At 47.3% G+C, this 144,179-nt stretch overlaps 4 protein-coding genes across 9 annotated transcripts in view; 1 reads left to right on the top strand and 3 right to left on the bottom strand.

Annotated features, from left to right (window-relative positions):
• The window catches only part of LOC124002203 (papilin-like), a 131,200-nt gene extending 107,142 nt beyond the window's left edge, over positions 1-24,058 (bottom strand). For both annotated transcript variants that reach the window (XM_046309547.1, XM_046309548.1), the window contains exons 1-3: positions 23,574-24,058; positions 18,306-18,368; positions 4,178-4,281 (exon numbers count right to left, since the gene is read on the bottom strand). In XM_046309547.1, the coding sequence (XP_046165503.1) occupies positions 4,178-4,281; positions 18,306-18,356 (155 nt within the window). In that variant the 5' untranslated portion in view covers positions 18,357-18,368; positions 23,574-24,058. The remainder of the gene's footprint in view (positions 1-4,177; positions 4,282-18,305; positions 18,369-23,573) is intronic.
• Positions 24,059-55,544: 31,486 nt separating this feature from the next.
• psen1 (presenilin 1) lies at positions 55,545-97,465 on the bottom strand. Of its 2 annotated transcripts, none has more exons than XM_046309582.1 (11): positions 97,170-97,465; positions 88,538-88,619; positions 84,842-85,125; positions 81,323-81,464; positions 74,181-74,248; positions 71,747-71,967; positions 69,755-69,853; positions 67,271-67,375; positions 66,796-66,975; positions 58,829-58,947; positions 55,545-56,001 (listed from the first exon to the last, which is right to left on the bottom strand). In XM_046309582.1, exons 2-11 carry the CDS (start codon positions 88,571-88,573, stop codon positions 55,846-55,848), a joined length of 1,410 nt encoding a protein of 469 aa, XP_046165538.1. In that variant the 5' UTR covers positions 88,574-88,619; positions 97,170-97,465; the 3' UTR covers positions 55,545-55,845. The 2 variants fall into 2 exon arrangements, with proteins under 2 accessions (XP_046165538.1, XP_046165537.1); XM_046309581.1 differs by having other exon boundaries at positions 97,166-97,462.
• A 7,846-nt stretch (positions 97,466-105,311) lies between these two features.
• Positions 105,312-113,590, top strand: LOC124001782 (enhancer of rudimentary homolog). The gene is made up of 4 exons (XM_046308842.1): positions 105,312-105,443; positions 107,603-107,690; positions 109,110-109,230; positions 113,023-113,590. Exons 1-4 carry the CDS (start codon positions 105,441-105,443, stop codon positions 113,123-113,125), a joined length of 315 nt encoding a protein of 104 aa, XP_046164798.1. The 5' UTR covers positions 105,312-105,440; the 3' UTR covers positions 113,126-113,590.
• Positions 113,591-136,898: 23,308 nt separating this feature from the next.
• Positions 136,899-144,179, bottom strand: part of LOC124001689 (exonuclease 3'-5' domain-containing protein 2-like) — a 16,870-nt gene continuing 9,589 nt past the window's right edge. For all 4 annotated transcript variants that reach the window (XM_046308682.1, XM_046308684.1, XM_046308685.1 and 1 more), the window contains 7 exons: positions 143,534-143,660; positions 142,686-142,990; positions 140,763-140,869; positions 139,354-139,489; positions 138,953-139,115; positions 138,451-138,656; positions 136,899-138,297 (listed from right to left, as the gene is read on the bottom strand). In XM_046308682.1, the coding sequence (XP_046164638.1) occupies positions 138,081-138,297; positions 138,451-138,656; positions 138,953-139,115; positions 139,354-139,489; positions 140,763-140,869; positions 142,686-142,990; positions 143,534-143,660 (1,261 nt within the window). In that variant the 3' untranslated portion in view covers positions 136,899-138,080. The remainder of the gene's footprint in view (positions 138,298-138,450; positions 138,657-138,952; positions 139,116-139,353; positions 139,490-140,762; positions 140,870-142,685; positions 142,991-143,533; positions 143,661-144,179) is intronic.

Below are 144,179 nucleotides of genomic sequence, written 5' to 3'. Positions count from 1 at the left end.
AACTCCTGGGTGTTCTATATAACCTGATATCATCATAACCACATCCATAACAGCTGTGTGTTCTATATAACTTGATATCATCATAACCACATCCATAACTCCTGGGTGTTCTATATAACCTGATATCATCATAACCACATCCATAACTCCTGGGTGTTGTACATAAACTGATATCATCACAACCACATCCATAACTCCTGGGTGTTCTAAATAACCTGATATCATCATAACCACATCCATAATACCTGGGTGTTCTATATAACCTGATATCATCATAACCACATCCATAACTCCTGGGTGTTCTATATAACCTGATATCATCATAACCACATACCTAACTCCTGGGTGTTCTATATAACCTGATATCATCATAACCACATCCATAACTCCTGGGTGTTCTATATAACCTGATATCATCATAACCACATCCATAACTCCTGGGTGTTGTACATAACCTGATATCATCATAACCACATCCATGACTCCTGGGTGTTCTATATAACCTGATATCATCATAACCACATCCATATCACCTGGGTGTTCTATATAACCTGATATCATCATAACCACATCCCTAACTCCTGGGTGTTCTATATAACCTGATATCATCATAACCACATCCATAACTCCTGGGTGTTGTACATAACCTGATATCATCATAACCACATCCATGACTCCTGGGTGTTCTATATAACCTGATATCATCATAACCACATCCATATCACCTGGGTGTTCTATATAACCTGATATCATCATAACCACATCCATAACTCCTGGGTGTTGTATATAACCTGATATCATCATAACCACATCCATAACTCCTGGGTGTTCTGTATAACCTGATATCATCATAACCACATCCATAACTCCTGGGTGTTCTATATAACCTGATATCATCATAACCACATCCATAACTCCAGGGCGTTCTATATAACCTGATATCATCATAACCACATCAATAACTCCTGGGTGTTGTATATAACCTGATATCATCATAACTCCTGGGTGTTCTGTATAACCTGATATCATCATAACCACATCCATAACTCCTGAGTGTTGTATATAACCTGATATCATCATAACCACATCCATAACTCCTGGGTGTTCTATATAACCTGATATCATCATAACCACATCAATAACTCCTGGGTGTTGTATATAACCTGATATCATCATAACTCCTGGGTGTTCTGTATAACCTGATATCATCATAACCACATCCATAACTCCTGAGTGTTGTATATAACCTGATATCATCATAACCACATCCATATCACCTGGGTGTTCTATATAACCTGATATCATCATAACCACATCCATAACTCCTGGGTGTTGTATATAACCTGATATCATCATAACCACATCCATAACTCCTGGGTGTTCTGTATAACCTGATATCATCATAACCACATGCATAACTCCTGGGTGTTCTATATAACCTGATATCATCATAACCACATCCATAACTCCAGGGCGTTCTATATAACCTGATATCATCATAACCACATCCATAACTCCTGGGTGTTGTATATAACCTGATATCATCATAACTCCTGGGTGTTCTGTATAACCTGATATCATCATAACCACATCCATAACTCCTGGGTGTTCTATATAACCTGATATCATCATAACCACATCCCTAACTCCTGGGTGTTCTATATAACCTGATATCATCATAACCACATCCATAACTCCTGGGTGTTCTATGTAACCTGATATCATCATAACCACATCCATAACTCCTGGGTGTTGTACATAACCTGATATCATCATAACCACATGCATAACTCCAGGGTGTTCTTTATAACCTGATATTATCATAACCACATCCATGACTCCTGGGTGTTCTATATAACCTGATATCATCATAACCACATCCATATCACCTGGGTGTTCTATATAACCTGATATCATCATAACCACATCCATAACTCCTGGGTGTTCTATATAACCTGATATCATCATAACCACATCCATAACTCCAGGGCGTTCTATATAACCTGATATCATCATAACCACATACCATAACTCCTGGGTGTTGTATATAACCTGATATCATCATAACTCCTGGGTGTTCTGTATAACCTGATATCATCATAACCACATCCCTAACTCCTGGGTGTTCTATATAACCTGATATCATCATAACCACATCCATAACTCCTGGGTGTTGTACATAACCTGATATCATCATAACCACATCCATGACTCCTGGGTGTTCTATATAACCTGATATCATCATAACCACATCCATATCACCTGGGTGTTCTATATAACCTGATATCATCATAACCACATCCATAACTCCTGGGTGTTGTATATAACCTGATATCATCATAACCACATCCATAACTCCTGGGTGTTCTGTATAACCTGATATCATCATAACCACATGCATAACTCCTGGGTGTTCTATATAACCTGATATCATCATAACCACATCCATAACTCCAGGGCTGTTCTATATAACCTGATATCATCATAACCCATCCATAACTCCTGGGTGTTGTATATAACCTGATATCATCATAACTCCTGGGTGTTCTGTATAACCTGATATCATCATAACCACATCCATAACTCCTGGGTGTTCTATATAACCTGATATCATCATAACCACATCCCTAACTCCTGGGTGTTCTATATAACCTGATATCATCATAACCACATCCATAACTCCTGGGTGTTCTATGTAACCTGATATCATCATAACCACATCCATAACTCCTGGGTGTTGTACATAACCTGATATCATCATAACCACATGCATAACTCCAGGGTGTTCTTTATAACCTGATATTATCATAACCACATCCATGACTCCTGGGTGTTCTATATAACCTGATATCATCATAACCACATCCATATCACCTGGGTGTTCTATATAACCTGATATCATCATAACCACATCCATAACTCCTGGGTGTTCTATATAACCTGATATCATCATAACCACATCCATAACTCCAGGGCGTTCTATATAACCTGATATCATCATAACCACATACCATAACTCCTGGGTGTTGTATATAACCTGATATCATCATAACTCCTGGGTGTTCTGTATAACCTGATATCATCATAACCACATCCTAACTCCTGGGTGTTCTATATAACCTGATATCATCATAACCACATCCATAACTCCTGGGTGTTGTACATAACCTGATATCATCATAACCACATCCATGACTCCTGGGTGTTCTATATAACCTGATATCATCATAACCACATCCATATCACCTGGGTGTTCTATATAACCTGATATCATCATAACCACATCCATAACTCCTGGGTGTTGTATATAACCTGATATCATCATAACCACATCCATAACTCCTGGGTGTTCTGTGTAACCTGATATCATCATAACCACATCCATAACTCCTGGGTGTTCTATATAACCTGATATCATCATAACCACATCCATAACTCCAGGGCGTTCTATATAACCTGATATCATCATAACCACATCAATAACTCCTGGGTGTTGTATATAACCTGATATCATCATAACTCCTGGGTGTTCTGTATAACCTGATATCATCATAACCACATCCATAACTCCTGGGTGTTCTATATAACCTGATATCATCATAACCACATCCATAACTCCAGGGCGTTCTATATAACCTGATATCATCATAACCACATCCATAACTCCTGGGTGTTGTATATAACCTGATATCATCATAACTCCTGGGTGTTCTGTATAACCTGATATCATCATAACCACATCCATAACTCCTGGGTGTTCTATATAACCTGATATCTTCATAACCACATCCCTAACTCCTGGGTGTTCTATATAACCTGATATCATCATAACCACATCCATAACTCCTGGGTGTTGTATATAACCTGATATCATCATAACCACATCCATAACTCCTGGGTGTTCTATATAACCTGATATCATCATAACCACATCCATAACTCCAGGGTGTTCTATATAACATTGGCAATCTCACTATGTGACTTTCTGTCAAGCTAAACATTATGGTCCTTGTAAAACACAGCTAAGCTCTGTTGGAAAGACTATAGTGAAAGAGTAGAGTCACGTCCAACAAAGAAAGAAAGAAAGAAAGAAAGAAAGAAAGAAAGAAAGAAAGAAAGAAAGAAAGAAAGAAAGAAAGAAAGAAAGAAAGAAAGAAAGAAAGAACCAATCTCTTACCTCTGGGTAACACATCTCCTGGTTCTCATGGTAACCCCACTGCCACAGCTCCTGCTACATTCTCCATAGGGACTCCATTCCTCCCAGTAGTCCCCACTAGGCAGCTGGACATTTAAAACAACACATAGTGGTCGGAGTCTCAAATGGTACCCTATTCCCTATATAGTGCACTACTTTAAATGGCACCCTATTCCCTATATAGTGCACTACTTTAAATGGTACCCTATTCCATATATAGTTCACTACTTCAAAAGGTACCATATCCCCTATATATAGTTCACTACTTTAAATGGTACCCTATTCCCTATATAGTTCACTACTTTAAATGGTACCCAATTCCCTATATAGTGCACTACTTTGGACAAGAGGCCATAGGGCTCTATAAGACTAGGTTGCCATGTGGTAAAAGCTTCTGACTCCAGACCCCATATCCCCCCCCCTCTATCACCTACCTCACCACTATCCTGTCATCTACCTCACCACTATCCTGTCATCTACCTCACCACTATCCTGTCATCTACCTCACCACTGTCCTGTCACCACTATCCTGTCACCACTATCCTGTCACCACTATCCTGTCACCACTATCCTGTCACCACTGTCCTGTCACCACTATCCTGTCACCACTATCCTGTCATCTACCTCACCACTATCCTGTCACCACTATCCTGTCACCACTGTCCTGTCACCACTATCCTGTCACCACTATCCTGTCATCTACCTCACCACTATCCTGTCACCACTATCCTGTCACCACTATCCTGTCACCACTATCCTGTCACCACTATCCTGTCACCACTGTCCTGTCACCACTATCCTGTCATCTACCTCACCACTATCCTGTCATCTACCTCACCACTATCCTGTCATCTACCTCACCACTATCCTGTCACCAGTATCCTGTCATCTACCTCACCACTATCCTGTCATCTACCTCACCACTGTCCTGTCATCTACCCCACCACTATCCTGTCACCACTGTCCTGTCATCTACCCCACCACTATCCTGTCCCCACTATCCTGTCATCTACCTCACCTCTATCCTGTCACCACTATCCTGTCATCTACCTCACCACTATCCTGTCACCACTATCCTGTCATCTACCTCACCACTATCCTGTCATCTACCTCACCACTGTCCTGTCATCTACCTCACCACTGTCCTGCCATCTACCTCACCACTATCCTGACATCTACCTCACCACTATCCTGTCATCTACCTCACCACTATCCTGTCATCTACCTCACCACTGTCCTGCCATCTACCTCACCACTATCCTGACATGTACCTCACCACTATCCTGTCATCTACCTCACCACTGTCCTGACATCTACCTCACCACTATCCTGTCATCTACCTCACCACTATCCTGTCATCTACCTCACCACTATCCTGTCACCACTATCCTGTCATCTACCTCACCACTATCCTGTCACCACTATCCTGTCATCTACCTCACCACTGTCCTGCCATCTACCTCACCACTATCCTGTCATCTACCTCACCACTGTCCTGACATCTACCTCACCACTATCCTGTCATCTACCTCACCACTATCCTGTCACCACTATCCTGTCATCTACCTTACCACTATCCTGTCATCTACCTCATCACTGTCCTGTCATCTACCTCACCAATATCCTGTTATCTACCTCACCACTATCCTGCCATCTACCTCACCATTATCCTGTCATCTACCTCACCGTTATCCTGTCATCTACCTCACCACTATCCTGTCATCTACCTCACCACTATCCTGTCATCTACCTCACCACTATCCTGTCATCTACCTCACCACTATCCTGCCACCACTATCCTGTCATCTACCTCACCACTATCCTGTCATCTACCTCACCACTATCCTGTCATCTACCTCACCACTATCCTGTCACCACTATCCTGTCATCTACCTCACCACTATCCTGTCATCTACCTCACCACTGTCCTGCCATCTACCTCACCACTATCCTGTCACCACTGTCCTGTCACCACTATCCTGTCACCACTATCCTGTCATCTACCTCACCACTATCCTGTCATCTACCTCACCACTATCCTGTCACCACTATCCTGTCATCTACCTCACCACTATCCTGTCATCTACCTCACCACTGTCCTGTCATCTACCCCACCGCTATCCTGTCACCACTGTCCTGTCATCTACCCCACCACTATCCTGTCATCTACCTCACCTCTATCCTGTCATCTACCTAACCACTATCCTGTCACCACTATCCTGTCATCTACCTCACCACTATCCTGTCATCTACCTCACCACTATCCTGTCACCACTATCCTGTCATCTACCTCACCACTGTCCTTTCACCACTATCTTATCATCTACCTCACCACTATCCTGTCATCTACCTCACCACTATCCTGTCATCTACCTCACCACTGTCCTGTCACCACTATCCTATCATCTACCTCACCACTATCCTGTCATCTACCTCACCACTATCCTGTCATCTACCTCACCACTGTCCTGCCATCTACCTCACCACCATCCTGTCATCTACCTCACCACTATCCTGTCATCTACCTCACCACTATCCTGTCACCACTGTCCTGTCATCTACCCCACTACTATCCTGTCCCCACTATCCTGTCATCTACCTCACCTCTATCCTGTCATCTACCTCACCACTATCCTGTCACCACTATCCTGTCATCTACCTCACCACTATCCTGTCATCTACCTCACCACTATCCTGTCATCTACCTCACCACTATCCTGTCACCACTATCCTATCATCTACCTCACCACTATCCTGTCATCTACCTCACCACTATCCTGTCATCTACCTCACCACTATCCTGTCATCTACCTCACCACTGTCCTGTCACCACTATCCTATCATCTACCTCACCACTATCCTGTCATCTACCTCACCACTATCCTGTCATCTACCTCACCACTGTCCTGCCATCTACCTCACCACCATCCTGTCATCTACCTCACCACTATCCTGTCATCTACCTCACCACTATCCTGTCACCACTATCCTATCATCTACCTCACCACTATCCTGTCACCACTATCCTGTCATCTACCTCACCACTATCCTGTCACCACTATCCTGTCATCTACCCCACCACTATCCTGTCACCACTATCCTGTCATCTACCCCACCACTGCCCTGTCATCTACCTCAACACTATCCTGTCATCTACCTCATCACTATCCTGTCACCACTATCCTGTCACCACTATCCTGTCATCTACCTCACCACTGTCCTGTCATCTACCTCAACATTGTCCTGTCACCACTATCCTGTCATCACTGTCCTGTCACCACTGTCCTGCCACCACTATCCTGTCATCTACCTCACCACTATCCTGTCATCTACCTCACCACTGTCCTGACATCTACCTCACCACTGTCCTGACATCTACCTCACCACTATCCTGTCACCACTATCCTATCATCTACCTCACCACTATCCTGTCATCTACCTCACCACTGTCCTGTCATCTACCCCACCACTATCCTGTCACCACTATCCTGTCATCTACCCCACCACTATCCTGTCATATACCTCACCACTGTCCTGTCATCTACCCCACCACTATCCTGTCATCTACCTCACCACTGTCCTGTCATCTACCCCACCACTATCCTGTCACCACTATCCTGTCATCTACCCCACCACTGCCCTGTCATCTACCTCACCACTATCCTGTCACCAATATCCTGTCATCTACCTCACCACTATCCTGTCATCTACCTCACCACTATCCTGTCATCTACCTCACCACTACCTCATCACTATCATGTCACCACTATCCTGTCACCACTATCCTGTCATCTACCCCACCACTATCCTGTCACCACTATCCTGTCATCTACCTCACCACTGCCCTGTCATCTACCTCACCACTATCCTGTCACCAATATCCTGTCATCTACCCCACCACTGCCCTGTCATCTACCTCACCACTGTCCTGTCATCTACCTCACCATTGTCCTGTCACCACTGTCCTGTCACCACTGTCCTGTCACCACTATCCTGCCACCACTATCCTGTCATCTACCTCACCACTATCCTGTCATCTACCTCACCACTATCCTGTCATCTACCTCACCACTGTCCTGTCATCTACCCCACCACTATCCTGTCATCTACCTCACCACTGTCCTGTCATCTACCCCACCACTATCCTGTCATCTACCTCACCACTGTCCTGTCATCTACCCCACCACTATCCTGTCACCACTATCCTGTCATCTACCCCACCACTGCCCTGTCATCTACCTCAACACTATCCTGTCACCACTATCCTGTCATCTACCTCACCACTATCCTGTCATCTACCTCACCACTATCCTGTCACCACTATCCTGTCATCTACCTCACCACTGTCCTGTCATCTACCTCACCATTGTCCTGTCACCACTATCCTGTCATCACTGTCCTGTCACCACTGTCCTGTCACCACTGTCCTGTCACCACTATCCTGCCACCACTATCCTGTCATCTACCTCACCACTATCCTGTCATCTACCTCACCACTATCCTGTCATCTACCTCACCACTGTCCTGTCATCTACCCCACCACTATCCTGTCATCTACCTCACCACTGTCCTGTCATCTACCCCACCACTATCCTGTCATCTACCTCACCACTATCCTGTCATCTACCCCACCACTGCCCTGTCATCTACCTCACCACTATCCTGTCACCACTATCCTGTCATCTACCTCACCACTATCCTGTCATCTACCTCACCACTATCCTGTCATCTACCTCACCACTTCCCTGTCATCTACCCCACCACTATCCTGTCATCTACCTCACCACTATCCTGTCATCTACCTCACCACTATCCTGTCATCTACCTCACCACTATCCTGTAATCTACCTCAGCACTGTCCTGTAATCTACCTCAGCACTGTCCTGTCATCTACCTCACCACTATCCTGTCATCTACCTCACCACTATCCTGTAATCTACCTCAGCACTGTCCTGTAATCTACCTCAGCACTGTCATGTCATCTACCTCACCATTGTCCTGTCACCACTATCCTGCCATCACTATCCTGTCACCACTATCCTGTCACCACTATCCTGTCACCACTATCCTGTAACCACTGTCCTGCCACCACTGTCCTGTCACCACTATCCTGTCACCACTATCCTGTCACCACTGTCCTGTCACCACTATCCTGCCACCACTATCCTGTCACCACTGTCCTGTCACCACTGTCCTGTCACCACTATCCTGTCATCTACCTCACCACTGTCCTGCCATCTACCTCACCACTGTCCTGTCACCACTATCGTGTCACCCCTATCCTGTCACCACTATCCTGTCACCACTGTCCTGTCACCACTGTCCTGTCACCACTATCCTGTCATCTACCTCACCACTGTCCTGCCATTACCTCACCACTATCCTGTCACCACTATCATGTCACCACTATCCTGTCACCACTATCCTGTCACCACTGTCCTGTCACCACTGTCCTGTCACCACTGTCCTATCACCACTATCCTATCACCACTGTCCTGTCACCACTGTCCTATCACCACTATCCTATCACCACTGTCCTGTCACCACTGTCCTGTCACCACTATCCTGCCACCACTATCCTGTCATCTACCTCACCACTATCCTGTCATCTACCTCACCACTATCCTGTCATCTACCTCACCACTGTCCTGTCACCACTATCCTGTCATCTACCCCACCACTATCCTGTCATATACCTCACCACTGTCCTGCCATCTACCTCACCACTGTCCTGTCACCACTATCGTGTCACCCCTATCCTGTCACCACTATCCTGTCACCACTGTCCTGTCACCACTGTCCTGTCACCACTATCCTGTCATCTACCTCACCACTGTCCTGCCATTTACCTCACCACTATCCTGTCACCACTATCATGTCACCACTATCCTGTCACCACTATCCTGTCACCACTGTCCTGTCACCACTGTCCTGTCACCACTGTCCTATCACCACTATCCTATCACCACTGTCCTGTCACCACTGTCCTATCACCACTATCCTATCACCACTGTCCTGTCACCACTGTCCTGTCACCACTATCCTGCCACCACTGTCCTGTCATCTACCTCACCACTATCCTGTCATCTACCTCACCACTGTCCTGTCACCACTATCCTGTCATCTACCCCACCACTATCCTGTCATATACCTCACCACTGTCCTGTCATCTACCCCACCACTGTCCTGTCATCTACCCCACCACTGTCCTGTCATCTACCTCACCACTGCCCTGTCATCTACCTCACCACTATCCTGTCACCACTATCCTGTCACCACTATCCTGTCATCTACCCCACCACTGCCCTGTCATCTACCTCACCACTGTCCTGTCATCTACCTCACCACTATCCTGTCACCACTATCCTGTCATCTACCTCACCACTATCCTGTCATCTACCTCACCACTATCCTGTCATCTACCTCACCACTTCCCTGTCATCTACCCCACCACTATCCTGTCATCTACCTCACCACTATCCTGTCATCTACCTCACCACTATCCTGTCATCTACCTCACCACTATCCTGTAATCTACCTCAGCACTGTCCTGTAATCTACCTCAGCACTGTCCTGTCATCTACCTCACCACTATCCTGTCATCTACCTCACCACTATCCTGTCATCTACCTCACCACTATCCTGTAATCTACCTCAGCACTGTCCTGTAATCTACCTCAGCACTGTCATGTCATCTACCTCACCATTGTCCTGCCATCACTATCCTGTCACCACTATCCTGTCACCACTATCCTGTCACCCCTATCCTGTAACCACTGTCCTGCCACCACTGTCCTGTCACCACTATCCTGTCACCACTATCCTGTCACCACTGTCCTGTCACCACTATCCTGCCACCACTATCCTGTCACCACTGTCCTGTCACCACTATCCTGTCACCACTATCCTGTCATCTACCTCACCACTGTCCTGCCATCTACCTCACCACTGTCCTGTCACCACTATCGTGTCACCCCTATCCTGTCAACACTATCATGTCACCACTATCCTGTCACCACTATCCTGTCACCACTATCCTGTCATCACTGTCCTGTCACCACTGTCCTGTCACCACTGTCCTGTCACCACTATCCTGTCACCACTGTCCTGTCACCACTATCCTGTCACCACTGTCCTGTCACCACTATCCTGTCATCTACCTCACCACTGTCCTGCCATCTACCTCACCACTGTCCTGTCACCACTATCATGTCACCACTATCCTGTCACCACTATCCTGTCACCACTGTCCTGTCACCACTGTCCTGTCACCACTGTCCTATCACCACTATCCTATCACCACTGTCCTGTCACCACTGTCCTATCACCACTATCCTATCACCACTGTCCTGTCACCACTGTCCTGTCACCACTATCCTGCCACCACTATCCTGTCATCTACCTCACCACTATCCTGTCATCTACCCCACCACTATCCTGTCATATACCTCACCACTGTCCTGTCATCTACCCCACCACTATCCTGTCATCTACCTCACCACTGTCCTGTCATCTACCCCACCACTATCCTGTCACCACTATCCTGTCATCTACCCCACCACTGCCCTGTCATCTACCTCACCACTATCCTGTCACCACTATCCTGTCATCTACCTCACCACTATCCTGTCATCTACCTCACCACTATCCTGTAATCTACCTCAGCACTGTCCTGTAATCTACCTCAGCACTGTCCTGTCATCTACCTCACTACTATCCTGTCATCTACCTCACCACTATCCTGTAATCTACCTCAGCACTGTCCTGTAATCTACCTCAGCACTGTCCTGTCATCTACCTCACCATTGTCCTGTCACCACTATCCTGTCACCACTATCCTGTCACCACTATCCTGTCACCACTATCCTGTCACCACTATCCTGTCACCACTGTCCTGTCACCACTATCCTGCCACCACTATCCTGTCACCACTGTCCTGTCACCACTATCCTGTCACCACTATCCTGTCATCTACCTCACCACTGTCCTGCCATCTACCTCACCACTGTCCTGTCACCACTATCGTGTCACCCCTATCCTGTCAACACTATCCTGTCACCACTATCCTGTCACCACTGTCCTGTCACCACTATCCTGTCACCACTATCCTGTCACCACTATCCTGTCACCACTGTCCTGTCATCACTATCCTGTCACCACTGTCCTGTCACCACTATCCTGTCACCACTATACTGTCACCACTATCCTGTCACCACTGTCCTGTCACCACTATCCTGCCACCACTATCCTGTCACCACTGTCCTGTCACCACTATCCTGTCACCACTATCCTGTCATCTACCTCACCACTGTCCTGCCATCTACCTCACCACTGTCCTGTCACCACTGTCCTGTCACCACTATCGTGTCACCCCTATCCTGTCAACACTATCCTGTCACCACTATCCTGTCATCACTGTCCTGTCACCACTGTCCTGTCACCACTATCGTGTCACCCCTATCCTGTCACCACTATCCTGTCACCACTGTCCTGTCACCACTGTCCTGTCACCACTATCCTGTCATCTACCTCACCACTGTCCTGCCATTTACCTCACCACTGTCCTGTCACCACTATCATGTCACCACTATCCTGTCACCACTATCCTGTCACCACTGTCCTGTCACCACTGTCCTGTCACCACTGTCCTATCACCACTATCCTATCACCACTGTCCTGTCACCACTGTCCTATCACCACTATCCTATCACCACTGTCCTGTCACCACTGTCCTGTCACCACTATCCTGCCACCACTGTCCTGTCATCTACCTCACCACTATCCTGTCATCTACCTCACCACTGTCCTGTCACCACTATCCTGTCATCTACGCCACCACTATCCTGTCATATACCTCACCACTGTCCTGTCATCTACCCCACCACTATCCTGTCACCACTATCCTGTCATCTACCCCACCACTGCCCTGTCATCTACCTCACCACTGCCCTGTCATCTACCTCACCACTATCCTGTCACCACTATCCTGTCACCACTATCCTGTCATCTACCCCACCACTACCCTGTCATCTACCTCACCACTGTCCTGTCATCTACCTCACCACTATCCTGTCACCACTATCCTGTCATCTACCTCACCACTATCCTGTCATCTACCTCACCACTATCCTGTCATCTACCTCACCACTTCCCTGTCATCTACCCCACCACTATCCTGTCATCTACCTCACCACTATCCTGTCATCTACCTCACCACTATCCTGTCATCTACCTCACCACTATCCTGTAATCTACCTCAGCACTGTCCTGTAATCTACCTCAGCACTGTCCTGTCATCTACCTCACCACTATCCTGTCATCTACCTCACCACTATCCTGTAATCTACCTCAGCACTGTCATGTCATCTACCTCACCATTGTCCTGTCACCACTATCCTGCCATCACTATCCTGTCACCACTATCCTGTCACCACTATCCTGTCACCCCTATCCTGTAACCACTGTCCTGCCACCACTGTCCTGTCACCACTATCCTGTCACCACTATCCTGTCACCACTGTCCTGTCACCACTATCCTGCCACCACTATCCTGTCACCACTATCCTGTCACCACTATCCTGTCATCTACCTCACCACTGTCCTGCCATCTACCTCACCACTGTCCTGTCACCACTATCGTGTCACCCCTATCCTGTCAACACTATCATGTCACCACTATCCTGTCACCACTATCCTGTCACCACTATCCTGTCATCACTGTCCTGTCACCACTGTCCTGTCACCACTGTCCTGTCACCACTATCCTGTCACCACTGTCCTGTCACCACTATCCTGTCACCACTGTCCTGTCACCACTATCCTGTCATCTACCTCACCACTGTCCTGCCATCTACCTCACCACTGTCCTGTCACCACTATCATGTCACCACTATCCTGTCACCACTATCCTGTCACCACTGTCCTGTCACCACTGTCCTGTCACCACTGTCCTGTCACCACTGTCCTATCACCACTATCCTATCACCACTGTCCTGTCACCACTGTCCTATCACCACTATCCTATCACCACTGTCCTGTCACCACTGTCCTGTCACCACTATCCTGCCACCACTATCCTGTCATCTACCTCACCACTATCCTGTCATCTACCCCACCACTATCCTGTCATATACCTCACCACTGTCCTGTCATCTACCCCACCACTATCCTGTCATCTACCTCACCACTGTCCTGTCATCTACCCCACCACTATCCTGTCACCACTATCCTGTCATCTACCCCACCACTGCCCTGTCATCTACCTCACCACTATCCTGTCACCACTATCCTGTCATCTACCTCACCACTATCCTGTCATCTACCTCACCACTATCCTGTAATCTACCTCAGCACTGTCCTGTAATCTACCTCAGCACTGTCCTGTCATCTACCTCACCACTATCCTGTCATCTACCTCACCACTATCCTGTAATCTACCTCAGCACTGTCCTGTAATCTACCTCAGCACTGTCCTGTCATCTACCTCACCATTGTCCTGTCACCACTATCCTGTCACCACTATCCTGTCACCACTATCCTGTCACCACTATCCTGTCACCACTATCCTGTCACCACTGTCCTGTCACCACTATCCTGCCACCACTATCCTGTCACCACTGTCCTGTCACCACTATCCTATCACCACTATCCTGTCATCTACCTCACCACTGTCCTGCCATCTACCTCACCACTGTCCTGTCACCACTGTCCTGTCACCACTATCGTGTCACCCCTATCCTGTCAACACTATCCTGTCACCACTATCCTGTCACCACTGTCCTGTCACCACTGTCCTGTCACCACTATCCTGCCACCACTATCCTGTCATCTACCCCACCACTATCCTGTCATATACCTCACCACTGTCCTGTCATCTACCCCACCACTATCCTGTCATCTACCTCACCACTGTCCTGTCATCTACCCCACCACTATCCTGTCACCACTATCCTGTCATCTACCCCACCACTGCCCTGTCATCTACCTCACCACTATCCTGTCACCACTATCCTGTCATCTACCTCACCACTATCCTGTCATCTACCTCACCACTATCCTGTAATCTACCTCAGCACTGTCCTGTAATCTACCTCAGCACTGTCCTGTCATCTACCTCACCACTATCCTGTCATCTACCTCACCACTATCCTGTAATCTACCTCAGCACTGTCCTGTAATCTACCTCAGCACTGTCCTGTCATCTACCTCACCATTGTCCTGTCACCACTATCCTGTCACCACTATCCTGTCACCACTATCCTGTCACCACTATCCTGTCACCACTATCCTGTCACCACTGTCCTGTCACCACTATCCTGCCACCACTATCCTGTCACCACTGTCCTGTCACCACTATCCTGTCACCACTATCCTGTCATCTACCTCACCACTGTCCTGCCATCTACCTCACCACTGTCCTGTCACCACTGTCCTGTCACCACTATCCTGTCACCCCTATCCTGTCAACACTATCCTGTCACCACTATCCTGTCACCACTGTCCTGTCACCACTATCCTGTCACCACTATCCTGTCACCACTATCCTGTCACCACTATCCTGTCACCACTGTCCTGTCACCACTGTCCTGTCACCACTATCCTGTCATCTACCTCACCACTGTCCTGCCATCTACCTCACCACTGTCCTGTCACCACTATCCTGTCACCACTATCCTGTCACCACTATCCTGTCACCACTGTCCTGTCACCACTGTCCTGTCACCACTATCCTGTCATCTACCTCACCACTGTCCTGCCATCTACCTCACCACTGTCCTGTCACCACTATCATGTCACCACTATCCTGTCACCACTATCCTGTCACCACTGTCCTGTCACCACTGTCCTGTCACCACTATCCTATCACCACTGTCCTGTCACCACTATCCTATCACCACTATCCTGTCACCACTGTCCTGTCACCACTGTCCTGTCACCACTGTCCTATCACCACTATCCTATCACCACTGTCCTGTCACCACTGTCCTGTCACCACGATACTGTCACCACTATCCTGTCACCACTGTCCTGTCACCACTGCCCTGTCACCACTGTCCTGTCACCACTATCCTGTCACCACTGTCCTGTCACCACTGTCCTGTCACCACTATCCTGTCACCACTGTCCTGTCACCACTGTCCTGTCACCACTGTCCTGCCACCACTGTCCTGTCACCACTATACTGTCACCACTGTCCTGTCACCACTATCCTGTCACCACTATACTGTCACCACTATCCTGTCACCACTGTCCTGTCACCACTGTCCTGTCACCATTGTCCTGCCACCTATAATAATACATGTTTAGCAGACATCCTAAGTATTGTACAGCTAGTGTCTACATGTTTACTGTGTGGTCTCTGTGGGGACCTATATAACACAGTACTGTAACACATACACTACATAGCCAAAAGTATGTGGACACCTGCTTGTCCAACATCTGATTCCAAAATCATTGGTGTTAATCTGGATTTGGACCACTCTTTGCATCTATAACAGCCTTCACTCTTCTGGGACGGTTTTCCACTAGATGTTGGAACATTGCTGTGGGGGACTTGCTTCCATTCAGTCACAAGAGCATTAGTGAGGTCAGGGACTGATGTTGGGCGATTAGGCCTGGCTCGCAGTCGGCGTTCCAATTCATCCCAAATGTGTTCGATGGGGTTGAGGTCAAGGTTCTGTGCAAGCCAGTCCAGTTCTTCCACACCAATTTCGACAAACCATTGACCTCGCTTTCTTCAAGGGGGCATTGTCATGCTGAAACAGAAAAGGACCTTCCCCAAACTGTTGCCACAAAGTTGGAAGCACAGATTTGTCTATTTCCCTTCACTGGACCTAAGGTGCCCGAACCATGAAAAACAACCCCCGACCATTGTTCCTCCTCCACCAAACTTTACAGTTGGCACTATGCATTAGGGCAAGTAGCATTCTCCTGGCATCTGCCAAACCCAGATAAGTCCGTAGGACTGCCAGATGGTGAAGTGTGATTCATCACTCCAGAGAACTGCTCCAGAGTCCAATGGCGGCGAGCTTTACACCACTCCAGCTGACGCTTGGCATTACACATGGTGATCTGAGGCTTGTGTGCGGCTGCTCGGCCATGGAAACCCATTTCATGAAGCTCCTGACGAACAGTTATTGTGCTGACATTGCTTCCAGAGGCAGTTTGGAACTCGGTAGTGAGTGTTGCAACCGAGGACAGACGATTTCTTAGCGCTATACACTTCAGCACTCGGCGGTCCCGTTCTGTGAGCGTGTGTGGCCTACCACTTCACGGCTGAGCCGTTGTTGCTCCTAGACGTTTCCACTTCACAATAACAGCACTTGCACTTGACCGGGGGCAGTCCCAGCAGGGGTGGCTGGTGAAGCAGGGGTGGCTGGTGAAGCAGGGGTGGCTGGTGAAGCAGGGGAGGCTGGTGAAGCAGGGGTGGCTGGTGAAGCAGGGGTGGCTGGTGAGGCAGGGGTGGCTGGTGAAGCAGGGGAGGCTGGTGAGGCTGGTGAAGCAGGGGAGGCTGGTGAAGCAGGGGTGGTGGTGAAGCAGGGGAGGCTGGTGAAGCAGGGGTGGCTGGTGAAGCAGGGGTGGCTGGTGAAGCAGGGGTGGCTGGTGAGGCAGGGGTGGCTGGTGAAGCAGGGGAGGCTGGTGAGGCTGGTGAAGCAGGGGAGGCTGGTGAAGCAGGGGTGGTGGTGAAGCAGGGGAGGCTGGTGAAGCAGGGGTGGCTGGTGAAGCAGGGGTGGCTGGTGAAGCAGGGGTGGCTGGTGAAGCAGGGGAGGCTGGTGAAGCAGGGGTGGCTGGTGGGCCCCAGCAGGGCAGAAATTTGACATACTGTCTTGATAGAAAGGTGGCATTCTATGACAGTACCACGTTGAAAGTCACTGAGCTCTTCAGTATGGGACCATTCTACTGCCACTGTTTGTCTATGGAGATTGCATGGCGGCGTGCTCGATTTTATAAACCTGTCAGAAACAGGTGTCCACATACTTTTGATAATATAGTGTAGGTTGGATGTGTTACCTGTACCAGACTGCTTTTTCCTCCACGTAACAATTTGTCTTCACTGAATACAATAACAACGTAATGCAATACTATTCATATGGACATCATGTCTGCTTACCAGGAGAGCTGGCACCAAGAACAGCTGCACAGCAACCAGACACCACAGCATCTTCCTCTTTCACTGATGGGGATGACAAAACCAGTTAGTATGATAAAGGTGATTATAATAACTATGTTTACTTACAATTTACAAAATGTGAGAGCAATGACTAATAAATGGTGGGAAGATGGTTTTGTAAAATGCCTTTATAAATGGTTTATTACCGAACGTTATGTAGTTCTACAATCATTATTATAAAGTGATTTTCAAATCCTATGTGTCTTGTGAGATGTTTAATGGTGTTATTTTAAAAAATCACAAAACAGAAATTATTAATTTGTCTACGTTTTTTCTACGTTTTTTTTTCAACATTCTGAGAACGGAGGTGTTCTGTTCTGAGAACGGAGATGTTCTGTTCTGAGAACGGAGGTGTTCTGTTCTGAGAACGGAGATGTTCTGTTCTGAGAACGGAGGTGTTCTGTTCTGAGAACGGAGGTGTTCTGTTCTGAGAACGGAGGTGTTCTGTTCTGAACGGAGGTGTTCTGTTCTGAGAACGGAGGAGTTCTGTTCTGAACGGAGGTGTTCTGTTCTGAACGGAGGTGTTCTGTTCTGAGAATGGAGGTGTTCTGTTCTGAGAACGGAGATGTTCTGTTCTGAGAACGGAGGTGTTCTGTTCTGAGAACGGAGGTGTTCTGTTCTGAGAACGGAGAGGTTCTGTTCTGAACGGAGGTGTTCTGTTCTGAGAACGGAGGTGTTCTGTTCTGAGAACGGAGGTGTTCTGTTCTGAGAACAGAGAGGTTCTGTTCTGAACGGAGGTGTTCTGTTCTGAACGGAGGTGTTCTGTTCTGAGAACGGAGGTGTTCTGTTCTGAACGGAGGTGTTCTGTTCTGAGAACGGAGGTGTTCTGTTCTGAACGGAGGTGTTCTGTTCTGAACGGAGGTGTTCTGTTCTGAACGGAGGTGTTCTGTTCTGAGAACGGAGGTGTTCTGTTCTGAACGGAGGTGTTCTGTTCTGAGAACGGAGGTGTTCTGTTCTGAACGGAGGTGTTCTGTTCTGAGAACGGAGGTGTTCTGTTCTGAACGGAGGTGTTCTGTTCTGAACGGAGGTGTTCTGTTCTGAACGGAGGTGTTCTGTTCTGAGAACGGAGGTGTTCTGTTCTGAACGGAGGTGTTCTGTTCTGAGAACGGAGGTGTTCTGTTCTGAACGGAGGTGTTCTGTTCTGAGAACGGAGGTGTTCTGTTCTGAGAACGGAGGTGTTCTGTTCTGAGAACGGAGGTGTTCTGTTCTGAGAACGGAGGTGTTCTGTTCTGAGAACGGAGGTGTTCTGTTCTGAACGGAGGTGTTCTGTTCTGAGAACGGAGGTGTTCTGTTCTGAGAACGGAGGTGTTCTGTTCTGAGAACGGAGGTGTTCTGTTCTGAGAACGGAGGTGTTCTGTTCTGAACGGAGGTGTTCTGTTCTGAGAACGGAGGTGTTCTGTTCTGAGAACGGAGGTGTTCTGTTCTGAGAACGGAGGTGTTCTGTTCTGAGAACGGAGTGTTCTGTTCTGAACGGAGGTGTTCTGTTCTCTGTTCTGAACGGAGGTGTTCTGTTCTGAGAACGGAGGTGTTCTGTTCTGAGAACGGAGGTGTTCTGTTCTGAGAACGGAGGTGTTCTGTTCTGAACGGAGGTGTTCTGTTCTGAACGGAGGTGTTCTGTTCTGAGAACGGAGGTGTTCTGTTCTGAGAACGGAGGTGTTCTGTTCTGAACGGAGGTGTTCTGTTCTGAACGGAGGTGTTCTGTTCTGAGAACGGAGGTGTTCTGTTCTGAGAACGGAGGTGTTCTGTTCTGAGAACGGAGGTGTTCTGTTCTGAACGGAGGTGTTCTGTTCTGAACGGAGGTGTTCTGTTCTGAGAACGGAGGTGTTCTGTTCTGAGAACGGAGGTGTTCTGTTCTGAACGGAGGTGTTCTGTTCTGAACGGAGGTGTTCTGTTCTGAAAACGGAGATGTTCTGTTCTGAAAACGGAGGTGTTCTGTTCTGAACGGAGATGTTCTGTTCTGAGAACGGAGGTGTTCTGTTCTGAACGGAGGTGTTCTGTTCTGAACGGAGGTGTTCTGTTCTGAGAACGGAGGTGTTCTGTTCTGAACGGAGGTGTTCTGTTCTGAGAACGGAGGTGTTCTGTTCTGAACGGAGAGGTGTTCTGTTCTGTTCTGAAACGGAGGAGTTCTGTTCTGAACGGAGGTGTTCTGTTCTGAAAACGGAGGTGTTCTGTTCTGAACGGAGGTGTTCTGTTCTGAGAACGGAGGTGTTCTGTTCTGAACGGAGGTGTTCTGTTCTGAGAACGGAGGTGTTCTGTTCTGAGGTGTTCTGTTCTGAACGGAGGTGTTCTGTTCTGAAACGGAGGTGTTCTGTTCTGAACGGAGATGTTCTGTTCTGAACGGAGGTGTTCTGTTCTGAACGGAGGTGTTCTGTTCTGAGAACGGAGGTGTTCTGTTCTGAACGGAGGTGTTCTGTTCTGAGAACGGAGGTGTTCTGTTCTGAGAACGGAGGTGTTCTGTTCTGAGAACGGAGGTGTTCTGTTCTGAGAACGGAGGTGTTCTGTTCTGAACGGAGGTGTTCTGTTCTGAGAACGGAGGTGTTCTGTTCTGAGAACGGAGGTGTTCTGTTCTGAGAACGGAGGTGTTCTGTTCTGAACGGAGGTGTTCTGTTCTGAACGGAGGTGTTCTGTTCTGAGAACGGAGGTGTTCTGTTCTGAAAACGGAGATGTTCTGTTCTGAAAACGGAGGTGTTCTGTTCTGAACGGAGATGTTCTGTTCTGAAAACGGAGGTGTTCTGTTCTGAACGGAGGTGTTCTGTTCTGAAAACGGAGGAGTTCTGTTCTGAACGGAGGTGTTCTGTTCTGAGAACGGAGGTGTTCTGTTCTGAACGGAGGTGTTCTGTTCTGAGAACGGAGATGTTCTGTTCTGAACGGAGGTGTTCTGTTCTGAGAACGGAGGTGTTCTGTTCTGAGAACGGAGGAGTTCTGTTCTGAACGGAGGTGTTCTGTTCTGAACGGAGGGAGGTGTTCTGTTCTGAACGGAGGTGTTCTGTTCTGAACGGAGATGTTCTGTTCCTAACGGAGGTGTTCTGTTCTGAACGGAGGTGTTCTGTTCTGAGAACGGAGGTGTTCTGTTCCTAACGGAGATGTTCTGTTCTGAGAACGGAGGTGTTCTGTTCTGAAAACGGAGGTGTTCTGTTCTGAGAACGGAGGTGTTCTGTTCTGAGAACGGAGGAGTTCTGTTCTGAACGGAGGGAGGTGTTCTGTTCTGAACGGAGGTGTTCTGTTCTGAAAACGGAGGTGTTCTGTTCTGAACGGAGGTGTTCTGTTCTGAACGGAGATGTTCTGTTCTGAGAATGGAGGAGTTCTGTTCTGAGAACATAGGAGAATGTTTTACTCTGGTTCCCTGAACGAGGGGGGGCAAGGCAGCCCAGCAGGCAGTGGACACTCTGGTCTGGACTGATCTGACTGTCCGTAATTGCACTCACTTGAAGGTTGTTAATGGAGTCAGTGGCTCTATGAGCCTATTGTCCTCAGCTTATTACCGGAACTGTCAGAGTTAGGGGGTCAGGACAGAGCCCCAGTCACAGGATTCAACTCTCAATAACACCGTCAATAGACTGGTCAGCAAAAAAAACTCTTTGCACTCAAGAGTCCCATTCCTTGACCACATGTACAAACACACAAACACACATGCACACACACCTACTGAATACACACACAAACACACGTGCACGCACACAAACACACATGCACACACACCTACTGAATACACACACAAACACACGTGCACGCACACAAACACACATGCACACACACCTACTGAATACACAAACAAACACACGTGCACGCACACAAACACACGTGCACTCACACAAAACACATGCACACACTGTATAATACACAGAGCACACATTGTGAAGGAATGGCCCATCAATAAAGTTATGCATATTTTAATAATAACTTATTTATTCAATGTTGTGCTAACAGAATAAAGTAAGTAACGTTAGTGTGTGTATTCTCAACACGTAACTATTCATTTAATTTTTAAAAAAATAGAATAGAATAACAGGGAATAATTTGGAGTGAAATAAAGTGAGTCCCATAGTCTCACAACCTCAAACCCTGTTAGGGGGAAAAAAACAGCAATAAGTAACCTCGGTCTATTCTGAGTTGGCGGGGCGCCTTGACGGTAGACAGGGTTCATGGAAGGTGACAAAAGAGGTTGTCCCTCAGTGATGGAAAAAGTACCCAATCGTCATTACCTGAGTAAAACTAAAGATGCCTTAATAGAAAATGACTCAAATAAAAGTGGAAAGTCACCCAGTAAAATACTACTTGAGTAAAAGTCACCCAGTAAAATACTACTTGAGTAAAAGTCACCCAGTAAAATACTACTTGAGTAAAAAAGTCAAAAAGTATTTGGTTTTACATGTACTTAAGTCTCAAAAATAAAAGCATAAATAATTTTTCATTCCTTATAATTACGCGAACCAGATGCCCGGACTTTCTTGTTTTTATTGTACTTACAGAAAGTCAGTGGCTCCAACACTCAAACATTCATTTACAAATGAAGTATTTGTGTCCATTATTTTCTTTAACGAATGTAGTGGAGTAAAAGTACATCGTAAAGTACAGATACCCCCAAAAACTACTTAGGTAGTACTTTAAAGTATTTTTTTACTGAAGTACATTACACCACTTGTGTCACTAGCCTACATCTCCTTATGACATTCCAGGCTGATCAAGCAGGACCCACTGGGAACAGACGTTTGCTTTTAGTTGTCAACTAATATGAATTCCAAGTTGATTAAATATATATATATATTATTCACCATGTCATGAGATTCAGGTTAAAAGACTAAATGTCCTTATGTTGATGACTTTTTGCTCATCTAATCAGTTTTACACGTTGATTCAACGTAATCACATTGATCTTTTGTTGAAATTACCTGGGGAAAAAGTTGATTTCATACGTTTTTTTGCCCAGTGGAGATGCATTATATTCTCCAACCGGAGAGGGTACGCTGTGTTCTGCTCTGCAAAACATGACTTTGGCTGAACTGAATGTAGTATACGTTAATTAAAAGTAGAAAATAATAGTCTAATGGTAGCTGGTAGCCTGCCTACAAATCCGAAATATGTGAAAAGTAACTCCTGTAAACGCTTAATATTGTGCGCAAGAATGTTGGCTTTCCAGAAATTTCCCACGAAGCAATTCTTACTAAAGACAAAATGCCAGAAATCCTAATGAAAGTTGTCAGAACTTACCCTTTGTTGCTTTTCTGCGTCCCTTCAACTATCCAAAATACCTGATGAATCCGTGCTGCGCGGTTTCACTGTGTTGTCGTACCTCCGCAGCTGCGGTTCTAATATTACCTGCTGGCTTCGTGTCTCTCTGCCGGGGAGGGTTATTAGTTATTAACCCCTGTGCCCAACTCCTGTTCTGATGAAGTTATCAAGCTGCAAGACCCTTTTCCTTTCTCTTTCCAGTTGAAATTGAAAAGAGGAGAAAGAGTCCAGTCGGTGTTAAAACCTCTGTGTGCGTCACTCGGGCTAACCCCATCGTGCCCGGGATGTGCGCGCTGGTGATTACAGTGTGTCAATGTACAGAACTCAACCGGGGAGAAATATTGCGAGGCTATAATTTCAGATTGTAAAAATAACTGTTAATTAACGTTTGTAGATTTTAAGATCCTTCTTCTCAGAATGAATGTGCAAGACACACTTTTAATGAGTAATTCTCGTTTTTACAAACCAGTGGCCCTCTAATCTTGGTTACCTCAGAACAAAATGTATTTCGCGAAAGTTTGTCATTTCCTGTTCATGAGAATCTGTCCACGAGAGATTAGTGGCTCACACCCGGTACTGTTATTATAGCATTACGGTATGGGCTATTTGAGTTGAGCGGTGTCAGATTATTATAGTGTAATAATGTGTTATGATGTTTAATACCAGGGTTTAACAATTATATATATATGAACAGGTTTATGATAGGGTGATCACACGTCCCGGATTGATGAGAGCTGGCGACGAATCAATTGGACGGACCTTTTGATTTTACGTTTCCTCAAGGTAGCTCCTATGTGTACGTACACAGGCTTGCACCTTCACCGTTTTTTTTGGGGGGGGGTGGGGGGTGGGGGGGGGGGGTTCGGGGTGTTATGGTGAAGAGGTTAGATCTCCACAGTGGAGGTGTCATAATACCGATAAAACCTAGTGGTCAGACAAGGGAAATCGTTCCAATTGTTTTTCCACCATTCATTTTTCCAATAGGGGATTTTTTTTTTTAGAAACGCTTGAAAATAAGGACTGTGTTTAGTATAGGCTTACCCTGTCGTGATGTTTTGATAACCTGTCAAATCTCCCTCGGACAAGGTGGCTTTTATCACTATGTTCGGGGCTCTATTTACTCTCATATAAATAAATGCTAATTAACATTGTTGTGTATTGATGTGACGTACTGATATATGACGTCACCACGCCAGTAAAGGCGTACTGATATATGACGTCACCACGCCAGTAAAGGCGTACTGATACGTGAATACGGGGCTTGTTACTTGGACACTGATGGAGTAAAAACAAGTTGACGTTTACCTCCGAGTCTGGTTGATTTCATTCAGTATAATATCTTAACTTAACACAAGTTGTACGTATATGATCAAACTATGTTGACGTGGATAACGTTTAGAAAACGATAGTTAATTACATCTTGAAAAGTTAGTTTCATCAAGATGGGAAAACAATGTGCCAACGTTTGACTAATAACAGTGAGCCTGCTACGCTAGGTCCATGCTGGACCGGGTGGATGATGACGCTGGACCGGGTGGTCCTTGCTGGACCGGGTGGTCCTTGCTGGACCGGGTGGTTGATGACACTGGACCGGGTGGTCCATGCTGGACCGGGTGGTTGATGACACTGGACCGGGTGGTTGATGACACTGGACCGGGTGGTCCATGCTGGACAAGGTGGTTGATGACACTGGACCGGGTGGTTGATGATGCTGGACCGGGTGGTTGATGATGCTGGACCGGGTGGTCCATGCTGGACTGGGTGGTTGATGACGCTGGACCGGGTGGTTGATGACACTGGACCGGGTGGTCCATGCTGGACCGGGTGGTTGATGACACTGGACCGGGTGGTTGATGATGCTGGACCGGGTGGTTGATGATGCTGGACCGGGTGGTCCATGCTGGACCGGGTGGATGATGACGCTGGACCGGGTGGTTGATGATGCTGGACCGGGTGGTTGATGACGCTGGACCGGGTGGTCCATGCTGGACCGGGTGGTTAATGACGCCGGACCGGGTGGTTGATGACACTGGACCGGGTGGTTGATGACACTGGACCGGGTGGTTGATGACACTGGACCGGGTGGATGATGACACTGGACCGGGTGGTTAATGACGCCGGACCGGGTGGTTGATGACACTGGACCGGGTGGTTGATGACACTGGACCGGGTGGATGATGACACTGGACCGGGTGGTTAATGACGCCGGACCGGGTGGTTGATGACACTGGACTGGGTGGTTGATGACACTGGACCGGGTGGTTGATGACACTGGACCGGGTGGTTAATGACACTGGACCGGGTGGATGATGACGCTGGACCGGGTGGTTGATGACACTGGACCGGGTGGTTGATGACACTGGACCGGGTGGTTCATGACGCTGGACCGGGTGGTTGATGACACTGGACCGGGTGGTTGATGACACTGTCCCGGGTGGTTGATGACACTGGACCGGGTGGTTGATGACACTGGACCGGGTGGTTGATGACACTGGACCGGGTGGTTGATGACACTGGACCGGGTGGTTGATGACACTGGACCGGGTGGTTAATGACGCTGGACCGTGTGGATGATGACGCTGGACCGGGTGGTTGATGACACTGTCCCGGGTGGTTGATGACACTGGACCGGGTGGTTGATGACACTGGACCGGGTGGTTGATGACACTGTCCCGGGTGGTTGATGACACTGGACCGGGTGGTTGATGACACTGGACCGGGTGGTTGATGACACTGGACCGGGTGGTTGATGACACTGGACCGGGTGGTTGATGACACTGTCCCGGGTGGTTGATGACACTGGACCGGGTGGTTGATGACACTGGACCGGGTGGTTGATGACACTGGACCGGGTGGTTGATGACACTGGACCGGGTGGTTAATGACGCTGGACCGTGTGGATGATGACGCTGGACCGGGTGGTTGATGACACTGGACCGGGTGGTTGATGACACTGGACCGGGTGGTTGATGACACTGGACCGGGTGGTTAATGACGCTGGACCGTGTGGTTGATGACACTGGACCGGGTGGTTGATGACACTGGACCGGGTGGTTGATGACACTGGACCGGGTGGTTGATGACACTGGACCGGGTGGTTGATGACACTGGACCGGGTGGTTGATGACGCTGGACCGGGTGGATGAATACTATCCGGTTACGTTGATGCGGTTGCATAACTACAGAGGAGAGCTTTGCTTCTACATCATGCTGGGACAGATGTGCAAGACATTTTCTTCGCCGACACCGGAGAACCAACGGACTACGGCAGGGCTGTGGCTGTGTTAAATGCATACTTCGTGCCACAGGTGAACACAGACAGAGTTTTTATCAACTGACAGAAATGTGTTACTTGTCTTAGACAAGCTGCTAAAGACTGTGAACAATCAGATTAGAGATGCCATGATGGAGATAAGGGTAATCGGATTAGAGATGCCACACTGGAGATAAGGACAATCATTTTAGAGATGCCATACTGGAGATAAGGACAATCAGATTAGAGATGACAATCATTTTAGAGATGCCACACTGGAGATAAGGGTAATCAGATTAGAGATGCCATACTGGATCATGGATGTAGTGGATGGTGCTATACCATGGGTGAATCCTGTAGTGGATGGTCCCACACCATGGGTGAATCCTGTAGTGGATGGTGTCACACCATGGGTGAATCCTGTAGTGGATGGTCCCACACCATGGGTGAATCCTGTAGTGGATGGTGTCACACCATGGGTGAATCCGGTAGTGGATGGTGTCACACCATGGGTGAATCCTGTAGTGGATGGTACCACACCATGGGTGAATCCTGTAGTGGATGGTGCCACACCATGGGTGAATCCTGTAGTGGGTGGTGACACACCATGGGTGAATCTGGTAGTGGATGCTATACCATGGGTGAATCCGGTAGTGGATGCTATACCATGGGTGAATCCGGTAGTGGATGGTACCACACCATGGGTGAATCTGGTAGTGGGTGGTGACACACCATGGGTGAATCCGGTAGTGGATTCTATACTATGGGTGAATCCTGTAGTGGATGGTGACACATCATGGGTGAATCATGTAGTGGATGGTGCTATACCATGGGTGAATCCGGTAGTGGGTGGTACCACACCATGGGTGAATCCTGTAGTGGATGGTGCCACACCATGGGTGAATCCTGTAGTGGGTGGTGACACACCATGGGTGAATCCTGTAGTGGGTGATACCACACCATGGGTGAATCATGTAGTGGATGGTGCCACACCATGGGTGAATCCTGTAGTGGATGGTGCCACACCATGGGTGAATCCTGTAGTGAGTGGTACCACACCATGGGTGAATATGGTAGTGAACGGTGCCACACCATGGGTGAATATGGTAGTGGACGGTGCCACACCATGGGTGAATCCTGTAGTGGCTGGTGTCAAAACCGGACGGCGACATGAGATTGTGTCTGGACAAACGAACACAGAAATTATACATGGCAGATACCCACAGGAGATTCACTTTTGCAAGGAATTAATGGGTCTGTCATGTTCAGTAAACTGGATCTTACATGTGGCTGTCATCAATTGGTACTAACACCAGAGTCGAGAGGCATAACGACATTTGCAGTGCATAGTGGGATATAAAAGACTAATATTCAGAGTTTCATCGCAGAGCGAGCAGTATCAACACGAAATCGAAACAGCACCGGCAGGTATCGAGTGGGTGGAGAACATATCGGACGACATCATCGTCCACGCCCCAGTCAAGGAGACCCATGACCAGTGGCTATATGCTGTCCTCAACAGGCTGGACAGCTGTGGGCTGGACAGCTGTGGGCTGACTCTCAACTCAGAGGAATGTCCGTTCAACATGGACAAATTGGTGTTTATTGGCATGTTACTCTCAAGAGTTATTATTATGTTGGTCATCTATGAACATTTGAACATCTTGGCCATGTTCTGTAATAATCTCCTGTTGGTCATCTATGAACATTTAAACATCTTGGCCATGTTCTGTTATAATCTCCTGTTGGTCATCTATGAACATTTAAACATCTTGGCCATGTTCTGTAATAATCTCCTGTTGGTCATCTATGAACATTTTAACATCTTGGCCATGTTCTGTTATAATCTCCTGTTGGTCATCTATGAACATTTGAACATCTTGGCCATGTTCTGTTATAATCTCCTGTTGGTCATCTATGAACATTTAAACATCTTGGCCATGTTCTGTTATAATCTCCTGTTGGTCATCTATGAACATTTAAACATCTTGGCCATGTTCTGTTATAATCTCCTGTTGGTCATCTATGAACATTTGAACATCTTGGCCATGTTCTGTAATAATCTCCTGTTGGTCATCTATGAACATTTAAACATCTTGGCCATGTTCTGTTATAATCTCCTGTTGGTCATCTATGAACATTTGAACATCTTTGTCATGTTCTGTTATAATCTCCTGTTGGTCATCTATGAACATTTGAACATCTTGGCCATGTTCTGTTATAAACTCCTGTTGGTCATCTATGAACATTTAAACATCTTGGCCATGTTCTGTAATAATCTCCTGTTGGTCATCTATGAACATTTAAACATCTTGGCCATGTTCTGTAATAATCTCCTGTTGGTCATCTATGAACATTTGAACATCTTGGCCATGTTCTGTAATAATCTCCTGTTGGTCATCTATGAACATTTAAACATCTTGGCCATGTTCTGTTATAATCTCCTGTTGGTCATCTATGAACATTTGAACATCTTGGTCATGTTCTGTAATAATCTCCTGTTGGTCATCTATGAACATTTGAACATCTTGGCCATGTTCTGTAATAATCTCCTGTTGGTCATCTATGAACATTTAAACATCTTGGCCATGTTCTGTAATAATCTCCTGTTGGTCATCTATGAACATTTGAACATCTTGGCCATGTTCTGTTATAATCTCCTGTTGGTCATCTATGAACATTTGAACATCTTGGCCATGTTCTGTTATAAACTCCTGTTGGTCATCTATGAACATTTGAACATCTTGGTCATGTTCTGTTATAAACTCCTGTTGGTCATCTATGAACATTTGAACATCTTGGCCATGTTCTGTTATAATCTCCTGTTGGTCATCTATGTACATTTGAACATCTTGGCCATGTTCTGTTATAATCTCCTGTTGGTCATCTATGAACATTTGAACATCTTGGCCATGTTCTGTTATAATCTCCACCCGGCACAGCCAGAAGAGGACTGGCCACCCCACATAGCCTGGTTCCTCTCTAGGTTTATAATCTCCATCCGGGACAGCCAGAAGAGGACTGGCCACCCCACCGTGGTCCTTCTGTAGCTCAGTTGGTAGAGCATGGCGCTTGTAACGCCAGGGTAGTGGGTTCGATCCCCGGGACCACCCATATGTAGAATGTATGCACACATGACTGTAAGTCCCTTTGGATAAAAGCGTCTGCTAAATGGCATATATTATATTATTATATTATTATATATTACATAGCCTGGTTCCTCTCTAGGTTTATAATCTCCACCTGGCACAGCCAGAAGAGGACTGGCCACCCCACATAGCCTGGTTCCTCTCTCGGTTTCTCCCTAGGTTTTGGCCTTTCTAGGGAGTTTTTCCTAGCCACCGTCCTTCTACACCTGCATTGCTTGCTGTTTGGGGTTTTAGGCTGGGTTTCTGTACAGCACTTTGAGATATCAGCTGAAGTAAGAAGGGCTTTATAAATACATTTGATTTGATTTGAGAAGGGCATTGGGCCCACAGCTGAAAGAGAGGGAGCAGAGGTCGAGGCCCACAGTACGTCATCCTAGTTCCAGAACTTCTGCCAGGAAAATGGGATATAGCATGCAAAAAAGCCAGCTTATTCCAGGAATAGAATATTCATCAAGAGGTATACAACCGGAGCCACCTATTCCAGGAATAGAATATTGATCAAGGGGTATACAACCGGAGCCAGGTATTCCAGGAATAGAATATTGATCAAGGGGTATACAACCAGAGCCAGCTATTCCAGGAATAGAATATTCATCAAGAGGTATACAACCGGAGCCACCTATTCCAGGAATAGAATATTGATCAAGGGGTATACAACCGGAGCCAGGTATTCCAGGAATAGAATATTGATCAAGGGGTATACAACCAGAGCCAGCTATTCCAGGAATAGAATATTCATCAAGGGGTATACAACCGGAGCCAGCTATTCCAGGAATAGAATATTCATCAAGGGGTATACAACCGGAGCCAGCTATTCCAGGAATAGAATATTCATCAAGGGGTATACAACCGGAGCCAGTTATTCCAGGAATAGAATATTCATCAAGGGGTATACAACCGGAGCCACCTATTCCAGGAATAGAATATTGATCAAGGGGTATACAACCGGAGCCAGCTATTCCAGGAATAGAATATTCATCAAGGGGTATACAACCGGAGCCAGCTATTCCAGGAATAGAATATTCATCAAGGGGTATACAACCGGAGCCAGCTATTCCAGGAATAGAATATTCATCAAGGGGTATACAACCGGAGCCACCTATTCCAGGAATAGAATATTGATCAAGGGGTATACAACCGGAGCCAGCTATTCCAGGAATAGAATATTCATCAAGGGGTATACAACCGGAGCCAGCTATTCCAGGAATAGAATATTGATCAAGGGGTATACAACCGGAGCCAGCTATTCCAGGAATAGAATATTCATCAAGGGGTATACAACCGGAGCCAGCTATTCCAGGAATAGAATATTGATCAAGGGGTATACAACCGGAGCCAGCTATTCCAGGAATAGAATATTCATCAAGGGGTTTACAACCGGAGCCAGCTATTCCAGGAATAGAATATTCATCAAGGGGTATACAACCGGAGCCAGGTATTCCAGGAATAGAATATTGATCAAGGGGTATACAACCAGAGCCAGCTATTCCAGGAATAGAATATTGATCAAGGGGTATACAACCGGAGCCAGCTATTCCAGGAATAGAATATTGATCAAGGGGTATACAACCGGAGCCAGTTATTCCAGGAATATAATATTGATCAAGGGGTATACAACCAGAGCCAGGTCCAGATCCAAAGGACACCTGAAAGAGACTGTGGAACAGAGTCCTACTCTGAGACATTGCATAGAGTCCAAACCAGAGACTATCTGTTAAGGATTACCACAAAGACCGTGGACAACCAAGCCAATCAGGCCTCACAGACAAATTAAACTGCCACAGAAGTTAACAGACTTTGTCATTAAATAATTACCCTGTACTGTAAGGGGTAAAGATAACCAGTATAAACTGAAAACATTACAAGTACAAAGAACTAATGCAAAGACTTGAATGTTTGAGATATGTTGTAAAAAATAAAATAGGTCCAGAATGTTTTGTTACAGTAAGAAAAAAATATGTTTATTTTGTTTTGAAGTAAATCTGATAACGGAAAGTCCATTAGCAGAACAGAAATAAAAATACATTGAGCAGATATCAGTTGTTTATTGGTAACACAAAGGTTGCTATACAGGTAAAGAATGAGTGCTGTTGTCACGCCCTGACTGTCACGCCCTGACTGTCACGCCCTGACTGTCACGTCCTAACTGTCACGCCCTGACTGTCACGCCCTGACTGTCACGCCCTGACTGTCACGCCCTGACTGTCACATCCTGACTGTCACGCCCTGAATGTCACGCCCTGACTGTCACATCCTGACTGTCACGCCCTGAATGTCACGCCCTGACTGTCACATCCTGACTGTCACGCCCTGACTGTCACATCCTGACTGTCACGTCCTGACTGTCACGCCCTGACTGTCACGCCCTGACTGTCACGCCCTGACTGTCAAGTCCTGACTGTCACGTTCTGACTGTCACGTCCTGACTGTCACGCCCTGACTGTCACATCCTGACTGTCACGCCCTGACTGTCACATCCTGACTGTCACGTCCTGACTGTCACGTCCTGACTGTCACGCCCTGACTGTCACGCCCTGACTGTCACGTCCTGGCTGTCACGTCCTGGCTGTCAAGTCCTGACTGTCACGTTCTGACTGTCACGCCCTGACTGTCACGCCCTGACTGTCACGTCCTGACTGTCACATCCTGACTGTCACATCCTGACTGTCACATCCTGACTGTCACGCCCTGACTGTCACGCCCTGACTGTCACATCCTGACTGTCACATCCTGACTGTCACGTCCTGACTGTCACGCCCTGACTGTCACGCCCTGACTGTCACGCCCTGACTGTCACGTCCTGACTGTCAAGTCCTGGCTGTCAAGTCCTGACTGTCACGTTCTGACTGTCACACCCTGACTGTCACGCCCTGACTGTCACGTCCTGACTGTCACATCCTGACTGTCACATCCTGACTGTCACACCCTGACTGTCACGCCCTGACTGTCACGTCCTGACTGTCACATCCTGACTGTCACGCCCTGACTGTCACGTCCTAACTGTCACGCCCTGACTGTCATGTCCTAACTGTCACGCCCTGACTGTCACGTCCTAACTGTCACATCCTGACTGTCACGTCCTAACTGTCACGCCCTGACTGTCACGTCCTGACTGTCACGCCCTGACTGTCACGTCCTGACTGTCACACCCTGACTGTCACGCCCGAACTGTCACGTCCTGACTGTCACGCCCTGACTGTCACGTCCTGACTGTCACGCCCTGACTGTCACGTCCTGACCTTAATTCCTTGTTTATGTCTCTGTTTTAGTTTGGTCAGGGCGTGAGTGGTGGTGGGCATTCTATGTTTTGTATTTCTATGTTTTGTATTTCTATGTGTTTGGCCTGGTATGGTTCCCAATCAGAGGCAGCTGATGTCTATCGTTGTGTCTGATTGAGAATCATACTTAGGCAGCTTTTTCCCCACCTGTGTTTGGTTGGGTAGTTGTTTTCAGACAGAACTGTTTCGTGATTATCGAGGCAGGGAGAGTGTTGGAAAGATTTGTCAAATACTGTGAAGAACTACTTTTCTTCACAATGATGTAAAAAATAATAATAATAAATAAATAAAAACAGACTTTGTAAAACGGTGAAGAAACAAAATGAATGAGAAGCTCATTTTATTAGTGGTGGGTGTACTGAGTTAAGGAAATCAGACGTCAGATGTCCCAAATGGGCACTTTCCTAAATATGCACGCGGCAGGCCAGATAGGTCTTCATCTATGCATGTTCAGGCACGCGAGCTCCCGCTCTACATTCCTAGAGAGGAACCAGACACATGCTCATCGCTCACGTGGAGTACTCCAAACAGAAGAGAATAAAAACTTTTTTTTTTTTTTTTTTTGACAGATCTCATAAATTATGGTTATGAAATAAACCTAAACTTGTTTCCCACAAGTGTAGCAGGTTGTGAACATCGCAAACAAATTGTCCACTTTGATAATGACAACGATAAGCTCAACGCCTGTAATTAATACATGCATTAACAGAGATTAATGTAACCGAATGAGCGGAAATGAACAGTACATTTACTAGGCCAACCGGCGACATATGTAAAGGGATATTGGTCAAAGGGGAAACAGTCCACACAATGAATTGCATAAGAATTGGCGGTATAGGACAGCATTCTGGAGATCTGTGTGCATGTCTTCGAGAGAGAGAGAGAGAGAGAGAGAGAGAGAGAGAGAGAGAGAGAGAGAGAGAGAGAGAGAGAGAGAGAGAGAGAGAGAGAGAGAGAGAGAGAGAGAGACAGAGAGAGAGAGAGAGAGAGAGAGAGAGAGAGAGAGAGAGAGAGAGAGAGAGAGAGAGACAGAGAGAGAGAGAGAGAGAGAGAGAGAGAGAGAGAGAGAGAGAGAGAGAGAGAGAGAGAGAGAGAGAGAGAGAGAGAGAGAGACAGAGAGAGAGAGAGAGAGAGAGAGAGAGAGAGAGAGAGAGAGAGAGAGAGAGAGAGAGAGAGAGAGAGAGAGAGAGAGAGAGAGAGAGAGAGAGAGAGAGAGAGAGAGAGAGAGAGAGAGAGAGAGAGAGAGAGAGAGAGAGAGAGAGAGAGAGAGAGAGAGAGAGAGAGAGAGAGAGAGAGAGAGAGAGAGAGAGAGAGAGAGAGAGAGAGAGAGAGAGAGAGAGAGAGAGAGAGAGAGAGAGAGAGAGAGAGAGAGAGAGAGAGAGAGAGAGAGAGAGAGAGAGAGAGAGAGAGAGAGAGAGAGAGAGAGAGAGAGAGAGAGAGAGAGAGAGAGAGAGAGAGAGAGAGAGAGAGAGAGAGAGAGAGAGAGAGAGAGAGAGAGAGAGAGAGAGAGAGAGAGAGAGAGAGAGAGAGAGAGAGAGAGAGAGAGAGAGAGAGAGAGAGAGAGAGAGAGAGAGAGAGAGAGAGAGAGAGAGAGAGAGAGAGAGAGAGAGAGAGAGAGAGAGAGAGAGAGAGAGAGAGAGAGAGAGAGAGAGAGAGAGAGAGAGAGAGAGAGAGAGAGAGAGAGAGAGAGAGAGAGAGAGAGAGAGAGAGAGAGAGAGAGAGAGAGAGAGAGAGAGAGAGAGAGAGAGAGAGAGAGAGAGAGAGAGAGAGAGAGAGAGAGAGAGAGAGAGAGAGAGAGAGATGTCCCCTATCTTCCTCACACGCTCCTCCTCTTCTTCGTGTCTCAACATTTTAAATGATAATAATTAATAATAATAATAATAATTCATTGGACAGTGACTGTTTGTTTGTTGTTATTGGTTCTGCACTTTGAGTTTGAAAAGGAAAATGAGTTTGAAAAGGATACAATGACAATGAGGGTTGAAGTGCAGACTGTCAGCTTTAACTTGCGGGTATTTTCATACATATCGGATGAACGGTTCATTTCTAAACGGTTCATTTCTAAACGGTTCATTTCTAAACGGTTCATTTCTAAACGGTTCATTTCATTTCTAAACGGTTCATCCGATATGTATGAAAATTTGCCACATGTGCTGGCTTCACCAATAGGCATAGGCCTACTCACTTGTGATTTGGAACAATCCACAGCAAAAAACATTTTTTATAAAGAAGCTAATGATCCTCTGTGGCCAAGTCATGTTCTGTGGTGGAGTATTTTGACAGGAGTAATTATGTTATTTTGGCAAAATACTATATATAGGCTATATACAGGGTGTTACAGTACAGAGTCAATGTGGAGGCTATATACAGGGGTACTGGTACAGAGTCAATGTGGAGGCTATATACTGGGGCTACCGGTACAGAGTCAATGTGGAGGCTATATACTGGGGCTACCGGTACAGAGTCAATGTGGAGACTATATACATGGGGTACCGGTACAGAGTCAATGTGGAGGCTATATACTGGGGCTACCGGTACAGAGTCAATGTGGAGGCTATATACTGGGGCTACCGGTACAGAGTCAATGTGGAGGCTATATACAGGGGGTACCGGTACAGAGTCAATGTGGAGGCTATATACAGGGGGTACTGGTACCAGAGTCAGTATGGAGGCTATATACAGGGTGTTACGGTACAGAGTCAATGTGGAGGCTATATACAGGGGGTACCGGTACAGAGTCAATGTGGAGGCTATATACAGGGGGTACCAGTACAGAGTCAATGTGGAGGCTATATACAGGGGGTACCGGTACAGAGTCAATGTGGAGGCTATATACAGGGGGTACCGGTACAGAGTCAATGTGGAGGCTATATACAGGGGGTGCTGGTACAGAGTCAATGTGGAGGCTATATACAGGGGGTACCAGTACAGAGTCAATGTGGAGACTATATACAGGGGGTACCAGTACAGAGTCAATGTGGAGGCTATATACAGGGGGTACCGGTAGAGAGTCAATGTGGAGGCTATATACAGGGGGTACCGTTACAGAGTCAATGTGGAGGCTATATACAGGGGGTACTGGTACCGAGTCAGTATGGAGGCTATATACAGGGTGTTACGGTACAGAGTCAATGTGGAGGCTATATACAGGGGTACTGGTACAGAGTCAATGTGGAGGCTATATACAGGGGGTACCAGTACAGAGTCAATGTGGAGGCTATATACAGGGGGTACCGGTACAGAGTCAGTGTGGAGGCTATATACAGGGGGTACCGGTACAAAGTCAATGTGGAGGCTATATACAGGTGGTACCGGTACAGAGTCAATGTGGAGGCTATATACAGGGGTACCGGTACAGAGTCAATGTGGAGGCTATATACAGGGGGTACCGGTACAGAGTCAATGTGGAAGGGGCACCGGTTAATTGAGGTAGTATCTACATGTAGGTAGAGTTATTAAAGTGACTATGCATAGATGATGACAGAGAGTAGCAGTGGTGTGGAGGGGGGCAATGCAAATAGTCTGGGTAGCCATTTGATTAGATGTTCAGGAGCCTTATGGCTTGGGGGTAGAAGCTGTTTAGAAGCCTCTTGGACCTCGACTTGGCGCTCCGGTACCACTTGCCACTTGGATGGCTGGAGTCTTTGACAATTTGTATTCCCGTAAAAACACGTTGGGCGTATTCTGGACAGATTTCATCGATAGTGAGCCCTCTCGCGTCGCCTCTTCCTCTCTGGACCGCCTGGTACGGCAACTGCTCCGCCCACAACCGTAAGGCTCTCCAGAGGGTAGTGAGGTCTGCAGAACGCATCCCCGGGAGCAAACTACCTGCCCTCCAGGACACCTACACCACCCGATGTCACAGGAAGGCCATAAAGATCATCAAGGACAACAACCACCCGAGCCACTGCCTGTTCACCCCGCTATCATCCAGAAGGTGAGGTCAGTACAGGTGCATCAAAGCTGGGACCGAGAGACTGAAAAACAGCTTCTATCTCAAGGCCATCAGACTGTTAAACAGCTTCTATCTCAAGGCCATCAGACTGTTAAACAGCCACCACTAACATTGAGTGACTCAACACCAGCCACTTTAATCATGGAAATTTATGTAAAAAATGAATGGTAAACCCTGTCACAAGAGAAAGCATTTTGAGCGAAACAGCGCCCCTCTGTCTTTCTATGGGTAAACCATGTATCCGATCCTGTCTGGCCATAAATAGTATGACATGCCATACTCTTTTTGTCCAGACAGCATCAGATACATGGTCTACACATACGGAGACATAGGGGCGCTGTTTCGCTCGATCGATGATCTGAGATTGATGCGTCTTTCTGTCAGTGCACGTCTCCGTCAAATAGATGATCAATATTTAAATATTTTATTTGGACGGGCAAGGAGATACGGTAGGGCGGGCCAGGTCCCCTAAGGCCCGCCCATAACGCCGGCCTTGATTCCAACTTGTCTCTTTTGCAGTCATGTAACCGAAAGGTTGCAAGTTCAAACCCTCGAGCTGACAAGGTACAAATCTGTCATTCTGCCCCTGAACAAGGCAGTTAACCCACTGTTCCTAGGCCGTCATTGAAAATAAGAGTTTGTTCTTAACTGACTTGCCTGGTTAAATAAAGATAAAATAAATTAAAAACTGTTGTGTTTACGGCAAGATATATGTATTCAATTTGTTAACTCAACTTATTCTTTAAACAAATTTTCCTAGTCTGAAAATATTCTAAAGATCTTTGGTGTGTCTAACTCATAAATTCTGCTTCCTCCAGAATTGGAAATGTGAAACAAAAATACTATATGTCTAACTCTAATATTTAAAATTCTGCTTCCTGCGGATTTTTCTTAAAAAATCAGTGTCTAACTCAAATTCTGCTTCCTGTGGGGTGTGTCTAACTTAAATTCTGCTTCCTGAGGGGTGTGTCTAACTCAAATTCTGCTTCCTGCGGGGTGTGTCTAACTCAAATTCTGCTTCCTGCGGGGTGTGTCTAACTCAAATTCTGCTTCCTGCGGGGTGTGTCTAACTCAAATTCTGCTTCCTGCGGGGTGTGTCTAACTCAAATTCTGCTTCCTGCGGAGTGTGTCTAACTCAAATTCTGCTTCCTGCGGGGTGTGTCTAACTCAAATTCTGCTTCCTGTCTAACTCAAATTCTGCTTCCTGTGGGGTGGGTGTGTCTAACTCAAATTCTGCTTCCTGTGGGGTGTGTCTAACTCAAATTCTGCTTCCTGCGGGGTGTGTCTAACTCAAATTCTGCTTCCTGTGGGGTGTGTCTAACTCAAATTCTGCTTCCTGCGGGGTGTGTCTAACTCAAATTCTGCTTCCTGTGGGGTGTGTCTAACTCAAATTCTGCTTCCTGCGGGGTGTGTCTAACTCAAATTCTGCTTCCTGTGGGGTGTGTCTAACTCAAATTCTGCTTCCTGTGGGGTGTGTCTAATTATAATTCTGCTTCCTGTGGGGTGTGTCTAATTATAATTCTGCTTCCTGTGGGGTGTGTCTAATTATAATTCTGCTTCCTGTGGGGTGTGTCTAATTATAATTCTGCTTCCTGTGGGGTGTGTCTAATTATAATTCTGCTTCCTGTGGGGTGTGTCTAACTCAAATTCTGCTTCCTGTGGGGTGTGTCTAACTCAAATTCTGCTTCCTGTGGGGTGTGTCTAACGGGGTGTGTCTAACTCAAATTCTGCTTCTTGCGGGGTGTGTCTAACTCAAATTCTGCTTCCTGTGGGGTGTGTCTAATTCAAATTCTGCTTCCTGTGGGGTGTGTCTAATTCAAATTCTGCTTCCTGTGGGGTGTGTCTAATTATAATTCTGCTTCCTGTGGGGTGTGTCTAATTATAATTCTGCTTCCTGTGGGGTGTGTCTAATTATAATTCTGCTTCCTGTGGGGTGTGTCTAATTATAATTCTGCTTCCTGTGGGGTGTGTCTAATTATAATTCTGCTTCCTGTGGGGTGTGTCTAATTATAATTCTGCTTCCTGTGGGGTGTGTCTCATTATAATTCTGCTTCCTGTGGGGTGTGTCTAATTATAATTCTGCTTCCTGTGGGGTGTGTCTAATTATAATTCTGCTTCCTGTGGGGTGTGTCTAATTATAATTCTGCTTCCTGTGGGGTGTGTCTAATTATAATTCTGCTTCCTGTGGGGTGTGTCTAATTATAATTCTGCTTCCTGTGGGGTGTGTCTAATTATAATTCTGCTTCCTGTGGGGTGTGTCTAATTATAATTCTGCTTCCTGTGGGGTGTGTCTAATTATAATTCTGCTTCCTGTGGGGTGTGTCTAATTATAATTCTGCTTCCTGTGGGGTGTGTCTAATTATAATTCTGCTTCCTGTGGGGTGTGTCTAATTATAATTCTGCTTCCTGTGGGGTGTGTCTAATTATAATTCTGCTTCCTGTGGGGTGTGTCTAATTATAATTCTGCTTCCTGTGGGGTGTGTCTAATTATAATTCTGCTTCCTGTGGGGTGTGTCTAATTATAATTCTGCTTCCTGTGGGGTGTGTCTAATTATAATTCTGCTTCCTGTGGGGTGTGTCTAATTATAATTCTGCTTCCTGTGGGGTGTGTCTAATTAATTATAATTCTGCTTCCTGTGGGGTGTGTCTAATTATAATTCTGCTTCCTGTGGGGTGTGTCTAATTATAATTCTGCTTCCTGTGGGGTGTGTCTAATTATAATTCTGCTTCCTGTGGGGTGTGTCTAATTATAATTCTGCTTCCTGTGGGGTGTGTCTAATTATAATTCTGCTTCCTGTGGGGTGTGTCTCATTATAATTCTGCTTCCTGTGGGGTGTGTCTAATTATAATTCTGCTTCCTGTGGGGTGTGTCTAATTATAATTCTGCTTCCTGTGGGGTGTGTCTAATTATAATTCTGCTTCCTGTGGGGTGTGTCTAATTATAATTCTGCTTCCTGTGTGGGTGGGGTGTGTCTAATTATAATTCTGCTTCCTGTGGGGTGTGTCTAATTATAATTCTGCTTCCTAATTATAATTCTGGGGTGTGTCTAATTATAATTCTGCTTCCTGTGGGGTGTGTCTAATTATAATTCTGCTTCCTGTGGGGTGTGTCTAATTATAATTCTGCTTCCTGTGGGGTGTGTCTAATTATAATTCTGCTTCCTGTGGGGTGTGTCTAATTATAATTCTGCTTCCTGTGGGGTGTGTCTAATTATAATTCTGCTTCCTGTGGGGTGTGTCTAATTATAATTCTGCTTCCTGTGGGGTGTGTCTAATTATAATTCTGCTTCCTGTGGGGTGTGTCTAATTATAATTCTGCTTCCTGTGGGGTGTGTCTAATTATAATTCTGCTTCCTGTGGGGTGTGTCTAATTATAATTCTGCTTCCTGTGGGGTGTGTCTAATTATAATTCTGCTTCCTGTGGGGTGTGTCTAATTATAATTCTGCTTCCTGTGGGGTGTGTCTAATTATAATTCTGCTTCCTGTGGGGTGTGTCTAATTATAATTCTGCTTCCTGTGGGGTGTGTCTCATTATAATTCTGCTTCCTGTGGGGTGTGTCTAATTATAATTCTGCTTCCTGTGGGGTGTGTCTAATTGTGGGGTGTGTCTAATTATAATTCTGCTTCCTGTGGGGTGTGTCTCATTATAATTCTGCTTCCTGTGGGGTGTGTCTCATTATAATTCTGCTTCCTGTGGGGTGTGTCTAATTATAATTCTGCTTCCTGTGGGGTGTGTCTAATTATAATTCTGCTTCCTGTGGGGTGTGTCTAATTATAATTCTGCTTCCTGTGGGGTGTGTCTAATTATAATTCTGCTTCCTGTGGGGCGTGTCTAATTATAATTCTGCTTCCTGTGGGGTGTGTCTAATTATAATTATAATTCAAATTTCAATTCATGGATTAAGTTGAGTTAAATTCAGAAATTCCAAATAGACCCCAACCCTGCAGTATGGGGTGTGATCAAACCCTAAATCAAGACAGAAGTTGTCATCTGAAACACTTGGTTGTGTTTTCTACATTTTGGAGAATTTCATTGAAGGAAATGAACGATAGAAAAAAAAAAAAAAAAAAATGAAAACCAGAAAAGGAACGAAATATAAAACAAAGACCTTTACAAATGAGAATTTTAGAGATGTGACATTTTATTATTGTTTGTTCCCGAGACCGTTAATCTCTACCAATAAAAATCTTACTTTCACATGAGAACAACAGAGATGATCAGTTAGTAAACAGAGTGGTTATTTTGGGTGATTTTTTATTATTTTTTAAAACGTGAACCCGCCACACAGCTGCTACGAGCACTATGTTTAGGAAACTACCACCATGTGCTTCCTGAACCCCCCCCCCCACCATCCTCCCCCTCGTCTTCACTGGGGCACCTCTTCCGTCTATCGGGTGGTGAGGTGGTTTTAGGACTGATTGTAGCTTTATCTCCTTTTAGACAGAAACACCCAAACAGCCAGTGATTATGGACCGGTGGTTCATCTGGTCTGAGGACATATGGATCTGAGTGGGATCATGTAATCATCCACTTCCGTAGACATTGTTTGCATTCCCAAATGGCACCCTATTCCCTATGTAGTACACTACTATAGACCAGAGCCCTATTCCCTATGTAGTACACTACTTTAGACCAGGGAACCTATGCCCTATATAGTACACTACTTTAGACCAGAGCCCTATTCCCTATATAGTACACTACTTTAGACCAGGGAACCTATGCCCTATATAGTACACTACTTTAGACCAGAGCCCTATTCCCTATATAGTACACTACTTTAGACCAGGGAACCTATTCCCTATATAGTACACTACTTTAGACCAGAGCCCTATTCCCTATATAGTACACTACTTTAGACCAGAGTCCTATTCACTATATAGTACACTACTTTAGACCAGAGCCCTATTCCCTATATAGTACACTACTTTAGACCAGAGTCCTATTCCCTATATAGTGCACTACTATAGACCAGAGCCCTATTCCCTATATAGTGCACTACTTTAGACCAGAGCCCTATTCCCTATATAGTGCACTACTTTAGACCAGAGTCCTATTCCCTATATAGTGCACTACTATATACCAGAGCCCTATTCCCTATATAGTGCACTACTTTAGACCAGAGCCCTATTCCCTATATAGTGCACTACTTTAGACAAGAGCCCTATTCCCTATATAGTGCACTACTATAGACCAGAGCCCTATTCCCTAAATAGTGCACTACTTTAGACCAGAGTCCTATTCCCTATATAGTGCACTACTATAGACCAGAGCCCTATTCCCTATATAGTGCACTACTTTAGACCAGAGCCCTATTCCCTATATAGTGCACTACTATAGACCTGAGCCCTATTCCCTATATAGTGCACTACTTTAGACCAGAGACCTATTCCCTATGTGGCCTCCTAGACCCCATCATGACAGACAGAGGGGTTGGAGGGGCCTCCCAGACCCCATCATGACAGACAGAGGGATTGGAGGGGCCTCCCAGAACCCATCATGACAGACAGAGGGGTTGGAGGGCCTCTCAGAACCCATCATGACAGACAAAGGGGTTGGAGGGGCCTCCCAGAACCCATCATGACAGACAGAGGGGTTGGAGGGCCTTTCAGACCCCATCATGACAGACATAGGGGTTGGAGGGGCCTCCTAGACCCCATCATGACAGACAGAGGGGTTGGAGGGGCCTCCCAGACCCCATCATGACAGACAGAGGGGTTGGAGGGGCCTCCCAGACCCCATCATGACAGACAGAGGGTGGAGGTTGGAGGGGCCTCCCAGACCCCATCATGACAGACAGAGGGGTTGGAGGGGCCTCCCAGACCCCATCATGACAGACAGAGGGGTTGGAGGGGCCTCCCAGACCCCATCATGACAGACAATGGGTGTGTCACATGCCAGAAGCCTCCCATCTGATGTCTACCTCATGGCAGCTCCGGCCGGGCCTGGCCCAGTGATGTGATTCTCTGCGTGTTGGGGCGTTTCCTGATCTCCTCACAGTGCAGGCTGTGTTTACAGTCAGATGAGGATGTGGTCCACCCCTTCCAGGTGTTGCTCCTCACTCCCTCTAGTCATCTCTAAGGTCCTCACTCTCTCTAGTCATCTCTATGGTCCTCACTCCCTCTAGTCATCTCTATGCTCCTCACTCTCTCTAGTCCATCTCTATGGTCCTCACTCCCTCTAGTCATCTCTATGCTCCTCACTCTCTCTAGTCCATCTCTATGGTCCTCACTCCCTCTAGTCATCTCTAAGGTCCTCACTCTCTCTAGTAGTCCATGTCTATGGTCCTCACTCTCTCTAGTTATCTCTATGGTCCTCACTCCCTCTAGTCATCTCTATGCTCCTCACTCTCTCTAGTCCATCTCTATGGTCCTCACTCCCTCTAGTCATCTCTACGGTCCTCACTCCCACTAGTCATCTCTACGGTCCTCACTCCCTCTAGTCCATCTCTATGCTACAGGTCCTCACGTGTCCACTCTTTAGGGTTTGGCCAAAGTCAGGCAACAAACATATGATCATCCAATCCAGTATCAGATGCTGTTTTTAGCCAATCAACACTATGATGCTGCCCAACCAGCTTTCGTGACTATACTTTCATTAATCTGATGACTGTTAATTATCTAATTAACTAACTATGTTTAATTGTCACCTGATTAAATTAATCATGCAACAATTAACTCATTAGGTTCTGGGGGCACCACGAGAGAGGTTCTTTAAAGAGTTTCCATCTCCCGAATTAAACTCTCTAAGGTCTTTACCTATCACATCCATAAACACTTATTAATCATAACCTCGTATCATATCACCATTCTGAACAGCAGTAACCTCCTTGCATCTGCAAAAAAAAAAACAGCCTTACTTATGATTCAGTACTATACAAATTGGTTTAATTATTTATTTACCAGCTAACAAAATGGTAACACAGGATAAACATAGACGCATTGGAAACAGGTCACTAGCGGACTGACAACATATGGAGGCTTTTTACAAAACAGATGGAGGAGACAGAAAGGTACAGAGAAATAATACCTGGGTATATTTAGAAACTACTCTCACAGTAATGATATACTTTCCACACGAACCACGGCCCGTTTGGAGTAAGACATTATTCATGTATTTACGTGTAAATGTCTTGATTCATCTTGTAGTCCTGAACAGAACCACATAGTTGATTTCCCTCGCATTCGCTCCTGTAGATGCCTCTCTGAAGATAGTCTAGCCAGCCGTGTCAATGGTTCCCATTGGGTGATGAGAGTAGCATACTACATTGATTTGAGAAGAGTAGTAGAATGATCCCACTTAAGTTCATCTTTCTAGATACTTTACTTAGGACAGCTAATCAGCCGTCCCAGTGATCGTCTGGGAGGTGACTTCATCGTCTCTACCTCGTGTTGAGATTTCAGAGTTCAAACCACTTTGGATATGAGCTGCAGCTACACTCCCCTCTGGTCTAAATATTGATTTCTTTACCAATCCTTTTATATACGCTGGTCGAAAAGGGACGGTTCCGGCAGGTTTACACGCTCTCTGACCTCACTCTGGGGCGTGGCTACTTACTGTGCAAAATTACTTTCATAATTGTTTTAATTTCATACACAAGGTAAAGGATGGAAACTTCGTACATGTAGTGTACATACTTCAAGTTACAGTACTTCCTCTATAACATTTTTAATGGCATCACAAAATAACAAACAATATGACATTAGTTTTCTATAGATCGCCCCTGACCATTCCCCACGCTCTATGTTAGAAATATTGTTCCAGTACTCACTTTAGAACGTGTTCGAGTTTTGGCGGGAAAACCCTCTAGAGACAAAGCACATTCCTTTGTGAATTTTTTTACAGGGAGACCCTGGATCTCCTCTCCTTTAATTTACAACAGGGCGTGAGTTGTCAACCCACCACACCAATTCCCTTCTCCCCGCCCCTCTGCGGGTAAGAGGGGGTCTGGTTGAAATCATCCATTGCCAAGCTGACCTATCTGGATCCTCACAGGACAGTCATGACACAGACCAACCAACGTAATAAAGTCATTGGATAGATGTTCAAGCTTCGTTTGAAGATTTTCCAACCTGGCCACTATACATTTCTAACTTCTTGATTTTTCTGTAGAGCACCATGTGAACACAATGACTACGTCCCAAATGGAACCCTATATAGGGAATAGAGTGCCATAGGGCTCTGGTCAACAATAGTGCACTATGTAGGGAATAGGGTGCCATAGGGCTCTGGTCAACAATAGTGCACTATATAGGGAATAGGGTGCCATAGGGCTCTGGTCAACAATAGTGCACTATATAGGGAATAGGGTGCCATAGGGCTCTGGTCTAAAGTAGTGCACTATGTAGGGAATAGGGTGCCATAGGGCTCTGGTCTAAAGTAGTGCACTATGTAGGGAATAGGGTGCCATAGGGCTCTGGTCTAAAGTAGTGCACTATGTAGGGAATAGGGTTCCATAGGGCTCTGGTCAACAATAGTGCACTATATAGGGAATAGGGTGCCATAGGGCTCTGGTCAACAATAGTGCACTATATAGGGAATAGGGTGCCATAGGGCTCTGGTCTAAAGTAGTGCACTATGTAGGGAATAGGGTGCCATAGGGCTCTGGTCTAAAGTAGTGCACTATGTAGGGAGTAGGGTGCCATAGGGCTCTGGTCAACAATAGTGCACTATATAGGGAATAGGGTGCCATAGGGCTCTGGTCTAAAGTAGTGCACTATGTAGGGAATAGGGTGCCATAGGGCTCTGGTCTAAAGTAGTGCACTATGTAGGGAATAGGGTGCCATAGGGCTCTGGTCTAAAGTAGTGCACTATGTAGGGAATAGGGTGCCATAGGGCTCTGGTCTAAAGTAGTGCACTATGTAGGGAATAGGGTGCCATAGGGCTCTGGTCTAAAGTAGTGCACTATGTAGGGAATAGGGTTCCATAGGGCTCTGGTCAACAATAGTGCACTATATAGGGAATAGGGTGCCATAGGGCTCTGGTCAACAATAGTGCACTATATAGGGAATAGGGTGCCATAGGGCTCTGGTCTAAAGTAGTGCACTATGTAGGGAATAGGGTGCCATAGGGCTCTGGTCTAAAGTAGTGCACTATGTAGGGAATAGGGTGCCATAGGGCTCTGGTCAACAATAGTGCACTATATAGGGAATAGGGTGCCATAGGGCTCTGGTCTAAAGTAGTGCACTATATAGGGAATAGGGTGCCATAGGGCTGTGGTCTAAAGTAGTGCACTATGTAGGGAATAGGGTGCCATAGGGCTCTTGTCAAAAGTAGTAAACTAAATAGGGAATAGGGTGCCATAGGTCTCTGGTCTAAAGTAGTGCACTATGTAGGGAATAGGGTGCCATAGGGCTCTTGTCAAAAGTAGTAAACTAAATAGGGAATAGGGTGCCATTTGGGATGTAAACAATTCCCTTTTAAACGTCTCCATTACAGTCCACCCCATATAACACATACTACACATAACTATACTACCATATAACCCATACTAGCCATGATGACGTCCCCTATTCTGGCCGTCATTGTAAATAAGCATTTGTTCTTAACTGACTTGTCTAGTTAAATAAGCATTTGTTCTTAACTGACTTGTCTAGTTAAATAACGGTTAAATATACTAACCCTACATAATGTACATCCAATCCATTACCCATGTTCACCCAGACATTTAATAACTCACCCTAACCACTACACACCCCTCCATGTCCCCTTCACCCACCCCTCCATGTCCCCTTCACCCACCCCTCCATGTCCCCTCCACCCCCTCCATGTCCCCTTCACCCACCCCTCCATGTCCCCTTCACCCACCCCTCCATGTCCCCTCCACCCCCCTTCCTCCCACCCCTCCATGTCCTCCCCCTCCATGTCCCCTCCCACCCCTCCATGTCCCCTCCTCCCACCCCTCCATGTCCCCCCCTCCATGTCCCCTCCACCCCCCCTCCATGTCCCCTTCACAACACCCCTCCATGTCCCCTTCACCCACCCCTCCATGTCCCCTTCACCCACCCTCCATGTCCCCTTCACCCACCCCTCCATGTCCCCTCCTCCATGTCCCCTTCACCCACCCCTCCATGTCCCCTTCACCCACCCTCCATGTCCCCTTCACCCACCCCTCCATGTCCCCTCCATGTCCCCTTCACCCACCCCTCCATGTCCCCTCCCCTCCATGTCCCCTCCTCCCACCCCTCCATGTCCCCTTCATTTACATTACATTTAAGTCATTTAGCAGACGCTCTTATCCAGAGCGACTTACAAATTGGTGCATTCACCTTATCACCCACCCTCCATGTCCCCTCCTCCCACCCCTCCATGTCCCCTTCACCCACCCCTCCATGTCCCCTCCACGTCCCCTCCACCCCTCCATGTCCCCTCCTTCCACCCCTCCATGTCACCTCCACCCCTCCATGTCCCCTCCATGTCCCCTCCTCCCACCCCTCCATGTCCCCTCCTCCCACCCCTCCATGTCCCCTCCTCCCACCCCTCCATGTCCCCTCCTCCCACCCCTCCATGTCCCCTCCCACCCCTCCATGTCCCCTCCTCCCACCCCTCCATGTCCCCTCCACCCACCCCTCCATGTCCCCTCCACCCCTCCATGTCCCCTCCACCCACCCTCCATGTCCCCTCCACCCACCCTTCCATGTCCCCTCCACCCACCCCTCCATGTCCCCTCCACCCACCCCTCCATGTCCCCTCCTCCCCTCCACCCACCCCTCCATGTCCCCTCCACCCACCCCTCCATGTCCCCTCCTCCCACCCCTCCATGTCCTCTCCACCCACCCCTCCATGTCCCCTCCACCCACCCCTCCATGTCCCCTCCTCCCACCCCTCCATGTCCCCTCCTCCCACCCCTCCATGTCCCCTCCTCCCACCCCTCCATGTCCCCTCCTCCCACCCCTCCATGTCCCCTCCTCCCACCCCTCCATGTCCCCTCCACCCCTCCATGTCCCCTCCTCTTTGATTCAACCAGTTTATGGCCAGTGGGTTCTTCCTCTCCCAGATCCTCAGAGCCCATGTCACCGACATGGATTCCTCTCACAGCTGCTTGCTGAGTTTGCGGGCCTGTCTCTCCTTGGCGTCGAAGGCGACCTTGGTGTCCTGTAGTTGTTCTATGATTTCCTTGGCTTCCTTCATATCCGCACCCAGCTGGTTGTATTTCTCCATTAGCTCCTGGTTCTCCCTGCGGAGGTCCACCACCATCTGGCTAAGCTCCTCACTCTGCTTCCCACAGTGGAGCTTCAGAGCCTCCATCTCCGTCAGGGTCAACTCCATATGCTTCACCAGACCCTCTAGCTTGTCCTTCGACGACATCTTCTTCTTTAGTCGGGGTGAGGGTTTTTTAATGTCGAGCTTTACTTGTCAACTACACTCGTCTTTAGCTAGGTCGAGTTGACCTTCTTATCTATCTTCTTGTACTCACGTGTGTAGATTGAGATCTTCTACAAGTGGTTTTCCTCCTCACTGTGTGGCTTGGTTTGGATTGTCTGAGAGAAAGATGGAAGCTGGTCGCCCAGACGGTGTGTTATGTTACGCGTCTCGTTTCCCCTTTTCTGGTCAGCAAACGTCTGTGTTGCTTAGTTACCTGTTAGTTGTCCTGTTCCGTGTGACTATTTTAAAACCTAATACCTTAGTCCCTGCATGTCTCACGTTGGGCCGCTCCCTCTTCCACCCCTCCGTCTCTAATCCCGTTAGCGGAGAGCTATCCTGGGCCTCGGCCCACGTAGGTTTACACATAGACAGACGTGACAGTCACCCGGCCTATACCCACAGACCACTTTCAATCTACTGAGGATGAGAGAGAATGACAGCTTGATTCTCCTGCTGGTGTCCTCCTAAGCCAGATCATACCCTTACTAAGGGATGAGGCATCAGTTAAAAGGAATCCATGACAGCCAGGTGTAAATCAACATGTTATGGGATCCCTCCAGCACGGAGGAAAAACCTACACTAGAAAACACTGTCAGCAAAATATTTAGGTTTCAACTGGTAGAACTGATCGAGGAGGTGTCATTAGTACAGGGCCATTACCAGATCCACAGGCCCAGATCAACAGGCCCAGATCCACAGACACAGATCCACAGGCCTAGATCCACAGGCCCAGATCACAGGCCCAGATCCACAGGCCCAGATCCACAGGCCCAGATCCACAGGCCCAGATCCACAGGCACTGATCCACAGGCCTAGATCCACAGGCACTGATCCACAGGCCTAGATCCACAGGCCCAGATCCACAGGCCTAGATCCACAGGCACTGATCCACAGGCCCAGATCCACAGGCCCAGATCCACAGGCCCAGATCCACAGGCCCAGATCCACAGGCCCAGATCCACAGGCACTGATCCACAGGCCTAGATCCACAGGCACTGATCCACAGGCCTAGATCCACAGGCCCAGATCCACAGGCACTGATCCACAGGCCCAGATCCACAGGCACTGATCCACAGGCCCAGATCAACAGGCCCAGATCCACAGGCCCAAATCCACAGGCACTGATCCACAGGCCTAGATCCACAGGCACAGATCCACAGACACAGATCCACAGGCCTAGATCCACAGGCACAGATCCACAGACACAGATCCACAGGCCTAGATCCACAGGCCCAGATCCACAGGCCCAGATCCACAGGCCCAGATCCACAGACACAGATCCACAGGCCCAGATCCACAGGCCCAAATCCACAGGCACTGATCCACAGGCCTAGATTAACAGGCACAGATCCACAGACACAGATCCACAGGCCTAGATCCACAGGCCCAGATCCACAGACACAGATCCACAGGCCCAGATCCACAGGCCCAGATCAACAGGCCCAGATCCACAGGCCCAGATCCACAGACACAGATCCACAGGCACAGATCCACAGGCCCAGATCCACAGGCCCAGATCCACAGGCCCAGATCCACAGGCCCAGATCCACAGGCCCAGATCCACAGGCCCAGGCCAGTTAGTCATGGGATCTTCTTGGTCCTGTTGGTTAAAGCACAATCTGAAGCTAAACTGTCACGGCATGGAGAACTGTGCCACTGCCCTGCCCTGTCCTTGCTCACTATAGGCCAAGCCGTTCCCATGGTTACAGCTAAGGCCTCCACAGATCCAGGCAGAGTGCCAGCATACCAAATAGTCCATGGAATTCCCACCATGTTCCCACCGTTCAGAGCGGTCTGTTGAGTCAAACCAGGGTAGGAATGTGTGGCAGGGGTGGCTGGTGAGGCTGGTAGAGCAGGAGTGGCTGGTAGAGCAGGGGTGGCTGGTGAGGCTGGTAGAGCAGGGGTGGCTGGTAGAGCAGGGGTGGCTGGTAGAGCAGGGGAGGCTGGGGAGGCTGGTGAAGCAGGGGTGGCTGGTAAAGCAGGGGTGGCTGGGGAGGCTGGTGAAGCAGGGGTGGCTGGGGAGGCTGGTGAAGCAGGGGTGGCTGGGGAGGCTGGTAAAGCAGGGGTGGCTGGTGACACAGGGGAGGCTGGTGAAGCAGGGGAGGCTGGGGAGGCTGGTGAAGCAGGGGAGGCTGGTAAAGCAGGGGAGGCTGGTGACGCAGGGGAGGCTGGTGAAGCAGGGGAGGCTGGTGAAGCAGGGGAGGCTGGTGACGCAGGGGAGGCTGGTGACGCAGGGGAGGCTGGTGAAGCAGGGGTGGCTGGTAGAGCAGGGGAGGCTGGGGAGGCTGGTGAAGCAGGGGTGGCTGGTGAGGCTGGTAGAGCAGGGGAGGCTGGTGAAGCAGGGGTGGCTGGTGAGGCTGGTAAAGCAGGGGAGGCTGGTGAGGCTGGTAGAGAAGGGGAGGCTGGTGAAGCAGGGGTGGCTGGTGAAGCAGGGGAGGCTGGTGAAGCAGGGGTGGCCGGTGAAGCAGGGGTGGCTGGTAGAGCAGGGGTGGCTGGTGAAGCAGGGGTGGCTGGTGAGGCTGGTAAAGCAGGGGAGGCTGGTGAAGCAGGGGTGGCTGGTGAGGCTGGTAGAGCAGGGGTGGCTGGTGAAGCAGGGGTGGCTGGTAGAGCAGGGGTGGCTGGTGAAGCAGGGGAGGCTGGTAGAGCAGGGGTGGCTGGTGAAGCTGGTAAAGCAGGGGTGGCTGGTGAAGCAGGGGTGGCTGGTAGAGCAGGGGTGACTGGTAGAGCAGGGGTGGCTGGTGAAGCAGGGGTGGCTGGTGAGGCTGGTAAAGCAGGGGAGGCTGGTGAAGCAGGGGTGGCTGGTGAGGCTGGTAGAGCAGGGGAGGCTGGTGAAGCAGGGGAGGTTGGTAGAGCAGGGGTGGCTGGTGAAGCAGGGGAGGCTGGTAGAGCAGGGGTGGCTGGTGAAGCTGGTAAAGCAGGGGTGGCTGGTGAAGCAGGGGTGGCTGGTGATATCCCCTTAACTCCACCCCTCAGCTACTCTCAGCCCACCTATCCCCTTAACCCCACCCCTCAGCTACTCTCAGTCCACCTCACCTATCACCTTAACCCCACCCCTCAGCTACTCTCAGTCCACCCCACCTATCCCCTTAACCCCTGCCTCCCTGCCTGCTCGGAGAAGTCTGCATGGTCCTAAAGCACACAGTTGCCTCGTTTTGTATCACAATACAATTTCAGAATGGGGGGGAGGGGAATATGTCACCAAAAAATTGCTATTTGCAGGGTTAATTTTAAATAAATTAGATTTTTCAGCCATTCCTGAACCCGTGACCAGAAACAAGCTACATAGGGACAATACCAAAATAAGTCATGTAATGATTCTGTCGCTTTGTAGCAAAATCTGCAGAGCTGAGTTGGTTGTATCTCCCATATATATATATATATATATATATATATATATATATATATATATATATATATATAAATATATATATAAATATAACATTGTATTAGTTGCCAGAAATTTGTATAATCATTTAAATGTAAAGTTTTTGAATCAAGCATTGTTTTGCGTATCAGTTCATAAACCATGTGCCATGGAATCAGTACATCCAAAATCTCTTCCTAACCTGTATGGCACCACTGTCAACATTTGTCCTCAAGTAAAGCTGGTACATACAGTGGGGCAAAAAAAGTATTTAGTCAGCCACCAGTTGTGCAAGTTCTCCAACTAAAAAGATGAGAGAGGCCTGTAATTTTCATCATAGGTACACTTCAACTATGACAGACAAAATGAGAGAAGAAAATCCAGAAAATCACCTTGTAGGATTTTTAATGAATTTATTTGCAAATTATGGTGAGCACTGATGGAGGGATTGTGCATTCCTGGTGTAACTCGGGCAGTTGTTGTTGCCATCCTGTACCTGTCCCGCAGGTGTGATGTTCGGATGTACCGATCCTGTGCAGGTGTTGTTACACGTGGTCAGCCACTGCGAGGACAATCAGCTGTCCGTCCTGTCTCCCTATAGCGCTGTCTTAGGCGTCTCACAGTACGGACATTGCAAGTTATGGGCCCTGGCCACATCTGCAGTCCTCATGTCTCCTTGCAGCATGCCTAAGGCACGTTCATGCAGAGGAGCAGGGACCCTGGGAACCTCTCTTTTGGTGTTTTTCAGAATCAGTAGAAAGGCCTCTTTAGTGTTCTAAGTTTTCATAACTGTGACCTTAATTGCCTACCGTCTGTAAGCTGTTAGTGTCTTAACGACCGTTCCACAGGTGCATGTTCATTAATTGTTTATGGTTCATTGAACAAGCATGGGAAACAGTGTTTAAACCCTTTACAATGAAGATCTGTGAAGTTATTTGGATTCTGACTAATTATCTTTGAAAGACAGGGTCCTGAAGTTTAGATCTATCTATATTTATTTTTTATTAGTGTGGATCATTATTATTTGGACCAAACAGATTAGTCAAATCTGTTTAATGTTCAATAGCATTTTTTTTTAAATGATCCACCTTCCTTTCGGATGATTTCACTTTTCTTTCACGTTAGTTGACAACTCAAAATGAAAACTTGATGGGTTTTTTCCCCCGTGGCACAACTTTTACACTTCAGGACCTGCTGCCATGCAAACAGAACAAGCCTTGACTGGTGCACCAAGCAATTCACATCATATACTACAAATGTGTTCAAACTTATTCCACATGTTGAATCTTCCAGCTGACTTGTTGACAGGCTGAGATTTCTGTTGTAACAGTAAGAAAAGGCCAAACTTAACACTACAAAAAGGAAAACAATGTTGTAACTAAGGGAATGTTGTAACCTAGGGAATGCTGTAACCTAGGGAATGCTGTAACCAAGGGAATGCTGTAACTAAAGGAATGCTGTAACCAAGGGGAATGCTGTAACCAAGGGGAATGCTGTAACCAAGGGAAATGCTGTAACCAAGGGAAATGCTGTAACTAAAGGAATGCTGTAACCAAGGGAATGCGATAACTAAGGGAATGCTGTAACTAAGGGAATGTTGTAACTAAGGGAATGTTGTAACTAAAGGAATGCTGTAACTAAAGGAATGCTGCAACTAAGGGAATGCTGCAACTAAGGGAATGTTGTAACTAAGGGAATGCTGTAACTAAGGGAATGTTGTAACTAAGGGAATGTTGTAACCAAGGGAATGCTGCAACTAAGGGAATGTTGTAACTAAGGGAATGTTGTAACTAGGGAATGCTGTAACTAAGGGAATGCTGTAACTAAGGGAATGTTGTAACTAAGGGAATGTTGTAACCAAGGGAATGTTGTAACTAAGGGAATGCTGTAACTAAGGGAATGCTGTAACTAAGGGAATGCTGTAACTAGGGGAATGTTGTAACTAAGGGAATGTTGTAACTAAGGGAATGCTATAACTAAGGGAATGGGTTCTCACTTATTTATGAATCTGTTGAATAATTTTCAATAAATTACTGATATGCCATTTGTATTTTATTCTTGATTCATTTATTTTAAAACGGAACATTTGAAAGAAACAACCTTTTGCATAATGCACATGGCCAGGTGCCCAACATAATCTTTACAAAAGTAAGAAAAACAACAATCTCAAGTCATTGCTCCATGTGCAGGTTACTCTGCAGCAAAGAGTTTAAATTGGAGAGCAACACTAGGTTTTCTGTCTCCTAGACACAGATTAAGCAAAGCCCTGGACTAAAATAATGGTTTTAAAATGGGTGTTTTTAGTTCTCGGACTAAGCCTAATGTGTGTCCACGAAAAGCAAAGAAAAGACCCCTTAAAGAACTAGTTTGGCCTAACAGAGTTTAAATGCCAGCCATGATCAACTTTTTGCTCGTCTTGAAAGCAGAAAAGAGGAAAACTCCTGGTCAAATGTATCGTCATGACGTCAAAAACATTTAGTTTGTTTCCACGAGGAGAAACCGACTGTTATGACAGAACCAGGCGACACGCTGATGATTCTAGTGTGGATCAATCAACATAATCTGGTCCCAGATATGTTTGTGCTATTGTGTCAACTTCCTGTCACTTGTCGATACGGTTGGGGTCAATTCCATTCCAAACCCAATCAAATCAAATCAGAGAGTAAAACTAAATTCCAATTCCACATTCTCCTCATTGAAAAGCATTGGAGATAATTGGAATTTCGGTACACTTCCTGAACTGACTGGAATTGAAATGGAATTTACCCCCTCCCCCCCCCCCCCACGAACTCTGCCTCCATCGTCATGACAAACACTGCCGTTTTATGATGCAGTGTGGTGGGGACACAACTATAGGCGTCGTTTCTAAACCATCCCGTTCCTGTTGGGCCAGCAGCAACACTGTGTAAAAAAAAAACAACCTCACAGGCCTTTGTGGTTTCACGGTCTGAATGTCTGACTGAGTGGGGGGGGGGGGGGGACACAAACAACAAAAACATGGAAATGAATCCTGGAATGCAGGATGAATAGCACCCTTTCCCCTAATATAGTGCACTACTTTTGACTAGAGCCCTATTGACTCTAGTGCACTATTCAGGGAAATAGGGTGGAAACACAGACCAGGGTGGACAGAAGCAAAGCTCTTGACGCGTTCAATTCAAGAAGCACAACAATCAAAGTAGAATTATTCAACAAAAACAAAAAAAACTAACATTTTACCGGTATCACCAGTTACATCATCATGTCACGTGACAGTCCATCCCGTCAGTGAGAGTGTTAAAGTCCTAAACCCCCAGATGGGTTTATTAAAAGCCCCTCTGAAGTACTTTTCTCAGGAGGCCAACCAGGCTGCCTCTTCTTCTCCTCCTTTCTGGGTCGTGTTTGTGTGACTCCCCAAAAAACAACTACATCCTAGCTCTGTGGCAGTAACCACTGCAGTACACCTTAAACTCACCGTGACCTTTAGACGGCGTATCAATCACTTTTTTGGAAAACGAGGAAAGTATGAACAAATCAAAAGACATCATGGTTATGAACCCCCCCCCCCACCCCCAAAAGACATCATGGTTATGAACCCCCCACCCCCAAAAGACATCATGGTTATGAACTCCCCCCCATCCCACCAAGTCCAGAAACAAAAAGCAGATCAAAAACTACCACTGAACTTCAGTCAGCAGACTGGAGATGCCCCTGGTCCCCTTGTTAGAGGTCTCGCTCAGCAAAACAGGACAAAAAGGGGGAGGGAACCTACCGGATTTAGTTAAAAAAAAAACACAAAAAAAACATGTTTTCATTGCAAAAACATTTCGCTATGTTGTGTACTAATGAATACACCCCTGGTGTTGATGATGGCAGCTCCCGTGGGGCGGCGAGAGCAGGGGAACATCCTGCTAAATGTAGAACTGGTGCAGAGCTAGCTGGTCCATAAAAGGTCTGACCAGGTTGTCTGTAGCGAAGTAGAACACCAAGCCAAAGAAGATGGAGATGGGAAGGGCAGGGAGGGCCTTCTTAAAGATGGCCAGGAGAAGAAGAGTCAAACACAGGCCCTGTGGAGAGAGAGGGGGATAGAGCGAGAGGGGGGGATAGAGAGAGAGGGGGATAGAGAGAGGGGGGATAGAGAGAGGGGGGGATAGAGAGAGGGGGGAGAGAGAGGGGGGATAGAGAGAGAGGGGGATAGAGAGAGAGGGGGATAGAGAGAGGGGGGATAGAGAGGGGGGAAGAGAGGGGGATAGAGAGAGAGGGGGAATGGAGAGAGGGGGGGATAGAGAGAGGGGGAGGGGGAGAGGAGGGGGAGAGAGAGGGGGATAGAGAGAGAGGGGGATAGAGAGAGGGGGATAGAGAGAGGGAAGAGAGAGGGGGGAGAGAGAGGGGGATAGAGAGGGGGAGAGAGAGGGGGATAGAGAGAGAGGGGGGGGAGAGGGGGAGAGAGAGAGGGGGATAGAGAGAGGGGGGATAGAGAGAGGGGGGAAGAGAGAGGGGGGAGAGAGAGGGGGAATAGAGAGAGGGGGATAGAGAGAGGGGGGTTAGAGAGGGGGGAATAGAGAGAGGGGGGATAGAGAGAGGGAGAGGGGGATAGAGAGAGAGGGGGGATAGAGAGAGAGAGGGGGATAGAGAGAGAGGGGGAGGAGAGAGAGGGGGGATAGAGAGAGAGAGAGGGGGGGGAGAGAGAGAGAGGGGGATAGAGAGAGAGAGAGGGGGGGATAGAGAGAGGGGGGATAGAGAGAGAGAGAGAGAGAGAGAGGGGGATAGAGAGAGGGGAGAGAGAGAGAGAGAGGGGGATAGAGAGAGAGAGAGGGGGATAGAGAGAGAGAGGGGGGATAGAGAGAGAGAGAGGGGGATAGAGAGAGAGGGGGATAGAGAGAGAGAGGGGGATAGAGAGAGAGAGGGGGATAGAGAGAGAGGGGGATAGAGAGAGAGGGGGATAGAGAGAGAGGGGGTAGAGAGAGAGGGGGAATAGAGAGAGGGGGATGGAGAGAGGGGGGGATAGAGAGAGAGAAAGAGAGAGAGGGGGGTAGAGAGAGAGGGGGATAGAGAGAGAGAGAAAGAGAGAGGGGGAATAGAGAGAGGGGGATAGAGAGAGAGGGGGGTTAGAGAGAGAGAGAAAGAGAGAGGGGGATAGAGAGAGAGAGGGGGGTTAGAGAGAGAGAGAAAAGAGAGAGGGGGGAAGAGAGGGGGATAGAGAGAGAGAGGGGGGGTAGAGAGAGAGAGAAAGAGAGAGGGGGATAGAGAGAGAGGGGGGATAGAGAGAGAGAGAAAGAGAGAGGGGGATAGAGAGAGAGGGGGATAGAGAGAGAGAGAAAAGAGAGGGGGATAGAGAGAGAGGGGGGATAGAGAGAGAGAGAAAAGAGAGGGGGGATAGAGAGAGAGGGGGATAGAGAGAGAGAGAAAGAGAGAGGGGGATAGAGAGAGAGGGGGGATAGAGAGAGAGAGAAAGAGAGAGGGGGAGAGGAGAGAAAGAGAGAGGGGGATAGAGAGAGGGGGAGAGAGAGAGAGAAAGAGAGAGGGGGATAGAGAGAGAGGGGGATAGAGAGAGAGAGAAGGAGAGAGGGGAGAGAGAGAGAGAGAAGAGAGAGGGGGATAGAGAGAGGGGGAAAGAGAGAGAGAGAAAGAGAGAGGGGGATAGAGAGAGGGGGGATAGAGAGAGAGAAAGAGAGAGGGGGAGAGAGAGAGAGAGAAAGAGAGAGGGGGATAGAGAGAGGGGGATAGAGAGAGAGGGGGGGGATAGAGAGAGAGAGAAAGAGAGAGGGGGAGAGAGAGAGAGGGGGATAGAGAGAGAGAGAAAGAGAGAGGGGGATAGAGAGAGAGAGAGAGAGGGGGGATAGAAAGAGAGGGGGGTAGAGAGAGAGGGGGGATATGTAAATAAAACCCATATTAATGTTTATTATTTTCCATTTTTGTACATCGTTAAAACACCGTATACAGACATAATGCAGTATGATAGTAGTATATATATATATAGAGAGAGAGAGATAGATAGTATAGATAGATATTGACATAATGACATTTGAAATGTCTTTATTCTTTTGGAACTTCTGTGAGTGTCACTGTTCACTTTTGTTTATACATTCCACCTGCTTTGGCAATGCTAACATATGTTTCCCATGACAATAAAGACCTTGAATTGAATTGACAGATAGAGAGACAGCGAGAGAGAAAGAGAGAGAGAGCAGCCAGACAGAGACAGAGAGAGAGCAGCCAGACAGAGACAGAGAGAGAGCAGCCAGACAGAGACAGAGAGAGAGCAGCCAGACAGAGACAGAGAGAGAGCAGCCAGACAGAGACAGAGAGAGAGCAGCCAGACAGAGACAGAGAGAGAGCAGCCAGACAGAGACAGAGAGCAGCCAGACAGAGACAGAGAGAGAGCAGCCAGACAGAGACAGAGAAGCCAGACAGAGAAGGAGAGAGAGCAGCCAGACAGAGACAGAGAGAGAGCAGCCAGACAGAGACAGAGAGAGAGCAGCCAGACAGAGACAGAGAGAGAGCAGCCAGACAGAGACAGAGAGAGAGCAGCCAGACAGAGACAGAGAGAGAGCAGCCAGACAGAGACAGAGAGAGCAGCCAGACAGAGACAGAGAGAGAGCAGCCAGACAGAGACAGAGCAGCCAGACAGAGAGAGAGCAGCAGACAGAGACAGAGAGGAGCAGACAGACAGAGACAGAGCAGCCAGACAGAGGGAGCAGACAGACAGAGACAGAGAGAGAGCAGCCAGACAGAGAGGGAGCAGACAGACAGAGACAGAGAGCAGACAGACAGAGACAGAGAGAGAGCAGCCAGACAGAGAGAAGAGCAGCCAGACAGAGAGAAAGCAGAGCGAGGGAGTGTAACAGACCATCATAAAGAACAAGGGAATATAATGAGTAGCTGTGTACTCACGATGAGTATGGCTACGAAGCTGGCCAGGGTGGTGTTCCAGTCTCCACTAGCTGCAGCAGAGGCCTTCCCCACCAGCATGCTGTAGAAGATGAAGTCTCCGAGACCCAGCTTCACTCCCCCTGGGGAACACAACCATGTTATACCCCACTGATCCTAACTCTAGAACCCCAACTCTATCCTCAACTGTTACAACACGTTCACCGGACCCGGTAACCCTAACCCTGACCCTGACCCGGTAACCCTAACCCAAACCCTGTAACCATAACCCAAACCCTGTAACCATAACCCGGTAACCCTAACCCTGACCCGGTAACCCTAACCCTGACCCGGTAACCCTAACCCTGTAACCCTAACCCGGTAACCCTAACCCTGACCCGGTAACCCTAACCCTGTAACCCTAACCCTGTAACCCTAACCCTGACCAGGTAACCCTAACCCTGACCCGGTAACCCTAACCCTGACCCGGTAACCCTAACCCTGACCCGGTAACCCTGACCCTGACCAGGTAACCCTAACCCTGACCCTGACCAGGTAACCCTAACCCTGACCCTGACCAGGTAACCCTAACCCTGACCCGGTAACCCTAACCCGGTAACCCTAACCCTGACCAGGTAACCCTAACCCTGACCCGGTAACCCTAACCCGGTAACCCTGACCCTGTAACCCTAACCCTGACCCAGTAACCCTAACACTGTAACCCTAACCCTGTAACCCGGGAACCCTAACCCTGACCCGGTAACCCTAACCCTGTAACCCTAACCCTGACCCGGTAACCCTGTAACCCTGACCCGGTAACCCTAACCCGGTAACCCTAACCCTGACCCGGTAACCCTAACCCGGTAACCCTAACCCTGACCCGGTAACCCTAACCCTGTAACCCTAACCCTGACCCTGTAACCCTAACCCTGTAACCATAACCCGGTAACCCTAACCCTGTAACCCGGTAACCCTGACTCTGTAACCCGGTAACCCTGACTCTGTAACCCGGTAACCCTGACTCTGTAACCCGGTAACCCTGACTTTGTAACCCGGTAACCCTGACTTTGTAACCCGGTAACCCTGACTCTGTAACCCGGTAACCCTGACTCTGTAACCCGGTAACCCTGACTCTGTAACCCGGTAACCCTAACCCTGTAACCCTAACCCTGACCCTGTAACCTGGTAACCCTGACCCTGTAACCCGGTAACCCTGTAACCCTGACAATGTAACCCGGGTAACCCGGGTAACCCTGACCCTGTAACCCTAACCCTGTAACCCTGACTCTGTAACCCTGACCCTGTAACCCTGACCCGGTAACCCTGACCCGGTAACCCTGACCCGGGCAACCCTGACCATGTAACCCTGACCCGGGCAACCCTGACCATGTAACCCTAACCCTGTAACCCGGTAATCCTAACCCGGTAACCCTGACCCGGGCAACCCTAACTCTGTAACCCGGTAACCCGGTAACCCTGACCCGGTAACCCTGACCCTGTAACCCTAACCCTGTAACCCTAACCCTGTAACCCTAACCCGGTAACCCTAACCCGGTAACCCTGAGTAACCCTAACCCGGTAACCCTGACCCGGTAACCTTATAACCCTAACCCGGTAACCCTGTAACCCTAACCCGGTAACCCTAACCCGGTAACCCTGACCCGGTAACCCTGACCCAGTAACCCTAACCCGGTAAGCCTAACCCGGTAACCCTAACCCGGTAACCCTGACCCAGTAACCTTATAACCCTAACCCGGTAACCCTGTAACCATAACCCGGTAACCCTAACCCTGTAACCATAACCCGATAACCCTAACCCAGACCCGGTAACCCTGACCCGGTAACCCTAACCCTGAAACCCGGTAACCCTAACCCGGTAACCCTGACCCTGTAACCCTAACCCTGTAACCCGGTAACCCTGTTATCCTATAACCCTGTAACCCTGACCTGGTAACCCTAACCCTGTAACCCTGACCTGGTAACCCTAACCCTGTAACCCTAACCTGGTAACCCTAACCCGTTAACCCTGTAGCCCTAACCCGGTAACCCTAACCTGGTAACCCTGTAACCCCAACCCGGTAACCCTATCCCTGTAACCCTAAACTGGTAACCCTATAACCCTATAACCCTGTTACCCTATAACCCTGTTACCCTATAACCCTGTTACCCTATAACCCTGTTATCCTGTTACCCTTTATCCTATAACCCTGTTACCCTATAACCCTGTTACCCTATAACCCTATAACCCTGTTACCCTATAACCCTGTAACCCTGTTACCCTGTAACCCTGTTAACCTATAACCCTGTTACACTATAACCCTGTTACACTATAACCCTGTTACACTATAACCCTGTTACACTATAACCCTGTTACACTATAACCCTGTTACACTATAACCCTGTTACACTATAACCCTGTTACACTATAACCCTGTTACACTATAACCCTGTTACACTATAACCCTGTTACACTATAACCCTGTTACACTATAACCCTGTTACACTATAACCCTGTTAACCTATAACCCTGTTACCCTATAACCCTGTTACCCTGTTACCCTATAACCCTGTTACCCTATAACCCTGTTACCCTATAACCCTGTTACCCTATAACCCTGTAACCCTGTTACCCTATAACCCTGTTACTCTATAACCCTGTTACCCTATAACCCTGTTACCCTATAACCCTGTTACCCTGTTACCCTGTTATCCTATAACCCTGTTACCCTGTTATCCTGTTACCCTATAACCCTGTTACCCTATAACCCTGTTACCCTATAACCCTGTTACCCTGTTACCCTGTTACCCTGTTACCCTATAACCCTGTTACCCGGTAACCCTGTTATCCTATAACCCTGTAACCCTGACCTGGTAACCCTAACCCTGTAACCCTAACCTGGTAACCCTAACCCGTTAACCCTGTAGCCCTAACCCGGTAACCCTAACCTGGTAACCCTGTAACCCCAACCCGGTAACCCTATCCCTGTAACCCTAAACTGGTAACCCTATAACCCTATAACCCTGTTACCCTATAACCCTGTTACCCTATAACCCTGTTACCCTATAACCCTGTTATCCTGTTACCCTTTTATCCTATAACCCTGTTACCCTATAACCCTGTTACCCTATAACCCTATAACCCTGTTACCCTATAACCCTGTAACCCTGTTACCCTGTAACCCTGTTAACCTATAACCCTGTTACACTATAACCCTGTTACACTATAACCCTGTTACACTATAACCCTGTTACACTATAACCCTGTTACACTATAACCCTGTTACACTATAACCCTGTTACACTATAACCCTGTTACACTATAACCCTGTTACACTATAACCCTGTTACACTATAACCCTGTTACACTATAACCCTGTTAACCTATAACCCTGTTACCCTATAACCCTGTTACCCTGTTACCCTATAACCCTGTTACCCTATAACCCTGTTACCCTATAACCCTGTTACCCTATAACCCTGTAACCCTGTTACCCTATAACCCTGTTACTCTATAACCCTGTTACCCTATAACCCTGTTACCCTATAACCCTGTTACCCTGTTACCCTGTTATCCTATAACCCTGTTACCCTGTTATCCTGTTACCCTATAACCCTGTTACCCTATAACCCTGTTACCCTATAACCCTGTTACCCTGTTACCCTGTAACCCTGTTATCCTGTAACCCTGTTACCCTATAACCCTGTTACCCTATAACCCTGTTACCCTGTAACCCTGTTACCCTATAACCCTGTTACCCTATAACCCTGTTACCCTATAACCCTGTTACCCTATAACCCTGACCCTATAACCCTGTTACCCTGTAACCATGTTACCCTGTAACCCTGTCACCCTATAACCCTGTCACCCTATAACCCTGTCACCCTATAACCCTGTTACCATATAACCCTGTTACCCTATAACCCTGTTACCCTGTTACCCTATAACCCTGTTACCCTATAACCCTGTTACCCTGTTACCCTATAACCCTGTTACCCTATAACCCTGTTACCCTATAACCCTGTTACCCTGATTCAACCCTGTAACTAATTAGACCTCATATACCAGTCTGCATTGGACCCTCCTTCACACCCCTGGGAAACACAGGACAAACCCATCCTGAAAACTGGATGACAGATTCTTGTTCAGTCGTGTCCGTCGTGATGACGGATTCAAATTCTTTTTGCTGGCAGAACCTGTGTGTAAACATGGCTGTTTCACACGGGGTACCACAGGATGCCACAATATCCGAAAACATTCACAATACCTTTGTTACCGCCTGAATTAAAAAATTGGATTCAATAGGGATTGTTTTGTCACTGATCTACACACAATGCCCCATAATGTCAAAGTGGAATTATGTTTTTAGAATTTTTTTGACAAATTAATTCAAAATGAAAAGCTGCTATGTCTTGAATACATTTTTCAACCCCTTTGTCATGGCCTAAATACGTTCAGGAGAAACATTTTGCAAGTCACATAAATTGCATAGACTCACTCTGTGTGCAATAATAGTGTTTAACATGATTTTTGAGTGACTACCTCATCTCTGTACCCCACACATACAATTATCTGTAAGTTCCCTCAGTCGAGCAGTGAATTAAAAAACAAACAGAGTCAACCACAAAGACCAGGGAGGGTTTTCCAAGGCCTCGCATAGAAGGGCACCTATTGGTAGATGGATAAAAAATAAAATAAGCAAACATTGAACATCCCTTTGAGCCTGGTGAAGTTATTGATTACACTTTGAATGGTGTATCAATACACCCAGTCAATACAAATATACAGGCATCCTTCCTAACTCAGTTGCTGGAGAGGAAGGAAACGGCTTAGACATTTCACCATGAGGCCAATGGGGTCTTAAAAACAGTTACAGAGTTTAATGGCTGTGATAGGAGACAACTGAGGATGGATCAACAACATTGTAGTTACTCCACAATACTAACCTAAAGGACAGAGTGAAAAAGAAGCCTTTAGAGAACATAAAATATTCCAAAACATGCATCCTGTTTCCAACAAGTCACTAAAGTAATACTGCAAATAATGTGGCAAAGCAATTCACTTTTTTTCCTGAACACAAAATGTGATGTTTGGGGCAAAACCCATACAAACACATTACTGAGTACCACTCTCCATATTTCCAAGCATAGTGGTGGCTGCATCATGTTATGGATATGCTTGTAATCCTTCAGGAGTTTTTCAGGATAAAAATAAAACAGAGGCAAGTACAGGTAAACTCATAGGGGAAAACCTGGTTCAGTCTGCTTTCCACCAGACACAGAGATGAATTCACCTTTCATCAGGACAATAACCATAAAACACAAGGCCAAATCTACACTGGAGTTGTTTACCAAGACAGTAAAATGTTCCTGAGTGGCCGAGTTTCAGTCTTGTCTTAAATCTGCTTGAAAAATCTATGGCAAAACCTGAAAATAGTTGTCTAGCAACGATCAACAACTAATTTGAATAATTTTTTAAAAGAATAAAACGTGCAAATGTTGCACAATCCAGGTGTGGAAAGCTCTTAGAGACTCACCCAGAAAGACTCACAGCTGTAATCTCTCTTAGAGACTCACCCAGAAAGACTCACAGCTGTAATCTCTTAGAGACTCACCCAGAAAGACTCACAGACTCACTCCCAGAAAGACTCACAGCTGTAATCTCTCTTAGAGACTCACCCAGAAAGACTCACAGCTGTAATCTCTCTTAGAGACTCACCCAGAAAGACTCACAGCTGTAATCTCTCTTAGAACTCACCCAGAAAGACTCACAGCTGTAAGAGACTCACCCAGAAAGACTCACAGCTGTAAACACTGCCTAAGGTGATTCTAACAAGCTGTAATTGACTCACCCAGAAAGAGGCTTGAATACTTATGTAATCAAGATAAAACACTATTTTTCAGAAAGACTCACAGCTGTAATATTTCTTTACAAAAAGGACTTATAATCTTTTTCTTCCACTTTGACTCATGAGTATTTTGTGTAGTTCTCTTAGAGACTCACCCAAAAAACTAACAATACAAAAATATAAAGACTCCAGAAAGGGTAGAGACTGAAAATACTTTCTGACTCAAGGACTCACAGCTGTATGAGACTCACCCAGAAAGAATGCTGTTGATTGGCTACCCAGCTCAGCTGTAATCTTCAACACTCACAGTGCCTTAGAGACTCACCCAGAAAGCTCAGCTGTAATCTCTCACTCACCCAGAAAGACTCACAGCTGTAACCCTAGAGACTCACCCAGAAAGACTCACACATCTCTCCTCCAGAAAGACTCTGTAAATGGATCCTCACAGCTGACTTTAGAGACTCACCCAGAAAGGCTGACTCACCCAGAAAGACTCCCTCAGGACTGGCTGAGGGAATGCAATCTCTCAAAACATTCAGCTGTAATCACGCTTAGAGACTGAAAGACTCACAGCTGTCAACACTCACAGCTGTAATCTCTCTTAGAGACTCACCCAGGACTCACAGCTGTAATCTCCAGAAAGACTCACAGCTGTAATCTCTTTTAGAGACTCACAGGGGTAGAGACTCGTAATCTCTCTTAGAGACTCACCCAGAAAGACTCACCCTCCTGTACTCCCTGTTCACTCTTAGAGACTCACCCAGAAAGGCTCAGAGCGACTCACCCAGAAAGAGTAAGACTCACCCAGATTGACTAAGAGCTGAATCTCTATGTAAGCACGATCTCTCCAAAACACACCATTAAGTTTGTTGACGACACGACGGTGGTTGGCTTGATCACAGACGACGATGAGGGAGGAGGTCAGTGACTTGGAAGTGTAGTGCCAGGACAACAACCTCTCCTTCAACATCAGCAAGACAAAGTTGTTTGTGGACTACAGGAAATGGAGGTACGAGTGCCCCCCCCTCCTCCAGTACTGGTACCCCCTGCACATTGACTCAGTACTGGTACCCCCTGTATATTGACTCAGTACTGGTACCCCCTGCATGTTGACTCAGTACTGGTACCCCCTGTATATTGACTCAGTACTGGTACCCCCTGTATATTGACTCAGTTATCATTACTCATAGGTGTATTTATTCCTTGTGTTATAGAAAAATATGTTTTTTTCTTCTCTATAATGTTGGGAAGGGCGTAAGTAAGCATTTTGTTGTTATGCCGGGGTGTACACTACACTGCTATTAAAATCCTAACTTTGCTGAGCCTCACATTTAAAACAACAGTCTTTGACTCTCTACGATCTGGCACACACTACCAATATTCTGATATGGTGTAATTAATTAGAACAGACTGTAACTCAAAGCTGCCTCCTAAAAATGTTCACTCACGCTTGCCATACAGTTGACATTTTTCCCCAACATGTTGAATTGAATAACATGTAGGTTGAGTTATTAAAGGACTGGTGAACTTCAGAGCTGTAAAGATTTTTACACTTTGGTAAAAAAAAAAGGCAAGTAGAAACACATACTAGTAGACGTCATGGCTCCTGCTGGAGAGTCCACACGTTCCGGGCGATGTGAAACAACGTTGTCATGACGCTGGCTTCTTCTCTGGCGAGCTCTCATTGGCTACTGCTGATGACCGTTCTCAAAGCTTGTCGTTGCACATCTCACACTTCAACAGCATCGCAGATTTTGTGCCGGTCATTTTAATTAATTAATTAATTATTATTATTATTATTTTTTAAATATCAGGACATCGGACTGCTCAAAGATGGGATCGGTAGTCCTCAGATTGTGTCTCTGGACCGCTCACATTAAACGAGCGTTGGTAACGGCCGTGCGCCCTGATTAGGAAACGACATGGCGATTGTTTTAACGAAACGGCACGGGGATTGTTTTAAGGAAATGGCACGGGAATTGTTTTAACGAAACGGCACGGGGATTGTTTTAACGAAACGGCACGGGAATTGTTTTAACGACACAGCACGGGGATTGTTTTAACGAAAACGGCACGGGGATTGTTTTAACGAAAACGTGACAAATACATTTGTATTTTTTTATTACTGTTCAGGTCTGTACTCACTCTCCTCGTCATCATCGTCCATTACGGGTGGTCTGGCAGAGGGGAGCTGTTGAATCTCCCGACGGGTCTCGTCTGTGGACTGAAGGGGTCCCAGCTGATGCTCCTGATGCCCCATCCAGTTAGGGGTGAACCCTCCATCATCCTCCGGGGGGCTGAGAGGGGCCGGGCCTAGAGCCAGGGCTGGGGGGTGAGCATGGAGAGGTCAAAGTATTATACATGAGGGGGCGGTGAGCCCAGGGCTAGATAGGGCTGCTGCAGGGGCGGGAGAGAAGAATTCAGATGTTCTTTAAAAACCACTGGAGATGCCATAAAAAGAGGCATGTTTTGGTGTTCAATTGTGGCCTAGAGATGGAGGAGCTGCTGATGGGAGGGTAGAAAATAATCATCATTTTGGGGTGCAAGCGAGGCCAGGGCCTAAAGGAGGCTAACGGAGAAGGTAGAGAGGAATTGAAACGACCAGACACTACAGACTCACATTGACTCTCGACCTGAGTGATGGGGGCCTCTGTTGAGTTCTTCCTGGTCATTGGTCTGTGTCCGAGGCCAGTGTCTGCCATGTTGACCAGCCACACCATGGTCGCTGGGGAGGGAGGGACAGGATGGTACAGTAGACATTACATTACTCGGCAGTTATGGGCATTCATGTTTAAGGCAAGCAACAACAACAACATCTTAACTGTATACCAAATTCACTGCCTGTCTGAAAGCATGTGCTAGCTAGTGAAAACATATAGCATAGATAATACTAACAGGCAACACATGAGTTTCCAATCAATGACATATCAATCAACATATCATAATACCATATCATAATACCATATCATAATACCATATCATAATACCATACCATAATACCATATCATAATACCATATCATAATACCATATCATAATACCATATCATAATACTATAATACCATATCATAGTACCATATCATAATACCATAATACCATAACATAATACCATATCATAGTACCATAATACCATATCATAATACCATATCATAATACCATATCATAATACCATATAATAATACCATATCCATCAACATATCATAATACCATATCATAGTACCATAATACCATATCATAATACCATATCATAATACCATAATACCATATCATAGTACCATATCATAGTACCATATCATAATACCATATCCATCAACATATCATAATACCATATCATAATACCATATCATAATACCATATCCATCAACATATCATAATACCATATCATAATACCATATCATAATACTATAATACCATATCATAATACCATATCATAATACCATATCATAATACCATATCATAATACCATAATACCATATCATAGTACCATATCATAATACCATACCATAATACCATACCATAATACCATACCATAATACCATACCATAATACCATACCATAATACCATACCATAATACCATATCATAGTACCATATCATAATACCATATCATAATACCATATCATAATACCATACCATAATACCATATCATAATACCATACCATAATACCATATCATAATACCATACCATAATACCCATATCATAATACCATATCATAGTACCTTATCGTAGTACCTTATCATAGTACCTTATCATAATACCATGATACCATATCATAATACCATATCATAGTACCATATAATACCATAATACCATATCATAATACTATATCATAATACCATATCATAATACCAGTCAGTAACGGGTGTGGCCAAAATATCAGAATTACCATATCTCATTTGAAGGAGTGTCCACATACTTTTGTATATATAGTGTACTCCATAAATGTTTTTAAACTGGAACCGGTTGGGATCTTCAGACGACTCATGAGCCGTTGTTGTCCTAGAGCAAAACTACTCACACGCTCTTGCACGTTTTAGTGAGGGTCTCACCTTTCCACAGAGGGGTCATGTTAGAGTGGAGGCCAAATTGTTCGGTTGCTACAGACAGAAGGTGGCAGAAGAGAGGCTGTCAGTGTTGCCCAGCAACAGCCCCAGTGTTGCCCAGCAACAGCCCTAAAACATCACTGCTCTAGAGGAGATCTGCATGGAGGAATGGGCCAAAATCCCAGCAACAGTGTGTGAAAACCTTGTGAAGACTTACAGAAAACGTTTGACCTCTGTCATTGCCAAGAAAGGGTATATAACACAGTATTGAGATAAACTTTGTAGGTGACCAAATACTTATTTTCCACCATAATTTGCGAATAAATTCATTAAAATCCTACAATGTGATTTTCTGGTTTTTCTTCCTCATTTTGTCTGTCATAGTTGAAGTGTACCTATGATGACAATTACAGGCCTCTCTCATCTTTTTAAGTGGGAAAACTTGCACAATTGGTGGCTGACTAAATACTTTTTTGCCCCACTGTACAGACAGAAGGTGGCAGAAGAGGCTGTACAAACTTCAGACGAGTCTTGTGACGCTTTTGTGGGGGGTCGTAGGTCAAAAGGGAGAACACCATCGTGCTTGTGAGGGTGACCTTTCCATAATAGTATGAAGGCCAAACCGTTTGTGAGATCCCGAAAATCACATTTCACCGCAGATGTAGGTAGGGCGACATTAAACTGACAGGGATTTCTTTACGATGCTAATAAAGTTTCTGCGGGGGGCTCGAACATCGACTCATGGATCGTGTGCAATTCAGAGGGTGAATAGGCAAGAAAAAATATATAAGTGCCTTTGAACAGGGGTATGGTAGTAGGTGCCAGGCGCACCAGTTTGAGTCAAGAACTGCAACGCTGCTGGATTTTTCCACACAACCGTTTCCTATGTGTATCAAGAACGGCCCTCCACCCAAAGGACATCGAGCCAAACTGACACAATCATAGGTTTCACCTGGTCAGTCTACGCCATGGAAACACCAGGTGTTCCTAATGTTTTGTCCACTCGGTGTATATGTAATACAGGTTACAGGTGTTGATGTACGAGGTGTGACGTGCGTCTTACAGGAGTAGATGAGAGCAGGGAAGATGGGTTCGTTCCTCTCCTGGGCTGTCTCCACGAGGATACGTAGAGGACCTTTGGGGCAGAGCACTGCTAGCAGATCTATGGAGGGAGAAACAGGGGTCGTATTCATTAGGGCACCCCTAGCAGATCTATGGAGGGAGAAACAGGGGTCGTATTCATTAGGGCACCTCTAGCAGATCTATGGAGGGAGAAACAGGGGTCGTATTCATTAGGGCACCTCTAGCAGATCTATGGAGGGAGAAACAGGGGTCGTATTCATTAGGGCACCTCTAGCAGATCTATGGAGGGAGAAACAGGGGTCGTATTCATTAGGGCAACTCTAGCAGATCTATGGAGGGAGAAACAGGGGTCGTATTCATTAGGGCACCTCTATTTTCAGATCTATGGAGGGAGAAACAGGGGTTGCATTCATTAGGGCACCTCGTGGCAAAATGTTTTGTAACAGAAAATGTAAACAGGCATTTGTTATTGTACAGTTCAGATAACACACTGAAACAAGGAGAAGCTTTCTTCCATTTGGTGCCTAATGAATATGACGCAGAGCTTTGAGTCAGGACAGAATAGTGTTGGAGACAGAACAGAGGGTGCTTTGAGAGAGAGAGTCCCAGTAGAAATATTTCATCCGAGTTGAGGAATGTCTGAGACTGGGTGTAAACTCTTTATCAACACCAACGAAAGGGAGAACACAGATGGAATCAGGACAAGTAGTGTTGGACCCAAAACACAAGGCTCTTTGGGACCGAGACCAAGTAAAAAATATTTTATCTGATTTAAAAGACATTTCTGAGGCTGGGTAGGTGAAAACTCTGACCACCAGCACTGTTACCCCCACCAAACCAACATAGACCACCTTTACCCCCAACAAACATAAACCGACCACTGTTACTTACCCCCACCAACCCAAAACAGACCACTGTTACCCCCAACAAACGTAAACCGACCACTGTTACCCCCAATAAACTAAACCTAAGCCCTACCACTGTTACCCCCAACAAACCTAAACCGACCACTGTTACCCCCACCAAACCAAACCTAAACCGACCACTGTTCTACCTCAAGCTAAACACTTTTAGGTTAAATAAATCTACAATGACCACTATTCTGTCGTGGCCGTTATTCTCCGACAGTGGTTGTGTCCCAACTGGCCCCCTATTCCCTATATAGTGCACTACTTTAGACCAGAGCCCTATGGCCCCCTATTCCCTATATAGTGCACTACTTTAGACCAGATCCCTATTCCCTATATAGTGCACTACTTTAGACCAGAGCCCTATTCCCTATATAGTACACTACTTTAGACCAGAACCCTATTCCCTATATAGAGCACTACTTTAGACCAGGGCCTATTCTCTATATAGTGCACTACTTTAGACCAGACCTCTATGGTGCCTGGTCAGAAGTAGTGCACTAGATAGGGAATAGGGGGCCATTTGGGAGAACGCTTCGGGAAGGGGCAGCTTTAAGAGGAAATCTGGTCCTATCCAAGGTTGTCTAAATTAAGAATGTCTTAACCTCAGCTGTCATGACGTTCTCTACCCGCCTACTTCCTGTCTCAGATGGGTGTTTCCTGTTTGTCGACCAGTCAGATCCTTCCTTTCAACAACAACAACGGTCAGGAAATCTCGTCTGAAGAGGACTTGAGATCGATAGAGAAAAATAAATGGAGCAACTAGAGAGATAGGTCATCTTCACAAAGAGAAACATGGAGGAGGGGTTGTGTCCCTATCTCCTTTGTCCTGAAGTGTACACTCATTCACTACATTCCACATGTCTAAAACTATTGTATCGGTAGAGGCATGGGCTAGAGGGAGTTTCCACCATGTTTCTTAGACCAGTCTTTTCCTTTCGAGTCAAAGAAGGGAAGTGAACAAGTGTACACTTTGGACAGAAGGAGAGATAATTGGGAACGTGGCTACAGTCTCACAGTGAGAGACCTGTATACGAGCCAAAGACTCAAGCCGGAAGTCTCACCATAGACAGATATAACGGCCAGGATGAGCCAGGCGGTCCACTCAGGAAGGTACTTGATGAAGACCAGAGCCATGAGAGCAGAGATCATGATGAGGTAGGCCTGCTGCAGACGGAGAGGCCCCTTCCAGTGGATACAGATCATCCCTACCACCCCGAAGTTCCAGACGATCACAGCCAAGGTGATCCAGTCCATCGCCGCGTTGTACGTCTTCAACACTTCCCTGGGGGAGGACAAGAGTCTGTTACGTTTAGGAGGACGGAGGAGAGAGGACAGGGGGAGGACAAGAGTCTGTTACGTTTAGGAGGACGGAGGACAGAGGGAGGACAAGAGTCTGTTACGTTTAGGAGGACGGAGGACAGAGGACAGGGGGAGGACAAGAGTCTGTTACGTTTAGGAGGACAGAGGGCAGAGGACAGAGGACAGGGGGAGGACAAGAGTCTGTTACGTTTAGGAGGACAGAGGACAGAGGGCAGAGGACAGAGGACAGGGGGAGGACAAGAGTCTGTTACGTTTAGGAGGACGGAGGACAGAGGACAGGGGAGGACAAGAGTCTGTTACGTTTAGGAGGACAGAGGACAGAGGACAGGGGAGGACAAGAGTCTGTTACGTTTAGGAGGACGGAGGACAGAGGACAGGGGGAGGACAAGAGTCTGTTACGTTTAGGAGGACGGAGGACAGAGGACAGGGGGAGGACAAGAGTCTGTTACGTTTAGGAGGACAGAGGACAGGGGGAGGACAAGAGTCTGTTACGTTTAGGAGGACAGAGGACAGGGGGAGGACAAGAGTCTGTTACGTTTAGGAGGACGGAGGACAGAGGACAGGGGGAGGACAAGAGTCTGTTACGTTTAGGAGGACGGAGGACAGAGGACAGAGGACAGGGGGAGGACAAGAGTCTGTTACGTTTAGGAGGACAGAGGGCAGAGGACAGAGGACAGGGGGAGGACAAGAGTCTGTTACGTTTAGGAGGACAGAGGACAGAGGGCAGAGGACAGAGGACAGGGGGAGGACAAGAGTCTGTTACGTTTAGGAGGACAGAGGACAGAGGGCAGAGGATAGAGGACAGGGGGAGGACAAGACTCTGTTACGTTTAGGAGGACGGAGGACAGAGGACAGGGGGAGGACAAAAGTCTGTTACGTTTAGGAGGACAGAGGAAGGACAAGAGTCTGTTACATTTAGGAGGACGGAGGACAGAGGACAGGGGGAGGACAAGAGTCTGTTACGTTTAGGAGGACGGAGGACAGAGGACAGGGGGAGGACAAGAGTCTGTTACGTTTAGGAGGACAGAGGACAGAGGGAGGACAAGAGTCTGTTACGTTTAGGAGGACGGAGGACAGAGGACAGAGGGAGGACAAGAGTCTGTTACGTTTAGGAGGACGGAGGACAGAGGACAGGGGGAGGACAAGAGTCTGTTACGTTTAGGAGGACAGAGGACGGCAGGGTAGCCTAGTGGTTAGAGTGTAGAGGAGGCAGGGTAGCCTAGTGGTTAGAGTGTAGAGGAGGCAGGTAACCTAGTGGTTAGAGTGTAGAGGAGGCAGGTAGCCTAGTGGTTAGAGGAGGCAGGGTAACCTAGTGGTTAGAGTGTAGAGGAGGCAGGTAGCCTAGTGGTTAGAGTGTAGAGGAGGCAGGTAGTCTAGTGGTTAGAGTGTAGAGGAGGCAGGTAGCCTAGTGGTTAGAGTGTAGAGGAGGCAGGTAGCCTAGTGGTTAGAGTGTAGAGGAGGCAGGTAACCTAGTGGTTAGAGGAGGCAGGTAGCCTAGTGGTTAGAGGAGGCAGGTAGCCTAGTGGTTAGAGGAGGCAGGTAGCCTATTGGTTAGAACCTAGTGGTTGCAGAGGAGGCAGGTAGCCTAGTGGTTAGAGGAGGCAGGTAGCCTAGTGGTTAGAGGAGGCAGGTAGCCTAGTGGTTAGAGTGTAGAGGAGGCAGGTAGCCTAGTGGTTAGAGTGTAGAGGAGGCAGGTAGCCTAGTGGTTAGAGTGTAGAGGAGGCAGGTAGCCTAGTGGTTAGAGTGTAGAGGAGGCAGGTAGCCTAGTGGTTAGAGTGTAGAGGAGGCAGGTAGCCTAGTGGTTAGAGTGTAGAGGAGGCAGGTAGCCTAGTGGTTAGAGAGGAGGCAGGTAGCCTAGTGGTTAGAGGAGGCAGGTAGCCTAGTGGTTAGAGTGTAGAGGAGGCAGTGTAGCCTAGTGATTAGAGCCTTGAATTAGTAACCGAAAGGTTGCAGGTTCAAATCCCGAGCTGACAAGGTAAAAATCTGTTGTTCTGCCCCTGAACAGGCAGACAATAAGAATTTGTTTTTAACTGACTTGCCTAGTTAAATAAAGGTAAAATAATAAATAAAATAAAAATCTGCCCAGTCACACTCTTACACAGCAGATTCACCGATGACTTGAAATATATGTGATTGAAAAGAGAGAATAAGATATCGAAGAATGAAGGGACTCACTTGAGGTATATGAAGGAGAAGAAGAACAGGAGGAGTAGAGAGGAGAGGAACAGCCAGCCTTGGATCACCTGAAGGGACACGCAGAGATCAATAACAGCCAACTGTCTGTGTAACATGTTCAGCTAGTCACTGTATCTAGACACACACAGGAGAGGACTGGGTAAGAGATGCTACAGGGATGAGTGACACCGGGGTTGTGTTCATCAGCCAACAAGCGGAAGAAAACAGACAGGAAAAGGGACAACTTCCTGGACTTGTCTATCAAGTTCAGGAAGTTAAACGTTTTTGATACGCTGGTTGCAAACTGATTTACTTTGTGTTTTACCCTAATGAATACGCCCCTACTGGCCCTGTAGCAGCATCTCTCTTACCCTGTAGCATCTCTCTTACCCTGCAGCATCTCTCTTACCCTGTAGCATCTCTCTTACCCTGTAGCATCTCTCTTACCCTGCAGCATCTCTCTTACCCTGTAGCATCTCTCTTACCCTGCAGCATCTCTCTTACCCTGTAGCATCTCTCTTACCCTGCAGCATCTCTTACCCTGTAGCATCTCTCTTACCCTGTAGCATCTCTCTTACCCTGTAGCATCTCTCTTACCCTGTAGCATCTCTCTTACCCTGTAGCAGTGGTACTTGTATAGCATCTCTTACCCTGTAGCAGCGGTACTTGTATAGCATCTCTTATCCTGTAGCATCTATTACCCTGTAGCAGTGGTACTTGTATAGCATCTCTTACCCTGCAGCATCTATTACCCTGTAGCAGTGGTACTTGTATAGCATCTCTTACCCTGTAGCAGTGGATCTTGTATAGCATCTCTTACCCTCTAGCAGCGGTACTTGTATAGCATCTCTTATCCTGTAGCATCTCTTACCCTGTAGCATCTCTTACCCTGCAGCATCTCTTACCCTGTAGCATCTCTTACCCAGCAGCATCTCTTACCCTGCAGCATCTATTACCCTGTAGCATCTATTACCCTGTAGCATCTCTTACCCTGTAGCATCTCTTACCCTGCAGCATCTCTTACCCTGCAGCATCTCTTACCCTGTAGCATCTATTACCCTGCAGCATCTCTTACCCTGTAGCAGTGGTACTTGTATAGCATCTCTTACCCTGTAGCAGCGGTACTTGTATAGCATCTCTTATCCTGTAGCATCTCTTACCCTGTAGCATCTCTTACCCTGCAGCATCTCTTACCCTGCAGCATCTCTTACCCTGTAGCATCTATTAGCCTGCAGCATCTCTTAACATGTAGCGGTGGTACTTGTATAGCATCTCTTACCCTGTAGCATCTCTTATCCTGTAGCATCTCTTACCCTGCAGCATCTCTTACCCTGCAGCATCTCTTACCCTGCAGCATCTCTTACCCTGTAGCATCTCTTACCCTGTAGCATCTCTTACCCTGTAGCATCTCTTACCCTGTAGCATATCTTATCCTGTAGCATTTCTTTTACACTGCAGCATCTCTTACCCTGTAGCAGTGGTACTTGTATAGCATCTCTTACCCTGTAGCAGTGGTACTTGTATAGCATCTCTTACCCTGTAGCAGCGGTACTTGTATAGCATCTCTTATCCTGTAGCATCTATTACCCTGTAGCAGTGGTACTTGTATAGCATCTCTTACCCTGCAGCATCTATTACCCTGTAGCAGTGGTACTTGTATAGCATCTCTTACCCTGTAGCAGTGGAACTTGTATAGCATCTCTTACCCTGTAGCATCTCTCTTACCCTGTAGCAGTGGTACTTGTATAGCATCTCTTATCCTGTAGCATCTCTTATCCTGTAGCATCTCTTACCCTGTAGCATCTCTTACCCTGTAGCATCTCTTACCCTGTAGCATCTCTTACCCTGCAGCATCTCTTACCCTGCAGCATCTCTTACCCTGCAGCATCTCTTACCCTGTAGCAGCGGTACTTGTATAGCATCTCTTACCCTGTAGCATCTCTTACCCTGTAGCATCTCTTACCCTGCAGCATCTCTTACCCTGCAGCATCTCTTACCCTGCAGCATCTCTTACCCTGCAGCATCTCTTACCCTGCAGCATCTCTTAGCCTGCAGCATCTCTTAGCCTGCAGCATCTCTTAGCCTGCAGCATCTTTTACCCTGTAGCATCTCTTACCCTGTAGCATCTCTTACCCTACAGCATCTCTTACCCTGTAGCATCTCTTACCCTGCAGCATCTATTACCCTGTAGCATCTATTACCCTGTAGCATCTCTTACCCTGTAGCATCTCTTACCCTGCAGCATCTCTTACCCTGCAGCATCTCTTACCCTGTAGCATCTATTACCCTGCAGCATCTCTTACCCTGTAGCAGTGGTACTTGTATAGCATCTCTTACCCTGTAGCAGCGGTACTTGTATAGCATCTCTTACCCTGTAGCATCTCTTACCCTGCAGCATCTCTTACCCTGCAGCATCTCTTACCCTGCAGCATCTATTACCCTGCAGCATCTCTTACCCTGCAGCATCTCTTACCCTGCAGCATCTCTTACCCTGTAGCATCTCTTACCCTGTAGCATATCTTATCCTGTAGCATATCTTATCCTGTAGCATTTCTTTTACACTGCAGCATCTCTTACCCTGTAGCAGTGGTACTTGTATAGCATATCTTACCCTGCAGCATCTCTTACCCTGCAACATCTATTACCCTGTAGCATCTCTTACCCTGTAGCATATCTTATCCTGTAGCATTTCTTTTACACTGCAGCATCTCTTACCCTGTAGCAGTGGTACTTGTATAGCATCTCTTACCCCGCAGCATCTCTTACCCTGTAGCAGTGGTACTTGTATAGCATCTCTTACCCTGTAGCAGTGGTACTTGTATAGCATCTCTTACCCTGTAGCAGCGGTACTTGTATAGCATCTCTTATCCTGTAGCATCTATTACCCTGTAGCATCTCTTACCCTGTAGCATATCTTATCCTGTAGCATTTCTTTTACACTGCAGCATCTCTTACCCTGTAGCAGTGGTACTTGTATAGCATCTCTTACCCCGCAGCATCTCTTACCCTGTAGCAGTGGTACTTGTATAGCATCCCTTACCCTGTAGCAGTGGAACTTGTATAGCATCTCTTACCCTGTAGCAGCGGTACTTGTATAGCATCTCTTATCCTGTAGCATCTATTACCCTGTAGCAGTGGTACGTGTCTAGCATCTCTTACCCTGCAGCATCTATTACCCTGTAGCAGTGGTACTTGTATAGCATCTCTTACCCTGTAGCAGTGGATCTTGTATAGCATTTCTTACCCTGTAGCAGCGGTACTTGTATAGCATCTCTTATCCTGTAGCATCTCTTATCCTGTAGCATCTCTTACCCTGTAGCATCTCTTACCCTGTAGCATCTCTTACCCTGCAGCATCTCTTACCCTGCAGCATCTCTTACCCTGCAGCATCTCTTACCCTGTAGCATCTCTTACCCTGCAGCATCTATTACCCTGTAGCATCTCTTACCCTGCAGCATCTCTTACCCTGCAGCATCTCTTACCCTGTAGCAGTGGTACTTGTATAGCATCTCTTACCCTGTAGCAGCGGTACTTGTATAGCATCTCTTATCCTGTAGCATCTCTTACCCTGTAGCATCTCTTACCCTGTAGCATCTCTTACCCTGCAGCATCTCTTACCCTGCAGCATCTATTACCCTGTAGCATCTCTTACCCTGCAACATCTCTTACCCTGCAGCATCTCTTACCCTGTAGCATCTATTACCCTGTAGCATATCTTATCCTGTAGCATTTCTTTTACACTGCAGCATCTCTTACCCTGTAGCAGTGGTACTTGTATAGCATCTCTTACCCTGCAGCATCTCTTACCCTGTAGCAGTGGTACTTGTATAGCATCTCTTACCCTGTAGCATCTCTTACCCTGTAGCAGTGGTACTTGTATAGCATCTCTTACCCTGTAGCAGTGGTACTTGTATAGCATCTCTTACCCTGCAGCATCTCTTACCCTGTAGCATCTCTTACCCTGTAGCAGTGGTACTTGTATAGCATCTCTTACCCTGTAGCAGCGGTACTTGTATAGCATCTCTTACCCTGTAGCAGCGGTACTTGTATAGCATCTCTTACCCTGTAGCATCTATTACCCTGTAGCAGTGGTACTTGTATAGCATCTCTTACCCTGCAGCATCTCTTACCCTGCAGCAGTGGTACTTGTATAGCATCTCTTACCCTGTAGCAGCGGTACTTGTATAGCATCTCTTACCCTGTAGCAGTGGTACTTGTATAGCATCTCTTACCCTGCAGCATCTCTTACCCTGTAGCATCTCTTACCCTGTAGCAGTGGTACTTGTATAGCATCTCTTACCCTGTAGCAGCGGTACTTGTATAGCATCTCTTACCCTGTAGCAGCGGTACTTGTATAGCATCTCTTACCCTGTAGCATCTATTACCCTGTAGCAGTGGTACTTGTATAGCATCTCTTACCCTGCAGCATCTCTTACCCTGCAGCAGTGGTACTTGTATAGCATCTCTTACCCTGTAGCAGCGGTACTTGTATAGCATCTCTTACCCTGTAGCAGTGGTACTTGTATAGCATCGCTTACCCTGTAGCAGTGGTACTTGTATAGCATCTCTTACCCTGTAGCAGCGGTACTTGTATAGCATCTCTTATCCTGTAGCATCTATTACCCTGTAGCATCTCTTACCCTGTAGCATATCTTATCCTGTAGCATTTCTTTTACACTGCAGCATCTCTTACCCTGTAGCAGTGGTACTTGTATAGCATCTCTTACCCTGTAGCAGCGGTACTTGTATAGCATCTCTTACCCTGTAGCAGCGGTACTTGTATAGCATCTCTTACCCTGTAGCATCTATTACCCTGTAGCAGTGGTACTTGTATAGCATCTCTTACCCTGCAGCATCTCTTACCCTGCAGCAGTGGTACTTGTATAGCATCTCTTACCCTGTAGCAGCGGTACTTGTATAGCATCTCTTACCCTGTAGCAGTGGTACTTGTATAGCATCGCTTACCCTGTAGCAGTGGTACTTGTATAGCATCTCTTACCCTGTAGCAGCGGTACTTGTATAGCATCTCTTATCCTGTAGCATCTATTACCCTGTAGCATCTCTTACCCTGTAGCATATCTTATCCTGTAGCATTTCTTTTACACTGCAGCATCTCTTACCCTGTAGCAGTGGTACTTGTATAGCATCTCTTACCCCGCAGCATCTATTACCCTGTAGCAGTGGTACTTGTATAGCATCTCTTACCCTGTAGCAGTGGAACTTGTATAGCATCTCTTACCCTGTAGCAGCGGTACTTGTATAGCATCTCTTATCCTGTAGCATCTATTACCCTGTAGCAGTGGTACGTGTATAGCATCTCTTACCCTGCAGCATCTATTACCCTGTAGCAGTGGTACTTGTATAGCATCTCTTACCCTGTAGCAGTGGAACTTGTATAGCATTTCTTACCCTGTAGCAGCGGTACTTGTATAGCATCTCTTACCCTGTAGCATCTCTTACCCTGCAGCATCTCTTACCCTGCAGCATCTCTTACCCTGCAGCATCTCTTACCCTGCAGCATCTCTTACCCTGTAGCATCTCTTACCCTGTAGCATCTCTTACCCTGCAGCATCTATTACCCTGTAGCATCTCTTACCCTGCAGCATCTCTTACCCTGCAGCATCTCTTACCCTGTAGCAGTGGTACTTGTATAGCATCTCTTACCCTGTAGCAGCGGTACTTGTATAGCATCTCTTATCCTGTAGCATCTCTTACCCTGTAGCATCTCTTACATTTACATTTACATTTAAGTCATTTAGCAGACGCTCTTATCCAGAGCGACTTACAAATCTTACCCTGCAGCATATCTTACCCTGTAGCATCTCTTACCCTGCAACAGCTCTTACCCTGCAGCATCTCTTACCCTGTAGCATCTATTACCCTGTAGCATATCTTATCCTGTAGCATTTATTTTACACTGCAGCATCTCTTACCCTGTAGCAGTGGTACTTGTATAGCATCTCTTACCCTGTAGCATCTCTTACCCTGTAGCAGTGGTACTTGTATAGCATCTCTTACCCTGTAGCATCTCTTACCCTGTAGCAGTGGTACTTGTATAGCATCTCTTACCCTGTAGCAGCAGTACTTGTATAGCATCTCTTACCCTGTAGCAGTGGTACTTGTATAGCATCTCTTACCCTGCAGCATCTCTTACCCTGTAGCATCTCTTACCCTGTAGCATCTCTTACCCTGCAGCATCTCTTACCCCGTAGCATCTCTTACCCTGCAGCATCTCTTACCCTGCAGCATCTCTTACCCTGTAGCATCTCTTACCCTGTAGCATCTCTTACCCTGCAGCATCTCTTACCCTGTAGCATCTCTTACCCTGCAGCATCTCTTACCCTGTAGCAGCAGTACTTGTATAGCATCTCTTACCCTGTAGCAGTGGTACTTGTATAGCATCTCTTACCCTGCAGCATCTCTTACCCTGTAGCATCTCTTACCCTGCAGCATCTCTTACCCTGTAGCAGTGGTACTTGTATAGCATCTCTTACCCTGTAGCATCTCTTACCCTGTAGCAGTGGTACTTGTATAGCATCTCTTACCCTGCAGCATCTCTTACCCTGCAGCAGTGGTACTTGTATAGCATCTCTTACCCTGTAGCAGCGGTACTTGTATAGCATCTCTTACCCTGTAGCAGCGGTACTTGTATAGCATCTCTTACCCTGTAGCAGCGGTACTTGTATAGCATCTCTTACCCTGTAGCAGCGGTACTTGTATAGCATCTCTTACCCTGCAGCATCTCTTACCCTGTAGCAGCGGTACTTGTATAGCATCTCTTACCCTGTAGCAGCGGTACTTGTATAGCATCTCTTACCCTGTAGCATCTCTCTTACCCTGTAGCAGCGGTACTTGTATAGCATCTCTTACCCTGTAGCAGTGGTACTTGTATAGCATCTCTTACCCTGCAGCATCTCTTACCCTGTAGCAGCGGTACTTGTACAGCATCTCTTACCCTGCAGCAGCGGTACTTGTACAGCATCTCTTACCCTGCAGCAGCGGTACTTGTACAGCATCTCTTACCCTGTAGCAGCGGTACTTGTACAGCATCTCTTACCCTGCAGCAGCGGTACTTGTACAGCATCTCTTACCCTGCAGCATCTCTTACCCTGTAGCAGCGGTACTTGTATAGCATCTCTTACCCTGTAGCAGCGGTACTTGTATAGCAGCACCAGCACCATGGTCATGACTATGATGACACTGATCATGATGGTGGCGTTGAGGACTGAGTTGAGGGCTCGCTGCCCTATTGTGTCTGTGTCCTCGGGGAATGGGGTGTATATCCTGGGAAACACATCACATGTCAGACAGGTATCAACATCCTGGACAACTCATAACAGAAGATTAGACTCATCACATTGGACTCATCACATTAGATCATTCCAGAATATGTTAGTGTCAGACAACCATCAGAAATACTCAAACACCATCCTTTGTGAATCCTCACTTTGCTGCTATTGTTATTATAATAATATTGTCTGTTTCTCCAGCTGCTGGATTATCTTGTCTGCATTTCTCCAGCTGCTGGATTATCTTGTCTGTTTCTCCAGCTGCTGGATTATCTTGTCTGTTTCTCCAGCTGCTTGATTATCTTGTCTGCATTTCTCCAGCTGCTTGATTATCTTGTCTGTTTCTCCAGCTGCTTGATTATCTTGTCTGTTTCTCCAGCTGCTTGATTATCTTGTCTGTTTCTCCAGCTGCTTGATTATCTTGTCTGCTTTTCTCCAGCTGCTTGATTATCTTGTCTGTTTCTCCAGCTGCTTGATTATCTTGTCTGTTTCTCCAGCTGCTTGATTATCTTGTCTGTTTTTCTCCAGCTTGATTATCTTGTCTGTTTTTCTCCAGCTGCTTGATTATCTTGTCTGTTTTTCTCCAGCTGCTTGATTATCTTGTCTGTTTCTCCAGCTGCTGGATTATCTTGTCTGTTTCTCCAGCTGCTGGATTATCTTGTCTGTTTCTCCAGCTGCTGGATTATCTTGTCTGTTTTTCTCCAGCTGCTTGATTATCTTGTCTGTTTCTCCAGCTGCTTGATTATCTTGTCTGTTTTTCTCCAGCTGCTTGATTATCTTGTCTGTGTTTCTCCAGCTGCTGGATTATCTTGTCTGTTTTTCTCCAGCTGCTGGATTATCTTGTCTGTTTTTCTCCAGCTGCTTGATTATCTTGTCTGTTTCTCCAGCTGCTTGATTATCTTGTCTGTTTTTCTCCAGCTGCTTGATTATCTTGTCTGTTTTTCGCCAGCTGCTTGATTATCTTGTCTGTTTTTCGCCAGCTGCTTGATTATCTTGTCTGTTTCTCCAGCTGCTTGATTATCTTGTCTGTTTCTCCAGCTGCTTGATTATCTTGTCTGTTTTTCTCCAGCTTGATTATCTTGTCTGTTTTTCTCCAGCTGCTTGATTATCTTGTCTGTTTCTCCAGCTGCTTGATTATCTTGTCTGTTTCTCCAGCTGCTTGATAATATTGTCTGTTTCTCCAGCTGCTTGATTATCTTGTCTGTTTCTCCAGCTGCTTGATTATCTTGTCTGTTTTTCTCCAGCTGCTTGATTATCTTGTCTGTTTTTCTCCAGCTGCTTGATTATCTTGTCTGTTTTTCTCCAGCTGCTTGATTATCTTGTCTGTTTCTCCAGCTGCTTGATTATCTTGTCTGTTTTTCTCCAGCTGCTTGATTATCTTGTCTGTTTTTCTCCAGCTGCTTGATTATCTTGTCTGTTTCTCCAGCTGCTTGATTATCTTGTCTGTGTTTCCAACTGATTTATGATGAACAGCCCATAAGTAAACAAACTGAACAATGTATCTTCTTCGTTAGCAGGCCAGCCACATTTCCTGTACTTCTGTTAGTAAAGACTGTAGATGTATGCTGATATTTCGTCATCAAGGTGTTGTGTGTCGCACTATCGCCATCTAGTGGCTCTGCTAGTCAACTGCACCAACAACCCTAACCCCAGGGACAACATGAACATGAAGCCTCGTCTCAGGGTTCCAACAACCCTAACCCCAGAGACAACATGAAGCCTCGTCTCAGGGTTCCAACAACCCTAACCCCAGAGACAACATGAAGCCTCGTCTCAGGGTTCCAACAACCCTAACCCCAGAGACAACATGAAGCCTCGTCTCAGGGTTCCAACAACCCTAACCCCAGAGACAACATGAAGCCTCGTCTCAGGGTTCCAACAACCCTAACCCCAGAGACAACATGAAGCCTCGTCTCAGGGTTCCAACAACCCTAACCCCAGAGACAACATGAAGCCTCGTCTCAGGGTTCCAACAACCCTAACCCCAGAGACAACATGAAGCCTCGTCTCAGGGTTCCAACAACCCTAACCCCAGAGACAACATGAAGCCTCGTCTCAGGGTTCCAACAACCCTAACCCCAGAGACAACATGAAGCCTCGTCTCAGGGTTCCAACAACCCTAACCCCAGAGACAACATGAAGCCTCGTCTCAGGGTTCCAACAACCCTAACCCCAGAGACAACATGAAGCCTCGTCTCAGGGTTCCAACAACCCTAACCCCAGAGACAACATGAAGCCTCGTCTCAGGGTTCCAACAACCCTAACCCCAGAGACAACATGAAGCCTCGTCTCAGGGTTCCAACAACCCTAACCCCAGGGACAACATGAAGCCTCGTCTCAGGGTTCCAACAACCCTAACCCCAGGGACAACATGAAGCCTCGTCTCAGGGTTCCAACAACCCTAACCCCAGGGACAGCTGGAGCCTCGTCTCAGGGTTCCAACAACCCTAACCCCAGAGACAACATGAAGCCTCGTCTCAGGGTTCCAACAACCCTAACCCCAGAGACAACATGAAGCCTCGTCTCAGGGTTCCGACAACCCTAACCCCAGGGACAGCTGGAGCCTCGTCTCAGGGTTCCAACAACCCTAACCCCAGAGACAACATGAAGCCTCGTCTCAGGGTTCCGACAACCCTAACCCCAGGGACAGCTGGAGCCTCGTCTCAGGGTTCCAACAACCCTAACCCCAGAGACAACATGAAGCCTCGTCTCAGGGTTCCAACAACCCTAACCCCGGGGACAGCTGGAGCCTCGTCTCAGGGTTCCAACAACCCTAACCCCAGAGACAACATGAAGCCTCGTCTCAGGGTTCCAACAACCCTAACCCCGGGGACAACCTGAGGCCTTGTCTCAGGGTTCCAACAACCCTAACCCCAGAGACAACATGAAGCCTCGTCTCAGGGTTCCAACAACCCTAACCCCAGGGACAGCTGGAGCCTCGTCTCAGGGTTCCAACAACCCTAACCCCGGGGACAACCTGAGGCCTTGTCTCAGGGTTCCAACAACCCTAACCCCAGAGACAACATGAAGCCTCGTCTCAGGGTTCCAACAACCCTAACCCCGGGGACAGCTGGAGCCTCGTCTCAGGGTTCCAACAACCCTAACCCCAGGGACAACATGAAGCCTCGTCTCAGGGTTCCAACAACCCTAACCCCAGGGACAACATGAAGCCTCGTCTCAGGGTTCCAACAACCCTAACCCCAGGGACAGCTGGAGCCTCGTCTCAGGGTTCCAACAACCCTAACCCCAGAGACACCATGGAGCCTCGTCTCAGGGTTCCAACAACCCTAACCCTGGGGACAACATGGAGCCTCGTCTCAGGGTTCCAACAACCCTAACCCCGGAGACAACCAAAACGTCGTTGGTACTTACAGCCTCTGTCCATCGTTCTGGGTGTAGAAGCTGACGGACTTGATGGTTGCCACGACGACCACCATGCAGAGCGTGACAGGGACGAACAGCATGATGACGTGTTTGGCCCCGTACTTCAGCGTCAGCTCCTCATCTTCGTCTTCCTCACTCTCTACCACCTGCGGGGTGCGTTGTGGGGGAGCCTGTCCGTTCTGTTCCGCCCCACCCCCTCCACCCCTGGACCGCACCCCAGTCACCCCAGGCTCAGGGTGCTGGTTCTGGGTTGGTACCGGAGCCTCAGTCACCTGGAGGAGGAACAGAAGGGGACATAAATACACACCTCTAGGGTCAGTCTGCAGAACAAGGAAACATTTACATTATAGTAATTTAGCAGACTCTCTGATCCAGAGCCACTACAGTAGTGAGTCATTTAACAGACTCTCTGATCCAGAGCCACTACAGTAGTGAGTCATTTAACAGACTCTCTGATCCAGAGCCACTACAGTAGTGAGTCATTTAACAGACTCTCTAATCCAGAGCCACTATAGTAGTGAGTCATTTAACAGACTCTCTGATCCAGAGCCACTACAGTAGTGAGTCATTTAGCAGACTCTCTGATCCAGAGCGTTTCTAGGGGTTAGGGATAAATCTCCTTCACGGAGTCAACAAAGAAAGGGGAGGGATTGAGGAAGGTTAGGGTTAGGGCTGGGGGTTAGAGTTGGGGGTTAGGGTTGAGGGTTGAGGGATTGAGGGTTGAGGGTTAGGGTCAGGGGATTGAGGAAGGTCAGGGTTAGGGTTGAGGGTTAGGGTTGAGGGGTTGAGGAAGGTTAGGGTTAGGGTTGAGGGATTGAGGAAGGTTAGGGTTAGGGTTGAGGAAGGTTAGGGTTAGGGTTGAGGGATTGAGGAAGGTTAGGGTTAAGGTTAGGGTTGAGGGGTTGAGGAAGGTTAGGGTTAGGGTTGAGGGTTGAGGAAGGTTAGGGTTAGGGTTAAGGTTAAGGTTAAGGTTAGGGTTAGGGTTAGGGGGGTTAGGGTTGGGGGTTAGGGTTAGGGTTAGGGTTGAGGGATTGAGGAAGGTTAGGGTTAGGGTTAAGGTTAGGGTTGGGGGTTAGGGTTGGGGGTTAGGGTTAAGGTTAGGGTTAAGGTTGGGGGTTGAGGGATTAGGGTTAGGGTTAGGGTTAGGTCGTCACCAATGATGACATTTACTCCAGTAACAATAACAGTATTACTGTGTCACACTTATCAGGCCAGCCACGTTAGTGTATGACCACCACAGAACTAAAGAAACCACCACAGAACTAAAGAGACCACCACAGAACTAAAGAGACCACCACAGAACTAAAGACCACCACAGAAATATAGAGACCACCACAGAACTAAAGACCACCACAGAAATATAGAGACCACCACAGATCTAAAGATCACCACAGAACTAAATAGACCACCACAGAACTAAATAGAACTAAAGAGACCACCACAGAACTAAATAGACCACCACAGAACTAAAGAGACCACCACAGAACTAAATAGACCACCACAGAACTAAAGAGACCACCACAGAACTAAAGAGACCACCACAGAACTAAATAGAACGAAATAGACAAGCACAGAACTAAAGACCACCACAGAACTAAAGACCACCAAAGAACTAAATAGACCACCACAGAACTAAAGGCTGTCAGGACAGACAGGCACATCTAGGGAGAGTGTTGCAGTGCCAAGGCTGTGGGGACAGACAGCACATCTAGGGAGAGTGTTGAGGTGCCAAGGCTGTCGGGTCAGAGAGGCCCATCTAGGGAGAGTGTTGAGGTGCCAAGGCTTTCGGGACAGACAGGCCCATCTAGGGAGAGTGTTGAGGTGCCAAGGCTGTCGGGACAGACAGGCCCATCTAGGGAGAGTGTTGAGGTGCCAAGGCTGTGAGGACAGACAGGCCCATCTAGGGAGTGTTGAGGTGCCAAGGCTGTGGGGACAGACAGGCCCATCTAGGGAGAGTGTTGAGGTGCCAAGGCTGTGGGGACAGACAGGCCCATCTAGGGAGTGTTGAGGTGCCAAGGCTGTCAGGACAGTTTAGACATGAGCCTTAACTTACTCCTGATCTTCTGAATAAAAACAGGATATGCGATTTCTAAAAGGGGGATGGGGGGGTTCCTGGTTGAATAACTTCAATAAATCACCAGGAAGAATTGGCTCCATCGAACCGGTCACAGCCGCTATCCTTCACTGAACGTTTTTATTAAGAACTGAGGCTGAGAAGGCAGGCATGTCAAATAAAATACTATGTTATTGGTCACATGCCCATGTTTAGCAGATGTCATTGGTCACATGCCCATGTTTAGCAGATGTCATTGGTCACATGCCCATGTTTCGCAGATGTCATTGGTCACATGCCCATGTTTAGCAGATGTCATTGGTCACATGCCCATGTTTCGCAGATGTCATTGGTCACATGCCCATGTTTAGCAGATGTCATTGGTCACATGCCCATGTTTAGCAGATGTCATTGGTCACATGCCCATGTTTAGCAGATGTCATTGGTCACATGCCCATGTTTAGCAGATGTCACTGGTCACATGCCCATGGTTAGCAGATGTTATTGGTCACGTGGTTAGCAGATGTTATTGGTCACATGCCCATGGTTAGCAGATGTTATTGGTCACATGCCCATGTTTAGCAGATGTCATTGGTCACATGCCCATGTTTAGCAGATGTCACTGGTCACATGCCCATGGTTAGCAGATGTTATTGGTCACATGCCCATGGTTAGCAGATTTTATTGGTCACGTGGTTAGCAGAGATGTGCCCATGTTTTGATGTTACATGCCCATGTTTAGCAGATGTCACTGGTCACATGCCCATGGTTAGCAGATGTTATTGGTAACATGCCCATGTTTAGCAGATGTTATTGGTCACGTGGTTAGCAGATGTTATTGGTCACATGCCCATGTTTAGTAGATGTTATTGGTCACGTGGTTAGCAGATGTTATTGGTCACATACACATGGTTAGCAGATGTTATTGGTCACGTGGTTAGAAGATGTTATTGCGGGTGTAGCGAAACGCTTGGTGTTTCTAGCTCCAACAGTGCAGTGATATAAACCGTCTTTCATCGGTGTTATATACATGTTGGCAGTTGAGCGGCTTCGTGTGGGTCAAGGGTCAGCAGAGAAACAGCCGAGAAGGACTTTGGCCTCCTGTAATGGCCAGCCGACACCCTTCAAATCTTCAGGAGCAGAAGGAATGACGGCAACGAAAGAGCATGTGAAATATATTCCATGACATGTGACTAATGATTTATTTTGTTACTACAAATGTCACCGCCGTGAATGTGCCTGTACTACAGGTTACAATCCGCAAGTTTCAACTGTTCTGCCTTGTTATTATTCGACCATGCTGGTCATTTATGAACATTTGAACATCTTGGCCATGTTCTGTTATAATCTCCACCCGGCACAGCCAGAAGAGGACTGGCCACCCCTAATAGCCTGGTTCCTCTCTAGGTTTCTTCCTAGGTTTTGGCCTTTCTAGGGAGTTTTTCCTAGCCACCGTGCTTCTACACCTGCATTGCTTGCTGTTTGGGGTTTTAGGCTGGGTTTCTGTACAGCACTTTGAGATATCAGCTGATGTACGAAGGGCTATATAAATACATTTGATTTGAAGTGACTAAACCCAGACCAGCATGCTCTCCTTCTCATACTTCTGCTGTGATGTAGAAGTAACTCACCATGTTCTTCTCGATATCCTCGACGTTGTTGGCCATGGTTGACAGAACAGACTCACATACAAGCCCAGTTGTTCAGTTTGGCCTGGTAGAACAGAATCCTGGTTAATACACAGCATCTAATAAACAGAACCACATAATAACAGAACCACATAATAACAGAACCATATAATAACAGAACCACATAATAACAGAACCATATAATAACAGAACCATATAATAACAGAACCACATAATAACAGAACCATATAATAACAGAACCATATAATAACAGAACCACATAATAACAGAACCACATAATAACAGAACCATATAAAAACAGAACCATATAATAACAGAACCACATAATAACAGAACCACATAATAACAGAACCACATAATAACAGAACCATATAATAACAGAACCACAGCATATAATAACAGAACCATATAATAACAGAACCATATAATAACAGAACCATATAATAACAGAACCATATAATAACAGAACCACAGCATATAATAACAGAACCACATAATAACAGAACCACATAATAACAGAACCATATAATAACAGAACCACATAATAACAGAACCACATAATAACAGAACCATATAATAACAGAACCACATAATAACAGAACCACATAATAACAGAACCATATAATAACAGAAGCATATAATAACAGAACCACAGCATATAATAACAGAACCATATAATAACAGAACCATATAATAACAGAACCATATAATAACAGAACCATATAATAACAGAACCACAGCATATAATAACAGAACCATATAATAACAGAACCACAGCATATAATAACAGAACCATATAATAACAGAACCACAGCATATAATAACAGAACCACAGCATATAATAACAGAACCATATAATAACAGAACCACGTAATAACAGAACCATATAATAACAGAACCACAGCATATAATAACAGAACCATATAATAACAGAAACATATAATAACAGAACCACAGCACATAATAACAGAACCACATAATAACAGAACCACATAATAACAGAACCATATAATAACAGAACCATATAATAACAGAACCACATAATAACAGAACCATATAATAACAGAACCATATAATAACAGAACCACATAATAACAGAACCATATAATAACAGAACCATATGATAACAGAACCATATGATAACAGAACCATATGATAACAGAACCATATAATAACAGAACCACATAATAACAGAACCATATAATAACAGAACCATATAATAACAGAACCACAGCATATAATAACAGAACCATATAATAAACAGAACCACAGCATAACAGAACCACAGCATAGCAGAACCACAGCATAACAGAACCACAGCATAACAGAACCACAGCATAACAGAACCATATAATAACAGAACCAGCATATAATAACAGAACCATATAATAACAGAAACATATAATAACAGAACCATATAATAACAGAACCACAGCATATAATAACAGAACCACAGCACATAATAACAGAAGCATATAATAACAGAACCATATAATAACAGAAGCATATAATAACAGAACCACAGCATATAATAACAGAACCATATAATAACAGAAACATATAATAACAGAACCACAGCACATAATAACAGAACCACATAATAACAGAACCACATAATAACAGAACCATATAATAACAGAACCATATAATAACAGAACCATATAATAACAGAACCATATAATAACAGAACCATATAATAACAGAACCACATAATAACAGAACCATATAATAACAGAACCACATAATAACAGAACCATATAATAACAGAACCACAGCATATAATAACAGAACCATATAATAACAGAACCATATAATAACAGAACCACAGCATATAATAACAGAACCACAGCATATAATAACAGAACCACAGCATATAATAACAGAACCATATAATAACAGAACCATATAATAACAGAACCACAGCATATAATAACAGATCCATATAATAACAGAACCACAGCATATAATAACAGAATCATATAATGGTGGTTTTGGTAGCTTAGTGGTTAAGAGCGTTGGAAACACGGCACCGACCAGAGAGGAAACACGGCACCGACCAGAGAGGAAACACGGCACCGACCCAGAGAGGAAACACGGCACCGACCCAGAGAGGAAACACGGCACCGACCCAGAGAGGAAACACGGCACCGACCCAGAGAGGAAACACGGCACCGACCCAGAGAGGAAACACGGCACCGACCCAGAGAGGAAACACGGCACCGACCCAGAGAGGAAACACGGCACCGACCCAGAGAGGAAACACGGCACCGACCCAGAGAGGAAACACGGCACCGACCCAGAGAGGAAACACGGCACCGACCCAGAGAGGAAACACGACACCGACCCAGAGAGGAAACACGGCACCGACCCAGAGAGGAAACACGGCACCGACCCAGAGAGGAAACACGGCACCGACCAGAGAGGAAACACGGCACCGACCAGAGAGGAAACACGGCACCGACCAGAGAGGAAACACGGCACGACCTCTCCGGGAAACACGGCACCGACCGGAGAGGAAACACGGCACCGACCGGAGAGGAAACACGGCACCGACCCAGAGAGGAAACACGGCACCGACCCAGAGAGGAAACACGGCACCGACCCAGAGAGGAAACACGGCACCGACCAGAGAGGAAACACGGCACCGACCAGAGAGGAAACACGGCACCGACCTCTCCGGGAAACACGGCACCGACCTCTCCGGGAAACACGGCACCGACCTCTCCGGGAAACACGGCACCGACCTCTCCGGGAAACACGGCACCGACCTCTCCGGGAAACACGGCACCGACCTCTCCGGGAAACACGGCACCGACCTCTCCGGGAAACACGGCACCGACCTCTCCGGGAAACACGGCACCGACCTCTCCGGGAAACACGGCACCGACCTCTCCGGGAAACACGGCACCGACCTCTCCGGGAAACACGGCACCGACCTCTCCGGGAAACACGGCACCGACCTCTCCGGGAAACACGGCACCGACCAGAGAGGAAACACGGCACCGACCAGAGAGGAAACACGGCACCGACCAGAGAGGAAACACGGCACCGACCCAGAGAGGAAACACGGCACCGACCCAGAGAGGAAACACGGCACCGACCCAGAGAGGAAACACGGCACCGACCAGAGAGGAAACACGGCACCGACCTCTCCGGGAAACACGGCACCGACCAGAGAGGAAACACGGCACCGACCAGAGAGGAAACACGGCACCGACCCAGAGAGGAAACACGGCACCGACCCAGAGAGGAAACACGGCACCGACCCAGAGAGGAAACACGGCACCGACCTCTCCGGGAAACACGGCACCGACCTCTCCGGGAAACACGGCACCGACCAGAGAGGAAACACGGCACCGACCAGAGAGGAAACACGGCACCGACCAGAGAGGAAACACCGACCAGAGAGGAAACACCGACCAGAGAGGAAACACGGCACCGACCAGAGAGGAAACACGGCACCGACCCAGAGAGGAAACACGGCACCGACCCAGAGAGGAAACACGGCACCGACCCAGAGAGGAAACACGGCACCGACCAGAGAGGAAACACGGCACCGACCTCTCCGGGAAACACGGCACCGACCGGAGAGGAAACACGGCACCGACCGGAGAGGAAACACGGCACCGACCGGAGAGGAAACACGGCACCGACCGGAGAGGAAACACGGCACCGACGTCATAATAAAAAAGGCACTCCTTCGATATAAAAAGTCGTTTTTGACTGAAATTAAAACGTGTCAGTTTGTCAATTTCACGAGGTTGTAGTAATAACATGTTCAACTATTTAAGACATCGGCTCCAATCGGGGCTGAAAAGTAACAACTAACATGCTGACTAGATCAGGCACGAGCATGATGATTCTGTCCATCCACACTAGGCGCGATCAGGACACGCGATCAGGACACGCCATCAGGACACGCCATCAGGACACGCCATCAGGACACGCCATCAGGACACGCCATCAGGACACGCAATCAGGACACGCAATCAGGACACGCAATCAGGACACGCAATCAGGACAGGCGATCAGGACACGCCATCAGGACACGCCATCAGGACACGCCATCAGGACACGCCATCAGGACACGCCATCAGGACACGCCATCAGGACACGCATCAGGACACACGATCAGGACACGCTATCAGGACACGCCATCAGGACACGCCATCAGGACACGCCATCAGGACACGCCATCAGGACAGGCGATCAGGACAGGCGATCAGGACACGCCATCAGGACACGCCATCAGGACACGCCATCAGGACACGCGATCAGGACACGCAGGTTGAAATATCAAAACGAACTCTGAACCAACTATATTAATTTGGGGACAAGTCAAAACGCATGAAAGAGTCAACGCAATTCAGCTAGCTAGCTTGCTGTTGCTGGCAAATTTTTCCTGGGATATAAACTTTGGGATGTTACTTTACCTGAAATAACCAAGGTCCTCTACTCCGTCAATTAATCCACAGAGAAATGGGCAAACTGAATTTGTTTCTAGGCTTCTTCTTCTGTGGTCTTTATATGGCGGTTGGCAACCAACTTTAAGGTGCTTCACCACCACCAACTGGACTGGAGTATGGACCTCAGTTCATCTTTCAATCACCCACGTGGGTATATGCTCCTAAAAACCAATGAGGAGATGAGAGAGGCGGGACTTGCAGGGCATCAATATCAATGCGTCACAAACAGAACGAAATGTCTACGTTGAGCATCAAAGTGATTATTTTAAACAGGTCCTACATGCTCGATTTAGAAATCCAAACATACGGGCTTCATGATGTGACTATGGGCTATTTGTGACTTGAGAAAGTTGAAAAACAGCTTGTTCCTTGCCTCAGGCAGCACACGCTGTGCTCTCATCAAGTGATAACATTTTCACCCCATCAGACTATACCGAATGTAATCTTGTCTTTACTAATATATCAAGTTAGTTTCAATTTAGAAATGGTCCATTATTTTAAAAAATGGGCAGGAACTGGGGCAGTGGGGGGAGGGAATAAATGTCATCCGTATGCATTGGAATTTTGTTTTTCACTCCTGTGGGTAAGCACCTCCAGTTAGTTCACTCCTGTGGGTAAGCTCCTCCAGTTAGTTCACTCCTGTGGGTAAGCTCCTCCAGTTAGTTCACTCCTGTGGGTAAGCTCCTCCAGGTTAGTTCACTCCTGTGGGTAAGCTCCTCCAGTTAGTTCACTCCTGTGGGTAAGCTCCTCCAGTTAGTTCACTCCTGTGGGTAAGCTCCTGTGGGTAAGCTCCTCCAGTTAGTTCACTCCTGTGGGTAAGCTCCTCCAGTTAGTTCACCCCACACCTCAACCACTGTTTGAGAAGCATGCGGCCTCTTGCTGCAGCGTAACAGCTGATATTCTGCACAAACTCTGTATGCCATGGGCTCTGCACCAACCCTGTTTCCTGCAGCTAAACATTTGGCTTAATTTGGGAAGTGAAGTTTAATCTGTTCAGGAACATCAATAGTAACATGTTCGCAAAAAAACAAAAATATATATATTTCATTTCATCTGTTGACAGCCCGCGTGCTGGAGAAAGGAATGAAGAAGAGGGGTGAGGAGGTGGAACCGCACGCTGGTGACACATTCTGTAGCTAGAGGTAATGTTGTAGGCCTATTAGGGAACGTTTCAAATGTTCTAACTATTACGAGGCTATTCAAAATCCAATACCAAATCACTAATAATTGTAGGCCAACTGAATGTGTTTAATTTTGGAGTAGAGACTAGAGCATCTGTACCATCTGACATCTTCATTTTGAATTGCCGTGCATGATACGCGGGAAGGCGATACAGTACATCATTCTCCTCATTACAAAACCAAGTAATGACTTACAGGTCTTCATGCTCTCTTGAGAATCTGGAAATGGTGTCAGACGGCAGTAGTGAGCGCTCTGAGGTAGAGCCATTCCAGGATAAACTGGGTCTATCTGTGGCGACAGGTGTGATTTGAGGTAGAGCCATTCCAGGATAAACTGGGTCTATTTGTGGCGACAGGTGTGATTTGAGGTAGAGCCATTCCAGGATAAACTGGGTCTATTTGTGGCGACAGGTGTGATTTGAGGTAGAGCCATTCCAGGATCAACTGGGTCTATTTGTGGCGACAGGTGTAAAGGAGACTTCCAACACCCTGAGAATCCTACCAGAGAAGATTTTGGACCGGTTGGAGTAAGATTTTTTGGAAAGACTGGATTCCTGCTTTTTGGCCGACCCATTGACCCATACATTGTGTCTGGCTGGGTAAAGGACAAACTGGGAATGGTTTCGCATCTGTGAAAGTTTAGAGAAGTGGAATCGTTTATGTTTGTTGTTGTGTCGGGCGCTTCGCGTCGCGCTGCTTGGGGCTAAAAGGAGTCAGTGGAGCAACGTTGAGTGTAAAAGCGGATCAAATCAAAACGAATATTCCTCGCTTCTGTGAGACGTAGACCCGGTGGCGAGTCTGAGAATACTCTGTCTGTCTTGTTGAGCTTTGGCACGGAGTTTCTTCATGATAAGGTCCCGGTTATAGAAGGTCCCGGTTTTAGAAAGGTGGAAATCACACAAGATATGTGGTAGTTGCAGCAACAGAGAAATATTGGGAGATTTCTGTCCAGAAGATCTACAGTAGGTTATGAGAGAAGGGGGTTCCATCCTCCCAGGCCCGTGGCCTGGTGTAGGATCGTTTAGGTCCGAGTAGTGGGATTGGAAAGTGGTGGATTTAGGCATAGGCGACATGGGCAGCCACCCAGCGACATGGGCAGCCACCCAGCGACATGGGCAGCCACCCAGCGACATGGGCAGCCACCCAGCGACATGGGCAGCCACCCAGCGACATGGGAAGCCACCCAGCGACATGGGAAGCCACCCAGCGACATGGGCAGCCACCCAGCGACATGGGCAGCCACCCAGAGACATGGGAAGCCACCCAGCGACATGGGCAGCCACCCAGCGACATTGGAAGCCACCCAGCGACATGGGAAGCCACCCAGCGACATGGGAAGCCACCCAGCGACATGGGCAACCACCCAGCGACATGGGAAGCCACCCAGCGACATGGGAAGCCACCCAGCGACATGGGAAGCCACCCAGCGACATGGGAAGCCACCCAGCGACATGGGAAGCCACCCAGCGACATGGGAAGCCACCCAGCGACATGGGAAGCCACCCAGCATGGCATCTTGTCAGGGGCGCAGCCACCCAGCGTGGCATCTTGTCAGGGGCGCAGCCACCCAGCGTGGCATCTTGTCAGGGGCGCAGCCACCCAGCGTGGCATCTTGTCAGGGGCGCAGCCACCCAGCGTGGCATCTTGTCAGGGGGGCAGCCACCCAGCGTGGCATCTTGTCAGGGGCGCAGCCACCCAGCGTGGCATCTTGTCAGGGGCGCAGCCACCCAGCGTGGCATCTTGTCAGGGGCGCAGCCACCCAGCGTGGCATCTTGTCAGGGGGACAGCCACCCAGCGTGGCATCTTGTCAGGGGCGCAGCCACCCAGCGTGGCATCTTGTCAGGGGCGCAGCCACCCAGCGTGGCATCTTGTCAGGGGGGCGAAACAGAACAACCGCCCAACAACAACAATAAAATCGGAATGGTGATATTTTGCGCGATCGGTTTTCTATTGTTCATTTGCCTTGTCACATCAATGATATCTTGTCACCGTTTGGGACTGTGGGTCAATTATTAACCTTGTCGGAGTGGGCGCCCTGATTCTAGTTTGTGAGCTAGGGAGGCTACTGCCTGGGAAGGTCTCTCACTCAGAAGTACGAGATGGGGAGGGGGTAGGTTGACCTCAGGTCTCCCCACTGGAAGCCCAGGGTAGGGGGAACGGGGGAATCTATCAAAAAGCACACCTCTAACGTTGTACAGTACTAATGCAATTAGTCAAATCAGTCACACTATGAAATGCTACCAAATAAACCACACTTCACTTCAGTCATAATACTGTGAATATTTAGTTTCACAGACATATTGTTGAATTTGTTTCCTGGTTTGTGTGAAATCGTTAAGAATAATTAACACAAATTTGTTTCTATTTGTCTTTGCTACTTCTTTTTGATATTTACGAGTCTTATTTTTGTATATATATATATATTTATTTTTTTATATCGTGTTAAATGTTATGATTATTTATTTGTGTTGTTCGAAATGACAGGTAGTGCAGAACCGAAGGCGGGGTTCGCCCAGGGAGCCACTGGGAAGGGGTTTTTTGGGGGGGATAGTGTATAAGTGCAGGGTTTAGATGGTACTGCGTTTATTTATTTGTTTTGTCACAAGGTGGAATGTACATTGCGATCGGAGGCCAAAAAAAGCGTCTGGTCGAGAAATTCACCAGTCGTCCCTCCTCCTGTCTAACTAGTAACTAGAATAATGCATGGTATAACAAACTAGCTTATATTAGCCCCAAAGCTAGATGTGGGGGACACACAAAATACTCAAATCAGCATTCAATTCAACAATTTCCTTTCCATAACAAAGGCGTGGTCAGTAGCTAACGTTACTGTTAGGTAAATAATTCACTTTTCCTCTTCCCGATTCGCAGCTATTTTAGCTTAGCTCGATTAACATCCATTTCTGCTTTGTTTTAGAGAAGGTCGAGTTTACTGACAAGCACATTTTGCTGCTGTTTCTTACCTACTATCACAAGGCGGTACTGGCTTGCTTGCTTGCTTCAATGATTTAATTTTAAAAGAAAAAGGTTGAATGTGTTGAAACCCGGTATTTGTCTTCCTTGTTGTTCCTTTCTATATTCAATACACCATTAGGCTGCCGTACTTTCCCCTATGGTCAGTGCTATCCGGGATGTTCGGGAAGTTCATACCGAAAAACACCGAACCTTATTAATAAAGGGTTACTTCGGGAATCGGGATTTTTTTGTTGTTGAAATTAAGCTTCTTTTTTTTTGTTGTCTACATCCCCAGAGTCAGACTCGTGGATACATTTGTCATGTTGTGTGTAGTTTTAAGGAAGTTTCTAAATAGAGGAAATCCCAGCCATGAAAGCTGCCAGAGCGCGTGGGGACATTGCTTACATCCGCTATGACAGACTCATTGTCCACCCTCCCTCCCGGAAGCCTGGAAGGGATGAGAGAGCCAAGCCTGTGGGTTCGTAGCTTCAACCCTACAGCACACACATACACCAACTGATGAATGGCCTGCTGAATTAATATTCTGTTTCTCTTGCTTTCTTTGTTCTTGTCCATATTATGTCTGTCTCTGATCAGCTACCCAGGAAAGGACCGGAAACAGACCATATTAATACATGTAGCCTTAGAAATAAGGTTCATGAAATCAATAACTTGCTAACATCAGATAACATTCATATATTAGCCATTTCTGAGACTCACTTAGATAATTCATTTGATGATACAGCAGTACAAGGATATAACATCTATAGAAGAGACAGGAATGCTTATAGAGGAGGTGTTGTATATATTCAGAGCCATATCCCTGTAATGTTTATAGGGGAGTGTGTTGTATATATTCAGAGCCATATCCCTGTAATGTTTATAGGGGAGGTGTTGTATATATTCAGAGCCATATCCCTGTAATGTTTATAGGGAGGTGTTGTATATATTCAGAGCCATATCCCTGTAATGTTTATAGGGGAGGTGTTGTATATATTCAGAGCCATATCCCTGTAATGTTTATAGGGGAGGTGTTGTATATATTCAGAGCCATATCCCTGTAATGTTTATAGGGGAGGTGTTGTATATATTCAGAGCCATATCCCTGTAATGTTTATAGGGGAGGTGTTGTATATATTCAGAGCCATATCCCTGTAATGTTTATAGGGGAGGTGTTGTATATATTCAGAGCCATATCCCTGTAATGTTTATAGGGGAGGTGTTGTTGTATATATTCAGAGCCATATCCCTGTAATGTTTATAGGGGAGGTGTTGTATATATTCAGGGCCATATCCCTGTAATGTTTATAGGGGAGGTGTTGTATATATTCAGGGCCATATCCCTGTAATGTTTATAGGGGAGGTGTTGTATATATTCAGAGCCATATCCCTGTAATGTTTATAGATAGGGAGGTGTTGTTGTATATATTCAGGGCCATATCTCTGTAATGTTTATAGGGGAGGTGTTGTATATATTCAGAGCCATATCCCTGTAATGTGTATAGGGGAGGTGTTGTATATATTCAGGGCCATATCCCTGTAATGTTTATAGGGGAGGTGTTGTATATATTCAGAGCCATATCCCTGTAATGTTTATAGGGGAGGTGCTGTATATATTCAGAGCCATATCCCTGTAATGTTTATAGGGGAGGTGTTGTATATATTCAGAGCCATATCCCTGTAATGTTTATAGGGGAGGTGTTGTATATATTCAGAGCCATATCCCTGTAATGTTTATAGATAGGGAGGTGTTGTTGTATATATTCAGAGCCATATCCCTGTAATGTTTATAGGGGAGGTGTTGTATATATTCAGAGCCATATCCCTGTAATGTTTATAGGGGAGGTGCTGTATATATTCAGAGCCATATCCCTGTAATGTTTATAGGGGAGGTGTTGTATATATTCAGAGCCATATCCCTGTAATGTTTATAGGGGAGGTGTTGTATATATTCAGAGCCATATCCCTGTAATGTTTATAGATAGGGAGGTGTTGTATATATTCAGGGCCATATCCCTGTAATGTTTATAGGGGAGGTGTTGTATATATTCAGAGCCATATCCCTGTAATGTGTATAGGGGAGGTGTTGTATATATTCAGGGCCATATCCCTGTAATGTTTATAGGGGAGGTGTTGTATATATTCAGAGCCATATCCCTGTAATGTTTATAGGGGAGGTGCTGTATATATTCAGAGCCATATCCCTGTAATGTTTATAGGGGAGGTGTTGTATATATTCAGAGCCATATCCCTGTAATGTTTATAGGGGAGGTGTTGTATATATTCAGAGCCATATCCCTGTAATGTTTATAGATAGGGAGGTGTTGTTGTATATATTCAGAGCCATATCCCTGTAATGTTTATAGGGGAGATGTTGTATATATTCAGAGCCATATCTCTGTAATGTTTATAGATAGGGAGGTGTTGTTGTATATATTCAGGGCCATATCTCTGTAATGTTTATAGGGGAGGTGTTGTATATATTCAGAGCCATATCCCTGTAATGTTTATAGGGGAGGTGTTGTATATATTCAGAGCCATATCCCTGTAATGTTTATAGGGGAGGTGTTGTATATATTCAGAGCCATATCCCTGTAATGTTTATAGATAGGGAGGTGTTGTTGTATATATTCAGGGCCATATCCCTGTAATGTTTATAGGGGAGGTGTTGTATATATTCAGAGCCATATCCCTGTACTGTTTATAGGGGAGGTGTTGTATATATTCAGAGTCATATCCCTGTAATGTTTATAGGGGAGGTGTTGTATATATTCAGAGCCATATCCCTGTAATGTTTATAGGGGAGGTGTTGTATATATTCAGAGCCATATCCCTGTAATGTTTATAGGGGAGGTGTTGTATATATTCAGGGCCATATCCCTGTAATGTTTATAGGGGAGGTGTTGTATATATTCAGAGCCATATCCCTGTAATGTTTATAGGGGAGGTGTTGTATATATTCAGGGCCATATCCCTGTAATGTTTATAGGGGAGGTGTTGTATATATTCAGAGCCATATCCCTGTAATGTTTATAGATAGGGAGGTGTTGTTGTATATATTCAGGGCCATATCCCTGTAATGTTTATAGGGGAGGTGTTGTATATATTCAGAGCCATATCCCTGTAATGTTTATAGGGGAGGTGTTGTATATATTCAGAGCCATATCCCTGTAATGTTTATAGGGGAGGTGTTGTATATATTCAGAGTCATATCCCTGTAATGTTTATAGGGGAGGTGTTGTATATATTCAGAGCCATATCCCTGTAATGTTTATAGGGGAGGTGTTGTATATATTCAGAGTCATATCCCTGTAATGTTTATAGGGGAGGTGTTGTATATATTCAGAGCCATATCCCTGTAATGTTTATAGGGGAGGTGTTGTATATATTCAGAGTCATATCCCTGTAATGTTTATAGGGGAGGTGTTGTATATATTCAGAGCCATATCCCTGTAATGTTTATAGGGGAGGTGTTGTATATATTCAGAGCCATATCCCTGTAATGTTTATAGGGGAGGTGTTGTATATATTCAGAGCCATATCCCTGTAATGTTTATAGGGGAGGTGTTGTATATATTCAGAGCCATATCCCTGTAATGTTTATAGATAGGGAGGTGTTGTTGTATATATTCAGAGCCATATCCCTGTAATGTTTATAGGGGAGATGTTGTATATATTCAGAGCCATATCCCTGTAATGTTTATAGATAGGGAGGTGTTGTTGTATATATTCAGGGCCATATCTCTGTAATGTTTATAGGGGAGGTGTTGTATATATTCAGAGCCATATCCCTGTAATGTTTATAGGGGAGGTGTTGTATATATTCAGAGCCATATCCCTGTACTGTTTATAGGGGAGGTGTTGTATATATTCAGAGTCATATCCCTGTAATGTTTATAGGGGAGGTGTTGTATATATTCAGAGCCATATCCCTGTAATGTTTATAGGGGAGGTGGTGTATATATTCAGGGCCATATCCCTGTAATGTTTATAGGGGAGGTGTTGTATATATTCAGAGCCATATCCCTGTAATGTTTATAGATAGGGAGGTGTTGTTGTATATATTCAGGGCCATATCCCTGTAATGTTTATAGGGGAGGTGTTGTATATATTCAGAGCCATATCCCTGTAATGTGTATAGGGGAGGTGTTGTATATATTCAGAGCCATATCCCTGTAATGTTTATAGGGGAGGTGTTGTATATATTCAGAGCCATATCCCTGTAATGTTTATAGGGGAGGTGTTGTATATATTGTGTATTGTATATTATCTGTGCCAGTGTATTTATCCCTGTGTTTCCTGTCTCTCTGTACCAGTGTATTTATCCCTGTGTTTCCTGTCTCTCTGTGCCAGTGTATTTATCCCTGTGTTTCCTGTCTCTCTGTACCAGTGTATTTATCCCTGTGTTTCCTGTCTCTCTGTACCAGTGTATTTATCCCTGTGTTTCCTGTCTCTCTGTGCCAGTGTATTTATCCCTGTGTTTCCTGTCTCTCTGTGCCAGTGTATGTATCCAAGTGTTTCCTGTCTCTCTGTACCAGTGTATTTATGACTGTGTTTCCTGTCTCTCTGTACCAGTGTATTTATCCCTGTGTTTCCTGTCTCTCTGTGCCAGTGTATTTATCCCTGTGTTTCCTGTGTGTTTTTCAAGTCAACCAGTGTTTTCCCCGTACTCCTGCTTCTATTCTCTTTTGTTAGTCCTCCTAATTTTGACCCTGACCTGTTTTCTGGACTCCGTACCTGCCTGCCTGTCACTCTGTACCTCCTGGTCTCTGAACTGGTTTTGACCTTTGACCTGTCCACGACCATTCTGCCTGCCCTGACCTCGAGCCTGCCTGACCATTCTGCCTGCCCTGACCTCGAGCCTGCCTGACCATTCTGCCTGCCCTGACCTCAAGCCTGCCTGACCATTCTGCCTGCCCTGACCTCGAGCCTGCCTGACCATTCTGCCTGCCCTGACCTCGAGCCTGCCTGACCATTCTGCCTGCCCTGACCTCGAGCCTGCCTGACCATACTACCTGCCCTGACCTCGTGCCTGCCTGACCATTCTGCCTGCCCTGACCTCGTGCCTGCCTGACCATTCTGCCTGCCCTGACCTCGAGCCTGCCTGACCATACTGCCTGCCCTGACCTCGAGCCTGTCTGACCATACTGCCTGCCCTGACCTCGAGCCTGCCTGACCATTCTGCCTGCCCTGACCTCGAGCCTGCCTGACCAGTCTGCCTGCCCTGACCTCGAGCCTGCCTGACCAGTCTGCCTGCCCTGACCTCGAGCCTGCCTGACCATACTGCCTGCCCTGACCTCGAGCCTGCCTGCCCAGTCTGCCTGCCCTGACCTCGAGCCTGCCTGCCCAGTCTGCCTGCCCTGACATCGAGCCTGCCTGCCCATTCTGCCTGCCCTGACCTCGAGCCTGCCTGCCCAGTCTGCCTGCCCTGACCTCGAGCCTGCCTGCCCATTCTGCCTGCCCTGACCTCGAGCCTGCCTGCCCATACTGCCTGCCCTGACCTCGAGCCTGCCTGACCATTCTGCCTGCCCTGACCTTGAGCCTGCCTGACCATTCTGCCTGCCCTGACCTCGAGCCTGCCTGACCATTCTGCCTGCCCTGACCTCGAGCCTGCCCTGACCTCGAGCCTGCCTGACCATTCTGCCTGCCCTGACCTCGAGCCTGCCTGACCATTCTGCCTGCCCTGACCTCGAGCCTGCCTGACCATTCTGCCTGCCCTGACCTCGAGCCTGCCTGACCATTCTGCCTGTCCTGACCTCGAGCCTGCCTGACCATACTGCCTGCCCTGACCTCGAGCCTGCCTGACCTCGAGCCTGCCTGACCATTCTGCCTGCCCTGACCTCGAGCCTGCCTGACCATTCTGCCTGCCCTGACCTCGAGCCTGCCTGACCATTCTGCCTGCCCTGACCTCGAGCCTGCCTGACCATCCTGCCTGCCCTGACCTCAAGCCTGCCTGACCATTCTGCCTGCCCTGACCTCGAGCCTGCCTGACCATTCTGCCTGCCATGACCTCGAGCCTGCCTGACCATTCTGCCTGCCTTGACCTCGAGCCTGCCTGACCATTCTGCCTGCCCTGACCTCGAGCCTGCCTGACCATTCTGCCTGCCCTGACCTCGAGCCTGCCTGACCATTCTGCCTGCCCTGACCTCGAGCCTGCCTGACCATTCTGCCTGCCCTGACCTCGAGCCTGCCTGACCATTCTGCCTGCCCTGACCTCGAGCCTGCCTGACCATTCTGCCTGCCCTGACCTCGAGCCTGCCTGACCATTCTGCCTGCCCTGACCTCGAGCCTGCCTGACCATTCTGCCTGCCCTGACCTCGAGCCTGCCTGACCATTCTGCCTGCCCTGACCTCGAGCCTGCCTGACCATTCTGCCTGCCCTGACCTCGAGCCTGCCTGACCATTCTGCCTGCCCTGACCTCGAGCCTGCCTGACCATACTGCCTGACCATTCTGCCTGCCCTGACCTCGAGCCTGCCTGACCATTCTGCCTGCCCTGACCTCGAGCCTGCCTGACCATTCTGCCTGCCCTGACCTCGAGCCTGCCTGACCAGTCTGCCTGCCCTGACCTCAAGCCTGCCTGACCATTCTGCCTGCCCTGACCTCGAGCCTGCCTGACCATACAGCCTGCCCTGACCTCGAGCCTGCCTGACCAGTCTGCCCACCCTGACCTCAAGCCTGCCTGACCATTCTGCCTGCCCTGACCTCGAGCCTGCCTGACCATACTGCCTGCCCTGACCTCGAGCCTGCCTGACCATACTGCCTGCCCTGACCTCGAGCCTGCCTGACCATACTGCCTGCCCTGACCTCGAGCCTGCCTGACCATACTGCCTGCCCTGACCTCGAGCCTGCCTGACCATACTGCCTGCCCTGACCTCGAGCCTGCCTGACCATACTGCCTGCCCTGACCTCGAGCCTGCCTGACCATACTGCCTGCCCTGACCTCGAGCCTGCCTGACCATTTTGTACCTCCTGGTCTCTGAACTGGTTTTGACCTTTGACCTGTCCACGACCATTCTCTTGCCTCCCCCTCGCTAAACAGAGAACATCCCTGGTCATCCCTACTGAATAATTTTGCACGCCCAATTTTTCAGTTTTTGATTTGTTAAAAAAGTTTGAAATATCCAATAAATGTTGTTCCACTTCATGATTGTGTCCCACTTGTTGTTGATTCTTCACAAAAAAATACAGTTTTATATCTTTATGTTTGAAGCCTGAAATGTGGCAAAAGGTCGCAAAGTTCAAGGGGGCCGAATACTTTCGCAAGGCACTGTATGACCAATATACCACAACTACGGGCTGTATCCAGGCACTCCGCTTTGCGTCGAGCTTAAGAACAGACCTTAGCTGTGGTATATTGTCCATATATCACACCCCCCTTGGGCTTTAATTCTTAAATATATAGTATTCAAGGCTCGAACCAGGTTTATAATTGTAAATAAATCCCCTTTGCACATGTGCATAACTATAGTACATCTGACAGAAGAGTTTGAGTGATGAAAGTTGGGCATTGGATCTCAATCTCTGAGCAAGAAACACTTAGATGAACACTTGGCAATTCTGCTGTTATTATGTGCCAGATGTTCAGACTAAAAACCGTTATAAATGTCCCTTTTCAGAGATTGACTTGTCATTTGAATAGGCATAGGCTACTAACAAAAATCAGGGTTTATGATTGTCATTCAGTTTTGCCATGGTTTGTTTAGATAAAAGGTAGGTAGCCTACAGCCCCTGATAGGCCTACATCTCATTTCAGATAGTATACAGTAGACTTGACAAGATGTAGACAAGATGTAAACTGAACGATTTAGCAGCTTTCTTAGCTAAAATTAACAGATTAATTTATTCAACATCAATAGCGAGGCGATTTCGAGATGAGAAGTGCTTGTGTTTCCCAATGGCCTGCTGGAATGGGCTACTGAGGAACAGCGTGCCTGACAGTCTACAGCGGGTCACACAAATATATATATATATATATATATTTAAGAAAAATGCCATGGCGACCGCGGTGCAAGTTAGAAATAACCCCAAAACCCGCAGACAGCCACCAATACATTTTCACCCGCGACATCGTTTTCAAAGCAGTCCAATTTTAGCTTGAAAACCGCAAACATGGTAACACTCGTTTAGGAACGTCCCAAGGATCGAATATAGCACTAACCCTTCTCGCGTTCCGAAAGTAATTCTTCCGGTATCAAAAGTCACTTCCGGTCTTGTTGTGCCATCCAATCTAAATCGTGTAGCACGAGAAATTTTACTTACTTCAAGAGCACGGCGAAGGAATTATGGTTAGTTGTATTTTTTTTTTAAATAACATCAATAGATTTGCATTCGAGTAGTTTACCTGGAGGAAATTATTGAGTAGATTACCAGCTAGCCTTGTTTTAAAACTGTTTTAAACTGCACGCATGTCAATCAACGAACGGATGAACTTTAACTAGTTTGCTAATGAAGTGAGTCGTTTTTAAACATGACGGTCGTATACCGGCTTCTTATATTACATCGTGTTATAATAACGTTCAGTTATATATTTCAGTCTGCGTGTTAATTAACCAGTCATTGTCATCCTGTGTTGTATTCCGAGTTACTGTGGCCCTTTGTCATCACTCTGTTCCACATTACATTCGTCATTGGACAAAAGCGTTTTATGTAAGGGGGGGAGGTTTAGTTAAAAATCCCGAAACTAAATCTGAACATTAAAACGCGTCGCTTGCGGTACGGGTTTGGAGGCATAAGGACCTTCCTTCTCTTTCATATCGGCGATAAATAATAAAAAGGTTAAAAAGATACTCCCCTTGTTTCCACACGGCCATATATCCATGTTACAGCGCATGTTTTATGGGAGACAGACAGCGGCGGAAACCTGTGTAATGGAGCATGCACTGAACACACGCCTAATTCGGGAGAAAGTGTGGTTCCTCAACTGGAGGCAGCTTGTGGATCTGTGTGAAACTGCTACAGTGTCTGGGCTGCGTGTTCTACAGTGTCTGGGCTGCGTGTTCTACAGTGTCTGGGCAGCGTGTTCTACAGTGTCTGGGCTGCGTGTTCTACAGTGTCTGGGCAGCGTGTTCTACAGTGTCTGGGCAGCGTGTTCTACAGTGTCTGGGCAGCGTGTTCTACAGTGTCTGGGCAGCGTGTTCTACTGCCTGACGGGGCTGCGTGTTCTACTGCCTGACGGGGCTGCGTGTTCTACTGCCTGACGGGGCTGCGTGTTCTACTGCCTGACGGGGCTGCGTGTTCTACTGCCTGACGGGGCTGCGTGTTCTACTGCCTGACGGGGCTGCGTGTTCTACTGCCTGACGGGGCTGCGTGTTCTACTGCCTGACGGGGCTGCGTGTTCTACTGCCTGACGGGGCTGCGTGTTCTACTGCCTGACGGGGCTGCGTGTTCTACTGCCTGACGGGGCTGCGTGTTCTACTGCCTGACGGGGCTGCGTGTTCTACTGCCTGACGGGGCTGCGTGTTCTACTGCCTGACGGGGCTGCGTGTTCTACTGCCTGGCGGGGCTGCGTGTTCTACTGCCTGACGGGGCTGCGTGTTCTACTGCCTGACGGGGCTGCGTGTTCTACTGCCTGACGGGGCTGCGTGTTCTACTGCCTGGCGGGGCTGCGTGTTCTACTGCCTGGCGGGGCTGCGTGTTCTACTGCCTGGCGGGGCTGCGTGTTCTACTGCCTGGCGGGGCTGCGTGTTCTACTGCCTGGCGGGGCTGCGTGTTCTACTGCCTGGCGGGGCTGCGTGTTCTACTGCCTGGCGGGGCTGCGTGTTCTACTGCCTGGCGGGGCTGCGTGTTCTACTGCCTGGCGGGGCTGCGTGTTCTACTGCCGGGCGGGGCTGCGTGTTCTACTGCCGGGCGGGGCTGCGTGTCGGGCGGGGCTGCGTGTTCTACTGCCGGGCGGGGCTGCGTGTTCTACTGCCGGACGGGGCTGCGTGTTCTACTGCCGGACGGGGCTGCGTGTTCTACTGCCGGACGGGGCTGCGTGTTCTACTGCCGGACGGGGCTGCGTGTTCTACTGCCGGACGGGGCTGCGTGTTCTACTGCCGGACGGGGCTGCGTGTTCTACTGCCGGACGGGGCTGCGTGTTCTACTGCCGGACGGGGCTGCGTGTTCTACTGCCGGACGGGGCTGCGTGTTCTACTGCCGGACGGGGCTGCGTGTTCTACTGCCGGACGGGGCTGCGTGTTCTACTGCCGGACGGGGCTGCGTGTTCTACTGCCGGACGGGGCTGCGTGTTCTACTGGCTGACGGGGCTGCGTGTTCTACTGCGTTCTGTTGTTGACATGCCTACTGCGTTCTGTTTGTTGTTGACATGCCTACTGCGTTCTGTTTGTTGTTGACATGCCTACTGCGTTCTGTTTGTTGTTGACATGCCTACTGCGTTCTGTTTGTTGTTGACATGCCTACTGCGTTCTGTTGTTGTTGACATGCCTACTGCGTTCTGTTGTTACAGTCTCATACGATCCTGTTGGTCCAGCCCACCAAGAGACCAGAGGGACGGACGTATGCTGACTATGAATCAGTCAACGAGTGCATGGAAGGTAAATTGACAGCCCCCCTCCCAGGTGTGCTGGTTTTGAAGTGAACCTATAGGAGGGTAGCTCTACAGGAACAGGCTTGGAGTGGACCTATAGGATGGTAGCTCTACAGGAACAGGCTTGGAGTGAACCTATAGGACTGTAGCTCTACAGGAACAGGCTTGGAGTGAACCTATAGGACGGTAGGCTTGGAGTGAACCTATAGGACTGTAGCTCTACAGGAACAGGCTTGGAGTGAACCTATAGGACTGTAGCTCTACAGGAACAGGCTTGGAGTGAACCTATAGGACGGTAGCTCTACAGGAACAGGCTTGGAGTGAACCTATAGGACGGTAGGCTTGGAGTGAACCTATAGGACGGTAGGCTTGGAGTGAACCTATAGGACTGTAGGCTTGGAGTGAACCTATAGGACGGTAGCTCTACAGGAACAGGCTTGGAGTGAACCTATAGGACTGTAGCTCTACAGGAACAGGCTTGGAGTGAACCTATAGGACTGTAGGCTTGGAGTGAACCTATAGGACTGTAGCTCTACAGGAACAGGCTTGGAGTGAACCTATAGGACTGTAGGCTTGGAGTGAACCTATAGGACGGTAGCTCTACAGGAACAGGCTTGGTGTGAACCTATTGGATGGTAGCTCTACAGGAACAGGCTTGGAGTGAACCTATAGGACTGTAGCTCTACAGGAACAGGCTTGGTGTGAACCTATTGGATGGTAGCTTTACAGGAACAGGCTTGGAGTGAACCTATAGGACGGTAGCTCTACAGGAACAGGCTTGGAGTGAACCTATAGGACTGTAGCTCTACAGGAACAGGCTTGGTGTGAACCTATAGGATGGTAGCTCTACAGGAACAGGCTTGGAGTGAACCTATAGGACTGTAGCTCTACAGGAACAGGCTTGGTGTGAACCTATTGGATGGTAGCTTTACAGGAACAGGCTTGGAGTGAACCTATAGGACGGTAGCTCTACAGGAACAGGCTTGGAGTGAACCTATAGGACTGTAGCTCTACAGGAACAGGCTTGGTGTGAACCTATAGGATGGTAGCTCTACAGGAACAGGCTTGGTGTGAACCTATAGGATGGTAGCTCTACAGGAACAGGCTTGGAGTGAACCTATAGGATGGTAGCTCTCTAGGAACAGGGTTGAGAGCTCCATCCCATAGGCTAAATACCCAGTCCGTGTCCCATCTGAATGCTTGGGGGTGCTTCATCTTAAAGTAGTGGTTTACCATTTCAGCAGGAATAGACTTCATTATTGTGCACTGTGGGGTAACCAAAAGGCTAACAATCCTCTTTTTTTAATGGTGTTGCATGCTGGGCAATTCATAAAATGACCTAATCACTTTCTCAATTATGCCTAGACCTGTCGTCATTTGTGGGTGAATTTTGATGCCTGTGACAGATGTATGCCTCTCCTTCCAGGCGTGTGTAAGATGTACGAGGAGCACCTGAAGAGAATGAACCCCAACACACCATCCATCACCTATGACATCAGTCAACTGTTTGACTTCATCCACGACCTGGCTGACCTCAGCTGCTTGGTGTAAGTCAAACTGCGGTACTTGGTTTTTTCACACGGATTTCGATGTGTCTGGATATTCCAACCTTTTCCTGAAGTTCACCGTCCCTGTCAAAGATTTAAAAGCGTAAATTGGTGTTTTGGCTGGAGGGACTTTCCACCACAACAGGTGGAAGGAGGCGGGTGGCCCGGTGGTTAGAGGAGGCGGGTGGCCCGGTGGTTAGAGGAGGCGGGTGGCCCGGTGGTTAGAGGAGGCGGGTGGCCCGGTGGTTAGAGGAGGCGGGTGGCCCGGTGGTTAGAGGAGGCGGGTGGCCCGGTGGTTAGAGGAGGCGGGTGGCCCGGTGGTTAGAGGAGGCGGGTGGCCCGGTGGTTAGAGGAGGCGGGTGGCCCGGTGGTTAGAGGAGGCGGGTGGCCCGGTGGTTAGAGGAGGGGTGGCCCGGTGGCGGGTGGCCCGGTGGTTAGAGGAGGCGGGTGGCCCGGTGGTTAGAGGCGGGTGGCCCGGTGGTTAGAGGGGTGGCCCGGTGGTTAGAGAGAGGGGTGGCCCGGTGGTTAGAGGAGGCGGTGGCCCGGTGGTTAGAGGAGGCGGGTGGCCCGGTGGTTAGAGGAGGCGGGTGGCCCGGTGGTTAGAGGAGGCGGGTGGCCCGGTGGTTAGAGGAGGCGGGTGGCCCGGTGGTTAGAGGAGGCGGGTGGCCCGGTGGTTAGAGGAGGCGGGTGGCCCGGTGGTTAGAGGAGGCGGTGGCCCGGTGGTTAGAGGAGGCGGGTGGCCCGGTGGTTAGAGGAGGCGGGTGGCCCGGTGGTTAGAGGAGGCGGGTGGCCCGGTGGTTAGAGGAGGCGGGTGGCCCGGTGGTTAGAGGAGGCGGGTGGCCCGGTGGTTAGAGGAGGCGGGTGGCCCGGTGGTTAGAGGAGGCGGGTGGCCCGGTGGTTAGAGGAGGCGGGTGGCCCGGTGGTTAGAGGAGGCGGGTGGCCCGGTGGTTAGAGGAGGCGGGTGGCCCGGTGGTTAGAGTGGCCCGGTGGTTAGAGGAGGCGGGTACCTGACAAGGTAAAAATCTGTCGGCAGAACAAGGTACTGTTCCTAGTCATTCTGCCCCTGAACAAGGCAGTTAACCCACTGTTCCCCCTGGACACGGCAGTTAACCCACTGTTCCCCCTGGACACGGCAGTTAACCCACTGTTCCCCTGGACACGGCAGTTAACCCACTGTTCCCCTGGACACGGCAGTTAACCCACTGTTCCCCTGGACAAGGCAGTTAACCCACTGTTCCCCTGGACAAGGCAGTTAACCCACTGTTCCCCTGGACAAGGCAGTTAACCCACTGGTCCCCTGGACAAGGCAGTTAACCCACTGGTCCCCTGGACAAGGCAGTTAACCCACTGGTCCCCTGGACAAGGCAGTTAACCCACTGGTCCCCTGGACAAGGCAGTTAACCCACTGGTCCCCTGGACAAGGCAGTTAACCCACTGGTCCCCTGGACAAGGCAGTTAACCCACTGGTCCCCTGGACAAGGCAGTTAACCCACTGGTCCCCTGGACAAGACAGTTAACCCACTGTTCCCCTGAACAAGGCAGTTAACCCACTGTTCCCCTGGACAAGGCAGTTAACCCACTGTTCCCCTGGACAAGGCAGTTAACCCACTGTTCCCCTGGACAAGGCAGTTAACCCACTGTTCCCCTGAACAAGGCAGTTAACCCACTGTTCCCCTGAACAAGGCAGTTAACCCACTGTTCCCAGGCCGTCATTGGTAATAAGAACTTGTTCTTAACTGACTTGTCTAGTTAAAGAAAAGTTCAAATAAATAGGAAAACGTGTACATACTTTAGGTTGCGTCCCAATTCTCCACCTATCTGTTAAGCAAGGCTGAAACTTAATCACCACCAGGTGTGTGCTCAGGTTTTAATGGGCTAACGTTACTGTCGGGCCGGGCTAACGTTACTGTCGGGCCGGGCTAACGTTACTGTCGGGCCGGGCTAACGTTACTGTCGGGCCGGGCTAACGTTACTGTCGGGCCGGGCTAACGTTACTGTCGGGCCGGGCTAACGTTACTGTCGGGCCGGGCTAACGTTACTGTCGGGCCGGGCTAACGTTACTACCACTACTATAACTATAACCAGTCACTACCACTACTATAACCAGTCACTACCACTACTATAACCAGTCACTACCACTACTATAACCAGTCACTACCACTACTATAACCAGTCACTACCACTACTATAACCAGTCACTACCACTACTATAACTATAACCAGTCACTACCACTACTATAACCAGTCACTACCACTACTATAACCAGTCACTACCACTACTATAACCAGTCACTACCACTACTATAACCAGTCACTACCACTACTATAACCAGTCACTACCACTACTATAACCAGTCACTACCACTACTATAACCAGTCACTACCACTACTATAACCAGTCACTACCACTACTATAACTATAACCAGACACTACCACTACTATAACTATAACCAGGCACTACCACTACTAGTGTTTGTATTAAATTTGAGGATCTATCGCATCCCACAACTGTCCCAGACTATGTTTGGAATATTTATTTCTCACACAGAATAGGTTAACTTTTGTACTACGGGGGATAGTAGATTGACGTAGGCTAGTGCTTTCTCTATTAAGTACCGTGCGGACACACAGACATACCAGCCCGTCTCCTCCTAGGTACCGTGCAGACTCACAGACGTACCAGCCCATGTTTTAATAAATCGTTCTGTCGGTCTCCTCTAGGTACCGTGCAGACTCACAGACGTACCAGCCCATGTTTTAATAAATCGTTCTGTCTGTCTCCTCTAGGTACCGTGCAGACTCACAGACGTACCAGCCCATGTTTTAATAAATCGTTCCGTCTATCTCCTCCTAGGTACCGTGCAGACTCACAGACGTACCAGCCCATGCGGACACACAGACGTACCAGCCCATGTTTTAATAAATCGTTCCGTCTATCTCCTCCTAGGTACCGTGCAGACACACAGACGTACCAGCCCGTCTCCTCCTAGGTACCGTGCAGACTCACAGACGTACCAGCCCATGTTTTAATAAATCGTTCCGTCTATCTCCTCCTAGGTACCGTGCAGACTCAGACGTACCAGCCCATGTTTTAATAAATCGTTCCGTCTATCTCCTCCTAGGTACCGTGCAGACTCACAGACGTACCAGCCCATGTTTTAATAAATCGTTCCGTCTATCTCCTCTAGGTACCGTGCGGACACACAGACGTACCAGCCCATGTTTTAATGAATCGTTCCGTCTGTCTCCTCCTAGGTACCGTGCAGACTCAGACGTACCAGCCCATGTTTTAATAAATCGTTCCATCTGTCTCCTCTAGGTACCGTGCGGACACACAGACGTACCAGCCCATGTTTTAATGAATCGTTCCGTCTGTCTCCTCCTAGGTACCGTGCAGACTCACAGACGTACCAGCCCATGTTTTAATAAATCGTTCCGTCTGTCTCCTCCTAGGTACCGTGCCGACTCACAGACGTACCAGCCCATGTTTTAATAAATCGTTCCGTCTGTCTCCTCTAGGTACAGACGGAACCGTGCAGACTCACAGACGTACCAGCCCATGTTTTAATAAATCGTTCCGTCTGTCTCCTCTAGGTACCGTGCGGACTCACAGACGTACCAGCCCATGTTTTAATGAATCGTTCCGTCTGTCTCCTCCTAGGTACCGTGCAGACTCAGACGTACCAGCCCATGTTTTAATAAATCGTTCCGTCTATCTCCACTAGGTACCGTGCAGACTCACAGACGTACCAGCCCATGTTTTAATAAATCGTTCCGTCTGTCTCCTCTAGGTACCGTGCAGACTCACAGACGTACCAGCCGTACAACAAGGACTGGATCAAGGAGAAGATTTACGTGCTGCTGCGGCGTCAGGCCCAACAGGCTGGGAAATGAGACCTTACAGCCCAGTTCCAGAATGACTGCACTGCAGACGCCTGATCTCACAACAACCTGGACAGGTGTTTAACATGTCCGCTAAGCACATCGTATGTTATAGCAATCTGTTGCCCACCATGGATGCAACATCTGCAATGTAGGCTGCCTGGAACACGACCATCAGGGGAATTTGCCCCTAAATGCTTGGGTCAGTTTTGCGTTTTCCCTACCAATGGTTTACTTTTGGGGGGGGGGGGCTTGGATCTGTACATAGGGGAACCTTCACTCCGGAGCGTTTGGAAAGGGAGGGTTGAATGATGCTATGAATCCAGGCTATTTTAGTTTTTTTTAGTTTTCTAGAGGGAAGGGTAAGGCAGCTTACATTTTGTTAAAATGTTTGTATTTAAAGAAAATGTCCCCTTTTATAAAAATTTTAAAAAGAAGTCTGTCTTTTACTTTTAAAATAAAAAATATTATTTGTTACTGTTCGTGGTTATGTTAAACACAGAGTGGACAAAACATTAGGAACACCTGCTCTTTCTATGCTGCGGATTAACCCTGACCATTCAGTGTAGATGAAGGTGAGGAGACAAGTTTAAAGAAGGCTTTTTAAGCCTGGAGACAGATTGTGTATGGGTGCCTTTGAGAGGGTAAATGATCAAAGATTTAAGTGCCCTTTGAACGGGATATGGTAGTAGGTGCCAGGCACACTGGTTCTGTCAAGAACTGCAACACTGCTGGGTTTTTCACACTCAACAGTTTCCCATGTTTATCAAGAATGGTCCACCACCCAAAGGACATCCAGCCAACTTGACACAACTGTGGGAAGCATTGGAGTCAACTTGGGCCAGCATCCCTGTGGAACGCTTTCAACACCTTGTAGAGTCAACATGGGCCAGCATCCCTGTGGAACGCTTTTAGACACCTTGTAGAGTCAACATGGGCCAGCATCCCTGTGGAACGCAGACACCATCAACCTCAACACCTTGTAGAGTCAACATGGACAGCACCTTGTAGAGTCAACATGGGCCAGCATCCCTGTGGAACACTTTTGTAGAGTCAACATGGGCCAGCATCCCTGTGGAACGCTTTAGACACCTTGTGGAGTCAACATGGGCCAGCATCCCTGTGCTTTCAACACCTTGTAGAGTCAACATGGGGCCAGCATCCCTGTGGAACGCTTTCAACACCTTTAGAGTCAACATGGGAGCATCAACATGGGCCACCTTGTAGAGTCAACATGGAGCCAGCATCCCTGTGGAACGCTTTCAACACCTTGTAGAGTCAACATGGGCCAGCATCCCTGTGGAACGCTTTGGACACCTTGTAGAGTCAACATGGGCCAGCATCCCTGTGGAACGCTTTGGACACCTTGTAGAGTCAACATGGGCCAGCATCCCTGTGGAATATATATATATATATACACACTGCTCAAAAAAAATAAAGGGAACACTTAAACACAATGTAACTCCAAGTCAATCACACTTCTGTGAAATCAAACTGTCTACTTCGGAAGCAACACTGATTGACAAATGTCACATGCTGTTGTGCAAATGGAATAGACAACAGGTGGAAATTATAAGCAATTAGCAAGACACCCTCAATAAAGGAGTGGTTCTGCAGTTGGGGACCACAGACCACTTCTCAGTTCCTATGCTTCCTGGCTGATGTTTTGGTCACTTGAATGCTGGCGGTGCTTTCACTCTAGTAGTAGCATGAGACGGAGTCTACAACCCACACAAGTGGCTCAGGTAGTGCAGCTCATCCAGGATGGCACAGACCATCCGCCACCTCATCAGGAGCATGCCCAGGTGTTGTAGGGAGGTCATACACGCACTACTGAGTCTCATTTGGACTTGTGTTAAGGACATTACATCAAAGTTGGATCAGCCTGTAGTGTGGTTTTCCACTTTAATTTTGAGTGTGACTCCAAATCCAGACCTCCATGGGTTGATAAATTTGATTTACATTGATAATTTTTCTGTGATTTGTTGTCAGCACATTCAACTATGTAAAGAAAAAAGTATTTAATTAGAATATTTCATTCATTTAGATCTAGGATGTGTTATTTTAGTGTTCTCTTCATTTTTTTGAGCAGTGTATATTTCCACACTATGAGGTTGAAGTAATACTGTGAACTCATGAACATTATGATAATGCCCATTTAGTGTAAGAGCTGTTTGAAAAGAACAGACATTTCAGCCTGTTTTGGTGGGATGGAGTTTTGGCGTTCCACTGTGACATCACCTTGCAGTAAATTAGTTAATAGACCAATAAGAAAGAGAGTTCTAAACCTCTCTGCCAATAACAGCACATGTTCTGTGCTTCCCCTCTCCACTCAGACCACTTCCAGAGAGTCCGAGCAAAATTCTTTCTTGTGAAATTGCTCTTTGCTAAGAAGCTAGTTTTAATTGTAATTTTTGACCATTTTAATTGAGAACAATTACAGTAAGGTTTTCAGGGGCGCAACTTTCACTGGGGACATGTCCCCCCCCCCACATTCTGAAACCAAATTTTTGTCAAGTTTATAATTAGAAAGCGATACAAAACGAGGCAACGGTGTGCTTTAGGACCATGTGGACACCTCTGAGTGGTCGGGTCGGCTGTTTGGAGTGTTTTAAGTAATAATAATTCAAAAGTTATGTCCCCCCCCCCACCACTTCTAAAACCAAAGTTGCGCCCCTGCTTATTTTTTTACCCAGAAATGATTTGGTATTGAGATACCTCACCACCCACCTACCATCATTTACCCATCCTGTTAACGTCTCCTCAGACTCCTGCTCAATGACTTCCATGTTCCAAGTGTAACGGATGTGAAATAGCTAGCTCGCTAGCGGAGGTACGCGCTAAATAGCGTTTCAGTCGGTGACGTCACTTGTTAACTTGGTAACGATTCCTCGTGGGTGACTGTTGTTGATGTGTGCAGAGGGTCCCTGGTTCGCGCCCGGGTATGGGCGAGGGGACGGACGTAAAGTTATACTGTTACACAAGTACTCTACTTCTCCAAAACCCCTGAATCTAAGGCCGTCACTGCCATTAGAAGGAAGGGTGTTTCTTAGTGATGCAGCAGGATTATTCTGGAGTTTTGGATGGACTGAAGGACCTTAACGGTGTGTCGACACGCCCCCATCACAAGACACACACATCTGCACACAACAAAAACTCCTGTTTGCTTTGTTACCTTATAATTACTTATAGTTACACACACAGTCTTGTATAACTAAACCTTGTGGGGACACACAATTCAGTCACATTCAAAATCCTATTTTTCCTAATCTTAACCCCAAAACCTAAACTTAACCCTAAAACTAATCCTAGCTCCTAAACCTAATTATAACCTTAACCCCAAACCCTCTAGTAATAGCATTTGACCTTGTGGGGATTAACACATTTGTGTTTGTTTAATATTCTTGTACACACACAAACAAACACACACGCGCCTTGTTTGCAGGACAACTTGCATCTCATGATAGAGCTCAGAACCGAGGTAAACCGGTACAAAGGTGTTTGCAGTTTGGTAATAAAAAAGGGTAGAATTGAAAAGCATTTTACACCGAGGTAATTCTGTCATTCATATTTTTCAATGTGTTTTTATAATTAGGATAAATCTGCAATTCTACTTTCAAGTGTTGTAGAAAGTCTTTCTAAAACAAACTTTCATGTATGTTTCCATATATATTTAATTAAACATGTTCTCTATAGCTAGTTTTCCATCCGATTCGCGACAGATTTTCATTAGAATGTGATCCTTTTCCGGATTAAAAAAAAATGTGCGTGATGACGTGGTGCGTGATGACGTAGTGCATACAAAATGTAGTTTTCCGCTTAAGGTTGCACATACCGAATAAAAACTAAAGTTTGACGTGTTTTCATCGCATTTTCAACTCACAAAAACGGTTGCGTTAAATATCAAAATGTGCCTACTCTGGTCTTGGCATCTGCGCTCTATCATCAGCTAGCAGATACAGTGCAGGTACTAGTCTGGATATGAGCGAAAATATTTTCAGTTGTCTAAAGGCAGTCGATCATCTTGTCACCAGAATAAGACCCTCGATATTTATTGTCAAGGAGCATCAAGCTCATCACCGTGCACTTTCACCACCCTGTGAGTTTCATCGTAAGTTATTACACCTGTCGCCTAATAAAGTGCATGGTTTCCTGAGTCGTAGTGGGATGACAACACACCATTACATCACGTGACTCTACACGTCTGTATGATGGTTATTACATCCGCATCTGCGCATAAAGGCGTTTCCACCGAGATTTCGCAGAATTAATTTTACAGACACAAAAAGATCCCACCGTGTCGGGTGAACAAATAATCTGTCGGCATTTTATAAAATTACACAGAAACGTCATGTTTCCTTCACAGCTGTCTTTAAGAACTGTGGATGGAAACGTGTCTATAAACACCTACAAATTTTTGAAACGTCACGTCTCGCAGAGAACAATCTGTGAACATGCACCAGTTCTCATCGCCAGGGAGTTTTATCCCAGTCTCATGCATGGCAGACATGCTTGAGACATAGTTAGTCTTTCATACCAAATGAAGGGCATCTACTGATGTCATAGCTCCACTCTTAAGTAAAAAAAAAGAATTTGACAGATTTTAATTTAAGAGGACGGAATTGGAGGAAACTTCAGATACATTATGATATTCTGAGAAAAAATCTGACTGTATGTGGACACCCCTTCAAATGAGTAGATCTGGCTATTTCAGCCACACCCGTTACTGACAGGTGTATAAAATTGAGCACACCGCCATGCAATCTCCATAGACAAACATTAGCAGTAGAAGGGCCTTACTGAAGAGCTTAGTGACGTTCAATGTGGCACCGTCATAGGATCACCACCTTTCCAATAAGTCAGTTCGTCAAATGTCTGCTTTGCTAGAGCTGCCCCCTGGTGGTGTTATTGTGTTATTGTGTTACAATGACGTTCTAGACGTGAAAACATCTAGGAACAACAACAACAACTCAGACACGAAATGCTCACAGAACCGGACCGCCGAGTGCTGAAGGGCGTACCACGTAAAAATGTTCTATCCTCGGTTGCAACACTCACTACCGAATTACAAACTGCCTTTGGAAGCAACGTTGGCACAATAATGGCCTGGGGCTGTTCTTCATGGTTCGGGCCCTTAGTTCCAGTGAAGGGAAATCTTAATGCTGCAGCATACAATGACATTCTAGACGATTCTTTGCATCCAACTTAGTGGCAACAGTTTGAGGAAGGCCCTTTCATGTTTCAGCATGACAATGCCCCCGTGCACAAAGCGAGGTCCATACAGAAATGGTTTGTTGAGATTGGTGTGGAACAACTTGACTGGCCTGCTCAGAGCCCTGACCTCAACCCCATCGAACACTTTTGGGATGAATTGGAACGCTGACTGCGAGCCAGGTCTATTCGCCCAACATCAGTGTCCGACCTCACGAATGCTCTTGTGGCTGAATGGAAGCAAGTCCCCCACAGCAATGTTCCAACATCTAGTGGAAAGCCTTCCCAGAAGAGTGGAGGCTGTTATAGCAGCAATGTTCCAACATCTAGTGGAAAGCCTTCCCAGAAGAGTGGAGGCTGTTATAGCAGCAATGTTCCAACATCTAGTGGAAAGCCTTCCCAGAAGAGTGGAGGCTGTTATAGCAGCAATGTTCCAACATCTAGTGGAAAGCCTTCCCAGAAGAGTGGAGGCTGTTATAGCAGCAATATTCCAACAACTAGTGGAAAACCTTCCCAGAAGAGTGGAGACTGTTATAGCAGCAAGGGGGGGGGGACCAACTCCATATTAATGCCCATGAATTTGGAATGAGATGTTGGACGAGCAGGTGTCCACATACTTTTGGTCATGTAGCGTATATTATGGAATATGAGATGAAACTAACCCAGGAATTACTTGTATTGGCAATCAATTTGAAATATCTGTTCAATTAAAATCATAACCAGTCAAACATTATACATGATCATATTTGACAATAGATTATATAATCATGATGCAAATCCAATCATGGCTTTATTTATCAGAATGTTATTTTAATAAGATCTTTTGATAAAGTTCTTAGATGTTTCTTTGCTGCTAGACTTTATTTCTGATCTACCGCCCAGGAGGGTCTAATCGATCTACCACCCGGGAGGGTCTAACCCGGGAGGATCTAACCGATCTACCTCCCAGGAGTGTCTAACCCGGGAGGGTCTAATCGATCTACCGCCCGGGAGGGTCTAACCCGGGAGGATCTAACCCGGGAGGGTCTAATCGATCTACCGCCCGGGAGGGTCTAACCCAGGAGGATCTAACCGATCTACCTCCCAGGAGGGTCTAACCCGGGAGGGTCCAATCGATCTACCACCCAGGAGGGTCTAATCGATCTACCACCCAGGAGGGTCTAACCCGGGAGGATCTAACCGATCTACCACCCGGGAGGGTCTAAACGATCTACCTCCCAGGAGGGTCTAACCGATCTACCTCCCAGGAGGGTCTAACCGATCTACCGCCCAGGAGGATCTAACCGATCTACCACCCGGGAGGGTCTAACCGATCTACCCCCTGGGAGGGTCTAACCGATCTGCCCCCTGGGAGGGTCTAACCGATCTACCACCCGGGAGGGTCTAACCGATCTACCTCCCAGGAGGGTCTAACCGATCTACCGCCCAGGAGGGTCTAAACGATCTACCGCCCAGGAGGGTCTAATCGATCTACCGCCCAGGAGGGTCTAATCGATCTACCGCCCAGGAGGGTCTAATCGATCTACCGCCCAGGAGGGTCTAATCGATCTACCGCCCAGGAGGGTCTAATCGATCTACCGCCCAGGAGGGTCTAATCGATCTACCGCCCAGGAGGGTCTAATCGATATACCGCCCAGGAGGGTCTAATCGATCTACCGCCCAGGAGGGTCTAATCGATCTACCGCCCAGGAGGGTCTAATCGATCTACCACCCAGGAGGGTCTAACCGATCTACCCCCTGGGAGGGTCTCTAACCGATCTGCCCCCTGGGAGGGTCTAACCGATCTACCACCCGGGAGGGTCTAACCAATCTGCCCCCTGGGAGGGTCTAACCGATCTACCGCCCGGGAGGGTCTAACCGATCTACCCCCTGGGAGGGTCTAACCGATCTACCCCCTGGGAGGGTCTAACCGATCTACCCCCTGGGAGGGTCTAACCGATCTACCGCCCGGGGAGGAATGTACTTCCGGGTCTGATACGTGTTGCTACTGAACCAAAACAAAAAAGTTGAGTTGGCAGATTGCCACACAATTATTCAGAGAATTGACACACACACTTACTGATTCATTAGAGGTCAGGAGAGGACTCGTTTTGCATAACAGACAAAACCCTACAACAGAGAACATATGCTGTCAATCTAGTAGATCCTTAAATGATCTCTCCTCATACGTTGTTGTGCCTAGTCCTCTCCGTTGAGAGACCCTAGTGATGCCATTTCAGACTGAGGACCAGCCACAGAGTCTTGCCTCCTCACCTGGGCACAGCTATGCTGCCAGCCCCTGAAACACTGGAACTCAGGTCTCATGTGGAGATTCTGCAATTCCATCCACAACCATGTTGTTCCCCCTTGATTGTCCCTCGAGATAATCTGATTTCTCCGTCATTGTTATCATGGATTCACACACAGAACTGATGTCCTCTCTCAATGGCTGACAGATTGCTGTCATCTTGCCTGTTCTCCTGTTTCTCCTCATCGTGCTGACCCTGGGAGAACTGCCGTTCTCCTGTTTCTCCTCATCGTGCTGACCCTGGGAGAACTGCCGTTGTCCTGTTTCCTCCTCATCGTGCTGACCCTGGGAGAACTGCTGTTTCTCCTGACCCTGGGAGAACTGCCGTTCTCCTGTTTCTCCTCATCGTGATGACCCTGGGAGAACTGCTGTTCTCCTGTTTCTCCTCATCGAGCTGACCCTGGGAGAACTGCTGTTCTCCTGTTTAAACTCACCGAGCTGACCCTGGGAGAACTGCTGTTCTCCTGTTTAAACTCACCGAGCTGACCCTGGGAGAACTGCTGTTCTCCTGTTTCAACTCATCGTGCTGACCCTGGGAGAACTGCTGTTCTCCTGTTTAAACTCACCGAGCTGACCCTGGGAGAACTGCTGTTCTCCTGTTTAAACTCACCGAGCTGACCCTGGGAGAACTGCTGTTCTCCTGTTTAAACTCACCGAGCTGACCCTGGGAGAACTGCTGTTCTCCTGTTTAAACTCACCGAGCTGACCCTGGGAGAACTGCTGTTCTCCTGTTTAAACTCACCGAGCTGACCCTGGGAGAACTGCTGTTCTCCTGTTTAAACTCATCGTGCTGACCCTGGGAGAACTGCTGTTCTCCTGTTTCTCCTCACCGAGCTGACCCTGGGAGAACTGCTGTTCTCCTGTTTCTCCTCACCGTGCTGACCCTGGGAGAACTGCTGTTCTCCTGTTTAAACTCACCGAGCTGACCCTGGGAGAACTGCTGTTCTCCTGTTTCTCCTCATCGTGCTGACACTGGGAGAACTGCTGTTCTCCTGTTTCTCCTCACCGAGCTGACCCTGGGAGAACTGCTGTTCTCCTGTTTCTCCTGACCCTGGGAGAACTGCTGTTCTCCTGTTTAAACTCACCGAGCTGACCCTGGGAGAACTGCTGTTCTCCTGTTTCTCCTCACCGAGCTGACCCTGGGAGAACTGCTGTTCTCCTGTTTCTCCTCACCGAGCTGACCCTGGGAGAACTGCTGTTCTCCTGTTTCTCCTCATCGTGCTGACCCTGGGAGAACTGCCGTTCTCCTGTTTCTCCTCACCGAGCTGACCCTGGGAGAACTGCTGTTCTCCTGTTTCTCCTCACCGAGCTGACCCTGGGAGAACTGCTGTTCTCCTGTTTCTCCTCACCGAGCTGACCCTGGGAGAACTGCTGTTCTCCTGTTTCTCCTCACCGAGCTGACCCTGGGAGAACTGCTGTTCTCCTGTTTCTCCTCACCGAGCTGACCCTGGGAGAACTGCTGTTCTCCTGTTTCTCACTGACCCTGGGAGAACTGCTGTTCTCCTGTGCTGACCCTGGGAGAACTGCTGTTCTCCTGTTTAAACTCACCGAGCTGACCCTGGGAGAACTGCTGTTCTCCTGTTTAAACTCACCGAGCTGACCCTGGGAGAACTGCTGTTCTCCTGTTTAAACTCACCGAGCTGACCCTGGGAGAACTGCTGTTCTCCTGTTTCTCCTCACCGAGCTGACCCTGGGAGAACTGCTGTTCTCCTGTTTCTCCTCACCGAGCTGACCCTGGGAGAACTGCTGTTCTCCTGTTTCTCCTCACCGAGCTGACCCTGGGAGAACTGCTGTTCTCCTGTTTCTCCTCATCGTGCTGACCCTGGGAGAACTGCTGTTCTCCTGTTTCTCCTCACCGAGCTGACCCTGGGAGAACTGCTGTTCTCCTGTTTAAACTCACCGAGCTGACCCTGGGAGAACTGCTGTTCTCCTGTTTAAACTCACCGAGCTGACCCTGGGAGAACTGCTGTTCTCCTGTTTCTGGGAGAACTCTGTTTAAACTCTTCGAGCTGACCCTGGGAGAACTGCTGTTCTCCTGTTTCTCCTCACCGAGCTGACCCTGGGAGAACTGCTGTTCTCCTGTTTCTCCTCACCGAGCTGACCCTGGGAGAACTGCTGTTCTCCTGTTTCTCCTCACCGAGCTGACCCTGGGAGAACTGCCGTTCTCCTGTTTCTCCTCATCGTGCTGACCCTGGGAGAACTGCCGTTCTCCTGTTTCTCCTCACCGAGCTGACCCTGGGAGAACTGCTGTTCTCCTGTTTCTCCTCACCGAGCTGACCCTGGGAGAACTGCTGTTCTCCTGTTTCTCCTCACCGAGCTGACCCTGGGAGAACTGCTGTTCTCCTGTTTCTCCTCACCGAGCTGACCCTGGGAGAACTGCTGTTCTCCTGTTTCTCTCACCCTCACCCTGGGAGAACTGCTGTTCTCCTGCTGACCCTGGGAGAACTGCCGTTCTCCTGTTTCTCCTCACCGAGCTGACCCTGGGAGAACTGCCGTTCTCCTGTTTCTCCTCACCGAGCTGACCCTGGGAGAACTGCTCCCTGTTCTTCAGGTTCTGGACCTCTCTGGTCGGGTCCATTCTTTTATTAGCTGACTCCAGCAGTATTTGGACAAAACACTTTAAGATATTTTCTTGTTGTTGTAAAAACTGCTTTCGTTCATTTACAAAGACCCCCTCACCTGCGATGGAGAGACATTACTGTCCTCATGGTCGTGGTCATGGTAGCAACGTAGGCTACGCTGTTACTCATCGCAGTTCCTGACAGGGCAGGTCGCAGGGAAGATGGAAACGGCGATGAACGGCAAGGATGTAGACAGTTATAAAAGCCCGGAACAATCCATAGCACCGGCCACAGTGCCTTCGATCGCTGCGCCACCCGGGAGTCACAATGTGAAGTGTTAAAAATGATCAATAAATGTGTTTTACCTTATCATGTCTACCAATACTTTTAAACGACCACTGAACTGACAGGACTGGAGATGTGAAAGTAAATGGAAACTAGAATTATAAAGAATGAAATGAAACTCATTCCATTTGTTCACTCCACTCTAGAAACCATTTTAGAGAATTTGGGAGTCAACCATCGGTAGTATTTAAGGGGTTTTAATCAGACCGTTCCAATTGAATGAATACAATGTAATCCTCAGTGTTCGTATAGGACAGTGATGCTTTGGGGAACGAGATATAACGCCGTAGTTAATTATCAATAATGATCCATAACATTACCGACAGTGGGATTAATTGAACCAAGTTCATGGTCAGGTCCGACTGACATTCCACGATTCCTTCTGTTGAGTAGCACTGAACAAAATGTTGTTCTGTTTGATTGGAGGAACGTTGTGTGGCGTGAGGGAACTTTGCTTGGTGAGACATTTGTCCATTATTCTCTTTATTTCATGTAATTTATTTTGTTTTGACTGAACGGTGAAACTAGTGGCACCCTATTCCCTCTATAGTGCACTACTTTAGACCAGAGCCCTATGGCACCCTATTCCCTATCTAGTGCACTACTTTAGACCAGAGCCCTATGGCACCCTATTCCCTATATAGTGCACTACTTTAGACCAGAGCCCTATGGCACCCTATTCCCTCTATAGTGCACTACTTTAGACCAGAGCCCTATGGCACCCTATTCCTTCTATAGTGCACTACTTTAGACCAGAGCCCTATGGCACCCTATTCCCTATATAGTGCACTACTTTAGACCAGAGCCCTATGGCACCCTATTCCCTATCTAGTGCACTACTTTAGACCAGAGCCCTATGGCACCCTATTCCCTATCTAGTGCACTACTTTAGACCAGAGCCCTATGGCACCCTATTCCCTATATAGTGCACTACTTTAGACCAGAGCCCTATGGCACCCTATTCCCTATATAGTGCACTACTTTAGACCAGAGCCCTATGGCACCCTATTCCCTATATAGTGCACTACTTTAGACCAGAGCCCTATGGCACCCTATTCCCTATATAGTGCACTACTTTAGACCAGAGCCCTATGGCACCCTATTCCCTATATAGTGCACTACTTTAGACCAGAGCCCTATGGCACCCTATTCCCTATATAGTGCACTACTTTAGACCAGAGCCCTATGGCACCCTATTCCCTATATAGTGCATTACTTTAGACCAGAGCCCTATGGCACCCTATTCCCTATATAGTGCACTACTTTAGACCAGAGCCCTATGGCACCCTATTCCCTATATAGTGCACTACTTTAGACCAGAGCCCTATTCCCTATATAGTGCACTACTTTAGACCACAGCCCTATTCCCTATATAGTGCACTACTTTAGACCAGAGCCCTATGGCACCCTATTCCCTATTTATAGTGCACTACTTTTTTTTTTACCAGGACCCAGAAGAAGTGCATCTATAAGTTTGTGATTTGAGACAGCCTGTGTACTTACTGTTTATAGCCATGTTATTACCTGGTACTTCCTGTTTATAGCCATGTTATTATCTGGTACTTTTTGTTTATAGCCATGTTATTATCTGGTACTTTTTGTTTATAGCCATGTTATTACCTGGTACTTCCTGTATATAGCCATGGTACTTCCTGTATATGGCCATGGTACTTCCTGTATATAGCCATGGTACTTCCTGTATATAGCCATGGTACTTCCTGTATATAGCCATGGTACTTCCTGTATATAGCCATGGTACTTCCTGTATATAGCCATGGTACTTCCTGTATATAGCCATGTGATTTTGACAGGTTATTGTTATTACTTGTGTCACTATATTGTTGGAAACGGAGTCACAAGTAAGCACTTCACGGTTAGTCTGCATCTGTTGTTTATGAATCATTTGACAAATATATTTTGATTTGAAGACTTTAGATATATTTGATGCTACGCGCAAGCACGCAACACACACACACACACACACACACACACACACACACACACACACACACACACACACACACACACACACACAAAATAGACCCATGTTTCTGGGTTAAGAATAGTAGCACAATGTGTTAAAAATGGCCATTTGTCTTCTGATATTTGTTCAAATGCTCAAGGAATTAATTTATTTCCAAGTTGCAGCTTCTGATTTGTGCATTTTTCTGACACATGTCACATTTCACCCCAGGGAGGCTGGAACATTTCACCCCAGGGAGGCTGGAACATTTCAGGGGAGGCTGGAACATTTCACCCCAGGGAGGGTTGGAACATTTCACCCCAGGGAGGCTGGAACATTTCACCCCAGGGAGGCTGGAACATTTCAGGGGAGGCTGGAACATTTCAGGGAGGCTGGAACATTTCACCCCAGGGAGGCTGGAACATTTCACCCCAGGGAGGCTGGAACATTTCACCCCAGGGAGGCTGGAACATTTCACCCCAGGGAGGGGAGGCTCACCCCAGGGAACATTTCACCCCAGGGAGGAGAACATTTGGAAGGCTGGAACATTTCACCCCAGGGAGGCTGGAACATTTCACCCCAGGGAGGCTGGAACATTTCACCCCAGGGAGGCTGGAACATTTCACCCCAGGGAGGCTGGAACATTTCACCCCAGGGAGGCTGGAACATTTCACCCCAGGGAGGCTGGAACATTTCACCCCAGGGAGGCTGGAACCCAGGGAGGCTGGAACATTTCAGGGGAGGCTGGAACATTTCAGGGGAGGTTGGAACATTTCACCCCTTGAGACGAAGTCACACGTTGTCTGTTTGATTTAGAGATAATACCTAAGATGTATTAGGACCCCCAACCAGGTTTGCTGTTCATTTGAGCAATATGAGATGGGAGCTACATTCACTCGTGGTTCTGTATAATACTGTACATTTACATTCATTTGTAATTTCCAACACAATGTTTCTTATAAAAACAAGAAGTGACGCAGTAAGTCTTTCCTCAACTCTTAGCCAAGAGAGACTTATGAATATCAGCCCTGTGATGAATGAAGAGCAAAAATGTGCCGCTCTGTTGAGGTCTGCAGTGTAACGAGGTCTTTCTTTGCAGCACTGGACCCTATGACTGAACAATAGTCAAGATAACATGCTGACGAGCCCGGGTACGCGCGTGCGATCGCCATCACGTTGATTTGGTCCATCCACACCAGTTGTGATAAGGACACGCAGATGGAAATTTCAAAAACTCTGAACCAACTATGTTTATATGGGGACAAGTCGAAACACATTATTGAACATTTAGCTAGCTAGCTAGCTTGCTTGCTGTTCCTAGCTAATGTGTCCTGGGATATTTTACATTTTTTTTATTTAACTATATAATTTCTTTAACTAGGCAAGTCAGTTACGAACAAATTCTTTATTACAATGACAGCCTAGGAACAGTGGGTTTAACTGCCTTGTTCAGGGGGAAAAGGACAGATTTTTACCTTGAGATTCGTTGTTACCTTTCGGTTACTGGCCCAATGCTCTAACCACTAGGCTACCCTGCCTCCTCTAACCACCTGCCTCCTCTAACCACCTGCCTCCTCTAACCACCTGCCTCCTCTAACCACCTGCCTCCTCTAACCACCTGCCTCCTCTAACCACCTGCCTCCTCTAACCACCTGCCTCCTCTAACCACCTGCCTCCTCTAACCACCTGCCTCCTCTAACCACCTGCCTCCTCTAACCACCTGCCTCCTCTAACCACCTGCCTCCTCTAACCACCTGCCTCCTCTAACCACCTGCCTCCTCTAACCACCTGCCTCCTCTAACCACCTGCCTCCTCTAACCACTAGGCTACCTGCCTCCTCTAACCACTAGGCTACCTGCCTCCTCTAACCACTAGGCTACCTGCCTCCTCTAACCACTAGGCTACCTGCCTCCTCTAACCACTAGGCTACCTGCCTCCTCTAACCACTAGGCTACCTGCCTCCTCTAACCACTAGGCTACCTGCCTCCTCTAACCACTAGGCTACCTGCCTCCTCTAACCACTAGGCTACCTGCCTCCTCTAACCACTAGGCTACCTGCCTCCTCTAACCACTAGGCTACCTGCCTCCTCTAACCACTAGGCTACCTGCCTCCTCTAACCACTAGGCTACCTGCCTCCTCTAACCACTAGGCTACCTGCCTCCTCTAACCACTAGGCTACCTGCCTCCTCTAACCACTAGGCTACCTGCCTCCTCTAACCACTAGGCTACCTGCCTCCTCTAACCACTAGGCTACCTGCCTCCTCTAACCACTAGGCTACCTGCCTCCTCTAACCACTAGGCTACCTGCCTCCTCTAACCACTAGGCTACCTGCCTCCTCTAACCACTAGGCTACCTGCCTCCTCTAACCACTAGGCTACCTGCTGCCCCGAAAATAAACACTGGGTTGTCCTTTTACCTGAAATGCACAAAGTCCTTTTTTTTCTTTATCTCTGTAGACTTTTTACCCATTTTGAGTCACACAACATCGTGTGTTCTCTACTCTGACAACTAATCCACAGATAAAAGGGGAAACCTAGTTTGTTTCTAGTGATCTCTCCTCCAGGCTTCTTTATATGGAGGTTGGCAACCAACTTTAAGGTGCTTTACCACCACCAACTGGACTGGAGTGTGAACCAGGACCAGTTTATTACTGGCCACCCATTCCAAAACAGACTGCAACTCTTTGTTAAGGGTTTCAGTGACTTCATTAGCTGTGGTTGCTGATGCATTTACACACATGCTTTGTTTAATGCCAGCGGCAGGTCATTGGTCAAAATAGAAAAGAGTAGAGGGCCTAGAGAGCTGCCCTGTGGTACACCACACATATGTTTGACATTAGAGAAGCTTCCATTAAATAAAACCATTTGAGTTCTATTAGATAGATAGCTCTGAATCCACGGTATGGCAGAGGTTGAAAAGCCATAACACATGTTTTTTCAACAACAGGTTATGGTCAATAATATCAAAGGCTGTACTGAAATCTAACAGTACAGCTCCCACAATCATCTTATTATCCATTTATTTCAACCAGTCACAGTCATTTGTGTCAGTACAGTACATGTTGAGTGCCCTTCTCTATAAGCATGCTTAAAAAGTCTGTTGTTAATTTGTTTACAGATAAATAGCATTGTATTTGGTCAAACACAATTCTTTCCAGCAGTTTGCTAAGAGCTGACAGCAAGCTGATAGGTCTTCTGTTAGAACCAGTAAAGGCCGCTTACCAATCTTGGGTAGAGGAATGACTTTGGCTTCCCTCCAGGCCTGAGGACACAGACTTTCCTCTCGACTCAGATTAAATATATGACAGATAGGAGTGGCTATAGAGTCAGCTACCATCCTCAGTAGGAGTGGCTATAGAGTCAGCTACCATCCTCAGTAGGAGTGGCTATAGAGTCAGCTACCATCCTCAGTAGGAGTGGCTATAGAGTCAGCTACCATCCTCAGTAGGAGTGGCTATAGAGTCAGCTACCATCCTCAGTAGGAGTGGTTATAGAGTCAGCTACCATCCTCAGTAGGAGTGGCTATAGAGTCAGCTACCATCCTCAGTCAGCTACCAGGAGTGGCTATAGAGTCAGCTACCATCCTCAGTAGGAGTGGCTATAGAGTCAGCTACCATCCTCAGTAGGAGTGGCTATAGAGTCAGCTACCATCCTCAGTAGGAGTGGCTATAGAGTCAGCTACCATCCTCAGTAGGAGTGGCTATAGAGTCAGCTACATTTACATTTACATTTAAGTCATTTAGCAGACGCTCTTATCCAGAGCGACTTACAAATTGGTGCATTCACCTTATGACATCCAGTGGAACAGTCACTTTACAATAGTGCATCTAAATCTTAAGGGGGGTGAGAGGGATTACTTATCCTATCCTAGGTATTCCTTAAAGAGGTGGGGTTTCAGGTGTCTCCGGAAGGTGGTGATTGACTCCGCTGTCCTGGCGTCGTGAGGGAGTTTGTTCCACCATTGGGGGCCAGAGCAGCGAACAGTTTTGACTGGGCTGAGCGGGAGCTGTACTTCCTCAGTGGTAGGGAGGCGAGCAGGCCAGAGGTGGATGAACGCAGTGCCCTTGTTTGGGTGTAGGGCCTGATCAGAGCCTGGAGGTACTGAGGTGCCGTTCCCCTCACAGCTCCGTAGGCAAGCACCATGGTCTTGTAGCGGATGCGAGCTTCAACTGGAAGCCAGTGGAGAGAACGGAGGAGCGGGGTGACGTGAGAGAACTTGGGAAGGTTGAACACCAGACGGGCTGCGGCGTTCTGGATGAGTTGAAGGGGTTTAATGGCACAGGCAGGGAGCCCAGCCAACAGCGAGTTGCAGTAATCCAGACGGGAGATGACAAGTGCCTGGATTAGGACCTGCGCCGCTTCCTGTGTGAGGCAGGGTCGTACTCTGCGGATGTTGTAGAGCATGAACCTACAGGAACGGGCCACCGCCTTGATGTTGGTTGAGAACGACAGGGTGTTGTCCAGGATCACGCCAAGGTTCTTGGCACTCTGGGAGGAGGACACAATGGAGTTGTCAACCGTGATGGCGAGATCATGGAACGGGCAGTCCTTCCCCGGGAGGAAGAGCAGCTCCGTCTTGCCGAGGTTCAGCTTGAGGTGGTGATCCGTCATCCACACTGATATGTCTGCCAGACATGCAGAGATGCGATTCGCCACCTGGTCATCAGAAGGGGGAAAGGAGAAGATTAATTGTGTGTCGTCTGCACAATTAATCTGCATCCTCAGTAGCTTTCCATCAAAGTTGTCAATGCCAGGAGGTTTGTCATTATTGATCGATAACAATTTCTCCACCTCTCCCACACAAACTTCACAAAATGTTGGCTCATTGTTTGTACGATGGCTCACTGTTTCTGGCATTTCCTGCCTATGTAACCATTCAAATACTTGGCATCAAATGGTTTTGTGATGAATGAGCCATCTGATTGGATGAAAGATGGAGGTGAATGTGTCTTTCTTTCATTTTAAAGTACACCAACGTTTTTTTCCATCATTCTTTATATCATTGATCTTGGATTCATAATACAGTTTCTTGTTCTTCTTGTTGTTGAGTTTAGTCACATCATTTCTCAGTTTGCAGTCAGTCAGCCAGTCAGATGTGCAGCCAGACTTATTAGCCACTCCTGTTGCCCCCATCTCTTTCAACCAGACAGTTTTTCAATTCCTCATCAATCCATGGAGCCATAGCAGTTCTAACAGTCAGTTTCTTAACAGGTTCATGTTTATCAAGTGCAGCGTCTGGATGCTCCTCGTTAATCACATCAGACCAGCGTCTGGATGCTCCTCGTTAATCACATCAGACCAGCGTCTGGATGCTCCTCGTTAATCACATCAGACCAGCGTCTGGATGCTCCTCGTTAATCACATCAGACCAGCGTCTGGATGCTCCTCGTTAATCACATCAGACCAGCGTCTGGATGCTCCTCGTTAATCACATCAGACCAGCGTCTGGATGCTCCTCGTTAATCACATCAGACCAGCGTCTGGATGCTCCTCGTTAATCACATCAGACCAGCGTCTGGATGCTCCTCGTTAATCACATCAGACCAGCGTCTGGATGCTCCTCGTTAATCACATCAGACCAGCGTCTGGATGCTCCTCGTTAATCACATCAGACCAGCGTCTGGATGCTCCTCGTTAATCACATCAGACCAACATTGTGAATAAAGCTTCTGAATAAAGTTCTACAGTGTTGTGATCCATACATGTGGATGATATTGTTCCTGTAGTGTTTGTAAACACCCTGGTCGGTTGATTAATAACCTGAACCAGAATACTGGTTACAGTGAGAAGATTCCTCTTGAGCAAGACAGCTTGATGAGGACCAGTCAATTTTCAGGTCCCCAAGAAAGTAGACCTCTGATGTTTTGGGGGTTAACTTAGTCTTTTGTCTAGTGAGTGGAAGAGTCTAAAACATGTGATCTGGTGTTCTGACAGAGAGAACACATCCAGGACATATAGAATGGATCCCAAATGCCACCCTATTCCCTATGTAGTGCACTACTTTAGACCAGAGCCCTATTCCCTACATAGCGCACTACTTTAGACCAGAGCCCTATTCCCTACATAGCGCACTACTTCAGACCAGAGCCCTATTCCCTATATAGTGCACTACTTTAGACCAGAGCCCTATTCCCTATATAGTGCACTACTTTAAACCAGAGCCTTATTCCCTATATAGTGCACTACTTTAGACCAGAGCCTTATTCCCTATATAGTGCACTACTTTAGACCAGAGCCCTATTCCCTATATAGTGCACTACTTTAGACCAGAACCCTATTCCCTATATAGTGCACTACTTTAGACCAGAGCCCTATGGCACCCTATATAGTGCACTACTTTAGACCAGAGCCCTATGGCACCCTATATAGTGCACTACTTTAGACTAGAGCCCTATGCCATCCTATATAGTGCACTACTTTAGACCAGGGACCCTATATAGAGCACTACTTTAGACCAGAGCCCTATGCCATCCTATATAGTGCACTACTTTAGACCAGGGACCCTATATAGAGCACTACTTTAGACCAGAGCCCTATGGCACCCTATATAGTGCACTAATTTAGACCAGAGCCCTATGGTTCCTATGTGCCCTGGTCAGAAGTAATGCACTATGTAGGGTACCAATGGGGTGTATCCATACAGTACAGGAGGAAGTGAGGCCTTCAGGAAGTATTGAATAGGGTTTGGGGAGGAAGTGAGGCCTTCAGGAAGTATTGAATAGGGTTTGGGGAGGAAGTGAGGCCTTCAGGAAGTATTGAATAGGGTTTGGGGAGGAAGTGAGGCCTTCAGGAAGTATTGAATAGGGTTTGGGGAGGAAGTGAGGCCTTCAGGAAGTATTGAATAGGGTTTGGGGAGGAAGTGAGGCCTTCAGGAAGTATTGAATAGGGTTTGGGGAGGAAGTGAGGCCTTCAGGAAGTATTGAATAGGGTTTGGGGAGGAAGTGAGGCCTTCAGGAAGTATTGAATAGGGTTTGGGGAGGAAGTGAGGCCTTCAGGAAGTATTGAATAGGGTTTGGGGAGGAAGTGAGGCCTTCAGGAAGTATTGAATAGGGTTTGGGGAGGAAGTGAGGCCTTCAGGGAAGTATTGAATAGGGTTTGGGGAGGAAGTGAGGCCTTCAGGAAGTATTGAATAGGGTTTGGGGAGGAAGTGAGGCCTTCAGGAAGTATTGAATAGGGTTTGGGGAGGAAGTGAGGCCTTCAGGAAGTATTGAATAGGGTTTGGGGCGTATCCATACAGTACAGGAGGAAGTGAGGCCTTCAGGAAGTATTGAATAGGGTTTGGGGCGGAAGTGAGGCCTTCAGGAAGTATTGAATAGGGTTTGGGGCGGAAGTGAGGCCTTCAGGAAGTATTGAATAGGGTTTGGGGAGTATCCATACAGTACAGGAGGAAGTGAGGCCTTCAGGAAGTATTGAATAAGGTTTGGGGCATATCCATACAGTACAGGAGGAAGTGAGGCCTTCAGGAAGTATTGAATAGGGTTTGGGGCGTATCCATACAGTAAGGAGGAAGTGAGGCCTTCAGGAAGTATTGAATAAGGTTTGGGGAGGAAGTGAGGCCTTCGGGAAGTATTGAATAGGGTTTGGGGAGGAAGTGAGGCCTTCGGGAAGTATTGAATAGGGTTTGGGGAGGAAGTGAGGCCTTCGGGAAGTATTGAATAGGGTTTGGGGAGGAAGTGAGGCCTTCAGGAAGTATTGAATAGGGTTTGGGGAGGAAGTGAGGCCTTCAGGAAGTATTGAATAGGGTTTGGGGAGGAAGTGAGGCCTTCAGGAAGTATTGAATAGGGTTTGGGGAGGAAGTGAGGCCTTCAGGAAGTATTGAATAGGGTTTGGGGAGGAAGTGAGGCCTTCAGGAAGTATTGAATAGGGTTTGGGGAGGAAGTGAGGCCTTCAGGAAGTATTGAATAGGGTTTGGGGAGGAAGTGAGGCCTTCAGGAAGTATTGAATAGGGTTTGGGGAGGAAGTGAGGCCTTCAGGAAGTATTGAATAGGGTTTGGGGAGGAAGTGAGGCCTTCAGGAAGTATTGAATAGGGTTTGGGGCGGAAGTGAGGCCTTCAGGAAGTATTGAATAGGGTTTGGGGCGGAAGTGAGGCCTTCAGGAAGTATTGAATAGGGTTTGGGGCGTATCCATACAGTACAGGAGGAAGTGAGGCCTTCAGGAAGTATTGAATAAGGTTTGGGGCGTATCCATACAGTACAGGAGGAAGTGAGGCCTTCAGGAAGTATTGAATAGGGTTTGGGGTGTATCCATACAGTACAGGAGGAAGTGAGGCCTTCAGGAAGTATTGAATAAGGTTTGGGGAGGAAGTGAGGCCTTCGGGAAGTATTGAATAGGGTTTGGGGAGGAAGTGAGGCCTTCGGGAAGTATTGAATAGGGTTTGGGGAGGAAGTGAGGCCTTCGGGAAGTATTGAATAGGGTTTGGGGAGGAAGTGAGGCCTTCAGGAAGTATTGAATAGGGTTTGGGGAGGAAGTGAGGCCTTCAGGAAGTATTGAATAGGGTTTGGGGAGGAAGTGAGGCCTTCAGGAAGTATTGAATAGGGTTTGGGGAGGAAGTGAGGCCTTCAGGAAGTATTGAATAGGGTTTTGGGAGGAAGTGAGGCCTTCAGGAAGTATTGAATAGGGTTTGGGGAGGAAGTGAGGCCTTCAGGAAGTATTGAATAGGGTTTGGGGAGGAAGTGAGGCCTTCAGGAAGTATTGAATAGGGTTTGGGGAGGAAGTGAGGCCTTCAGGAAGTATTGAATAGGGTTTGGGGAGGAAGTGAGGCCTTCAGGAAGTATTTAATAGGGTTTGGGGCGTATCCATATAGGACAGGAGGAAGTGAGGCCTTCAGGAAGTATTGAATAGGGTTTGGGGCGGAAGTGAGGCCTTCAGGAAGTATTGAATAGGGTTTGGGGCGGAAGTGAGGCCTTCAGGAAGTATTGAATAGGGTTTGGGGCGTATCCATACAGTACAGGAGGAAGTGAGGCCTTCAGGAAGTATTGAATAAGGTTTGGGGCGTATCCATACAGTACAGGAGGAAGTGAGGCCTTCAGGAAGTATTGAATAGGGTTTGGGGTGTATCCATACAGTACAGGAGGAAGTGAGGCCTTCAGGAAGTATTGAATAAGGTTTGGGGAGGAAGTGAGGCCTTCGGGAAGTATTGAATAGGGTTTGGGGAGGAAGTGAGGCCTTCAGGAAGTATTGAATAGGGTTTGGGGAGGAAGTGAGGCCTTCAGGAAGTATTGAATAGGGTTTGGGGAGGAAGTGAGGCCTTCAGGAAGTATTGAATAGGGTTTGGGGAGGAAGTGAGGCCTTCAGGAAGTATTGAATAGGGTTTGGGGAGGAAGTGAGGCCTTCAGGAAGTATTGAATAGGGTTTGGGGAGGAAGTGAGGCCTTCAGGAAGTATTGAATAGGGTTTGGGGAGGAAGTGAGGCCTTCAGGAAGTATTGAATAGGGTTTGGGGAGGAAGTGAGGCCTTCAGGAAGTATTGAATAGGGTTTGGGGAGGAAGTGAGGCCTTCAGGAAGTATTGAATAGGGTTTGGGGAGGAAGTGAGGCCTTCAGGAAGTATTGAATAGGGTTTGGGGAGGAAGTGAGGCCTTCAGGAAGTATTGAATAGGGTTTGGGGAGGAAGTGAGGCCTTCAGGAAGTATTGAATAGGGTTTGGGGCTTATCCATACAGTAAGGAGGAAGTGAGGCCTTCAGGAAGTATTGAATAGGGTTTGGGGAGGAAGTGAGGCCTTCAGGAAGTATTTAATAGGGTTTGGGGAGGAAGTGAGGCCTTCAGGAAGTATTGAATAGGGTTTGGGGAGGAAGTGAGGCCTTCAGGAAGTATTGAATAGGGTTTGGGGAGGAAGTGAGGCCTTCAGGAAGTATTTAATAGGGTTTGGGGAGGAAGTGAGGCCTTCAGGAAGTATTGAATAGGGTTTGGGGCGTATCCATATAGGACAGGAGGAAGTGAGGCCTTCAGGAAGTATCGTGTAACATTGTGTTACAAAGTGGGATTAAAAATCAATCTACATAAAATACTCTGTCAAAGGGGTATAAAAATAAAATAAAAAATATATTTTGATTAGTTAAGTAGGAACAGCGATGAGGTAGTCAATGTTGAACACTATTATTACACAGAGTGAGTCCATGCAACTTGTTAAGCCCATTGAACTTATTTAGTTAGGTCATAAAGGGATTGAATAATTGACGCAAGACATTTCAGCTTTTCATTTTTAATTCAATTAATTTGTAAAACATAACTTTAAAAAATAATTCCACTTTGACATTGTGTGTCAGGTCAGTGACAAATGATAAGTAACACATTAAAAATAAAAATAAATGAGGCTGAAACAGAATGTGTAAACAGGGTTGTGAATACTCTGAAAGCACCGTACAGGAAGCCATTTCAGACACATTCAATGTCTGGTCGTCATTTGGCATCAATTCACAACGGCTGATCGGTTACTGAATTTATAGCGTTGTCCGATCCATTAAAAGAAAATCGGCAAAGATTAAGTCTGTCGTGTTAAAAACATATTTTTTTTTAAAGCTACCGTCGCCACGCAAACTTGATTTCTGTACAAATGCCAAGTCATTATCTTTACAACTGAAAACCCGCAGGGAAAATCATAACGCGTATTTAATGATAACTAAGAGCAGGTTCCAGCTTAGTCTAAAATACAGGATTTTCTGAAACCGGTCAATATTCAGACCCCATGAGTTGTTACGTTACAACTTTAATCTAAAATTGATTAAATTAATAAATCAGTCTACACACAATATTCCATAATGACAGTGTTTTTTAGAAATTAAGAAATGCATAAAACTAAAACAGATACCTTATTTACATAAGTATTCTGACCCTTTGCTGTGAGACTTGAAATTGAGCTCAGGTGCATCCTGTTTCCATTGATCATTCTTGAGATGTTTCTACAACTTGATTGGAGTCCATCTGTAGTAAATTCAACTGATTGGACATGATTTGGAAAGACACTGTCTATATAAGATCCCACAGTTGACAGGACATATCAGAACAACAACCAAGCCATGAGGTTGAAGGAATTGTCCGTAGAGGTCTGAGACGGGATTGTGTCGAGACACAGTGGTGGCAGCATCAAGCTGTGGGGAGGTTTTTCAGCGGCAAGGACTGGGAGACTAGTCGGGATCGAGGGAAAGAACAAAAAGTACAGAGATGATGAAAACCTGCTCCATAGCGCTCAGGACCTCAGACTGGGGTGAAGGTTCACCTTCCAACAGGACAACGACCCTAAGCAATGACAACACAGGAGAGCTTGAGGGGATCTGCAGAGAGGAATGGGAGAAACTCCCCAAATACAGGCGTGCCAAGCTCATATAGCATCATACCCAAGAAGACTTGAGGCTGTAATCACTACCAAAAGGTACTTCAACAAAGTAGAGGGTCTGAATACTTATGTAAATGTGATATTTAAAAAATGTCAAATAAATCAATAAATTTGCAACAAAAAAAAGTCTAAAAACAAGTTTTTTTGCTTAGTCATTATGAGAAAGGAAAGGGGGGTGGGGGGGGGGACACACACCTAGTCAGTTGTACAATTAGGGATATGTGGGGTGCTTCCTAAATCGACGTCAACATCATGTGGATATGTTAATGAGGGGGAAAAAAAACGGCCATTTAATCCATTTCAGAATATCGCTGTAACAAGATATGGAAAAAGTCAAGGGGTCTGAATACTTTCCCAAATGCACTGCATGGGGCCCGTTTCCTGGACCTAGATGAAGTCTCGTCTCCTACGCTATTTTCTGGCCAGGACTAGTTTTTAAATCTGGGAAACTAGAACCATAGCAGGGATCGTCACCATACCACTATGGTGAGAGTAACGATACTTGGTATTTCCATGGCAACAAGGAAAACACAAAGCAGACTGAACTCTGGCGTCATTCAAATCTACCGGATGTCAAATATTGTCCGTTGTAGGAAAATAAACATGTGATTCTGGTTGACGGCATTAGGACTGTTTACTCTCAGGAAATTCAGTCTGCTTCATGTTTTGTTTTCCTTGCCACTATAACTCAGAGTATTGGGATACTGGTATCGTTACGATCCTAAACCAGGTTTTTTTTTAGGGTTTTATTCAATAGCATTTCATCATGAATTCTACACCATCGTCTCCAGTCAGTGTTCTTGACACAGAATTATTTGACCTCGGTCAGAACCACAAGGCAGTCTCTCTCCTCAGGCTCTAGATCTCAAAATGTACTACACTATATAAAAGAACAGGGTGCCAATTTGTCAGTAAGGCAGCCAATACATCCTGCTGGGCCCACGAGCACAGCCTGTCTGGCATTTAACATTAAGGCACCACAATCAGATCAGAGCAACAGATGTCCTCGTCCAGCCAACAGTAGACTAAGGATCGCAGGCACTGAACACACAGAATTACAACCCTTCACCTGTAGGCATTAGTCTGTTCTCTGGGATACTGTGTAATAACCAGGTAGAGGCTGCTGCAACAGCTGATGAGATCCAGCCTGGGAACCAGACAGATCCAGCCTGAGAACCAGACAGATCCAGCCTGGGAACCAGACAGATCCAGCCTGGGAACCAGACAGATCCAGCCTGGGAACCAGACTGTGGTGTGGTGACTGTAGGTCAGTTCAGCTGGAGGGGAAGGTCCTCTCCGTACCTGCGTAGTAACTTGTTGTGGTTGTGGCTGACAGACCAGAGAGAAGGAAGGTAGCGAGGTGTCATGGTGGACAGGAAGTGTTGCCTCCAGCGGCGCTCCAGCTCCATTAATCCCTTCATGCCCTGCTCGGCGGTCGCCTTCACCACCTTCAGCCCGTGGGGAACGTAGTTCTCATTGAAGATCCTGGGAGAGGGCAGGGTAATCAAATCAATTTCTTCATTGTAAAAACTCAGATCCCTGGATACCAAAGAGCAAGAAGTAGAAACAAGAACTAAACATCTGGATAGGAACCGGCTCAGAGCGGAGGCCCGTCAGGTTAACAGAACAGACCCTCACCTGGTCTCCAGGCCTGCAGCACTCTGAAGTGTCTCAGGAGTCAGCTCCACGTCGGTGTCGTTGAAGAAGGACCTTATGACCTTCTGTAGCTCATCTCTCCTGGCCTCTGGAAGCCCCGCCCCCACGGTGAGCAGGGCTCGGGCGGCAGAACGAACCCTCCTGCGGTCAGAGTCCTCCAGGAGATGTACGCCCTCCTCCTCACACCCCTGGGAAGGGGAGGATAAATATCCACACAGTTGAATATCTCAACAATATATTGATACTCTTATTTCCATGACTGATTAAAAGTTATTTTCTCAACTTCTCTTGTCCCTCTGCAGCAGACAATGTCTGGAACATAAAACCAAGATATCAAATCACAATAAAATGACTAAATATAGAATAGAGATGCATATAAATTCACACAGAATCAGAATACATGAGAACACCTCAGTATGGTGATAATATCCTATGGTGAGGTGCCTCGCAATTCCCAGCCCTCTCACACACTTCCCAGCCCTACCTGGGGCGCGCCATACTCATCAGCCAGCTGCTGCTTCAGGAAGCCGTCGTGCACGTTGGAGGCCGCGTGACAGGAAGTGCACAGCAGCAAGATGTCATGGGAGTTGTGGTCCTTCATCTCCGAGGGGAAGTGACGTTTGTATTCATGAGGAACGATGTTCTTCCTGTAGGGGGGTAAGATGAGACGGCAACCAGTCGGTCCTCAACACAGAGGGGAACTAACACGGCTAAATAGTCGTTCTCCTCACCAACCACACAGGTTCTCCTCACCAACCACACAGGTTCTCCTCACCAACCACACAGGTTCTCCTCACCAACCACACAGGTTCTCCTCACCAACCACACAGGTTCTCCTCACCAACCACACAGGTTCTCCTCACCAACCACACAGGTTCTCCTCACCTGATATAAGAGTTGTTCTTGCCACACACCACACACAGGTTCTCCTTGGCAGTCAGGTAGTAGTCCTGCTGGGAGTCTGGACGTCCCGAAGGCTCAAACAGCAGACGCACGATGAATGGCTCCTGACTCTGCAGCACTAGAGGAAGACAGGAGAAGAGTCAACTTTAACTGACCTCGGCCAGTGTGGATAGGGGGCCTAATGTATAGTGTGTTACTGGACAGCCTGACCCGATGCGTTACTGGACAGCCTGACCCGATGCGTTACTGGACAGCCTGACCCGATGCGTTACTGGACAGCCTGACCCGATGCGTTACTGGACAGCCTGACCCGATGCGTTACTGGACAGCCTGACCCGATGCGTTACTGGACAGCCTGACCCGATGCGTTACTGGACAGCCTGACCCGATGCGTTACTGGACAGCCTGACCCGATGCGTTACTGGACAGCCTGACCCGATGCGTTACTGGACAGCCTGCGTTACTGGACAGCCTGACCCGATGCGTTACTGGACAGCCTGACCCGATGCGTTACTGGACAGCCTGACCCGATGCGTTACTGGACAGCCTGACCCGATGCTTTACTGGACAGCCTGACCCGATGCTTTACTGGACAGCCTGACCCGATGCTTTACTGGACAGCCTGACCCGATGCTTTACTGGACAGCCTGACCCGATGCTTTACTGGACAGCCTGACCCGATGCTTTACTGGACAGCCTGACCCGATGCTTTACTGGACAGCCTGACCCGATGCTTTACTGGACAGCCTGACCCGATGCTTTACTGGACAGCCTGACCCGATGCTTTACTGGACAGCCTGACCCGATGCATTACTGGACAGCCTGACCCGATGCATTACTGGACAGCCTGACCCGATGCATTACTGGACAGCCTGACCCGATGCATTACTGGACAGCCTGACCCGATGCATTACTGGACAGCCTGACCCGATGCATTACTGGACAGCCTGACCCGATGCATTACTGGACAGCCTGACCCGATGCATTACTGGACAGCCTGACCCGATGCATTACTGGACAGCCTGACCCGATGCATTACTGGACAGCCTGACCCGATGCATTACTGGACAGCCTGACCCGATGCATTACTGGACAGCCTGACCCGATGCATTACTGGACAGCCTGACCCGATGCATTACTGGACAGCCTGACCCGATGCATTACTGGACAGCCTGACCCGATGCATTACTGGACAGCCTGACCCGATGCATTACTGGACAGCCTGACCCGATGCATTACTGGACAGCCACTACGTTCCAACTTTAGGAGCTTATTAATGCCCAAATTTGCAGTATGAACCCACCAATACTACAATGTTCCCATTGACTGTACATATGAAACCACGGTCAGTGTTGGCACTGCCAGCAGGGTATAAGGTGGTGTTTGTCTACCTCCTATTCCTTTATCCAGGTACCACTGGGCCTTCTTCTTGTCGCAGGTACAGAGGGGTTGTCCATCCGGGGCATAGAGGAAGCAGTTGTCATAAAGAGGAGACTTCCTGCAACACACAGAGCGAACAGAACCTCGGGGGATCAGACTAGTGACTAACACAGAACCCCAGTGGGATCAGACTAGTGACTAACACAGAACCTCGGGGGATCAGACTAGTGACTAACACAACCCCAGTGGATCAGACTAGTGACTAACACAGAACCCCAGTGGATCAGACTAGTGACTAACACAGAACCCCAGTGGGATCAGACTAGTGACTAACACAGAACCCCAGTGGGATCAGACTAGTGACTAACACAGAACCCCAGTGGGATCAGACTAGTGACTAACACAGAACCCCAGTGGGATCAGACTAGTGACTAACACAGAACCCCAGTGGATCAGACTAGTGACTAACACAGAACCCCAGTGGGATCAGACTAGTGACTAACAGAACCCCAGTGGATCAGACTAGTGACTAACACAGAACCCCAGTGGGATCAGACTAGTGACTAACACAGAACCCCAGTGGATCTGTGGATCAGACTAGTGACTAACACAGAACCCCAGTGGATCTGTGTATCAGACTAGTGACTAACTGTTGGAGGAAATTATAGTTGAAATGATTAATAATGTATACATTTCTGATTAAAACCATTTATTCTGATACTATTATGTTATGATATGAAATGTATGGGCTCTTGGTTAAGCGGTTACTGAAAATGTAAGCAAAACAAATTAATTGTCTGTACCTCTTGGGGGGTTTAAGGGAGAGGGATGGGGTATCTTTTCTGACAGATAAGAATGGTCCTTGATGTACCATTTGTGGAGGAGAAGATATCTTTTAGACAGATTGGAATGTCTGGGTTATGAGGGGAGTAGAAGACATCTCTGGACCTGAAAAAGACTGGGCTATTGTGGGAATCGGAGAGAGTGTGTGAAACTGATGATGTCATTTTCAGTTTATAACCTGTGGAAATATGTGTATGTGGTCAGTACTCACTCTAATTAAACGCTGTTAGCTTGGCTTTTAAGACTGGTCTCGATCTACTTCATGCATAATTAATGAACTTACACCTCATTAATGAACTAGAGCGAGTGCCAATTTGGTTTGGCTATAAAACATACAGGAATTTAGAATTTCCACTAACAATTGGTCCTTCGATCCGGATCTAAATACCTCTCCCTGTTATCTGGAGGTAGTACGCTGAAAATCGTGGACGAGTTTGACTCGTTTTACTAAAGACCTGACCTCTGAATTGAGGTTAAAATTAAAACAGGCCTGCGTATTATCACGGAGTACAGGAAGGGTGACTAGATACAACGAACAGTGCTTATCCCAGTCGGCAGCAGGTAAAGTAGCCTTTATTCTCGAATTTGGGAGGGATTATTTCGGATATTTATTGATTAAAATGTTATGCAGGAGTTGAATTTGATCAATAATAGGTGCTTGAATATTCCGAACAAATAAAATGGGTTTCTACTGGGGGTATTAACCAGGATATCGATAAAAAGGAAGCAGGTCCGAAATTGATCTGAGGTAAGGTGCGCTACCATCAAATAAACTAGAGCTTAATAAAGCCTGGTCTTGCAAGCCAGGAATTTAGAAATTCCACTAACACAGAACCCCAGGGGATCTGTGGATCAGACTAGTGACTAACACGGGAAAATGTATAAAACCCATCTAAAATGAATGGCCAGAATCAAACTTTTACACGAAAGGTTTCCCTAAATGTGGGTGATGATTGTTACTATGAAAGTCAGGCAAATTGTTTGGTATTACGACTCTGAAAACTGGCATTTTCCAGAGGTCAGTAACAAATGCCTGCTCCATGGGTTTGTGCTATGAAAGAGATCCCTGCACAGAGAAACCCACCACTGACCGAGCAGCGTAGCCCACACCGAGCGGTTTCCTCTTGTTGTTCCTCCTGGGGTCTGCTACTTGCTGGTCCCCAGTCTCGGGGCTTTCCAAAGTAGGCTGCTGGCGCTTCTTCCTCTTCCTCTCACCGTCCTCTCCCTCTCCTCCACCCCTCTCCCTGAAGGGTGTGTCTACCAGGCCCTGGCAGCGATTGGCCAGCTGGGTATAGCCACTCCCACTGTCAGGTGAGGGCGTGGCGTCTGAGTTGAGGCCCAGCAGGTGGATGAACAGGGCGATTGATACCTGGGCGTCTCGGGCTGCGTAAGTTATCTTAGGGTCACAAGACAGAGATTAAATTAAAAATCAGAGACAACGTGTTTGAGAGGGATCCCTGAGCAAATTAAAACGGCAGAGGATCGCACATCTTCACAACATAGTAGTTGGTTATATTTGGGATGCAAGGAGATTTGTCGATCAGTTATTCGTCGCAGTCAGACTGCACTGTAGTTGATCTCAAACAGTAACGATCTTTCCACAGGATCCCTGTATTAATTAGCACTGTTCTGGGATCAGCCACTATGGATCCATCCTGTATTAATTAGCACCAGTAGTGTAGTTTACCTGTTCTAGGATCAGCCACTATGGATCCATCCTGTATTAATTAGCACCAGTAGTGTAGTTTACCTGTTCTAGGATCAGCCACTATGGATCCATCCTGTATTAATTAGCACCATTAGTGTAGTTTACCTGTTCTGGGGTCAGCCACTATGGATCCATCCTGTATTAATTAGCACCAGTAGTGTAGTTTACCTGTTCTGGGATCAGCCACTATGGATCCATCCTGTATTAATTAGCACCAGTGGTGTAGTTTACCTGTTCTGGGGTCAGCTGGTCAGCCTCCCAGTTACTGCACCGTAGAGCCATGGATTTATCCAGAGACACATTGAGCAGGTCAGCAGCCAGAGACTTAAGGCTCAAACCATTGTTCAGCACTACTTTCCTGCACAGAAACACAGGTTCAGAACCAGAGCCTGGGAAATACAGTTGAAGTGGCAAGTTTACATCCACTTAGGTTGGAGTCATTAAAACTAGTTTACATCCACTTAGGTTGGAGTCATTAAAACTAGTTTACATCCACTTAGGTTGGAGTCATTAAAACTAGTTTACATCCACTTAGGTTGGAGTCATTAAAACTAGTTTACATCCACTTAGGTTGGAGTCATTAAAACTAGTTTACATCCACTTAGGTTGGAGTCATTAAAACTAGTTTACATACACCTAGGTTGGAGTCATTAAAACTAGTTTACATCCACTCAGGTTGGAGTCATTAACTAGTTTACATACACCTAGGTTGGAGTCATTAAAACTAGTTTACATCCACTTAGGTTGGAGTCATTACTCCCATATCTGGTTTAATCCACAGTGTGCCATTGGAGTCAAATAGTTTACATCCATTTTGTTGTTATTTTAATGATCTAGTTTACATTCATTTGGTTGGAGTTTCATTAAAACTGAGTTT

Source organism: Oncorhynchus gorbuscha, linkage group LG17 (assembly GCF_021184085.1).
Source record: "Oncorhynchus gorbuscha isolate QuinsamMale2020 ecotype Even-year linkage group LG17, OgorEven_v1.0, whole genome shotgun sequence".
NCBI lineage: Eukaryota > Metazoa > Chordata > Actinopteri > Salmoniformes > Salmonidae > Oncorhynchus > Oncorhynchus gorbuscha.
The sequence above is the reverse complement of the archived record's forward strand: the minus strand, read 5'-3'. Positions and strand labels throughout refer to the sequence as shown.

Bases quoted from the DNA above. Each gene is read 5' to 3' on its own strand.
- psen1 (XM_046309582.1), bottom strand. From the start codon at position 88,573: ATGGCCAACAACGTCGAGGATATCGAGAAGAACATG. The intron at 85,126-88,537 runs GTGAGTTACTTC...TTCCTCCTCCAG, and splicing joins AGGATATCGAGAAGAACATG to GTGACTGAGGCTCCGGTACC. The intron at 74,249-81,322 runs GTAAGAGATGCT...GTGTCCCTTCAG, and splicing joins ACAAGTACCGCTGCTACAGG to GTGATCCAAGGCTGGCTGTT.
- LOC124001782 (XM_046308842.1), top strand. The intron at 107,691-109,109 runs GTAAATTGACAG...CTCTCCTTCCAG, and splicing joins AGTCAACGAGTGCATGGAAG to GCGTGTGTAAGATGTACGAG. The intron at 109,231-113,022 runs GTAAGTCAAACT...TGTCTCCTCTAG, and splicing joins GCTGACCTCAGCTGCTTGGT to GTACCGTGCAGACTCACAGA.